The sequence below is a fragment of the Motacilla alba genome, chromosome 7 (assembly GCF_015832195.1).
Source record: "Motacilla alba alba isolate MOTALB_02 chromosome 7, Motacilla_alba_V1.0_pri, whole genome shotgun sequence".
In the NCBI taxonomy this organism is placed as follows: Eukaryota; Metazoa; Chordata; class Aves; order Passeriformes; family Motacillidae; genus Motacilla; species Motacilla alba.
The window spans coordinates 14,435,961-14,564,018 of NC_052022.1; the positions used below are offsets into that span (position 1 = coordinate 14,435,961).

The following is a 128,058-nucleotide window of genomic DNA, read 5'->3' on the forward strand; positions in this document are numbered from 1 at the left end:
GCTGAACACAGGAAGCATTGGAAGAGTTTGGCTTCCCATTGCATTTCCAAAATCCCTCTTTTTCAGGACTGGTTACAGCTAGTCCAAAGAGAACAGACACTCAGGAGCAAAAATGCGACCCATTCGTTACAGAACCTGGACAAAGGACAAAAAGGGCCAAAGCCCTTAATTTCCTCAGCAGTTCATGTCCTTTACTGAGACTGCCCCTTCTGATGTTGAGGGGTAAGAAAAGGTGAATGAACAAGAAGTTTAAACTGCTAGGCCCCAGTTCCCAGCAACACTCAAAGATTAATGCATCGTGTTGGGAATACTTCAAACTCCATGACATGCTCTGCTGCCTCTGTTCTGGGGCTGTTCACAGTGGACTCTTCTGCCACTTCAGTCAGTGATGCTGTTAGATTTATTGAGGACTTTGGCAATTATTGCTTTCAGACCTGAGAAGGGCCTCATTGTGGTCCATCAGAGTTTTAATTAATCAAAGCAGCAGATGGGTAGTATCAGCCTCAAATGCTGGTCTAATTAACTCATTCATTATCATCTTCCCCTGCTCTGTGATGGTTTATAAAGGACATCTTTAATTTAGCTGTCATGATGCTGTCCCCATAGTAGGAGTTAAATCATCAGTCCTTACCATAATTGCCTTCTGTCCAGGATACCATTAGGGAAAATGCTGATTTCTGCCAATAAATATGGAGGCCCTCCTTGGCTTCAGACAGGTGAGTAGAGTTTGACCTGCAAAGATGAGCAGGGCTGGTGAAATTACAGATCCTTTTGAAAGTCTCTGGAACACACCTTTTGAGGCCCTCAAAACAGGCTGTGCAAATTGCTTCAGGAGGGTTTTGTTTGCAGCTGACCAAGTCCTTTGCTGGGATATGGTGCCAGTTTGGGAGGAGTTTCTTGGGTCTCTCTGAATATTTGAGACATGTCCTTGTCATGAATGGATGCCCAGGAAACACTCCCAGGTTTATCTTGGTAAGTTGTTAACACAGATTTTGACCTGCTTTTGGCCCAAGCTGTCAGCATGAGGGTACCCAGCCAAATTCAGGAGTTGACACAGGTCAGGAGGAATGGACAGTTTGGATGTGGCCACCCTTTGGCCTTTTTTGCCCCAAGGAATGAGTTTGGACTTGGCAGGGTGTGTACCAATTGACATTGGCACCAGAAAAAAGTCCTGAGCACATCGGAATAAGTGTTGCTATAGATACACTTATCATGCATGAAATGAAGAGTTTGAAGTAGAACCAGAAGCAAAAGAACAAAGAACTTAAATTCTGTGTATCAGAAATATAACCAGTACTCCTCCTAAATCATCATGTGATGCCTGGGAGGATTTCCGGCTGTCTTGTGGCAGCAGCTGCCTCAGGAACTTTGGAGTGACCTGCACAACTGCCCATATCCAAATGGCTGCTTGCACCCTATAGGGCTGAAATGGCATTTCCCAGATTGCCTGTAGGGTTGTGAAAAAGCAGAGACTTTGGCCTACTGAGGAAACTTTTGTCCTGGATGCTCTTCCTAAGAAGTGGAGGGAAGGTCACAGCTTATCTCAAGTGTGGCCCCTTACATGAGGATGGAGGCAACCTGTCCATGGCACTGTCCATCCCAGCCAAAGCCAGTGCTTCTCTCCAGCACTGAGGCATCTTCTATAATGAGATCATCCACCTTTAATGTGGCATCAAGAAGGCAAAGTAAAGAGCTTGTAGCTCTGACTGTTGTGTGAAGACTTTCCCGCTGCCTGCATTGTTGCTTTTCAAATATTTGTTAGGAACAAAAAACCCATGAAAATTTAGACCAAAATCCTCAGCCAAACCAATACTGTGACTTTATTAAGCACAAGGTTTGGGAAAAGAACAGCTTGGCTGTTCTTAATTAAGGTTGTCTTTCCCTGGCAGATTAATTACCCAGAATTCATTGCAGATTCCTGGCACCGTGGATGTTATTGATCCAGTCAGGCTGATAGTTTGTGCTTGCAGGGATCTGCCTGTGATCCTCCTTCCATGGGAATTTGGGGAGGGAGGGAAGGAGGGAGCTGGCTGGTAGTTATTAATAGAATTTGGAGCAGGTTTTTTCCCCTTGCTGATTAAATCAAAATGCTAGACAGTTGCATAATCTCGTGCATCTCAGGAACAGCAGCAATTACCACCACCACCACAGGGCAGAGAAAAGTGCGGAAGAAATGTGGAGACAGATGCCAAAGGAAGCAGTGGATTTTTTTTCTGGAGAAGTTAAGTGTTGGGTTTTTTTACACGTGTTCAGAAACAGAGTGCTGAGAGTGTGCTGTGGATGTTTCCAGTGCCTCCTGGGCTGTAGTTTTAGTGTAATATGATGTGTTCCACTCAAGTCCATGGCAAGGAGCAGGGTCGCTGGTACCCTTTGATGTGCACATACAGGTCAGGGCTGATCCCACCAGTGCTGGTGAGCTCAGCCCAAGGCCAGCTTGTTGGTGGGGATGGGAAGCCAGTGGCATCTGCTCCTGCCCTGCAGGAGAACGGCATGTCTTGGCTTTCCAGAAGGGGAGGCTGAGACAGGCTGCAGGTCAGGTGATGGGAGAGGAGCATTGCTGTTTGGGTAGCTGCGAAAGGCAGTCCAAGGAATCGTCTCCTGGGTGCAGAGCTCTCCCTGAAAACATCAGTTCCTGGTTGTGTGAGATCATGAGCGATTCCCTTTCACAGATTTGTTACTTTGCAAAATTTAATGGGCACCAGCAGCTTTACCTTGTTGAGCCTCTGATCTCCTTCAACCTTGCAAATAGTACTTTAAAGCCTCAAAACACCTCCCTGTGCCTCCTCCTGTTTGCTTTGGCTGTCAGACAAATGCCTTTGTTAAACATTTTCAGGCATGATTTCTAATCCTGAAGCTGTCCTTCAGCATGAGGCTGTGCTTTCCATCAGGCCAGCTTGTTTGCTATGGTGGTTTTACTTGCTCCATTTTGTCTGGTACTCAGCCTCTTTCTAACTCTCCTTTTCTGTTCTCTCAGGATTTTTTTGCAGGCTTTAAACAAGAAAACAAACTATTCCCCAAAGCTCTGAAAGATGATTCTGTTACAAGATGTGCTGTAATGATGAGAGTCACAAATGGTGACAGGCATAAGACTAGCTGCCTTGCTGTTTAGAGAACAACTTTTTGCCAGGGTTCATCCACAGCCTTGAAAAATTTGCTGTTTAAAAAATCCTAGGCTTCCCCTGAGTGTTTAGAAATTCAGGCCTGAATTTTCAAGAGGTAACAGTAATTTGAGGTGCTAAATTGGCCTAGAAAGCATTTTGTTTGGGTTGCTTTTTTTTTTACTTTTAGGAAAAGTTGAACAGTATTTTACTTTATGCTTTTCGCAAATTCAGAACCGAAGTTGAGAATAGGAGGCAGGTTTCAAGCAACAGATGTAATGATCTTTAGATTCCAAGCACAATTAACTGCAGGGCTGAGAGGTTTGGTAGTTGAAGTCTCCCACTGACTGTGCACGTAGGAGAACATCACAGTTGCTGTAGATTCCTTCTCCCTTTTTCAATAAGTGAAGAAACAACTGCTTTGGGGACCACATCTTGTATTCAGCCTGGGCAGCCAAACTTGCTTCCTCTGATTAATAAAGTCGGGGAAAATGACTGATGCAACTGCTGGATATGTGGCACATGCAAAAGAGGGGTGGGTGCTTTTTTCCTAACTTTACAGATAGGTGTCAATTTAAAATTGAGACAATGGAGGCCAGTCAAGCATCTCAAATCATGCTAGACAACTGTGTGGGCAGTTTGGTGCTGAACACAATTGAGATGAATAATTCCTAGGAGGCACCTATTTTTCTCTGATGATTACTAAAGAAGCTTAGAATTTGACAAGTGGCCTTTAGATGGATAAATTTGGGTGAGCTGCAGCTGTAGATGACTACATTAAATATGTACAAAGGCAGGTGGAAATAGGTGGCCTTAAGCATTGCTCAGCTGGCAGTGGTGGTTTACTGGAGATTGAAGACACAGAGAGGATTCCAAAACCAGAAAAGTACTGAGGAGCTGGGAGAACAAAATGCCCCAAGGGCACAGCCCTGTTCTTACATGCCCATTCAAGCCTGAGGAAAAATCTTGCAGATTTCAGTCAGGTTTCATGTCAGCCCCTTAGGTGATCTCATTCAAAATTAATAAACTTGTTGTCTATTTAATAGACTTACATTACACTGGGATTTCTGTAATTGCAGACGGTTGTTTGCCATCTTCTTTAGAGCTGGGCATCCTCTGGCCATTGAGTGGACTGCCTCTAGAAGTGGCCAGTAACTTCTGGATGGGAGGCACTGACTTGCTGCTTGAAATTCTCAAACAAGATTATTTTCTCTTTAAGATTCAGGTAAATATATTCCCATTCAGATTATACCTACATACACTGTAGTTTAGATTTTGAAATTTCCTCCCATTTCTAAACCAAAATACATGCATGTTTCCAGAAGTTAAAACATCTTCCTGCCACCACCTTGCCTCTAAAGCTTTTTACTCTTGAGGCTGAGATTTTTGCAATTCTGCCATGAATTTTGAGTGTTTTGGCAACACTCCTTTATGTGTGAGGGAATCCAGGCTGCAATTTCACTCGAACCTCCCAGTTTTACAAGCTACCTTACATCTCTGTAGAGCAACCTGGTGTTTCCGTATCCCTGTTCTCTTGAAATCCACTGAGGTGGCAAAGACCACAGTGTGTTACAGCTGCTACAGTGCAGCAGAGCCATGGTTGGCTGGTGTAGGAAATTACATTTGGTCTGAGCAGGTGCAGGGCACATGATGGCTTTTAGCAATGGAGCTGTGAGCACTGAATAAAACTAGCCCTTGGAGGCCAACCTGAATTAGGAATAATGCATTCTATTAAGAATAATTGGGTTTGAGGTAAGATGATGTGTGCAGTAATTTGTGTTTGTCTAGCCTGGATGATGCAGGTTTTTGTTAATCAGGGGATATGATCTAGCAAGAAGTTTGTCAGGCTGCAGTCTGTGAAAGAACCTGTTTTGGTACTGGGCTCTCAGAAAGGCTGGAGAGGGCTCCTTGAAGTTCATTTTGTCCATGTTTCATGGCTTCTTCCTCATTTCCCTGAGGACTCTCTAGGACCTGTCTCATCCTCTTTATTCCAAACTGCAGTGTTATCACTGCAGTAATCAATAATTGCCACCGGCCTCTTCATTTATCTTCCTTCTCTCTATCAGTCCTATCCCTGCTCCCACTGTCACAGTCCTTCTTTTTTGTCCCTCATTTCTGATTAGCACAGCTGTTTCTTTACAGGCACCTCCTTGTCCTGCCTATTTCCTATTTCTCTATTTGTTCTTTTCTCCCTCTCTGTCTCTCTCTGCATTTCAATAGACTTATTGGAATAGACCTATAAGAAAAAAAAAAAAAAAAAAAAGAAAAAAAGTGAGAGAAGAAAAGGACTTCCCTGCTTCTGGGGGATGGATGAGGAACAGACTGCCTAACTCTACAGAGCAGTATCCTCACCTGTGCAAGCATGGGCAAGTTCAGTGATCTTTTGGCATAAGTAGAGTTTTCAGAGTTCCTTGTGACCATCTTCTGGTGAAACACTGCTGCTGCTTTCCTCCTGAGATAGGAAGGCTGCGTGGCTGATGGCACTGGGCTTCAGGGCACATCACCTTGACAAGTGATGCTCTAGGCATTCAGCAGGCACCTCAGAAACAAGGGGCAGCCTCAGAAGATGTCCTGAGGTACAGCTTGGCTGCCACATGCACTCAGGAGAGGAGCTGTGGATCTAGTCTAGCTCTTTACCCTCCCTTCCAACCATGTCATTTGTGATTGCTTCCACTGTCCTCCCCTTCCCCTGTGCATGTTTGCTCTGAGCATTGTCTGTGTCCTGGTGTTTCCACAGCAATCTGTGGAAGATGCAGCCCTGGAGTAGAGGTTGACTCCAGCACTGGTTGGACAGGAGATGTTCTCTGTTGAGGGCAGCTCTGTACAGTCCCTGGGAAGAACACAGCACATCAGGATGGGTACTCTGAAAGCAGCTGCATGTACTTACCACGGTTGCCTCAAGCTTCTCTCTTGACACTACACAGGAACCTTATAGTGATGTTTGGTAGACAATTTTTCTGTTGAATGCCATAAACAAATAAATCAAAGTGCTAACAGATTGTGCTAGACATGCTGAGCCCTGGCCCTTCGTTCAAATCTCCTTATGTGAAGTCTTTGTCTCTGATGTGTAAAGAGAAGATAAGTTTACTGTGTAAGGCCCTGTCTGAATTGTGACCAGAAAGAGTTTTTATTGTAGCAAACAAATTAGAAAGGAGGTGAATTTCACAATGTGATACAAGTGGAAAGGAAAGGAAAAGAGTACCAAGAGTCATTAATTTTCCTTTTTTATTATGTATATTTTCATTAGAAAACAATCTTGAACACCCAGGAATAGTTTTCTAATAAACGTAAGCTCATGAAGAGCACTTGGAAGTTTCCATTCTGGGTTCAGGAGAATGACGGGACAGTAACACAGTTGACATGGTCATTCCTCTTAGTCAGCCCCTCCCTTGTGGCTGATTTTTCCTTACATTGCAGCCTTCCCTTCCCCGTGCTTCCTGCCCTGGACAAAACCACCCCCTCCCTCCCAACCCCACAGACATCTCTGTAGTAGTCTCAAAGAGTATTTCTGCATGGACACACCACTGACTCATCTCAACCCTCAGTGAACATAGTGATTTCTGGCAGGCCTGAACGAGGATCCCAGCAGCAGACCTGGGAGATCCATGCAGAGACACTGCTTCCTCTCCTGGGCAGACCCTGCAGTAGTGAAGGAGGCCTTAGGAGTGACTTCAAAGGGGACTCACATGTAGAGATGCAAAATTTGCCCACTGGGGACAAAGATCCAGGGAAGTGTTCTTGCCATCCCTGCTAGCTACCTCCATTCTTGCACTCAGCCTCTCAGGGGCAAAAGTCCTGAAGGGATTGATGCATAGCTACGGGCTGGTTGTGCTTCTGGAATGAGGAAGATTTCCTCCCCAGGCCTGGCCTGCATTGCCTACAAAAGGGTTTGTTTATAATGGAGAGCTGATGTAAAAGAGCCAAAACCACGAGGGAACAAGGCCATTTTGATTTGCTACCATATGAAGCTGACAAAGATTCTTGCTCTCCTGTGATCAGAACAAGCCTCGCCCAGGTTAACCACCACCTAAAGTACAAGTGCTTTGTCCTCACTGTGTTTCTGGCTCAGGTACATCATCCACTGTAGTTACCCTGAGGCTAAGAAACAAAAGATTCCCCATGCCATTATCCCACAGCTTGATAGCAGTGAAGGAGATGCTTGAAAGTGGTTGCTCTTCTGGATCAAGAAGTGAAACTCCATGAAAAAGGGTTCTGCTGGCCACATCAGTCTAAAGGGGTGGGAGGAAGACCTGTGTGCCTGTAAGCAAGGAGTAGAAGGGCTGTCCAGACTCCCATCTCAGAGAGATTGCTGCCATTTGGTAGCAATGAATCACCCCTCTCCAAAGGAAAGCAAAGATGATGGAGGAGTGAGTGAAAGGGGATGGGGAATGTAATCTCATAAGAACATAGGTACTGAGATCAGCTGGTCAGAGAACATTAATTTTTGTCTCTCTAGCTAGAAAATAAGATCAGATGGGTTAGTTAGAAGTCTGTTCATTCTTATAGGGAAAAGGATCTCTATAAAGTGTAGTAGCAAAACTCCCAGAGAAGTGTGGCAGGCTGGGTTTTAAAGGAAAGCTCTCCTGTGACGAATACCCAAGAGTAGAATAGTTCTCCTCAGCTTGAGCTGTGAAAGGATGAGACAGGTCACTTGCAGGGGTACGATGGGCATGTGCAATTTTTGTGATCATAGCCTATATTAGTGGATGAAAGCTGCCCAACAGTGACTTGCTAACAACAGGTGGTGATCCTGCCACCGAAGAGTGCAGCTGGAGGCAAACATCCTGATGCCAGCTCATCCAGATGGGAGCTGTGGTACTCTGGTGAAGGCTACACTCTAGGAAGTCTCCTTGAGCAGACTCAGTCACTGAGACTTTGAATAATCAGGGAACTGAATGTGATACCCTAATTCTGTTTGGCAAAGCACATCTTGATGCATAACATAACATATAAAGGAGCATCTTCTCTTAGTACCTCTTCTCTACTGTTACTTACTTCTTTAAGACTTGGGTATCAGAACACTCCTTTTTAGTTTTCTCTCTTTTTCCCCCCTTTTTTTAAAGTAAGAAATATGGGAAATGTGGTTTGGAAAAGAATTTCTGTCTGAGTACTTGTCCCATTTAGAAATCCATCTGATTTCAAGCAGCTGTGATGGCAGCTGTTTGTGCTTTTGCATCATTGTGCTTGTTTGAGGCTCAGATAATTTTGAGGGGTCTTCAGTCTGTTTCTTGATGCTGAAGCTGAGTGTCTGTTTTCCACATATTTCTGTCTTAATTAACTGCTATACAATAATGAGCATGAACTAAAGATAGGCCAGGAGTGCCGTAAAAGTACTTCCCTCTTCTTTCTTCTCTTTGCCTGAAGTCAAACCCTAAGTCACATTTTCCACACAGCAACTCCCTGGCTTCTGACAAGACCTATTCAAAAATCAAGTATTGTTGTAGGTTTATTTAGGTTTTTAGCTCTTCTTTATGTTTTCAGAATAACATTTATAAATATATATGTATCTGTTTACATATCTATTATCTTGCAGTTCTGAAAGAGACAACATCATTCTCTCATCAAAGGAGAAATTCACCCACTGACCTGGAGGTAATTTGAATAATGAACTAAGATAGTTTTTGATGTTTGTGTAAACAGCACAGAACTGTCAGATTCTGCTCTCCTTTTATCCGACATGATAGATGGGAGATCAAAGACTGCCTGCAGTAACTGCTGCATGTCAGACTTGCATTACTGAGGGAAATATTCCTAGAGCCACTGGTCCATTGCTGCAAAATGGAGGAAACCAATTGGTGTTTTCACCATATTTCCTTCAGTGTGTAAGAAATGGTGAAGGTCAATGCAATAGGTTCCTACACTTGCTTGTTCTCTCAGGATTCGAATGTCAGTGTTTATCAATGGAGTGAATTTGCCTGTCTGGAAATGCTAAGGATGTAAGAGACTTAAAAACTACTCTGAGAGGAATTCTGTGTCTGCTCATGAGATCTTCAGGGCCGGAGTCTAAGGATGGCAGAGGGGATGAGGCATCTATCTGTTGCCTCAGGAATGAGAAGGAGCAGTAACAGTGTAGATGACAGTGGAGGGGAGATCAGGATACTCAGCCAGTAGTCCCCAAGGTAATTGCACTGCTGACTGCTTTCCTCCAAGTGCTTGACCAACATAAAAGAGCTCGTCTGACCGTGCATCCTCATAAGAAGATGCACAGGAATCCTGGTGGATGTACCACAGGCTGGAAGTGCTAATGGTACAGCCTCATCCTACACTAAAGAGCATTAGTGCTTTGCTTAGTCAAAATAATATTTTTCTCTTAAGGAAAACAAAGAGAGAGAGGATGCTTGAATGACTGACCACTGCAAGTGGACAGAGGATGGTCTTCAGAATGGTCCCCCAGCTGCAGCCATTGGCTCTAGTGTTTTACTGCTGCCATATCAAGGGCCAGGGATCTGGCAGGCATGAGTATTTTCCTGTCTCCCTGAGTGAAAACAGGAGAGCCGACACTTCTCTTGACTCAAATCTAAGCTGCTGACTTTCTCTCTCCTTGGGTTGCCCATCCCATCATGGGAAGGTAAAACAAGAACCTCTTCACCACCTTGTTTGGGAAGCCACAACAGGGAACACAACAGATTTTTCTGAAAAACGGCCTATAGTTTTTTACATTTTCACTTGGCAATCAAGTGTTAGCTGGGTATATGGGTTTTGCCAGCATTTGTCTTTTTTTTGTAGCAACCAATTAACAGCAGGCACTGAGATTGGCAAAGTAAATATATATCAAAGACTGATGGTTATAGAGTTTGACTTATTGATACAGACTCAACGTTCCCTGTGTTCTCTGGTGACCCTTGGGTTAGTGCATGTGATTGACCTCTTGCAGGCACGGAGGAAGAGGGTTTGAACTTGGCAGTGAGTATTTACCAAGAGACAGCATGGCAAGAATGGAAGAGCTGTGGAAGCTGGAGGCCAGCACTGATGTTTCAGTAGGCAAGAGCAGCATTGGCAACTGACACAGAGCAAAACACCTCTGAAGAGCATAACCAGAAAAGCATTACCAGAAAGACCTGTCAAAGCTGACAGAAAATCAGGGGACTGGCAGAAATCACAAGATTGAGCAGGACCATACATACACGATTTCTGATGACGGCTGAACACAGTCCTCCACACTGACCACCCCCAAACAATGCTGGAGGACCACAAAGCCCAAGAACTGAGGGGTCTCCACAGTGATAGGACCCAGAATTTTCTCCATTGGGAGAAACAGCTGCCAAATTCTGCAAGCTTTGTTTGTCAGTGGAAGGTGATCTGACAGCTTTGTAACTAAGTACAGGGAACGTCTCTTCAGGGACCCAGCAGACAAGACTAGAAGAAAGACATGGGGAAGAAGAGATGCCTCTGTAGCACAGCTCTGCCCCATCTCGTCTATCTGCTAGAATCACCCAATACACAACTTATTTTTCATGTCTCGGGAGCGTACTGTCTCCATTTGCACCTTGAAAGTCCTGCATAGTAGCACAAAGGGGACGGCACAAGGAGACTGTGGGAGATGAGAGAACTGTGCTATGGAAAGAAGAGATCCTCAGTATTTCTGCCATCAAAACTTTGAGGAGGAAAGAAAAAGGGAATTCAAAACCCCGACCCCCCCACTAAATTTGCACTTGTTCTCTCAGGCTGGCAGCCTAGAAGTTCGTAAACTCAGAAGTACCTTGTTCTGGAGTAAACTGTTCTGAAAATAGTTTCCAATGGCTTCCCCCGAGTTTGCTTTGCTGGTGGCAGCCCTTCGGCTCCCATGCTGGCACATGTATGAAGCTCTTTGAACAAGTTTTGACCTTCCTTTAGCCCCTCTGCCCATCAAGCCAGCGAATGACATGCTTTGTATTGCACAGAACACATACAATTGACAAGTTCATAGTGTTGTTTAAATATTAAACAGTCTAGACAGGCTTTTGAGTCTTATGCCGCTGTGAAAAGGCTCAGACCATGCCCATCTCTGAAAGTGGGCTGCGGGATCATTTGCACAGTAAGACAGACAATAAGACTTGTATACATTGCCATGCAACAGAATAGACCCCAAACCGCCAGCCCTAAGTGGAAAGTTTATTTCTAAGCACAATATATGGAAAAAACAAACCAACAAACCCCACAGATATAGAAAACGTTGTAGCAAATCCCTGGTCAAGTAGGACTTCATGTCTGTCACTATCCTGCACCTCACAGCCGCTTAAAATGTCATGCAATGGAGGAGAGGGCACTCGGACGACAGCCTCCGCTTCTGCTCGAGGAGGGTCTCCAAGGAGGAGAAGGCCGATGGGACTCCCGCTGTGATTCACACTGTAACCAGCAAAAGGGCAGCGCTGCTCACCCCCACCACACACCTCGTCACTACCGGTGGTAGACTTAGCACTTCAACAGGCTTTACCAACGTGGATTCTCACAACACCCCTGTGAGGTAGGTACGTATTGTTATTCCCCCTTTGCGTGGAGGGGGGACTGAGCCAAACAGCCCAAGGCTACAGAGTCAGTGGCAGAGCTGGAGTGAGAGTATGCAGAGTCCTGTGTGCTCAGAGTACACCACTCTTTCACAGCAAGTTGTGCTTCTGACCTCATAACATTTTATCTGTTAGCCAAATTAAAGGAATTTGACTTCTCCATATTAAATGAGTGGAGGGCAGGGAGGGAAACGACATCATGGGTGACAGCTGTCCCTTCATCTGTGTATGCTTCCCCCTTCCCAAAAACACTGTATCTACCCATCTCTTGGAATGTGGACAGCTTCCAGAACAGGCATAGGAGTGAGAGGCTGCTGTGTTTGCTTGCTTTGGCCAGGTTTCTCTCTACTGAAGCAGTTCTTCCAGAGATCATTCATTGCAACACCTTCCTTCTGGGGGATAGCTACTTTCAGAGATGACTGGAACTGCCTCTTCCCTATCCCTCTGCCCACCACCATCTCTCTTCTCCTCTCTGCCAAAAGCACTCTTTGGTAGATAGTAAATCTGGTCAGACAAAGGTACAGTGGCCTCAGAAACCAGGCTGTTTCACACTGGTCCTCAGTAAGCCGGCTTTCTCGGACGGTGTTCCACCTCCCACATTTTCTGCCAGAGAAGTAAGTACCTGTTCTGTTGCATTCTGATATATAAAGGGACACTGTCAAGTAATTGAGGTGAAAAATGCAACCTTGCCTTAAGCTGCTAACCTCCATCCTCAACGCTGCAGGATGGCTGCCATGTTCAAACACAGAGACTGAAATTTTTTGAAGACACCTTCTCCAGTCCAGAAACACCTGACCTGTGACAGCCTGGCTGCCAAAGGAGCATAGCCAATGTTTGCCCTGTCTCCACAGAAGGTGTGAGAGGTGCTGGTATGATGATGGAGGGCAGCTGCATTCAGCCATCGTGCAACATTGCTTGGCACTGCTGCTAAATGGATGCAGTTTGGCTGAATACTTTATCTTGATTTTGGAGGGAGCTGGGTTCAGGCTTGAACACTATGGGGTCATTGTTTGTGATAGCTGAGCTTTTTCTCCTCAAAATTCCAGCTAGTCTCTGTATTTCTAGGGTTCTTGCTCTTATGCTTCCTCTGTGGCAGCTGCAAAATAACTCAACCCCATAGAGCTGGGACATATCCTCCATAGAATGAAGACAGTCAGCAGGAAATCAGAAATATGGATTTCCTCCCGTCACAGAAGAAATGTGGGAAGAAGGACAGGGATGGTGAAAGGAATGGGGTGAGTGGAGAGAACCATACATGCCCAAATGGAAAAGGACAAAATCGGTAGGGAAAGAAATTTTATTTTCAAGCTTGTAAGAGAATATTACAAACAATGGAGAGTAAAAAAAGCCCAAACCCTAAAAACTATTTAAAAAGTACTTGACAGTGTCCCTTTAATATCCACAAATGATTCAGCCATTGTGCATTGAAAGAGAATGTTCCTGAAGAGCAACCGATACCTTCAAGGATATATCCCAGAGAAGGAGACTTATTAGAAGTGCTACACAGTCAGTCAGCAACTGTGCTCCCTCTTCAGACTAACTCTCTTTTGGATGATTGAATGGAATAGACTCTGTAATAAACTAACAGACTGGATGTAAAAGGATCAGCCTACAAGACTGAGTGAGACTGTTGCAAATTGAGCAGCAGAGATACAGACACCAAAAAAAAAGGTACATCTCTAATGCATGAGTGTCTGAATCAGCAAGGGAGCAGAAACCCACCAAAGATGGGTCAGCTTCTTGTGATTAGAGTAAAATGGAAGGAAATTAACCTGGAATGTCTGCATGGAAAATGATGTGTGTGGGTGGCAAGGTCTGGATGCTGGATTTGGGGTTATGAAGGCATGAATCACACCAGTACTTGTGCTTGAAACACCTGCGGAACATTTGTACAAAATTTGCCAAAAATGCCTATACGTCAAATAAAGGTTATGGAGCACCCTCCCCCCTCCCAGTTCTACCCTCACAAACCCCTTGTCAGGAACATTATGAAAAAAACAGGCTTCTTGGTGAAATTTGGGTATGCCTGGATTTTGTTAAGATTTTCTTAGTGAGATGATTCAATCTGTTTTCTGTAAATCAATATGGAAAAATCCCCAGCCACTTCACTTCAGGTACCCCACGGTAAATCAAACAAGGCTCCAGTGACTCATGAAACAAAACAACTCATAGCCCTGGTTAATTGGAGTCTGGAAAATAAAAACACTCCAAATATTTCGTTCCCTTCCATGTTTTTATAAATCTCACACTACGTGTGTGTTTGTGTGCGCGTGCGTGTGTGTACGGGGGCTGTGCACAGAGCATTACCTATTCCAGGTAATAGGATTTGTAAGACATGCTAAACCGTCTGTTCCTCTGCTTCCCCAGAACTCTGCCTACTCAGTTTGTAGTCTGTATTGCACTTGTTTTGTTGGTTTTTTTTGTGATTTGTGTTGTTCTTTTTTTCTTTTTTTTTTTTTCTTTTTTTTTTAAACAGGCTGGAAAACATTAACCTCTTTAGCATGAGTGTGCAGCTCTCCCTCCACCTGCTTTTTTCCTTAGCTGGCCAGGTGCCGCCTCTTATATCTTGTGCAGTTACTGAAAAAAGAAAAGAAGAGAAGAAAAAAAGAAAAAAGAAAAGGAAAGAGAAAGAAAAAGGCACACCATGCTCCTCTGCTTTATGAGTTCTTTGTCTCCTCCGCTTCGTGTTAAGGCCTCCTGAATTCCTCTGCTCAGACCGTCGTGACCCTCATGACGAGCTCTCTGTTACTACTAGACTGACTCCTCTGTTCGTGAGGCCTCAGGTGGCTGAGTATATGCAGGATGGTATAAGCACAGTGGTGGTCAGAGAGGGTGCCTGTGGCATGGCCGGCAGCCCGTGCCCCGCTGTCGGCTGGAGCGGAGTTAGTGGCTGTACCACCAGTGGAGGACGAGTGGGTGGTTTGGGAGGAGGGGCGCTGATTTGTCCTGGTCCCTGTTTTTTGCTCCTCCATGTCCTTTGTTTTGTCATAGTTCAGCACTTTCCACTGCTGATTGACCGCCTGCCACCGTTTAAAAATCCGGTAAACCGAGGGCCCTTCGTGTATTATTAGACCTGGAGGGAAGGGGGAAAGAAATAGACATAAAACACAAACAGAACTTTAGAAAGAACCATAAACCTTCCCCAGCATTTCCCCCCAGTTAGCTGGCTAAGGTTAGTTCTCCAGCAAGTACTTTCTCAATGATAAATCCTGTGTTTTAATTACCAACAGGCAGAGCACTGGTGCTCCTCCTCGTCTGGATCCCTTTTCCCCCTGAATTAAAGGGATTACGTTTTTATCCCAGCCATCGATAAACGGATCGTAAATGGAGCACAGTGAGTTATGCTCTTACAGCAAAAGAGTATCTGTTTACCAACAAATGCCCAAGGTTTATCTCTCACTGGGCTAATTTTGCATGCTGCATAGGCATGATTCACCAGGCTCAGGCGTGTGTTTGGAGGGGGTGTAACTGCAGCTGACGTGTCACTGACGGCTGCTGCACCAGTGCTGTGTGTGTGCACAGCCCGTGTCTCTCCCCACACACACAGCAGCAGAGCAGACACACATGTGGAGGCCAGAGGCAGCAACTGAGCAGAAAAAGAGGTCTGTCTGTACCCATGAGTGGTTTGTTATCCAAGGCAAAGTTTTGCTCACCTGCAGAGCAGGTACCTCATTGAGCAACGTGGCCTCCTCTCAAGGGGGAGCTCAGCACGCTTGACAGAAAGGGCAGAGGAGCTCCCAGTGTGTGCAGAGCATGAAGGCAGTGCCTGTGTCCTGCTGCCCACTTGCAGGCACAGGGCTGATGTCTGGGGACGGCTCTAGGCTGTAGGACATGGCACTGCTAATGGTCTCTGTGTTCCTAAAAGAAGGAGCAGCTCAGCCCCTCAGTAGCCCAGCAGTTACCTCATTTCCCAGCTGTCTCCATCGTCCTCCCCACCCGTGCATGAGGACTAAAGAATTAAATAATTTTACTTGCTTGGATGATGACAGCACTTGAGTACTAAGCTCTGCTATTATTATTGAAGTTGCAGACCCTGGCTAGACCCAGTGGAAGCACTAGGTCTAGCAGTGGCTGCCACACAGGTCTTCTCCACTGAGGCTGTAGAAAGCTGCAACATCTCCTGTAGACTGGCTTAGCTGGCACACTGTAATATACCTCACAAGCTTTGCTAGAGAATGGGATTTATGTGGAATGAGGGGGGTCTGAGTATCCCTGCTTTGCAGCCATCTGTCTCTTAGGAAAGTGCCTTTCTGTCCCATGTAACTGAAGCCAGACCAGCAGGCAGGACTGGGTGAGTTAGCACATGGATGGCTTCATTGTCCTTAATGATGAAGGCTTCACCATTCTGGGTCAGGATCAAGATTATCAAAAACCTTTCTAAGAAGAGTAGCTCTCTTGCCTTCCTGTTGCAAGCATAAAAATACAAGAACAAGACTCACAAGAATCAAACCCATGCCCAAACAAAGGGGCTGACTTGACCAACAACATGTAGAGAGATGATGGGCACCCCAGAATAAAGTGGTTTACAGCTACTTCTGATTAATCAGATGCTACAGATTTACCCACCACCTACCTTTTCTAGACAGCTCTAGCTTCTGATGACAGATAATTACTGGAGACAACCTGTGCCACATTAGACCCCAAAATACCTGAAGGTCATCTTACCCTTAGGGCTGATCTCCCCCTTACCCACTGACAAGATGCAGCCACTTGGTTTCTTAGGATCAGCATCTGATGTTAGAGAATTTAAATCACTGCTTCAGTACAGATTGAGTTTCCAGTCTCCCTGGTTCTCAGCATAACTAGGAGCCCTGCTGACTTGATCCCAGATTAGCCTCAGGGGGACTCACATTCACTGAAATGGGGTGCTGAGCCTGCTCACTGGCTGTAGAAGTAACTCCACTGGATAGCTCGTATGCAGATCTGACTACTTTGGGATAGGGAATGGTGTAGGGCACCACAGTACAAGAGAGCTCTACCCTCTGGTTCCCACAGGCCACTGAGATTGCACAGCTGTAACTCTGCAGTGCTGCTGGCTTTTTATAACCAAACCCCGTGATGTCATAATACAAAATGTGGGTTTTCCTTCCTGCTTTGAAACACGGTTGAGAATTCTGACGTGCTCTGATCAAAGCATCAACCATAAAAAGCAGGACTTATGGAAAGCCTGCAGATCCAGCCAAGGAGACAGAGCTTTGAAGCATGCCTGAAGTGGATCAGCCCATGACAAGGGACATTAGACATACATTTAAATGAGCTGTCTGATGGGTAATGAATGAAATTCCACTCTGATCAATGCTTCTCAGAGACCACTTTAAGCCTGGGATAAAAGAGCCAAAATCAAATGTTTTCTCTTTGGCTGTAGAACATTCTCCATAGAATCAAATCCATTCTACAAAGTATTAAACACCAAGCCATGATTGTAAATCTATTCTTAATTACCTTATCACAAATATTTAATGCGCAGCCTGATTCAAGAGGGCTGTTTATAAAATTCTTGTTTGTTTGCCTTCTAATTAAAAATGTTTATGATCTTATGCAATTAACTGTGTGATGCTGATGGATGGGTTGCTGAGTCAATTGAGCAGCTGTTTTCTTAGATAGTTTTGGTTTCCAAATATTTATAAAAGTACAAAATAACCTCTTTTCATCTGTATTTACTGGGCTCTAAATTACTTATCGATTTCCCAGTGTCAAGCTCAGGAAGCTGTAAAATTAAGAAGGAACCAAATGGAGGAGTGGGCATGGAAGCGGAAGTAACAGTAATTCATTTACAAGAGGAAGTGCCAAGAGTAAGCAAGAGTCTATCAGTTAATATCAAGCTGCAGGATGCTTAATGCTCTCATTGAAACAAATCTTGTCTACCTCAGATAAATTAGGATTGGAATTCTTAGATTCAGCTCTGTGCATCCCTTAACAAGAACACCCCTCCCCTCAAGAATCATTCTTGTTGACAGAGGTGAAATGTTCAATTTAAAGGCTAGAATTCCGTGGGAAGTCCTTTAGGAAGGACTGTACTCAACTTGAGGTGTCCATTTAGAAGCAGTTATTCCATAAACCAAATCCTCTGTGTGAGTGTGTAAGATTGCAGGCTGGTGTGATCTTCTCTCTTTGTGCAGTCCTCACCACAGAAATGTCTATACCAGAGTTTCAGATGGATTCTGGGAGTGTCTCAGTCTTTTTCTACTCCTCCCCATTTTATCTTACCCTCTTCTGCTTCACAAAATCTATTCTCAGTAGGTCCTCTGTGAAAACCATCCTTTTCAGAAGGAAGATTTCTGTGAGTTGTACACTTGTTAGTCCAGATCGTTGCCTGCTTCATGAAATCCCTAGTTTGTAGTGCTGGTGAAGTGGAACTCCCATGGAATGTGGGCACTCATGATGTGCTGCTTTCATTCCCATTTTCTCATGTAGAGACCTGGCTGGACCAGCATTGGATGATATTGCTTGATCTGAAAATTGTTGAAAGCTGGACTCTCTTGGGAACAGATGAGACAGAGGCGCATTGCATCAGTGGGCTTGTAAGAAAACTGATCAAGAGAAAGGTCCTCAGCACAAGGGCCAAAAGAGCTGCTGGAAGAATAGTGGCAGAGTAACAAGGGAATTGCGTTTGTGTCTCTGGGTGGGGAAGCAGGGATCAGTTGCTGTACCACCATCCTGTGAGATTAACCCAGGGAGTTGTGAGCCTCCAATTTAAAGTAACTTTGGAGCAGCAGTTTCCCAGAAATGACATGCAGTAAACTCCTGAACATGGTCAGCCTCTGCCACCAAGTGATGTGTTCCCCAGAATTTTCAGCCTCTAATTAACCTTCCTCTTATTCAAACACTTGCCATGCATTTTCTTGAAGCAAACAGGTAAATTTTTAGGGCAGGAACTGTTTCGCTTGTTTACCACTAAAGAAAACCACCAAAGCAGGGCTTCTGCTGACAGTGGGTGGCTCATCACCCCTGCACTGACACTGATATTATCTACATGAGACAAAAATCACAGTCCATTCCAGCAAGTTGCCTTCTCAAAAAGGCCCTGTCCTGTCACCTCTTGTTTTCACCTTCAGTAGGACTTTGCCTTTTTGTTTTCCTTTTCAAAAGCAATTTCATCTCAGCCAGACAGCTGCCATGCTTCAGCCTGTTTCTGTTGCTTTCATTATTGGGTGTCAGGGGAAGATTAGGGCAGCTGTGATCAAAGCTTAATGTTTGCCTCCACAGCAGTTGTAACTCAGGCCAAGGTAAACCAAGCTTTCTGGGAGATAACACTTTATTTGCTAGGCTTTCTCTCTATTGACATCATTGCATACACAAACCCTTCCCTCCCTTTCTGTGAATTCTTTAATCTTTTGTGACAATCTCAAATTTCTGCACTTTTGTTTCCAAAGCTCCACCAGCTCAGCCCTCACTAATCTTTTTGCCTTAATCTTATCTTATTTGCTCCATCCTTAGTCTCCTTTTATCTTGACCTAAGAACAGGAAAGTGGCTGATGATAAATCAGAAAGAGAGAGCCAGAAGGATCTGTTCTTGGAAATACAGGCTTGGAAAGGGGTACATTGTATCTGGCATCCCTCACCATTGTGCCCAGGTCAGTTCCAGTTGAATATGACAAGTTCTCTGAACAGCCTGGCATACTTAGATGCTCCTGTGGCTGATACTCAAGGCTGCAGAGCTGTGCTCCTCAGGAAATGGGGAAGAAGGTGAACCAAGGAGCAGGGAAAGGTAGTTTTGTATTTGAAAACAGTGTCATGGCATCAATGCCTGATCAATTCTCTGCACTTGGGCTGATTTGGAGGAGAGTTGTGAACCCCAGAGCTGACCAGGCTGGGAATGAGGTAATGTCCTTCTTCTCCTCAGTCCTGTTCATCATCTCCAGAACCTTTTCATTTCATCCCCCTTTTTCTGCAGGTGAACTCCCCAGCAGGGTGCAGTCCCAGAGCAGAGAGATGCAGAATCAGCACTGTAACACCCACCTGCCTTTTGATTCCCTGATGAAATAAACTGGTATGTCACTGTCCTCAGCAGTATGACTGTCTGGTCCAGCTTGCATTTGGGATTCTGATTTCTCATTCCTAAGGGTAATGCTTTGCACTTCTCTTTATTCAATTACATCTTGTTGATTCCTCCAATTTGCCAAGATAATTTCAAATTTCAAATGCTGATCTGATCCTCCGAAGTACTTGCAGCCTTTCCAAGCTTGGTGTCATCTGTGTATTTTATAACAGCACATCCTATTTAATTATCTAAATCATTAATAAAAATATTGAAGACAGCAGAGTCCAAAAGACTCTCTTCTTGAAATGTGTTTCCAGTTTACAGCACACCACTGACAACTACCGAGAAAGCAGTTTCTCCATTGGCTGTACAGCTGCATTATATATATATATATATATATATATATATATATATATATATATATGTATGTATATGTATATATGTGTATATATATATATATATATAGTTATCTAGAACATGCTTCTCTGGGAGGAGAGTCCAAAGGCAAAGCACCGAGAGCATTGCCCAAGCCACAGCATATTAAACTAATGGCTTCCTCCTTAGCCACTTTGCAATTACCCTTCCAAATTACATCTGGTTATAGCCCTGTGCTCACCAATTGGTTAGCTAAAAAATATTCAGTATCTTTCTATGAATCAGTTAAGCTGATTTGCCCTTCATTTCCTCAGTGCCTACCTTCATGATCTGATAGAGATTATATTTAAAGTTAGGTACTCTGCTTGCATTTCCCCAGCTGCCTGGCACCTCCTGCATCCTCCTCAAGTTCCTGATGATGAAATGCTCATGGGTCAGCCACTGCTCCTGCAGCTGCCTCTGAAGTTCATTAGGACATGCTGATAAGGACAGAGCTAACTCATTTGAATATTTTTGAGGCTCTTCTTTTCTGATTCTGCCCTGGGCTCCTTTCTCCTCATTAAAATTATTTTAGTTAAGTTTTGAGGACTGAAACAAAGGCAACATTTAACTATTTGCCCCTTTGTTGTCAAATACTATTTGAGCTCTTAGATTTGCCTTGTTCTTATTTACTTATGCTTATGGACCCAGTTCTTTTTGCCTTTTGAATCTCTGGATGGTCATCTTGGGGTTCAACTCTGACAGCTCCCCATGCCTGTCAGTTATTTCTAGAGACTTTTCATTAGTTGAAGGTTATTCTTTCTGCCTTTTGTGTGACTGCAGCTTCTGATTTTGGGTCCTCAAAGAGTTCCTGATGCAGCCTCTGTGCTCTCTTCCCACGCTTCTGAGCTTCCCCCTGCACAGGCACAGTTTGCTGCTGTGCCTTTAGTATCATCCCTTTTGGCAGCTGTGAGCTGTTCACAGCTCTTTTATCCTTCAGATTCTCTTCCCAAGAGACACTCACTGCTCTGCTCCCCTGGGGCTGCTGCCGCTGCTTTTCTGGAGTCCATTATCCTCACGTCTTACTTTTCTTCAGCTCTGGAATGCTTTTATTAAACAGTTGTTTCCCATACAAACTACTGATATATTCAAATTTTCAGGGAGTCTTTACTTTCTGGGGAAATCGAATAGGAAGTATAAATTCCTTCGTAAATGTCATCTCCACTCTCCAAAATATATTTTTTCTCCCCAGAATGTTTCAAGAGCTGAACACTCTACCCTGCATACAGGAGTAGTTCCTACTGGTTAGCCTGGAACATGTGGTGCTGTCTTTCAGACATTTCTGGAAGCTGCAAGACACTGGACCAGCAGTCAGGATTTTTCTAGACCATAAGACTTTTAGCAAAGGTCTGCTCTGAATAATGCTGGAACTGTACTAGGAGGGTGTGCAAACTTAGCAACTGCCAGCATTGAATGAGATAAAGTATAAATTGAAAATGCATTCATAATGATTAGAGCTCAAGTGAATGCTTAACATATGGAAAAATAATTAGCTGATTATAATCAGGCATTTTCTTATAAATAAGTCTCAATGCACTTTTTTTTTTTTAATTTCCAAAGAACTGATTATGTATGAATCTGAACTGTGTTTTGGCTCAGCAGAACTGGGACGTCTGCATGGCTTGACTCCCTTGAGTGCTGTTATCACTGGATGTCTTGGCCATCATGGATCCCATGGACCTGGGAAGACAAAAAACACTCCTTCTTCTGCAAAGTGCATTCACTGTAGTGAGGTTTCACTGTCACACAGCTTTCCCAGCACTGGCATGCCATGCTTGGATCTCCTGGGCCACAGGGCCATGACTCCAGCAAAACTGAAATTGAGCCCCTCAGAGATTGGTACCTCCATGGCCAGGGAAGAGCTCCCACCAGTGTACACAGAGAAGCTGTTCCCAGCTTCCCTTGAGGAAGTCTTTTATGAAGGTTTGGACTCTTCCATTTTGGGTCACTACAACAAAAACAAGCTGGCCCATAACCTTCAGCCGCTGACTAACCAGAAAACCTTGTGTTTATTACAGCTCATTTCTCCTTGTTCAAAGGCAGCTATGCCTCAGAGCTTTCTCAGCCCCTGGTGGGGCAGGACCACCTCCCCAACTGCAGTGAGAGTCCTTCTCCTTCCCTGCTTCCTCCACTCCATCTGGCAGAGCCACGGGAGCAGCAGATCCCATCTGGGCAGGTCATTATGCTGCATCCCAAGCTCTCTGCAGCCATCAACACCCAGCCCCAGAGTCAGCAAGCGCCCTGCCAGGTGGGTGGCACCTCAGGGAGTCCCCACAGCTGCTGCTGCACCAGGTGGGTGATCCTGGGGCAGAGTTGGGGGGCTGGGGACAAGAGGCAGCTCTTTTATTACTGCCGGGAGTGCCTGGTGGGGCAGCTGGCAGCACCCCTCCCCCAGGAAGCACTGTGATTTTGCAGGATGTGGCTGAGCTACATGGCAAGAAACAATTTCCAGGCTGTGACACTGCAGCATGTCCTGAGTTCATGTGACACAAGTATGCAGCAGTGATTCCTGTGTGCACAGGATACCACAGGTTCCTCTTGGAAGCAGGAGCTGTCCACCCCACAGACATGGCATTTGTAGCTGTGGGAGGAGGAAGGCTTTATCCAGCAGGATGAATTGAGTTGACAGGTAGGAGTGCCTGTCCTGGGGCTTGTGGAGCTCATGGGAGCTGGGGGCAGGGTGTTGCAGGAGCATTTGGGGAGCTTTTATGATTGCGAAGTAATGCATCTTCTCTGCTAGGTGCTGCCTTCATCCCAGGACAGCACTGTTCAGCCATGTTCTCCACAACACATGGGATGGGCCCTGTAAGGCTGAGTTGACAAGACCAAACATGAGGAAATGATGGCAAAATTAAGGAGCTGAGAAGAGATGTCCAATGAAATGAAATTTCATTTTGTTCAGCACTCCCACACGGTTTGTTTGCAATGGGAAAATAACACCAGCTGTCCTGCTGAGATGTGACAGAGGAGCTGGGCTGACCCCTGGAGTTGCACACAGCAACACCATGGCCCTGGAGATGCCACAGAACTTCCAGCTGTAAACATACAAGCTACCAACCACCACAACTTCCTCCTCCTGCACTGCCCAGACCAGTACTTTTTTACCCCTTGACTCGAAATAGTGATAAAAACCACCCTAAAGCAAAACAAGAAATAACAGTGAAAATAGGTAAAAGGAAACACAAAGAAATTCTTGCTCAGGCAGTAGATAAAAGCATAAACTGAAGTACTCCCATAAACTCAGCTGGCTGTGGATAGCTACAGCAAAATGGATGTTGTGCCCTAAAGGGCCCTTGTACTCCTGTGGTATTTAACTCACAGGGTTAAAGCAGAGGATTAAAGGGCAGTCTGTAGTTATGCAGGCAGCAATAAATGAGACTCTTCTTGGAAAAAACAACTAAATAAATAGAGATGGGAGCTCCACCAAGAGAACACCACCTTGCTTCTGAATCATGCTTCTCCAGCACCATTCCCCACTTGTGTGTCTATCCATAACTGTGCCAGAACAGGAGGGATAGAGCTTGGAGGCAGTACTCATATACCCTCTTGCTGTCTTAAAGTTTCCCCTCCTTGCTTTGTAGCTAGGACTGGGTAGATCCTATTGGGACCTCTTTTTTCTCTGAATTCAAAATGGATATACCAGCAATAGCCCACATCTTGAAAAGGCTTTGTTCAAGAGGTGAAAGACACTCTGTGTGCGTGACAGATACTGCAAGGTCTTTAAAAGAAGGGAGTAAATAATAATTTCAAGCTAGGTTGAAAAGACCACTGACCTCTAGGTAATTTTATGGGTCTTTTCTACCTTCAGATTTCCAGACATTCCCTACAGACGTCCATGGAATTGAATATTTATGGTGAAGAGAGAAAAAGCACGTGACTTCCACTTCATTCTGTCTGCATGATGGAAACCATTCCTTCAGGTCTGAGTCCTGAACCTTCCTATGCCATAGCTAATGTTACTCTGACCAAAGCACTGCCTGTGCAGTCATGCTGATCTCCAGACATTCCAGGGACACTCCTTTAAAAGGAAACCTGGACAGCACCACTGTGCTGTGCAGGGCTTTGGAATCTGCCTTCACACTTGCTTGGAGACCTGAAAAAGTCCCATTGTTCCCCAGAATGGAAGAACACACGTGTATTTGCAGACAGGTTAAAATGTTTCATTTGGAATTGAATTTTTTTTAAATGTTGTATTCTAAATTCTGACACTGAATTTGAAATACTCAGCATGAGCAGTCATCTCTAAATGTTAAATCAAAATGCTTTGTTCAAGAATGATCAAAACATGACATTTGCTTATTGAAAGTAGAACTAATGCCTCCCTCTCTGCTTTTATTAGCAAATGAAATTCTGTAAGGGAAAATGAGAATAGTTTCACAATTTTTCTCACTTTCTAAGTGATACAGGTCCTGTCTGAGCCCAATTCCTCCAGACTATTCCAGTCACCTAAGTGCTTTTTCACTAAGAGAAATACAAACCAATTAGGAGAGACACAAAGGTGAGTACAGATCACCCTTGCCATCCCCCAGGGTAAGGTAGGGCACATGGGCTAAACTGACAGACTGGAGATGCCTGTGATGTCACACGTTGGCATGTGCATGGAGACTGGAGTCAGATGTGGGCATCTTTCCCCTACAACATGCAGGAAGGCATCCCAAGGATGCAAGGCAGAAGGTGTTCATGCTGGAATTTGGCTGGCCTTGCTGAGATAAACATGTTCCTGGGACATACTATGGTGCAGCCTGTCCTGTGCTGCTTTGTCCTTCACAGCCATGACCAAAAAAAAAAATCTTTCATTGCAAACCCAGGATTTCTGTGAGATCTCCCAAAGCCTATCACCTGGAGTGCTGCAGCCCCTCTCTGCTCCCTGATGATGTCCCCACAGGTCTCACTCCACCTTCTCCCCTGCAAAGGTCTTCACCTCTCCCACAGATGCCCTATTCAAAATTAATGAAGGTGGTAGAAGCCAAAAGGACAGGGGTCTCTTATTTCTGATCTGTTACTAGCTAGGATCTCTAGGAAGGCAAAACACGTTCCCTGCTTCTCTGCACATACAAGGGTCTTCCACCAGAGCTGAAGGCCTTTGTGGCTGCAATATCCAGATGAGTGAATGCTGACAGAGGCTGAGGGGCAGGTAAGGGTTTACCTGCACCTACGGGATCTGCCAGTGCTGAGCTCACAAGCATGACAGCAGTGAACGGAGCTGAGCGTGGCTAAACCTGCAGCAAAGGTTTAGAGAGCCTCGGAGAGCACAGAAAGGTTCTTCATGTGGCTGTGGCTGAGCAGAGTGAATTGTCCCACCTGGCATAGCATGGATATTGTGGAAGCAGCTCTGCCATGGGGCAGAGGGGCTCAGGCTGTGGCTGTCATTTGTGGGTCTTGGTGCAGGAACAAAAGCACTGCTTCAGGGAGTAACTTTCAGGAAGAATTAAGTTTAGCAACTTAGCCCATAGGCCTGTTTGCAATATGCTTCATTACAGCCTGTTGTATCTGGGTTGAAAGATGGCTCTGCAGGCAGGTAGCCATCAATCAGTCTCTACGAGGTGATCCCAGAGCTTGATTAATGTGTCTTCATATTAATCTCTTCTTACCTCTGCTTCTGGCTCCCCACTGAGCTGGAGACACACCAAAAGCAGCCTCATCCACTACACATGAGGGGTGACCCCACCGTGGTCTCATCTTTGACCATGGAGTTGAATTCTCTTGCTACAGCCACAACAGCCTGCCATGGACCACAGCTTCCACCTCCAGGAGTAACGTGTTTGTGGGGATGCAGGCTGTAGTAGGAGGAGCGGCGGGACAGAAGGCAGTTGGGAAAACACAGCCTGGCACAGAACTGAGGACTTTTTTCATCCCTTACTAGACAGCACAATTTGTGCAGCTGGCATGAGAGATCCTACCAGCTGCCTACAAGGGAATTTCCTGCCACAGTGTAGAGGTTGTGACAGGCAGGTGAGTGCTCCTGCCTCTGCCCACGTACGGAAACTTAACCCAAGGACACCAGGCACTTGATTTTGTCAAGGAGTTCAGTGACAGGAAGGCACCATTCTGATTGTAAGGTATCACACTTGAAAGCACAAGATGCAGTTCACAAGGAAAAAGAATTTATTCTTTCCCTCAAAAAATGTTAATTATGTTGCCTTCATTAGATGCCAAACACATTGATCCACTGGAGCAGAGAGCACCATATGGTTATTCACAATAAATACATCTCTGGAGCCCTGCTGCAACAGTGGGACCCTGCTGGAGATGGATGTGGGGAAGGAGTGCGGAGCTGAACGCACTCATGTGAAAGCCCAGGTGCTGCTCAGATTGTGCTGGAAGCCAAGTTCCTTCCCTGCAAAGAGGGAGAGGGTTCAGAGCCAGGTCTAAAGCTGTGTCTCTTTGCTCAGCAGTGATGTGCTGGCTCTGCGGAGAGCGGCCAGAGCTGCGCTGGAGTCCTGTGGGCACACAGAGCCCCTGCAGCCCTGCCCACTGCTGGGAGCACGCAATGCACACGTGCCAGCTGCCCCTGTGCTCTCTTATGGAACAATCAATGCAACAGTGGATAAAAATAGGCCCCTTCTTTCAGGGGCAGAAGGGTGGCTTGTCTCGATTTTGCCGAGCATCCACTGTTCCTGGATAACAGCCAAGGAGTCAGTGGTCAGGTCAGCTTTGCAGCATCGCTTCTCCTGATGCTGGCCCAGCTACAGAGCCCACAATGATTGCTCCCCAGGAGGGACCCTGCCCAGCTGGATTGAGAGCCCCGTAACATGCCCTGTGGGGACTGCTTCTGTCTATACAGCCTCAGTACAGCTGATTGATCAATGATTTCCTCAGTGGTTTTTAAAGCATGCACACTGTGGCTGAATGTGTCCAAACTGGTGTTCATAGTGAAGAAAAGGTGACTTTGCTGCCTAGCTTTATCCCAACTGCCTGCTCTGAAGGTAGGACCTGGATCTGGTCACTCCCATTAGCTCCTGATAGATCCAGTTTACATGCAAATTGGGTAAGAAGTGCATGAAGAGCATGGCAAGCAGTGCATCAAGCTGAAAGGCACAGAAGACTTCTGTATATTCTCACAGATCTCTTCCAGGTATGCCAAAGCCACACACATTTGCTGTGTGGGCTGCTGTCAAGTCTCTCCTCCAAAGACATTTGCTGAATTTCTCTGCCTTGTGCTCTGAATTTAGGGTGTCATCAAGCCAACATGCAGGTTTGGTGCTTCCTCAAAACTGATTCCCTACTGTGGTAGCGATTCTTCCAGCTTTGTAGCTTGAGGGACTGTGTAGACCTGAACGAAAACATCTGCTTTCATTTTGAGAATGAGATCGATACAGATGAAGACCAAGACCGAGAAGACACCTCATTTCTCAGTTTCTTTTTATTTTGTTGTGACTTTGACTCCTAAATCCTTTGTATGCTGAGGGCCCAAGTGACCTGGCTAGATAACACCCCGAGGCTACCTCAGCCCGGCATTTCCTCTGGAAAGCAAAGCTCATTTAGAACAAAACCCCATTAGTCCTGGCAGGAAGCTTGAATTGTCACTGTTTCAAGGAAGCTCCATTAATTACTGTTCCCACTGCACTATGAAAGATCAAATGCTGTGGATCAGTTTTAATTGGCTATTGATTTCTTATGTTATTACCTATGGTTGTGCTGAGATGCTGTCAGACATACTGGATGCTTTTGATTATTCTTTCTGGCAGCTGGGATTAAAAACAGCAGGCAGACATTTCCTGATCTGTAATGGATTGCCATGGTGTGCCAACAAGAATCGTTGGCTGGATGAATGGTCCTGCTCTGCCCATCTTGTGCTGCTGAGCTGCAGTGCTGTTTTGAAGGCAAATACCATCGGGGCCAACCAGGGAAAGAGCGGGAAAAGCTTCACAGAGCACGAGGATTTAGCGCTTGAAGAAGTGCACTGCTGTCAGCACCAAGGCAGGGTGAGCCAGGGAGCAGGGACTTGGGCACAGACAAAGCTGAAGTGCCCATCAGTCAGTGATCCGAGGAGAGGCAGATCAGATTACTTTTGCATTGCTGGGGAAAATCCCCCAGCACGCCAACCTCAGGGAGACCCTGTGTGATCCCAAGCAGGCCAGCACACACAAACCATATTGCCACAGCCTTGCACACAGCCTGCTAATGGCCCTCCTGGAACATGCTTATCCCTCAGAGCCCATCTGGGGATGCCTGAGCCTACTCTGTGGCATGCTCTCATTAGCTGGCAGAGTTCCTCCTTGTTTAACAGGAGATGCTTTCCTGTCCTCCTGACCCTAAATGACACCTTATTCTACAAATGTCGACTTCCCCTAATTGCACCTTGACAGAGAGAGAGGCAAACCCCTCCTTTCCTCTCCAAGGACTGTCATTTAATTAACAGGCAGGTATCTCTCAGGATTTACAGACCAGCTGTAAGCTGCTACTCTCTCTACTTAGTAACTGAGGCCTGTGAAGACTCATTCCATTTATCTATGTATTTTGATACCTGCATTTTTGCTAATCTTGCTATGCGAGAGATTTACCTCTTGGAATTACCTCTCATGGACCACGGATAGAGCAGTTAATCAAATGAACAGTCCCCATCTCACTTCTCATTCCCTTCCTGGCTCCTGATCTCAGCTGTCTGTGTTGTAGATGACTTCATAGCAGAGCAATACCTATGCTGGCACCATCACCAGTTTCTAGTTTAATCCAACTCTCATATCTGTCCCACAGACATGACCAGAGATAGCACAGATGAAAGAGAGATCAGAATCAAAGACATCGAGGCTGGCTGGATATCAAGAAGCATTTAATTTGTTCCTCCTTCACAAACTGGGATCATCTCTCTGCAACCTGTTCTTGACATATGTTTTCTAAAAGGTTCTTAAATAAAATCCAGTACTGGAGGTTCCCACAAATCCCAAGAAATCTTTTCCAGGGCTCTTGCCCTCCTGTTAGGTGTCTGAGAGCAAGGGGGAGAACAGTGTTGAAAGGCCATCTTGCACATCTTGCCCAGAGGACAGAGATTCTGGTGCTTGGGGCCATACCACCCGTCCCACTGAGCATGAGGAGCAGACTGGTTTTACTTTGGTTGTGGTTTTTGTTTTCATCATGGGTGAAGAGGCAGATAATGGTTCCTGTCCCTCCCAACTGTTTTTGTAGGGCATGCTAGATCTAGAAAAGTCCAAAGAAAACTAGTCTATTACTGAAGGTTAGTGACTGAGGGTCAAATCCAGACCACTGGATTTTGTTCCATGGATCAGCAGTCTCTGAGTAAACAGACATATTTTGAGAATTCAGCTTGGAGATTATCTGACCATTTCAGAACAAATGAGGATAACAACAATCAAATGATCTGTGCTGAGGGAGCTATATATGCAAGGAAGCACTCAGGCCCTCACCTCTGACTCAACACCAGAAAGATCAGCGCTGCCATGGGATTGTCCATGCAAATTGCCAGATATCTCTATCTTGGCAAATCGCTACCTAAATCCCTTACTGACTAGGTAGAGAGGAGACCACACAAAACAGCTGGGCAGTTGCTAACTGCCCATCTGATTTTAGTCACACAGAGCTTTGCAGAGTTGGTGACTCTCCAGATTTGAGGCTCCACAGTGCCAGAGGAAGTGTCCTGCTGAGCACCTGCTGAGCAGGGTGTGTAAACTGGCCTCCGGGACAAGAGTTACTAGCTAGACAATGGATGTGAGACACCCAAGTAAAACTGAAGTGCAAACTGGCAGGAACTACAGAGGAGCTCTGTTTCAGCACATCTGCTCTTCAGTAAGTACCTTGTCTTTCAAACCTCTGCTCCTCTGCTAGCAAAAGAAAAGCTTGGAGTCAAGCTGGAGGAAGAAACAACTGGAATTCATACAATTACTGTAGGACCTATGGTATCACATTCTGCTAGCTAAGGCTGCCCAGCCTATTACAAAAAAAAAATGTACAGACAGTATCTTACATTAGCTAGAAAAAACAAGTGTGGTAGAACCGAGTGCACCTAATGTCCTGCCCTTTCCCCATGACTGAGCATTTCTTAGTTCCTAAATCTTTCCTATCCACCCACAGGCTAGGTAACAAAAGAGGAAAAGGGCTCTACTGCAGAGGAGGAGACACTGAATTGCACAGACAACACTCCAGTATTTCAAGATCCATTGCCACTGTAATTATCCATGAGAGGTTTTATCCTAAACTTGCAGAAATTGAACTAAAACCCAGGGACGAATAACAGGAGGCCTGGGGCCATGCTGGCAGTCAGGAGCAGAACTTTCAATCTCCAGAGCTGCCTTTGACTATTTGTCAAAGACCCTGCATGAGGCAGTAAGGTTTGGAAGAAGTCTAAAGAGAGGGAGAAAAGCTGTTCCACAGTGAGGAACTCACTGCAAGCCTTCTAGGGAGACATTGCTGCATCCATCACAAAGTTACAATGAATGAGGAATTCACCTCAGTTGCAGTGTTCATAGAATGGGCTGGGTTGGAAGGGACCTTAAAGATCATCTTGTTCCAAGCTGCCTTGGGCAGGAACACCTCCTACTACTCCAGGTTGCTCAGAGCCCCCCGTACAGTGCGGCCTTGAACACTTCCAGGGATTGGGCACCCACAACTTCGCTAGGCAACCTGCTCCAGTGCATCACCACCCTCATAGTAAAGTATTTCTTGCTAATATCTAACCCTACCCTCTTTCAAATTAAAGCATGACCCGTGTTCCATCACTACATGCCCTAAGTCCCTCTCTGGCTCTCTTGGAGGCCCCTTGACATACTGGAAAGCTGTATCCCCAGACCCTTCTCTTCTCCAGGCAGAACAACCCCAACACTCAGCTTGTGCTCATAGGAAAGAATTCCCTGGGATCAGTCCCTTCCCCTGGCCTGACCTGGCATTGCCCCTCAGTGGGACAGACCAGCCTTTCGGCTAGTGCTAGTGCATGCCCTGAAATCTGCAGGGCTGAGGAGAAGTCACTCAGAAAAGAGAGATGACCACATCAACAGCCAGGGAGTCACAGCTCCTGCTGAAGATCTCATTTGTCACTGAGTTTGAACTGGGCAGAAGAGGAGGAGGAGGGGAGGAGAGTGAACACACACTCTCAGCTAGTACTGCTCAGAGCTTATTTCCTCTCCACTGCTGAGCTGGCAGCAGCAGCAACAGCTGGGATTTCAAAGAGCAAAAATGCACTATACAACCAAGTTTTACACTGCAGGGTGGCAGAGGCAGAGGGCTGGCAGCATCACACATGAGCTTTTCTACAGGAATGGAGACAGAGCTCACGTGCGCCAGAACATCCCCTCTCCTGGATGAGCATGGGTGGGCTGCCTGGCAGCACGGGCAGACGTGCTGCACACAGCCCAAGCGGAGCCAGCTCCGGGTGGTTGCTGAGTGCTGGGCAAGAGAACCCACGTACAGACATGTTAACTCACTGCATCTGTAATGCTTCCCACTGGCTTTTGAGTTTGTGGGAAAGCCAGCATGCCTGGCACCCCAAGACTGCCAGCTGTGCAGGGAGGAACATGAGACAAGGGAATGCCCCAAGTCACGACTCTGAAACGTTCCTGGGAATGGGATGTCTGTTTGTTTTTTGGCTGGGGAAAAAAAAACCTAAAAAACAAAGCTCCCAGCTTAGGGCATTATGCTTTATGGTGACATCAGTGGAGATCCAAATAAACTTACTTTTCCCTCAAAGAAGGTGGAAAAGAGAAATAGAGGCCAAATCCTTTGAAAAATTAATGAAAACAAACAAAAGAACCTAAAATCTGATCTGTCTGCCCAGTTCCCCTTCAGTTCAAGGTTGGCATTGTTTGTTCTCTGCTATGTGGGAAGATTTACCTCCCATTAACAGATGAGCTAATCAGTTCCCCTCAGCTCTTGAAGCTTTATCAAAGCCAGTTAATCATGTTACTGATGTCTGCCCAGCTCAGAGCCTCTCCACTTCTGTCCCCTGCCAATAAGGCAGCACATGTGCACACCACACACACATAGGGAAATTTTTTTTCCACTTTCAATTCCTCCAGCAAGAGAACATAGCCTATTGTGCCTATTGTGCCAACACATGGGTGCTGCCCATCTCTCTTTAACCCTCTTTGCCCCACTTTGCTCTTGGGGAAATGTGGTAGCTCCACCAGCATCACATGAAGGAGCAGGATGATCTCTACAGGCCAAGCTCACATCTCATTGCTAGCACAGTGGTGGCAACAGTGGGAGGAACTGGTCTTGGCAGGCCCAAATCCCGTGCTGGAAGGCTGCTGAGGCCAAGAGCCATTTGAACCTGGACACCAGGGAGTGTGGTCCAGAATTCTGTCCCTGCCACTGGGTCTGTTTTACTTCTGCCCTCAAATTCCATCAGTTGCTGCTCTGTCTTGCTTCTCCTGAGGGCTGGAATGGGGGCCATTCTTCCCTCTGGAATGGCTCTATCCACACATACACATATCCACCAAGTCAGGATGACTGCCTTTTCCCACTGAGTTTGGGAGGGCTTCTTCTAACTTCCTAACAGTGATGGCAGGACCCAGACATGAAGAGCTCTTTGGTTCCCTTTTTGCTTCCTGTCAGGGTCACTTGAACTGACAAGTCATCTTGTGGCCTGTGCTTGGGTGGACACTGCTCAGGGGCACATTTGGAGGTGACTGGTGCTCACCAGTGTTTCAGGAGCTGCTGCAGGTATTGGCAGCTATGTCCCTCCATCCTGCAGACCTGCACTGGTCCCAGGGAGACTCTACTGGGGTCAGGCTGACAGCAGCTGCTGTGCTCCCCAGGCTTGTGCAGAGTGAGGCAGCTGCATTCTCAAAGAGCTGCTCTGTACCAGCAACCTGACAAGGACCCCAGGCTGGCCCGTGACCTGGTTTGGACTTGCAGCTCCAAGGTGGGCCAAAGAAGGGGAAGCCACTCCTGCCTGGCAGAGAGACTGGGCTGGAGAGCCAAGGAGCCGTGTGTGGAGAGACCCTGCCATGCCCAGTGTGAGGCAGACCCTAAATTAGCTATTCCAGGAGGAAAGGAGTTCCTCTAAAGTCTTACACTCCCCAGCCTCCCCCAGACCTCCCCACCCACTTCTTGCTCTGAAGAGACATCTGCTTCTCTCTGGCGTTTTTGCAGGTGCCTCTGCCACCCCAGCCAAGGAAACACTCTGGGGCCACCCAGACGAGCTGAGAGAACAGTGAAAAATGGGCCATAAAAGCAAAGAGGAGGAAAAGCTGTGAGCACTCAATCCAAGCCAAACTGTGTGGGCTGGCTCTCCATGCCATCTCCCACTGCTCTCCGCAGGTGAGTGAGCGGGCGCGGTGTGAGATACGATCACCCACCTATACAGACAATGTCCATGAAGCCGTACATTCCATAGCAGATCTGGAAGAGCAGGTCCTGGCGCTGCCACTTGGCTGAAGGACTGAAGGTCGACCAGATGAGCCACGAGATACTGGCAATGAGGAAGAGGGAACCCAGGATGGCCGCTGCTATCTGAACCTTCTCAATGACTGTCAGAGAGATGGCCTGCCACTGTACAGGGAGGGGACAAAAGGGAGGGAGGGAGGAAGGACAAAAGAGAAGAGATTAGTTACTTGGAGCACATCACTGTTTTACACCATTGTGGTGGCTTTGGAGATCTCAAAGAGCACCTATGAGCATAGGTGCTTTTACCCCATCCATATCTGGGATGGAGCATGGCAGATGTTCAGTAGTGCATGGCCTTGGGTTTCTTGACAGCTCTGCCGAAGAGGCAGTGGAAAGGAATCCTGCATCTCACCAGGAAAGCACAGCGACCTGAGTAAGGCAGGATGAATGAAGGCAAGACACCAAAAACAACATGCCCGTGTCAGTAGATCTGTGATGGTCATCACAAACTGTAAAGCTCAGTTGTTCCCTCAAATAGAAGCCAGGCAACATCCTCATCCAGGGCATCCCAGTACCAAAAGAGTAAGTATCTCAAAGAACCAAGCTTTCTTTTGAAGGCCTCATATGAGCTGGCTCTGTGCCACTTTGTGAGATCTGACACAATCACAGCCCTAGGTAGAATCTCACAGTGGCAATGCAAATCCGACAGAACGTGCTACAAACAACACAAGTTGTTGTGGTCAGGACACCCTGCCTTTAGATGATGACATATTCAGGCTGTGTTCCAAGGTAAATGTAAATGCTTCTTCCTCAGAAAAAAAATAGAAATAACTCCTCCAAATCCATTCACTTTGTCAAAGAGTTTTGTATAAGCTACGTTATAAATATCCTAAACCCAGACTCCTCTCTGTCATCCAGCAAAAAATCTCCCCACTCAGATTTACACTGCTGAGAAAACTGTCCTATAAAACCAAGAGCACAAACTGTAGTCTTTAACAAGACTTGGGGACATGGTCCATAGCATCTTCTGCAAATCAAAAATCAAATGTGTTAACAGGCTGAGGAGAGACACTCTCTCCTGGCATTGAAGTATATAGGCCACCTCTAGCTGTGAGATACATGCCCTTGAAATCACAGTGGGACTGGCAGGAGGATAAACAAAGATGGACTTCAACCTCCTGCAGGTACAGAGGATTCAGAGGAGTTGAAAATCTTTAGCCCAGATCCAGCCCAAATTCAGTGTCCCCGTGAAGTGACAGTCTTGTGAGATCTCAGTGCCCTGCATGTTTGTCAAACATATCCGAGGACAGAGCAGGATCACCCAGCAAGCCTTGTCCCATCCTTCTGCAGTGCAAGAAGGGAGTTCAAGTACTGGATACCTCTTTAATGCCTGGGCCAGCCAGGAGTTAGCAATGTTTTTTGCAAGGACTTTTGAACTCTGACTGAAGGGTGAGAAGGACAAGAAGTGACTTGTGCTGGTACAGGCATGCTTGGCACTGCTACCAGTCCAATGACCAAACCCCTGAACTGAATGCACTTCCCTGGAAAGGGCTGCATTTGGAGAGGGACAAACAAGAGCTTCAGCCAGAGGCTGAGGTCTGTGGGTGGCAACTGAAGGAGATTCCTCTGCCTCTGCCAGCCTTGCTCCTTGGCTTACATCCTGCATGGGCAGACAGCCCTCAAATTGTCTACCATGGATGTGCAGCACCAGTGAGGTAGGCAGTACCAGCTTATTTGGTAGTTGGCCACAGAAATGGCCACTGAGCTGCTGAGCAGAGAGAGAGCTTGTTCCCCCTGAAGCAGGACTGGCCTCAGCTAAACCCAGTCTCTTCCCTGGGCTCAGCTACTCCAGTCCCCTTCCTGCCATCTGCCCCAGCAGCTGACCCAAAGGCAAACGCTTAGCACTGGGGACACTCAGTTATCTTTTCAACAGCCCATTCCTACTCTGCCACAGCCCGACCTGCTCCATGCCTCCACCAAATCCATCTGGCCCCTTTGTGCCACTGAGAAGGTCCCACAGTGAACAGCCTGGAAGTCCCAATGCTGCAGAGGTGCTGGAGTCTACAGGAGAGGTGCAATGGTGCAGCTCCTCTCCTGACATCAGGCAGAGCAAAGGCCACCCAGCACCCATCACAAATCTGGCTTCTGAGGGTGGGATAAGCAGCTCTGCCATCCTCCCATCAGCTCTTCAGCTTTGTTCTCAACAGCACCATAAGCCAATGAAGGACAAAACTGCATGCAATGCCATTAGCCCAGAGTTCCAGGACTAAATTCATGCGGTGGGGAGGGAGCTTGGCTATGTGCATGGGATTGCAGTTTCGCCCCTGCAGCTTTCCCCAGACCTCATCTCCCCTTCCACTGCCTGTGGCTGACTGGGAGGGAATGAGAGTGCTGAGAGCACAGCCCGGTGCTGCGTGCGAAGGCTTTACTGCAGGCCCCTCACACTGACCCGCGTGCGCCTGTGCCAGCCAAATCATTCTGCATCATTTCTCTCTCTTGAGGAGGTAATGGACTGGCTCCTCACCATCTGCCCGGCATACTCCAAGGCCTCTGGTAACAACAGGTCCTTCCAAGGTAGCAATTAGAGGCAAAGGGAAGGCAAGAAGAAACTGTTTTCTACAACTAGAAGCCATGTACCACCAATACCATGGCTTTGCAGAGAAAGGGAGGCTTAGGTGTAGCACTAAATACACTGTCAAAGGGGATGGGGCTCAGAGAACAGAAGAGCAACACCTGAGTGCAAAACCTCAAACTCTGCTCCCCTTGGCTGGGAACAGGTAGGCTGAAACACTGGCAGGGACAGTGCCTGACACTGCTCAGCTAGCAGTGGCTGCTGGGAAGTTCACTGTGGTGATAATGAAGAGCCTGGAGTCTGTCAGCTGTGCCAGGGGGTAGGAGGCTCTCCCCCTGCATCTGGCACTAAGTGACAGTGACACAGAGCAGCAGTCCTGACTCTGTTCAGAAGGTGGCACTGGGGTGTGATTACCCTCTGGCAAGGAGGTAAATGGGTCAAAGCTGAACATTGGGGAAAACAGCCATCATGCAGAAGAATTTAATATTTTCCAGTAAAAAAAAAAAGAAGTAATAAATGTTGTATTTTCTCTCTGGCAACCCTGAGAACTGCAATTTACTGTCCCAGATCTAGCTTGAGCCACTAATAACTAGAGCCATTATTTTTCATATTTTAATTCTATTTTGCTATACATCTTAGTGTATGAGATAGAAGATGTTAGCGTGAGACAGAAGATAGAGCCTGTTACCCCCATGAGTGCTCAGACAGAGAAGTCCAAGAGCTGTTCAGAGGTGGAATGTGCTGATGAATTTCAGCTGCAGGAGCTGGGCTTGATATGTCCCTGCACTGGTAGCCTTAGGAGCTCACCTCAATCATAGCACCATGTCTTTCAGATTTCATAACAGCCCGTAGAAAATCACTGCTTTTCCCAAGCCTTCTCCATCCTCATTATGGCCAGCAGACCAGGGACTTGGCAGGTGACCCTATCATCCTTGGGTCACCATTAGAGCTGCTCAGCAACTCTGGAGTCCCTCTACTGGCACATCTGAAACCCCCAAAGCTCTTTGTCTGAATGCTTGGCAGCAGACACAGCCTCCTCCCTCCAAATCTCCAGCTCAAATGTTCAAGATTTAGCAAGATCACAGTGTCAAGCAATCCCACCTTATGAGAAGAGACCTAAAGCTGAGCCCCTCTTCCCTCAGCTGATAATGACTTGAGCTCCTGGTAGCCAGTGAGCTGCACTAAAGTGCACCTTTAACAACTCAGCTCACCCAGGCTGTCAGTCAGGGACATGACCTTTAGGCAGGTAGAAAGCTCTACAGATGCTCTGCCAGTGCTGAACAAGGCAGAACTAAGGACTTGGTGGTACCAAAAAGCTTTAAAGGCTCCTACAGGATAATAGAATCAGCTTTGTGAGCTCCAGACTCACAATGGCTTCAGAACATGCCCAAGCGGTTGTCTGTGATGGTCAGCCACCTACACTGCTAAAGTGCTCCGACCCTCCAACCCCTTCTGGAGAAGCTGTCTGGAGCTGTCTGTCTGTCCTCTGCTACCATCCCACTGGGCCAAGTGCTTTGGCACACCACCCATGTCTGCAGGTGCAGACTACTCTCTCTCAGACCAGTTTCCCCAAGTTTTCCCATTTTGCCTAAACTGCAAAGCTCTGCAATCCAGATGCTTCACAAAGGGCTTCTTAGGAGCTCAGGTCTGACATTTGTGATGACTTTAGTCAGGGTCCAAGCTGGTACTGCTGCCTTTGAGTATGTCACTTCTTCTCCTGCACTTTTCATAACCTGCAAGTTGTACTTGACACAAACCCGTTTCCCTGTTTGGCTCAGTGCTTCTGCTTAGAGGTTTGTAAGTGAACACCTGCTAATGTAACACAGATGAATAATGTCATTACTATAGTATTTAATGCCTGATCTGTATTTCCCTTTCTTCGGCACTTGTAGTCTACAAAGTTTCCCAAGCACCAGCACAAGCATATCCAAGGCAGATACTGCCTGCAGAAGATGTCTATGTCTTACTGCAGCAGCTTGCAAAGAAGTCTCATTTGCTGGAAAAGCCTTCCTGCACTCCCCTGAGAGCTCCTCCATGCCTGCCTCAGGCAGTTCAGTTTATTTTTATTGCTGTATCTGACACGTCCCCTTAATACACATCATTAACATCCTGAGCTGTGCTAGTCAGCAATTTAATTCTCAAACCCAGGGTCACAAGCAAGAGGAGGTTTTTCCTAGAAGGTTGGAGAGGATCATTTGCAGCTTAGGTGTGGTTCTCTCCTTGCTCTGTCCCAAGACCCTGACCATCAATCATCTTCTGGAGGATGGTTTTTTTTCACAAATTAGCCAAGCAAAATGAAGCCATTGCTGTGGCATAGCTTCCCTGCTGTACACTTACAGATGCTGTGGCTTATTCAGATACGAGAAAAGCAGCAAGGAGGAAGGAGGGCCCAGTAGGGCCATGTAATGGAAACGTACAATGATGAAAACCCCCCTCCTCCATGTGCCACAGCATCTGGTAAGACTCAGGCTACAGCACTGGCATGCTGGAAAATTCCTGTTATAACACACAGGCCCTGAAGTCTCTCTTGCAGTGACTGCACCCACTGCTTGCAGGCTGAAGCTGAAGCTCAGCAGGGACCAGCAAAGCTCATGCTCAACACAACTGATTCAGCAGGCTGGGACAACCAGGAGACATCAGTAAACCTGCCTCAAGCTTTTTAGCTCAGCATCTCAGGCTGAAGTTCAAACACCCTGTGGGATCAGCTGCTCTTGCAGTTGTGTGTCCTGATGAAGAGGCCATGTAAGAGCACTCATCAGCTCCTAACAGATCATCATCATGGATAAAATGGAGCCAGAGGAGAAGAGAGACCAGATCCCAACCCCAGCACTGGATAACTGGGGATCTTTGGAGCTGAAACAGCCCGCAATGCAGGAAGAGTTGGAGATAACAGCTGTAAATCAGAGCTGAACTCATCAAGACTGCAGACAGTTGTTGGGAAGGTTGGCTCAAACAGATTTTCTCTTTGCTAAAATCAGAGCATCAGAGTGAATGTGGTTCAGGACTGACTACAAAGGAGGTATATAGATTAAATACACTTCAGAGGCCCATCAAGGCAGATACCTACTCCACTATGTATCAGCACCAGGGTGCAGGCAGTACCGTCATGTGCTTCTAAACCCCAGTGCCTTCAGGGTCTTATAAAAAATCATGGGCTTTACACAAGTATTACAATGGAGGGAAGCATTTAAAGCCTCCAAGCCTGTGACTCCTCTCTTGGTCACTGGCAAACTGGAGAGCAGAATGGACTGGTGGATGGATGGATGGATGGATGGATGGATGGATGGATGGATGGATGGACGGATGGATGGACAAAAGCTCTGGATTTCTTGGTTGTTCACAGCTGATGGGATATTTTTGCTCATTCGCTGCCCAACTGCTGCTTGGCAGGACACCTGCTATGTTGTTCAACAACTTTAATTCCCCAGTCTCAGCAGGTTAGCAGTATTGCTGCTTTAAGACCTTTGCTCTTAAATGCCTGCAATCCAGGGAGTGGGGAGTGGTGTGGGTTAATTTACAGAGATTAATTCTGCCAAAATAGAAGACTAAAGGTCTCTCTCTGGTATGAAGCACAGTAATAGCCCGGAGGCTGGAAGAAGCCTGTGTTAATTATGCATGAACCCGGCTGTAACTTCTCTGCCCACACCATGAATCTCCAGACACATCTGGCCCATGCTGTGCTTCTAAGCACTCCAAAAAATGTACAGCAGATGTCAAAATGGGCAGAGAAACATGCAGGTCCCAGGGAACATGTGGGTGTTGGATGTGCGGCTCTGCTCAGACCAACTGGACATGCTTCAGGGAGCCCAGGGTCTGCCAGCTGCCTGGATCTGGCTTCCCAGCAGTCTATCAGACACAGGACACAGGAGAGAAGTAGGCCATGTTGCTGGTTAGAATCTAGCCAGGCTCAGAGCATCACCCAAATAAGTTATATTGGACAAGGAGATGAGGCTTGTGTGGTCCTTGCCTGTATTATGGTTGGTCTGGAAAAAAGAGATGACCTTGACTTCCTACAGCACTTGCCCTCTGAAAACTGTGCTTGAGAAAACTCAAGAGATTTCTTGTAAGAATAAAGCTGGGCCCAGGTTCCAGCAGACCCTGAGAAGAAAGATCAGGGACTTTGAGATATACTTGTATGTCCAGCTGGCCCGTGTTATCCACACGTGGGGTGCAGACCAAGCAGAAAAGATGCTCCTTCCACCTGCACATGCCGTGACTTGTTATGGGATACAGTGTTGGGGCACAGTAACTCCTGGGTCCTCTCTGCCTCCTTTTCCCAGTATCTTGCCAGATGGCGAGAGCCGCTGAGAAATGAGGCATTCATAGTAAGGGGTTACAGGGGGCCCAAGCCCTTAGAACTGGTAGAAAGTCCTGGCCTGGTGCATCAGCCACTTCCCACAGGATTTTGCATATTAATGCCAGGGTAGCATCTGCCTCCCAGCAGTGCCTTTGTGCTGGCACCAGACAGGGCACCCAGGCACACAGCTGTAGCTCTACACACTGAATTTATTCCAGGCCAAGTGGTTTTTCACTCCAGTTGCTTCTTCCCATCCTCCAAATTTCCAGTGCTTCTGTGAGAAGTGCTGTGAAGTCTAAACCAGAAATGTGAAGGCTCCAAGCCCTAGATCTGCACAGTCCTCTGGGACCCTTGCTCCTGGAGCTGAGCTCTCTAACTCAGCTGTTTCTGCCACTCAGTGTTCATGGCAAAGGCCATCAGATCAGGCCACATTCTGACAGGGGAGCTCAGAGACAGAGCAGCTTTGCACAGGCTCTGAAAGTTGTGTGTGAGAGAGGTGGAAGCTTGTCCATGAGCAGGTCCAACAAATTTTTAGCTGAGTGAGGAACAGGAAGAAAGTTAGTGACTCATTGCCCTGACCCACCTGAAAGTGCAGAGTGTTTTGAAGTCATTCATTAAAGGTGGTTCTGGGGACACAAAGGCTCACAAATTTGTACTCACAAACCTTCAGTGCTGCTCAACATTGCATCCCCAGTCTGAGACACAGGAAGCATTAGGGCACTCATGGAGCAGCTTTCCAGAAATAAACAAAAGCTGCTTTGTCCACATCTCCCCTCCTGTCTTTCAATCTGCTCTGAGTTACCAGAGCCAAGAAATTAAAACATTCTGGGTCGAGGCTTGGGATGAAACTACTGATGTGTCCAGCCCGTGGCTCATGGAAAATTGAATCAGAAGCTGTAGGGGCTCTCAGAGAGCAGGCAGGCTTTTCCTTCCCCTCAGCAAAGTTTCCCCATGATGTCCCCCTAATTTCAGTACTTTATTAAAGTCTGGAGTCTAATGGGTTGTCCCTTTTTCCTCAATGTAGCAAGTGACCTCAAACCCAGAAAAAACCACACAGAGATCACAGTTTGAAAGAGAGAGCAGGAGTTTGCATTCCCCCACTCCCCTGTACAACTGGGCACCATCACCAGCACTGTCCTTGCCTCCTGTGAGGTAGAGAGTGACCTGCAAAGGGCCAGGCAGTGAACAGACCAAAATCCCTACAGACATGACCCTGGTCTCTAAACCACTGTAATGCCTCTCCAGTGTAGATGATGCTGATTAAGCAGAAGTGCCTGAATGTAATGTGCTTCCCTATGGCCGAGGCACTAATGATGCTCAGCAAAGGCATGCAGCAATTAATGCATCTTCAGGCATTGTCCCTGCAATAAATCAATAGCTATTAAGGATAATTTATCCCATTTTTAATAGTCGCACAGGTTTTCCCATTCTGAATCCTGATTTTAAATCATCAGTCTGTACTGCAACTTATTCACTGCAATGCTTTTCATATAAGAAAGAACATGGGTCCTTGGATGACTTTCACAGACACATCAACGTGTGCTTTATCTGTTGCGTGCACATCTGAAAAAGTCCATCAAGAATCAGGCTTGAAGAGACCAGAGTATCAGAGTCAACACATGATTGTGTGAGAGCAGTAAAGCGAAAAAGGGGGTGAGATCAGAGAGGAGAGCACTAAGAACCCTCCATCTGCCTCCACCATCCCTCACGCCAACACAGTGGAGTCTCAGCAGGAGGAGATCAGGATTAATGGCACAACTATAAACACGTGGAGTCTTGACTGCTCAGTCACAGACTGCGTGCTCTGTTGCAGTAAATCCCACAATGGCACAGTCCTTGCCTGGCCCTGGAGGCAGGCACACCTGGGGTCTCCAGTGGATGAACACATTTGAATGGCTGTGAGGTGTTACAGCACTATTGTGGAATTTTCAACAGGAGGCAAGTGAATATAGGAATTGCCAAGGTGAGAAAGAGCAGACTCCCAAGGGATGCTCCCAGAACCACTGAGCAGAACATGGGGTCTCTTTGGACCAGCCCCTGGCAATCCTTTCTAAGTGTCTCAGAGATATGAATCCCTGTGCACAGGGAAGGAAAACCCACACAGGTAAAATCCACTTGCTCTCAGAAACAAAAATTGAAACAAGAATAAATAGACTTTGAAATGTCTCTAGTACCTTTACCTGCAGAGGGTTCTTTGTGCTTATGGCAATGACGTGATACTTGTAGTAACACAGCTCACAGCTCCAGCAGCCTCTCTCGCTAATCCATTTGATCAGACATGGCTGGTGCGTGCACTTCACAGATCCATCGCATCGACACGGGCTCAGCAACTCCCCCTGAAACAGACAGACAGCGTCAGCCAGGCTCCCCTCCTTCACAGCATGGCACAGCACACGTGGCACGGCATGGCAGAAGCTCCCTGATCCACCATTTCAACTTTCTTCCTTTTTCACCTGGTTTGGCTCAGGCAGTCATGCTGCTTCCATCCCTTTTCCTTCTAATAATGCTTGGCTGATGTGAACTGAGACTGTCAGGGATGTAATAGTCTCAAATGGGTCTTACATGCCTTGTCACCACTGAAGGAAAAGCTAGATGAGCACAATTCTTACCACTCCAGAGGACCCACACTGACCCCAGCCAGTGGACATACTCCTGCTGGCAACGAGATGCCACTGGTTCATTGCTCAGGTTTTTGTCTCTCTGCTACCTATTTTAGAAAGTAAGGTTGGTGGTGGTGGTAAGTTGTGAGACAGCCTCTGCTGCAGACTGATGTCCTGCTCAGACCCAGGTAGCTTCCTCAAGCCCAGGCACACAAAACGTCCTCAAATTTCTCTCCCACACCGTCCACCATCCCAGACAGTCCCACTGGTGAACTACAGGGCTGGCTATTTGCACCCTAGAAGCAGGCAAGATGGAGAACAAATTGCGTTATGGCCTGTGACCCAGAGAGTTATGAGTGGTGGCCGAAACACAACCTCCTGGCTCATTCCCTTGTTTCTGGTGCAGCTTTTAACAGGGTATCCATGAAACCCCCATATTATTCTGATCTGCTATCATCCTGTTCACCCTGAGACTAAACTCCTTTATGCACACAAGCTCAGGAGCCCTTTACAGTTGTTTGGCATTGCTTATTTAGGTTAGGAGGGAGCCATTACATTTTACTCCTCACTGTTTAGTGTTTAAAAGCCATAATATAGATTCCAGTAGTCTCTTTAGCTGTGTTCCAAGATTAAAAAGCTTTTAAAGGCAGAATAAGAATATCCATGGGACAGGGAAGGTTGGATCATACCTTCAGCATTGGAGAGAAGATATTTGCTCTCACAGCCCAGATCAGCCTCATCACTAGCCTGATGGAACACCAGGATAACAGACCCTGGCACTGGACACTGCTGGATATGGTAAAAGACATCTATTCCGACTGCCTCGGATTATAAACCAGATCCTGCTCTTGCTAACCATGGTGGGAAACTATCTCAGCTTCTAGGTCACTACATCAAGTCTCAGGACCTGAGGAACTGAGGACCACGCTGGGCAAGTGTGATACTTCTTTTTACAAAACCTAATGCAAACATGTTAATAGTTTCATTTGTTTCAGCTAGGTCACCTAAAAATGTCATCTTTCATGAAATTTTAGCAAAACTGTAAGTAACTGTTTATGTTACAAACCCAGCCTTGGCTCTACTTGTTATTGGTTTTCATTACATATTGGAGGGGATATAAAGGGAGAGGGGGAGCAAGGAGAGTTGTAGGCTCCATGCACCTTTTCTACCTGGAAAGGGGTGACATGACAAACCAGAAGAAGGGAAGTAGGGAAGGATTAGATGGGAGAAAGGTGCACGTGGGAATGAGCACTGGCATTTGGCACTCAAACTCCCCACGTGAGGTCCAATTTGAGGGGGCTCAGGTTTGGCTGTGCATGTTTGTGCCCTCAGCTGAGACTGGGGTGGGACATCACCAGAGTGACTAGGAGCCCAGAAAAGCAGGTACTACCAGACAGGATGCAAAAGGGGAGGGACCAGAACTTGGCACAACTCCTCTCCTTCCCCGCTCACCAAACCTCTTCCACACCAGCCTGGTACAAGGACCACTGCTCTGTGCCTCTGGTCTGCCCCTCTAATCTCAGTCCCTGGTGCCTTATTTTGTCAACAACTTTGCTCCTCAGCACACAAGTGAGGCCTCAGCAGTAAGGAGGTCACGCAGAAACCTCCCAGATCTGCAGCATCCCTGCCTTTCCACCTCACTGCACACCTGGGTCTCTTGCAAGGCTCAAAATGGTGAGTGCAGGACCTGGGATTTGTCTAGCAAGCAGCTGGAGGCATCGATGATGAGGGATCAGGAAAGTAGCAGAATGGAGCAAGAACTAAGAGCAACAACCTCCAGGCAAAGGCAGAGGGGAAAAGCTGCAGCTACAGCCTAGCCTCACGTTGGCTTCTGAGGCTCTGTAATAAATGAGTCTATGAAACCTGAGCTCCTCTCTTCAGAGCCAAGAGATGTTCACAGATGTCCTACAGCACCATGGGAACCCAGTCTCCCTCCCTAGCTATGATGCTCAAACACACAGTCCTGCCAGCTCCTACAACCTCAGGATTCAGCTGTGGAGATGAATCCCCCAGTAACTTGATTTTAGCAAATCTAGCAAAAACTCAATTTATGACATTTTCTCCAACCGTCTGTAATATTACATCCTTGCATGTGGCACACAGCTATTTTTGCATACTGTGAAGCCCAATTCTATCCACAGCAGGCATTTGTAAAACACTGCCACATGCACACACATGCACATGCACTCCTGTACCAGCAGAAAAACAAACACCAGGGGCATATTAAAGGAATAAATCCTTTGTACAGCAAAGGAGAAGGAGTCTCATTGCTGGCTGTACAGAGAGCTCAGGAGCAGACCATTGGCTGTGATACACAGGAAGGTTTTGCTGTACAGAGTCCTCTGCTGCTAAAAGCTATAGGAACATAAAAGCAAACCCAAAGAGAGACAAAAATCACAATTAGAGATGGAAATTAAATCCCTAACACCCTTTTTTTAGGTTTGTAGAAGATGGGTCTGCACAACATATTCTCCAGTGTTCAAAGAGCAGCATTCCCACCAAATCCCTTTGGGGACTGCTCTCCAAAAACCCTTTGAAGGGTCTATTTCCCTACTTCACAAAATTTATTTTTGCAACTTCACATTGTAGAGTTATAATCCCATCACTGGGATGAGTCTAAGCAGCATTTTTCCTTTGTCAGTAACTAGTGGAGAAATGCTCTCCAACTGCAAGCTTCCTCCTCAGTTTACTGCTCACTACCATCTTGTTCTTCTGAAACAATGAAGTGTGCTTTGGAGTCAGGGCCCCTGTCTTTTTTTTTTTTTTTTTTTTTTTTTTTTTGTTATCCAAGTCTAAATTAGAAAATAACAGGATTAACTAAAAGGGAAAGGTGCTCTGGCTCAGCCACAACCATTTCAAACACATGCATGAAATGTTCTTCCCTACTTACTTCTGGAAAGAGTAATATACTGATCAATTATATAGATAATATTCTTCCCTATTTCACACTATAAAGGGAGCTTGTCTCAAGGAAGAGCAAGGGCAAGGCCACACTGAAATGCCTTTACCCTGAGGAGAACAATACTGCTGGAGATGCACCAGTAGTGCAGCTCTGCTCCAGCTCTGTCCTTTCTGACTGAATTCCCAACCTGTACCCATTTCAACACGTCAAAATGGTTAATGATTATCTGGCCCCTGCTATTTAAAGCCTACTGGCAGGAGTGCTGAGAAAATATGGGAAAAAAAATTATTGGCAGTGCATGCTTGTGGTGCTCGGTATATCCAGGGAGAAAATAAGCACGTCAGGAGCAGCGTCACCCCTGTTGAGTGGTGGTAGCAGAGTTTTGCCTGGCTTTTATCTGTCATTTATCAGTGCTGGGAGCCCATCCGCATATCCGCAGCTGCAGCTGCTCACCCACCAGCAGGCAGACATGGGATGTGTTTCCCAGGCCTGTTCTTTTAACTGCAAATGAAGAACAGCAAATCCACCCACCCAGTCTCCTTTAAACACGGCAGGGCTGGGGATGATGGTGTCACTGGGCCAGGGTGTGGTTGGTCTCCTGGGTTGGCCCAGCTGTGCTCACCTATGTCTGGTGCCTGGGCTACTCCTGAGCACCAGCTCAGCAGGAAAGAGCCATGTTACCAACATCCTCCTACCACACCATTAAAGCAAACATTTTGAAAGACAGTGCAAGCTGTACAGAAAACCAAGACAGCTAATAATGATCTTCAGACCTGCAGTTTTTTATTCACCTGTGCATTTTTCCTGCTCAGGTATGCAAAGTAGCACAAGCATCAGTCAGAAGAGCAGTGCCCTGGGCCAGAGCAGGTCAACGAGAAGACGCTGGAGGAGTTGTCCCATCACAACGGCTGCCATCTCTCTCTGGGGGTGTACATGCAACTGCAGCTGCTGCTCACAGATGTGCATGCGTGCATCTGACTGCTAGCATTTATCTGAGTTTGCCTTGTTTGCAAAAGGAAGTCAGGGTCATTTAATTTCAGGTCTTCAGCTGCATCTCCTAAATATACTTAAATCTTCACATTGAGTTTAAATGCAATGCGAAGTTTTATTACGGCAAATAAATGCCAAATGATTTCTATATTAGGAACATAATTACAGACAAATTAAGTACAATGGCAAAGAGAAGCCCATTGTTACACAGCTGGTAAACTTCAATAAGCATGTACTAATGACCACTCTGTCTTCACACACTTACAAGAGTTGCCCTTCTATCCTTTTGAACTAAACATGTTGTTACCAGCATCTCAAATGCTTCCTCATGCATGCAAGCCCTGTGCCAGCCAGCAACAGGCAACAAGGGACATGGGATAGGTATCTATGTGTACGTGTGTGTATGCACATGTATTAAATTGCACGGCACTCTCCAGCACTGGGGCAAATTGACACAGACTGGGGACTCAGAGAGGAGTGGATCTAGGTCTCCTGTGGTGCCAGGACAGCACAGGACACGGTTATGTATGGGTCTCTGGTGAGATGGCATTTCCCCAGGCACCTCAGCAGAACTGGGTGCTGATCCCAATCTTCATCTTGGCAGAAATCTGCTGAAAGACTTTTCTTGACCCAGCTGGGGGAATGCCCCAACTGGGCATCTCCTAAAACCTGGAGAGTCTGTAGGAAAATCTATGCAAGTGATTAGAAAAATAAATAATCCAGACTGCCATCTCTCTGACCAGAATTGGATCATCCCACAGCTCCCCCACAAGACCTGATATCCCTGTGGCATGCAGAGACAGCACTGCCCATGGCAGGCAAGATCTGTGTGCCCTGGGGGTGCTATGAGTACCCCCACCCCAACAGCAAGAGAAAATGCAGTCCCATAAAGGAGAATAATCCAGCTCTGGACAACTGTTTCTGTTGCTTAGCTGTGATTTTATTAAGGCTGTGACTGCCTGGCTGAAGCTTCTGGTGTGTGCTCTTGGCCTGGCAGCTCCCTGGGTCAGGATCATGTCTCTGCAGGGCTCAGCTGTGCTAGAGGTGTGGACCCTTCTCCAGGATTCCTCAACCTCTTGGCAGTAGGAAGGAGTAGCTACAGCTGGGCATGTTAGGCTGGGGGCTCTGAGATGGGTGTGGTGGGGGCACAGCTCTGCTTTTTCATGGTTTTCTGCAATTTTCAATGGGTATTAGCTGTTCTGTGCGCCTCAGGCATCTCTGCCTACAGGCTGGGTGTGAGCAGACAGGGATCTCAGCTTTAGTGCACCCAGCAAAACCATCACACACCCCTCTGGGACCACCAGGAGTATTTTGGTGATGTCTGGGAGTGTGGGCGCTGGTTGGGAAAGGGATGTGTCTCACAAGGTCCTGAGCCAAAACCCCACATTTGTTGCACAGTGAGTCTTGTCTGAAAAGCCATCACGTCTGCAGAGCTCCCAATGCTCCAAAAACAACACAAATTGCCTTTCCACCCACAGAGGCTGCTGCTGTGGCACCTGTGAGGAGTGCTGGGGCTGCCACACTGCTCAGGCTTTTTCTGCACCTCTCTGATGAAAACATGAAAGGCTGCAGCCGCTGCTGAGAGGAGGGCAGGGTGGGACCTGCTTTGCATCTTCCTTCTGCTGGGAAACTCATCCCACCACTATCACAAAAGGCATGACTTCCCAGCTGTGCAGCTGATGCCCACAGCCTCTGGCTTCACCATGGACCAGGGAAACTTTTACATTTTCTCTGCTCTTTCCCGTCTGCAGTGTTTTGTGCTTGTCACCACTGCTGAGACAGACAATGACAGAGGTGTCAGCTCAGAATTTGGGAGTGGGATGGAGAAGTGGGAAGGGAGACTTTCCATTTTCTGAGCATTACCATTCCCCCTGGGGACTCTTCTGTCACTGAAGAACTGAGGGACCATCACCTCATCTGGCTGCTCATCAGGGTAGGAACAAAGCTTGCCCATGTTTTAAGTCAAAACATGTTTTTTTTTTTGTTGAAGCAGATGACTCAAGAGTCTCAGCTGTGCTGGAGGCAGACAGTGGGTCAAATTCCTGTACCCCTGCCCAACAACAGTGCAGGGATGTGGGGCAGAGGCATCTGACAGGTCCCTTCTCAAGGCTGTTTAGCAGAGAACACTAAAGTCCCAAGAGGGCCCTGAGCTGCACCACTGCACTGGCTGCCCTCTGTACCAAATTGCCCTGCTCCTACTCTGCCACCTCTAAGCAGGATGTTCCAAAGCAAGACCCCTCATGGCACTGTCCCTGTGCCCCCAGGGGATCCCCACTGCCTATTAACAGGGATGGGTGCCACGTCAGAGAGGCCTGAGGGCAACCTCTGTACTCCACCTTCCCACAGGGTAAGCAATGGTGCCACAGACTCAGCCAGGCAGGAGCAGGGATGGGTTTCCTCTGCACATAGATCATTTCTCAGCTCTGCCAAGCAGCAGGAAAGAGGATGCCTTCTTTTCCTCCCTTGATTGCTAAAACCTTAAAGAGTTCTGCAGGGCAGGAGGCTGGGAGAGAGAAATGAAGACAAGGAATAAAATCTCATGAAGAAAAGAAGAAGGAAGAGGCTTGAGAAGTCCTGGGTGCAGAAAGCCCAGCGCATTACAGAGGCGGCTCTGGCTCACTCAGCCAGGAGCCTTTGCTGTGGTGACTCATCCTGGGAGCAGTCTGGAGTGGTGGCTCTGCCCTCGCTCCTTCACTGATTTCCAGAGCAAGGTGATTGAACACAGCTCCACTGAGCCTAATGTGATCTGTCAGGGAGCTGGGGCGCATTTGCCTTGGTAACAGAAGAGAAAACAGGCAAGTTGCAGAGTTTAATATAAAATATTTGGACATGACCCAATCCCTTTTCACTATAAAAAAGAAAAAAGTACTTAATCTAGGCTAGGGCTGTTTCAGTATTTATCTGACAGCAACTTGGTCATGTGTTTCCCCACAGCCTGGTACTATCCAACAGCTCTGGGCGCTTCTTTGCCACCACTGGTAAAGACCAAAGGGAGTGGGTTCAGGAAGGACTGGGTGTCTCATGTCTTAACACCAACTTCCTTCAAAGGAGCAGAAAAAAAGCATTTTTGTGAGAAACAAAGAATCACAGGACATTTTATGTGCAATGAGCTATGGAGTACTTTAACATCTGGTTTCAGGCCAGTGAAAGGTGAAGGGCAGAGAGCCATTTAATTTAAGTCCCACTTGGCCAGGGAAGGGAGACAGCATGTAAAGGGATGCTGGGGATTGGTTCTCACCTGAGTCAACCACTGCAGGGGAAGTGAGAGGGAAGGACAATCCCTAAGGGTCCCCTTAACTGAGAGGAAAGATGCTGAACTCCATCTCTGTGTGCAGGTCTTGCCAACAGACAGGCCTCTTTCTCAGAGGAGATTCCTCTGAACAGGAATCCGGACCCATCAGTTTTCCTCAGAGCAAATAAGCAAATGAAAGCAAATCAGAACAGGTCAGTCCTCAGAGCAAATCAGGTCCTCAGCAAACACAGGGACCTGCAAGCACTCCTGCCATGTTGTTGTTGCCACCAGTGAACCCATGACGAAGTAGCTGAAACTGAACCTGAAAAACTGTTCCACTTTAACAAAGTTGATCCTTATCTAAAATATGGAATAAGGAATCAGGAATTAATTATTAATAGCCCAAGGAGCAGAGAGGTTATAGTATATTATATTTATTTGCTTTTCTCTCTACAGAAGGATTTTCACAAGAAAAATTACTTGACTTATGTGTTCCACAGCCCACTTCATCCTAATGTCATTGAACATGTTTTTGATTAGCTGATTTAAGTAATTCTTACTAAATGTTGCTTGGTTGCAAGGAATCAAAAGGCAAGTGTCTCAAATATCACCTGCTGTGCCTCATCAGGTGTGATAATAGCACCGATTAAGAGAAGAGCCTTCAGTGCATGGAAATCACAGTGCTGCACATATGAAATCAAGATACCTGAACGCCCCTGAGCACTTGGGTGTTGCACTGAATTCAGCTCCAGACTCATCCTGAATACAGAGTGGAGCCATTTCAGCATCCCAGAGAAGAAATGTCATGGTCTGCAGCTCCTGGGCTTTCACCCAAGGTACTGAGGGCTTTAAGCTTCTGGAGATTTAGTGTAGACCCCAACCTTTTCATGAAGTAGAATACTCTAGTTACTTCTGAAAAAGAAATCCACAGTTGTTTCACTCTGGCTCTTCTTAATTAAATTTGAAGTATTTCAGACAATACTTAGATTTATTCTGTGTGAGACACAAGAGGGAACTCAGTTTTGCTCCCTAGGATGTGATGCTGGGATAAATCTGATGTGACACCATGAAGTCAAACAACTCTTCAGCACAAATCAAGTACCCTTAAACTTATAGCTTCTTGTAATAAATCTTCAATCAATTAAAGAGGTTTTCTTTTTTTTTTTTTTTTTTTTTTGGGAGGGGGTAAAAATGGCTTTTTCACCAGATGAGAAAGCCTCATCTAAATAATTTTTTTCTAAATATGCTTTTTTATAGATAAAAAAGACAGCAATTATTCCTTACTATCTCTAAGTTCAAAGTATAAAGTTAATGCTTTCAGAATGCAAGTACCGTAGAATGCAATTCTTATCTGAGATGTGCTCATAATTCAGCAAATTGAACTTTGCAGCTACTTCCCTGGGAAGCTGTTCATAAAGATATTCAGCTAATGGCCATTTCAGGAAACATTATGCCGTCAGCTGCTGAGGAGCAGCATGGAAAATCTACAGAAATGGATGCTGGTTTGACTCTCCAGATGCAGACCCCACTTTTACAGACAGTGAAACAAACAGACAAATAGACTTTTTGGTTTTGACTTTTTTTACCTCAGAGAAAGCTGAAAAACCCTTCAACATTTGACCTGAGAAAATCTTTACTCTGTAATATTTGCCTAATCTTCCTGGGTTCTTCAGGAATGAGAAAATGGCCAGGTGCTACTGGCAGTCGTACCACAGAGACATGCTCCTTCCAAGAGTGCAGCAACTGCTTAGGAACTGCTTCGCCCTGGTACCAGCAGCTCATCAGTGGAGGGGAGCAGAAGATGATGGCAGCCAGGATTTGAGGGTTGTCATTTGCCATAATATCCTCAAGTGACCCCCAGTCAGGACTGAGGGCAGCACAGTGAGGAACCGAGAGGTCCATGTGCACATTCAATAAGTGGAAGCCAATAATAAGGCGCAAACAGAAGCACAGAGCAAATCTCCACTACTCAAATGCAGTGTTTCCCAGCTCGGTGTGGAGATGAGGACATGACAGGAGGGACTGTTCCAATAGGTCTGGATGGGAATGGTTATGCAGGAGCTCTTCCTGCTCCATTTGGGATGGTCAAGACTGGCAGCTCAGAGATGGAAATGCTCCAAAGTTACGTCAATCTCCAAAGCTGTTTGTGTCACCTGTGGCATGAGGAAGAGCTTGAATGTGGGCTGCTGGCCTTGGGGGCACCTGGGGTGAAGGCTGAGGACAGCCTGGCAGGGGGCTGAAAGCAGAAGCGAGGTGAGAGACAGCACACACATGGCTGCTGCAGCAGCTGGGGAGCTGTGATATAAAATAATGAGCGTGGTTTGTTTACTTTTGGCTTCACTAGCACTGCGGGACTGAGCTGTTTCATTAAGACGTGGCCTGATCCGCTTTTCCTTTCTGCCTCCCAGACTCAAGGAGAAGAATATGCAATTACAAAGTTCACTCATGTAGAGCCCTTCAATTACAGGGTAACTCTGTTATGGCTTTTCCAAACGTTTCAAGACTTGTGCAATAGGACATGACATCTGAAGTAATTCATTTTTCATCTGCTGATTAGCAGAAATTAAAATGGTTCTCAGAACATCCCAATTTATGTGAGATCAAGTTCCTTATCGTCTTAGTGGTGAAGGCATTTCTTTTTAATGTCTCAGGCAACCCTGCAAGCAGAGATGCTGAACAAAAACACATGAAGGAGGCAGCTGAGGGGAGAATAGAGGCCCACAGGGTCAGCAGGGTGGTGGAGCTCCAGAGCCTTGCCTTCCAGTCCTGCCATAAGGTCACTTAAGTGTTTGACAGAAAGTCAAAATGCTCGCTGGCAAAAACGTGTACTGGAGGCAGAAGCGCCTCCTTTCAAAATGATGCAGCTACAGAGTGAAGCTAAACTGCCTTTACTGGCAGTGAGCTAAAAACCAGCCATAAATATAAAGGGTTTCTTCTGCAGGTGTCTGCCAGCAGCAGCAGAGCAGCTGCCTGAGGGATGCACTTGTGCCATGATGATGGATACCACGCAGGATCCCAACAGGCAGAACTGCCAGCAGCACCTCTCCAGTGGGATCCAGAGAAGTACTCATGGGGCTGTGGTGGGGGATGTCTGCAGGGCTGGCAGCTCAGGGGGCTGTGAATCAGATGGAAGAGCAAGCGGCAGTACAGAGCAGCCTGAGTAAGGAATGGGATAAGGGAGAGGATAAAAGCAGGGAGTCTCACACCATTTGACCATGGCAAGAGTGGTCACATTGCCCTTTCATTTGCTTTCTATTTTCAAGGCATCCTGGGAAAGTAGGTGAAGTCCCCTGGGGAAAGGCTGGGATTAGGAGGTGGGGGAGCATGCACTTGCTGACTCTCAGAACCATCCTCCCTGCCACTGCAGGAGCTGGCTCCAGAGCTCATAAACCCACAGGCCCACTTAGCTGAAGTGCAGCAAAAATACACCACGGGAAAAGGCAGCTTAATCCCCAAATCCTTTTGCGTAGTGTGACAACTTTCCAGTCAAGAGCAGCCGAATAGGATAGAGCCAGAGGTACCAGTGGCATTGGCTGCACTGTCCCCAGGGGAAGCTGCACAACATTAATTAGGATTTTTTTCAGTGCTGCCCTGGCAAAAGGCCTCCTGTATACGAAGCTGCATAAATCCATGTGTTTCAGTCTTTGCCTGCATACATCTCCTGGAAAGCCTTCTTGTGTTTTCCTACTTCAGCTGGGGAATCCAGATTTCCCTTTCACAGGCAGAGTATGAAACAGAAATGAGAGAAAGTAGAAATAAATGTAAGAATAGCTGTAACATTAGTCAAGTGGGCTATAGAGGCCATTTTCTTTTTTTTATCAGTCTTTTGCACAAGCTGAAGACCATGTTTACTGGTGTGTGTAAAAGTGAAATACACACACACAGATGTGCATATATAAACAGTGCCAGGGCTTTGAGGTTTTAGCACTATCAGTGCACAGATATTAAGCATTACATAGGGCTGACTTATCATCTGACTCTGCGATAACCTTTTGAAGATATACTGATTGGCAATTTATATACTAACAAAAACATCAACACTGAGGCAATGTCAGAAACTATGCACAGCTATGCTCCACTCCAGAGGTGGCTGAACTTCAAACAGTGGCCAAATAATTTGTATCCCTCAGCATGAAAGATGCCCTATTGAAATATGAATTATCTCTCTGCTATTGGTCTTTATTGTGCTTTGTCAAATTGGTTCTCCTGTCCTTTCCCCATGGGATTTGCTGCATCAGATACAGAACCTGTTTGTGCCAAGCAAGATTCCTCCTACCACACCTGGATTGGTTTAGATCTGTGAACTATGTCCAGTCAGACTGGGCTGTGGCCTTCTTTAGCTACAGGTTAGCCTGCCTTTCTCTGAAACAACACATCTCTGTAACAACCTGCAGTTCTCTCAGCAAGTTGTGTCTCCACACAGGATGGCTCAAATACCTGTTCCTGAGTTCCAGTGGTGAAGATTTTCTTGTCCATCTAACCTGCACTCCACTTTTAGGATGGGGCTGTCCTTTACATCCACCCAGCTGCTCTACTCCACTTTCTGGTGCACCAAGCCAGGAACAACAGGAGAATGCCCAGCCCACTTCCCTGACAGTGACCTGCTGTATTCTGGCAAGACTCATCACTCCTTCACTATTATTCATGCTGCAAGCAACTGGGATGGAGGAAGGTCACTGGAGAGAGAAGAGGACAGAGGGAAGCTGTTCTCATTGCTTTTCCCTGGATGTCATGAGTACAAAGGGGACAGGGCTGCAAGTCCCAAGAGCCGAGTTATTTTAGTACAACACTCCTAGGCTTTGTTGTGCCAGAAAGATTTTAAGAGGTTTTTAAAAACACCTAGTGTTTTTTTCTTGCCTTTGCAGAAGTGGGGCTGGTAGAGAGATAATCACTATCCACACATGTGTATTTCCTGGAGGAAGTCCCACGAACTGCTCAGGGCAGGGTTTTGTGTAATCAGCTACTCATCTGCTCTTTGGTGTCAAACGCTGAGAAGTTGTGTCTGCAGAGCCGAGAGCATTCAAGCAAGACTAAAGAAACTCATTACCCAGCTATCACCCTCCACCGCGATGCTCCAGGAATGGGAAACACCTGCAGCAGCTACAGATGCTCCTCATGGGCTGCAGTGTGATGGGAGCTGTGTGGGGAAGGCATGGGCAGAGTGGGCCCTGGCCCCAGCTCTCCCAGTGTCCTGCTGCTGGGTTGGGGGAAGGCTCCATGCTGTGATCCTTGCTGTGTACCAGCCTCTTAACCACCACCCAGGGACAGCTGTAGACTTCCTTTATCTACATGTGTCCACAGTATGTAAAGATCTTGAAAAAATAAGGCTGTTGAAGAGAAAATTATTAAGTATGGCTGGCCACTTGTCTGCATGGACATTAATCTTCACTGATGTGTCTTCACTGCTCTGCCATGGCCAGCCTAAAGCACTGGGGCAGCCAGCTCAGCTCTGGAGGCAGGTCCCATCCCTGCAGCAGCCCTGTTCACCCGCAGAGGTGCTCAAGTGGAAGCTGTTCTTCAGAGGCTCTACCAGTGTTCTGTGACAGCAAACTGAAACTTTAAGGAAAAAGAAATTACCTTACTACTGCACAGCCTCCTGGTAAGGCGGCTTCTCCTCTTCAATATGTTTACATACAAATTCTCAGTCTGCCTTCTGCATCCTGGGTGAAATGAATGGGCAGTTGCAGATGATTTTTTGTTTCCAAAACGAGTACCTCCAGCTACCATGCAAACCTGTGAAGGGCCAGGGCTCAGTGGTCCCTCACTGCAGGGATGGCAGAGCAGGGTCAAGGTGCCCTGGCAGAGATACAACACCTGCATCCAAAGCTCTTGCCCAAGCCATGTCTGCCTTCCTCTCTGGTATCCACACATTCCCACAGGTAGTAAATATATTTTGAGGTTTTCCTTTTGAGGGGCAGTGCGTATGAAATGAAAGCAGCGTCTTGCAGGTAGCTTCCTGGCAAGGCTATGGCAATCATCCCAAGAAGCTGGAAGAGTAGCCCCAGGGCCTGGAGGGTGAGAACACCCCGTGTCCTCCTTGTGCTTGGCCACATTCCTGGGCTCTGGTAGTCATCATGGAAGCTGAACAAGATCTCTGGGTGGGACCTGCATCCTGGCCTTCACTGCTCAGGATCTCCTCCAGCTATTTTGCCCTCCTGCTGCTGGGAGGAGAGCAACGGGTTTTGAATTTTTAATTTAATTCCTTCTCTTTATTTCTTTGGAGATAACAGAGATGAAAGTCTGCCTGGTAACAGTGCTGAGGAACACAAGCACACAGGGGGCAGGCCTTGAAACGTGCTCTGCTGCACTGCCACGTGTTTTAGGGCCGGCTGAATTACAAACTGAAAGCAGGGTGTCCAAGTCCCTCCTGACCGGTTCATTTTCTGGTTAAATTCATGGCTTAATAGGAAAAAAAGTAATAATCCTAGCCTGCAGCTATTAGACTTGCCCATGGTTACAGAGGGGAGCTTGCCTCCCTCCTTACCTGAATAGGTTTCAAGGAAACAGGGACATAAGCTAAATGAGATTTTCCCCAAGGTGAGCCAAAAATACGGGCGCGTTTGCCTCCACAGGAATGGTTTTATTCGCACAGCCTGCAGGTAACTTGGGCACGTGAAGGCAAGGCTGGGGCTGGAGCACAGGAAGAGGGCAGGCGGAGGGGAAGAGGTCACCTGGGTGTGATGCGATGAGAGGGAGCGAGGTGCCAAAGCGCAGAGGAAGCAGAGGCGCGGAGCTGCGCGGCGAGCAGCGAACACGGGCTGGAGCAGCGCAGAGCTGGCTGGCTGCCGGCTGGGCACAGAGAGCCCACAGCGGCAGGCTGGGCACAGAGAGCCCACAGCGTCAGGCTGGGCACAGAGAGCCCATAGCGGCAGGGTGGGCACAGAGAGCCCACAGCGTCAGGCTGGGCACAGAGAGCCCATAGCGGCAGGCTGGGCACAGAGAGCCCAGAGCGGCCGGCTGGGCACAGAGAGCCCAGAGCGGCCGGCTGGGCACAGAGAGCCCAGAGCGGCCGGCTGGGCACAGAGAGCCCATAGCGGCAGGCTGGGCACAGAGAGCCCACAGCGGCCGGCTGGGCACAGAGAGCCCATAGCGCAGGCTGGGCACAGAGAGCCCACAGCGGCCAGCTGGGCACAGAGAGCCAGGCCGGAGCCTGCCGAGATTGGCTATTTGCTATTCTCTACGGAGCACTGCTATTCTCTACAAACCACTGCTAGGACTCAACGTGTTAAAGCCACCTCGAGACTGCCAGCAGATCCAGCCCTGCCTTAGCCTGGGTGATGCTTTGCTTCTCTGCTTCGGGCCTTAGGATTTTGGGCAGAGGGATCTCAGGTTGATTATCTGGTCAGGGCACGAGCCCTCCAGAGCAGGGCTGGCCCAGGCTTTGTGCTGTCACTAGCTTTGCACAGATCCTTGTGCACACTGTTTTCCAGAAGCAAACCCAGTGTATTCCGTGCGTAAACTATGAAGAAAACTCAGATGTGCACAGGCAATCACTCAAACCTGCCTCACTCTGCCATCACCTTCCCTTTCCTCCCCGTCTGCACTTTACATCACCTCTCTACAGGCATGAATTTCTTCTTTTTCATTTCAGACTGTCAGGAAGAGATGGCAACAGACAGCTGCTTATCCTATGTCATGTCCACCTGCAGTGTTGTCTCAGGAGGAATATCATACATTACGGCTGTGAAAGATGATGGGACAATACCTTGGGACAGACACACGGAGTGAGGGCCTACAAGGGAAATGCCATAATTCATCATTGGTGTGGGTGTAGTCAGGCTTTTTACACATTGGTAGTCAGTTATGGAAATTGTCACACAGAGAAAAGCTTCCCAGTTCCCACCAGGCAGCAGAGGGAGGATCCTACAGTGCCCTAGAAGGTGAAACAGTCCTACTACAGTCTTCAAGTATTAATATAACCCTAAAAGCATCCTCTCTAAAGGAGAAAATATTTCTGGGTGCCTAACTTCCAAAAATAGTCTGAGGAGACCCCAGGGCTTCCCCAGCTCAGACCTCTCCTGCAAGGACACACAGCACCTTCACAGCCCACCTGCAGCTGCTGCAGCCTTCCATCTCACCAAGAGTGACCCAGGAGAAAGCCCATTGAGCTTATTGCCACAGTCCTGAGGGCATTAGCAAACTCACCTGAGTATCCTATGCACACCTTTTAAGAGTAGAAAGTGAGGCTGTTTCAGGGTTTGGATAAGGCAGTGGGGTGTCCTCTTGAGCTAGTGGCCAAGAGCAGTCCCAGGGTCCCCAGGAGGGGACTCTCCATAGCTGAACAGCCTCTCAGAGCAGCTGTGAGGAGGTGCTTTTTAAGTCTCTATTAAAGCAGGGAGCGGTCTGGGGATGGGTTTGCTACGGGTCACACAGGAAGCTTGGGAAGATTTTGCTGGCTCTCTAGTGCTGCTATTTGGGTGGCTGTGTCCATGACAAGCTCTGCTGACAACCAGCCTAAAATCTTCAGTGGGGCCAGGGAAGATAGAGATACATAGAATGGAGCCTGTCCCTAGAAGCACGATGGAAGGAGGCTGAGCTCCCTTTCAGTCAGCAATGTTATGGCCTTTGTTTGGCTTCAGTGAGTTGTAGTATGTTACTCTGAACCATGCAGGATTCGTTTCTCTGGGACAGTGACAATGTTAGGCTGTACCTCCTTTCTAGAAGGACTTACTCATGGTCTTGCAGCCTCATCAGGAGCAGGTACCACTGATTTTTCTCAGCCTCCCCTTTCCTGTCTCCTCTCCTTGTCTCCATGGTCATGCAGTGCCTGCATGTGCTCTGTGAACTCATTCCCAGGGATGGACTGGAAGTGTTTCATAATGAAGTGCAATCTAATTTAATACTAAAACACAGCTATTTTCATGTAGAAGAAAAAAAAAAAAAAAGAAGAAAAAAAGAAGAAAAAAAAACCCACTGGCAGCCTGTGGTGACCAGAAAACACTTTAACCCATCTCTCATCAACGAATTTGCCCTTGCCCCAGTCCAGGCAGCCCCTAGGGGACCAATCTGTCCTCAGTGCAGCCAGGTACAAATGGAAGCATGAGCTTTGAACTGAGCTGACTGGGAGTCCTCCTGCATCCACCTTTATTTACTCTGGATGTTTCCCAGGTACAGAATTTCTAAAGAGCAGATTAATGGCAGAATGTGAGCAGAGAGCTGACATGAGCTTTTTAACCTGATGCTGAACACACTCCATCTTTAAGCATCTGTGGTTCAGAAGTCCCTCACAGTACTCCAGTCCCTAGAGAAGACTTTGAGCTCTGCACCATGCAGGACTAGAAAATGAGACTGCTGTAGATGTAAAGATTGTAGGTTATGTCTAACATACCTCACCCTTGCTATGTTTTATGCTCCAGACTTGTTTCCTCTACTATGAACATGAATACAGACCCTCAGCCAACTGGGAAGGAATGTTTTTCACCAGAGATCTGATCCAGTTCTAATTTTTTTTTCCTTTCTTTAACCTCAAGAGTTTGATATGGTCTTGGGGCTAAAAATAAGTTTTCTGTCCACAAAGCACTGTTTCTTTCATGTTCAAGGACTGGAATAATGGGTCTGCTCACATAGTTTTTTGTTGTTTTGGTTTTTATTTTCCCTGTGGGTCAGGCCAATTTTTCACTTTTATCAGGTCAGCTGATGAAAGCTCTCTGCAAACCTTGCTGTGGACTATGGGACTGCACCTTCACCTCCCTGCCCTATCCCCAGGCTCACAGAAACATGCCATTGCAACCCAGCAGCCTTTCAGGTAGGCATTTACTTATTTCTGTAATTTTGCAGTAATTCTGTGGGTCTGTGAGTTGTGAAGGGGTTGTTGGGAGTGCTGTAACTGCTCCTTGTGTTGCTATGAACCTGTGATCAGGCATCACTCACCTCTGACCTGTTGCGTTGGGCTCCCTGCAAATGCAGGGAGCAATAATCCATCCTCCATAATATGTCTTTACCAATCATTTTTGCAACTGTGACAGAATAAGGTACTGTGAAATTGAAGACTGAGACTCTTGGGAACAATTATGAAACCCATATCCTAAAAATGCTCATTTCCTTCTTGCAATTCTGTGTTTTCATTTACACTTTAAGAAAACTCATGTAGCTTGTATTTTCTGAGAGACAAGCACTGCCAGCAGCAGACTGGAGATGCTGTTGAGTTCTTTGGGATGCTTTTCCTCCGGGCAAATACTTCCCCACCCTTCATTGTACTGAATGGCTCATTAGATCCTATTTAGGTGGAAACAGTACTTATTTCACTTGGGAGATACTCAGAGCTGTGTGCCAGGCAAGCTCTCTCTACCTGGAATTATTTTGAAGGATGCTCCTCTACAATACTACAGTAATTGTAAAGAGATCACCCAGGTGTATTAGCAAACTGGAAGCTTTGAGTGATGATGTTAAATGAGCGATAAGCTGTCTACTAATTTGAGGTTTATCTGTTCCCTCATGTGTGTGAGTTTGGAGCTGGCTGCATTCAATGATCATGGCTGGTTTCAGAATTGCTTGTCCTGATTTAGATTTGCAACACCCAGAGGGGGTTTTGCACAGGGGAATACCCATTCTAGAAACAGCAAAAAAAGGTTGGAGAAGCACAGGTAGGCCTGCTGTGGGTGTGATGGAAGCTGCAAGGTCAAGGAGGGACAGTGATTATTTGGCAAAGTTCAAAGAGAAGCAATTGGAGAAAGTGAACAAAAATCCCCTATGTGGCAAGGGTCCACCTTAGCTGGGTGAAGCTGATGCTCCTCTGGGCTGGGAAGGGTTTTCCCCTCACACTGACTCTGGTCCAGCCTCCACGTGTCACGAACCAAGATGCTTCTGCTGTTTCTGTGGGTATTAAGAATAACACACCTTCATCCTTGCAGTCAGAGAAAAAAAACCTTAAATGTATTCAAAGGAGGCTAGTCCAGAAAGGGAGCCCCGTTGGGTTTGACTTCAGAGGAAGGAGTTTTTGGTGCTGAGATTTTTTTGCCTTGCACAGTATCTCCTTAGGGAGAGCAGACCATGGCAGGCAGCTCTGGGCTGTGGGGAGAGGCCAATGGTGGTCACCAGCCACACGTCTGCCCTTGCTAACTGAGTGAATGCTTTTGTGTTCAGAAATTGGAGCCTGCTTTCAGCAGAAAGATGGAAGATTGAAGAGATCACTTCAGCCACCAGCTCCTGCCTTCTGTTATTGCATGTCATAAATTTGCTCTCAAACATGCTCTGCTTCATTGTAGTATCAGTTCAGTTTAATGACCCAGCTCCTTCTGGAATGTTCCTCCAATAGTTCCCTACTTGGTCAGTTGGAAAGTTGTGAGTTTCACCCTAAATTCATTCAAGCTCTATCTATATTAAATACTCCTGTTGTAGAATAATTTGGGGAAGCTTGAACAGCTTGAACTCTCTACCCAGAGTAAGTTACGAGTCTCCTGTGTATTTACAGGGACAAATCAGGTCAGCAGTTTATTTTTCCCTGGGCTCCCAAGCTCCTGCTCAGGAAGCCACCTTGGGTTTGTGTGTAGCCTGTTTCTGCACTGTTGCTGGATTGAAACTGCACTCTGAGCATGGTGTGCTCCCTGTGCTACCCTGGCCCACCTTGCCTGCAGCTGGACACAGGTATCAATACTGCAGAGAACAGCAGGGAGACCCTGTTTTCCACTGTGTTGCAGGATCACATTTGTCTTTTTCAGCCCAGACACACTCTGTTCACTCAAAATTACTGATCCCAGAGTTCCTCAAGGAGCTCAGTTATCTTCTCTTTTCCAGGGGTAGAGATATCAGACACAAGGAACCATCATCCTTCTGCTTTTGATGTGTGCAGGACTTTACAGCAGCAAGTGCAGGAATATTATTTGTACCAGAAGGCATAAACTGGAGCCTTGTGAGACCAGCCTGTGTGAGGTGGAAGCCTCACAAGTTACTCCTAAAGCCAAAGGGTCTTTAAATGATGGGAACCCTCAGCTACAAAAAGCCAAAAATATGAAAGAAAAACATGAAGGAGCACAGCAGCAAAAGCCCGGATGAGCTGAAGATTTCCTTCAGCAAAGCAGAGCCCCCAGCGTCCCTCTTGTCTGTGTTTCCCTCCAAGGCCCAAGGCAGACAGTGATGCTCTAAGCCACAGAGCTGGGATGGGGGAGAGCTGGGGAGATTTCCACTTCTCTTTACAGGCAGAATTCCTGTGCTTCCTGCTCATCAGTTCAAATGCTGCATTGTCCAAACAATTCATTGCAGAAGGGAATTAAACAAACATCTCCTTTCATTTTCCACAATAATAGTTTTATTCCCGGGAAACCTTGTTTGCTGCATAATAATTTAATGGGTATAAAACAAATATACTGATTAACTGTTTCTAAATTTACTCACTTGGTGCAACAAAAGAGAGCTTAATCTTGCAATGATGTGATTTGAATGATGGGTACCTTTGAGAGGCAGATCAGGATATGAAGTCAAATAAGGAGCTGTCCTGGGGAAACCTGCTGCTCTGTTCCTCTGTGCCTCCAGCTGTTCCTGCATGTGGGGCAGAGCACTGGACTGGAGGCAGAGGTTCAGACCCTTAAAATACCCTCAGTGCCATTCAGTACAAGGCAGTCCTTCTCCCAGGTGTGCTCAGGCTGGCTGTAGCAATGGCAGTGTCATACCATGCCCTCAGGTTCACAGGATGCACAAGAGGGAAGTCTGGAGTGGGTTATTTTCTGCTTGTCACCTTTTGAAGTCTATGGCCATTTTCAGACCTCGTCCTGTGAAGCCAGTGGGAGGGTGCAAGCAGAGATCTTGAAGTGCTTTCTGGACCCCTCTGGTGTATCACCCCCTGTGCACGTAAGCAACAGTACTCAAATAATAGTGCTAGAAAAGCAATGAGGTGGTGAATGCATTTCCCAGCATCTTTCTTCTGCTGTTTTTGCAGAGGAAGGGCACAGCTGATGTTTCAAATCCCCCATAGCTTGGTGAATTTGGGTTTCAGTGTAGCCTGTGAATGTGGCTGGTGGCCAGTTTAAAGGCTTATTCTGCAGTGAGACATCTTCTATGTCCCAGCAAGAGAAAACACTGAGTCATGGTGATGCTTCATTCAGCTCTGATGTCTGGACTGGATTAATAACCTGGTCAGCCTCACACAAGTGTAAAGAGGGAGGGCAAAATCTAATGGGCTGCCACTAAAACTAGTTCATTCAGACCTGCAGCCAACATTCCAGATGTTCTGAATCTTCTGGGACATGTGGCAGAAAGGATAAAAACAAACAAAAAAACCCAACTCAGCTCTTTAACACTTAATTCACATAATTTTTTATGCTTTTTCTGATCCATATGTCTATGGCTTGTGAGAGTATGAATGCACTCTAGGGATGCAGGCAAAGATTTAAGCCATAATCCCTTCAATTTCAGACATTTAAAAAATATAAATGCATCACAAGAGTAACTGCTTCTCCCAGGTCTAAGAGATGTTAGTAGTACATGAAAGGGAAGGTCAGAAAGGACAAAAGAAGACTCAGTCTTGCTCTCCAGCAAATTCAACAGGAAACCTCTTTTTGACTGTGCTGCAATTGGGACCTTGAAGAAAGTGTCTCCTGCTGAAACATGCTGAGGATATTTTAAAACCAGATTAATAAATAATTGGACCATCTGCATCAGAGTCTGTAAGTGGAGTGACACATGGAGGGTGTCTGTAAATGGAACAGCTTCAAATATGCAGAGTAAAATACACAGTGGAATAGATTATTTTTTTTTCCAGAATAGACATAATTATTGCCCATTTGCGTCTCAAAGGCAAGCACAATGAGAGACACTGCCTTAGAGATGGGCTGATTTCTCCAAAGAATGGAACAGATAGATAGTAAAAGATTGTGCCTGCCCTGCAGAGGTGACAATCATATTACTGAGACAGAGCTGAGTCAGGAGCAATACCAAGGAAATGGTTTTCCTGAGGCTGTGGAGCAGATCAGCTTCCCATTTCCTAGGATCCAGCTGGGCCCCTTTGCTGACAGAAGATGATATTGCCTCTAAGGCCACCAATATCTATTGAATCACCTCCCATCACTCCTGGGCACTGTTTGTCCTGCACTGGACAAGTGTTTTAATTAGTGTTCCTCTTGGGGCTGCAGCAGTGGTTGGGGTTAATGCTTTCCAACCACAGCCTTCATAAGAGCAGGGTCAGACAAGAGCTCATTGAAAGAAGCTCCTTCTGGACCACTGTGTTTAATAACTCCTAATCCCTCTTTCAGGTGTTTTCTTCTTTTTTTTTTTTCCTCCTGCAACATCCCAAGGAAATGAGCTGCCCAGCTGATGCATTGTGCTTCCTTGGGCTGCTTTTTGATCTGGTAACTGGGCACCCTTTGGCTCTTGTGCTGGAAGAAGTGATGAGTAATTAACTGTTCCTTGTTCTTGATGCTGGATTTTGTAGCTTTCTACTCTGAAGTCTCCACTACCATTCAATTGCTGAGCCAAGGTGAACTGGTTATTTAGCTTCTTGCTTTCTAGAAACACACCGAAGGAAGGTGGTGTATTTTTGGGGGAAAAAAAATGTCTCATTTGCATAACCTATACATAGTAGCAACATCAGCCTTTTTTAAAACCTGAAAAGAGGAACATTGAGAGAAGCAGTGACAGCAAGAGAAACAGTTTGACTGAGAGACAGAGTGTGGGATTTATCACATCTAATGTGCAGCGCTCCCCTGCAGACTCTCCATCTGAGCTTGGCTCCCTGAGCTCCTGGTTTAGGGACAAGTCAAGACAGGTAAGAGAGGACCATTAACCATCCACAGCAAATGAGTTAGTCTTGACACTTCCTTGCTGGGCCATATCTGTTATTGATCCATGCAGTCAGTGCTTGGTTTCTAGATGTTTCTGAAGGTATTTGGGGTGCAGTGTGCTTACCTTCCCTTGAACACCTGGAAATTTCTGATCTCCAAGGCAGAAATTATGCCTCAGAAAACCTGAGATGTGGTATTTTTAGTCTTCTTGCTGCACAATCACACTGACTAGAATTTAAATTTTTTATAAATGCAAACATGTTTTTGATCAGTTGATGTCTTGTTTACACTAATAGAATTAGCTTTTATAGGGATAAATCCTTATTTTTAAATTGTAGTTGAAATTCCATTATATGTATGTAGAGGGGAGACAGTCTCTTCTGTTTTGGTTGATTGAAATATATCTTTACTGTGAACAATGCACATCATGTTTTTTAGAGAACCAAAGAGCAAAAACCTATTTGTCACTTCAGCTCTTCATTCAGTGTCCTGATGAGCAAAGAAAGCACAGCATTAGCATGAAGCAGGTACTAAATATATAAATGCATGCCAAAGACCTAGAAAAGGGTCCTTACACATGGTAGCAATGGAGTCTATCTCTAAAAAAAATACATAAAGGAGTAGAAACAATTACATAGATACAAAGATGTAAATAAAACTATGGAGGCATAGAGCATCCCCTTGAAAAAAGGGAAAGTTCCACCTGGGTGGCAGAACAGCTAAGGCCTCCAAGAACTGTCAGGCCCTAACTTTAGACAGTATGTGACCTAAAGAATGGGACAATACCAGGACTGTACCCATGACTGCACAACTGCAGGGGTACCAGGAGAAACAAAGCCTGCAGTTCCTCCCTTCAGGCACTGCCCTGCAACCAAGGCAAGGCCATGACCAAGGACCTCACCTGAGCAGGTGGTTAAGAGACGATGGGAACTAAAAATGTGGGACAGCATGGAGGAGTGAAAATAGCAGATGTTGCCACATGGATCCTACCCTCTCCCTTTGCCTCTGTTTCCCCTAATGTGAATGTGAAAGAAAAATGCATGAACAGAGATGAATCAAAATAGCTGTTTTGGCCAGGATGGACATGACACATCCATGCTGCACCATCAGGATAACTCATGTTCCCTGCTTCCATCTGAGGAAGTCTGAGGCTGGTTCCTGCTGGCATCAGTGGATGCTTGAACACAGCTCTACACTCAGCCCCACCAGCCCTCACCATGTAAGATCCTCCAGTGGTGTCTCCAGTCATAACCTATACCCAGACCCTTCAGCTGATGGGATGGTAAGACAATTTGATTTGTGAAATCAGCCTGTTATACTCTGTGCTCTTATAGTCTTAACCCTCAAGGGTAGGAAGCAGGTTCTCATGAGCAACTTTCAACCCAAATCACCTGACCATCCCCTGCTGAAATTCATGACTGTGGGTTGGGGCAAGATGGCTGTCAGTCTCTATAGGAGATTTTGGACAGGAAACACAGAGGTAGCTCCAGTTTGGCACTTCTGGAGGTTTGATAATGATTTAATCCTCGTGCATGATTTCGTCTCTGCATTCAGGCATACCATAAATGTAAAGCAGAAATAAAAGAACTGCCTCATTAAAATCTGGTCGATGAGCTGGGGATAATACCCCTGTTTTTGTCAGATATGAAGTCACGCAAGCCCCAGCAAGGAAGGGAAATGATGGATGGAGTGAAATGTACCTCCTGTCCCTCAGACACCCCCCGCTCCTTTGCGGCCCCATCCGCAGCTGCAGTGAGCGCATAACATCTCTGGCAATAATGAATGACTGGCAGCGCTGCACGGATCCCTACTGGGGAGCTGTCAGTCAGGGGCTCCTGGGAGGAAAGAGTGAGGAAATGGGAGGACGCTGATTGAAGAAATAACCCCTGATGCAGATCTCCAGTGACTAACTCCCCACCCTCACCAGAGCATCCAGATGCAACCCTGAGGGCTATGTCTGAGTTGTGTCAATGTGTCTCCTTCTTCCCTGCTCAGCACCAACACCTCCATCCTTTTGGCTTTATCACTCCAAACTCCTGGTTGAAGACTAGTTCCCTTGCTCCTGGCCTTTCCTTGAGCATGGCCCATGCTGAAGAACCACCTACCCCTTTTCCTCTAACCAAAACTCCCTGGCTCCAATCCAGCACTACTAACACATAGCTGTGAGGATCTCTCAACATCTTGGCCCTGCAAAACCACGTCATTTGGAACTACGGCCCAGAAACAAAGTTCAGCTCTTCTCCTGACAGGACCACCCTGCATGGACATTCACTGACCAGGATTCAGATGTGCGACCTAGAAAGGAAAAAGCATTATTTTTTTTCTGATTCCAATCCCCCGAGCACTTGGATGCTGTGCATGCTCTGGTTTTCAGAAGGGAAGCAATACCTGACCACACTGGGGATAAACTCCCAGAGAAGTCAGGCAGCACTGAAGCTTCACATTTGAAGAAAGGGAAGGGACACAATATAAAGCTAGATCTTAGAAAAACTTCTTCAAAGAGCCTCTGAAAAGGCCCTCTCCCCCAAGATTTAGTTAGCACTTTTAAAGGCACTGAACTCTAGAGATGTGCCCTGGGCAGTGCCATTAGAAAAAGTGCAAGATTGGAGCTGATCTGAACAGAAGTGACCCAAAAGCTGCTGAATTCAGGTCTAAAACCTCCCCTGGAGGGTTGCCCTCATTAGATTAGTCTGACTCTCAGACTTCAGTCCGTTGTGGAGATGCAGATAGGGGCAAGAAGATGAGATTCCACCTGGAGTACTGCATTCAGCTCCGGGGTCCCTAGTACAGGAAGGACATGGATGTACTGTAACAAGTCCAGAGGAGTTCCCCGAGGATGATCAGAAGGTTGGAGCACCACTCCTGTGAAGCTGGGGTTGATCAGCCTGAAGAAGAGAAGGCTCCAGAAAGACCAGACTGCAGCCTTCCAGTACTTGAAGAAGTCTTTCAGAAAAACTGAGACTTTTTAGCAGGGCCCATTGCAACAGGAGAAAGGGTAATGGTTTTAAACTAAAGAAGGGACAATTTATACTGGATATAAGGAAGAAGTTTTTATGGTGAGGGTGGTAAAACACTGGAACAAGTTGCCCAGAGAGGTGGTAGATGCTCCATCCCTGGAAATGTTCAAGGTCAGATTAGATGAGGCTGAACAACCTGATGTTCCCCTTGCTCATTGCAGGGGTGTTGGACTAAGTGACCTTTAAAGGTTCCTTCCAATCCAATCTATTCTAGGACTCTGTGATATACCCAGCCTGGTCCCAGCTGCCTATGAAGGTTGATCCATCACTGCCCTTGGGATGTCCCCTCCTGCACCACTGTGAAGTGTGCAGGACACTTTCGCCCTGTCATGGCTGGGGACGAGGATGAAGCAGGGATGCTGCACTGCTGGATGGGGCTGCCTTTGGGGGCACAACCTGGGGGTCCATGAAGCTGCTCCAGAAACATCATCTCATGTTTCTGCAATGAGCAGTTGCTTTCAAACCCCACCCTGCAGCAGTGCTGACTCAACACTGTGAAGCCCTGAGCACCCAGTATGTGAGTACTGAAGGTGCTCACCTCAACACTGCTCCCCATAGAAACAGGCAGGAGGGCTCAAGAAAGCAGGCAATCAAAACTTTTCCCCCCAAATTCACACTCTGTAGTGACAGTTCAGGTTGACTCTGAGTGATTTTAAAATCATTTGAAATTCACCAAAATCCCACAGAAGATCTCTGGTAAAATCTGTGTTCTACCCCCATTTCCTCTTAAAAAGAGAAACCTGAATAACATCTTATTTTTCCTGAGCAACATACAGATTTTGGTATGGGCCATTCAATAGATTTTCCAGAGAAGAATTAATGTAACATAGGACAATCACCTCCCAAACTGACCATTGCAGAGCTAGGAGCAAGAAAAATAATACAAAATTAATTTATTTGTATGCCATAAACTGGATTCAGTCTGTGATGCAGATTCATTCAGGATGCAGATCATGCAAATGAGGTCATTGCATAGATCTGGAGCTGAAATGTTGCAGATTTCTTTCTGGTTTTCCATCTTGGCAAGTTTTCATAGACCCCAGTTTCAGCTGGACTTGTCAATTCACTCATAGCAGCATCCCCCTGTCACCAAACAGTTCACAAAAGTGCCCAGGCACAGTGTCTTAAATTGCAGCATCTCTTTGGTCGACTGGCGAAAAGAGAACACGCACTTGGTGGAAAATATAGTGTACTGTGACTGTAAATACTACGTGAAATATTAATTTGCTGTTTACAGACTTCAATATTTTTCTATTCAATTATTCTCTATAGATAGAGCAAAGGACTGCTCTGATTTTTAAATAATACGCAAATTATTTTTTGCACATATTTACAGGAAGAATTTTTGCACATCTTTTTATTTGAATACATTTTGAATTATTTGCTGCATGTTTTATTAAAGCAGCTGTTCAATAATTAAGGAGAATATATAATTATACGTAAGGCTACCAAATGATTCATATTGCAGTATTTATTAGCAACACATTGAGAGTATAACCCCTCTCCTATGAGCTGTTTTTCAGGATTCATAGGTAGGAAGACCACTGTCTCCAATTTACTGCTGGGGAAACTGATGCATGGGAAAGGCAGATGGTTCAGGGAACTAAACGTGAACTTAAGAGTCAAACCTAGAACTCAGGACCCACTACAGATCTCCAGTCATCACACACTGCATCTTCCTGGCATACTTGGCATTGCCCTGTAAGACCCCCAACCATATTCCTGTGAACAAAGCAATAATCTCCCTGGAAAAGGAGGGAGTGTGAATAACTAAAATCCTTATTGCTCTGTGGGCATTCTGTAGGCAGTGACGGACCTCAGCATTCAAAAGAGAGGGTCCCAGGTCCTCTGTGCAGATGACATTTAAACATTAATAGCCTTAAAAGTTAGTTGGGAGAACTCGCTGACTCAGGAAAAGGAGGACTCATGTTTCAGCTGGAGCCAATTGCACACATTGTGATGTAATTTATTCTTCACAATACACAACTCATTCAAGGCCCTGCAAGCTGTGAACCATTTAAAGCAGCAAGAGAGTGACTTTGAATGCTGTTACTGAAACACGTTGAAAAACCCTTCAGCTTAAGGGTGAGGGAGTTTGCAGATGTCCTGTTCCTTTCCCGCCATCAGAAAATTAGTCCAAAAGGGAGTGGATTTCTGCTTCAATGCAGAGATCCCGGCCCAGGTTTCCAGTTATTTATTAATTATTTGCAGCAGTAACCCCCAGACACAGAATAGGACTGGACAGCGGTATAAATCTAGCTGAAAAACCTCACATAAAACTGTAACAACTGATCTTAGGATCACAGAATATTCTGAGCTGGAAGGAGCCCACAAGGCTCATTGAGTCCAACTCTTAAGTGAACAGGCCATATGGGGATCAAACCCACAACTTTGGTATTATCAACATCATGCTCTGACCAATTCACCCAAGACAATATTTGCTCCTAACTCTTCATTAAGTGTAGTCCCAGCCCCTCAGCTGAGAGCTATGAATCAGGCTTCCATCAGCACCTCATAAATATGGCATGAGAGGTCCAGGTTGGAATGGTGGAGGGGCAACAACCACACAGACCAGTCCTGGCTGTGGGCAGAGATTTTACAGAGCAGCCTAGAAGGAAGGTGGACATGTCAGGAGCTGGAGGTTTGCTTTCCAACTTTCCTTGACAAAATAGGGAATAAACCCTGCAATGATGGACTACCCATATGTGTTGTTTTTGGCTTTCCTGTGAGGCCCTTGTGTTGGTTGTCCTTACTATGAGTTTCAGAGCCAACAAAGACAAAATTCTCTCCTAAACTGGATTTGACACATGGACCATGGAGTCACCATGCCTTGTGGACGGGGCAGTGGCAGAGGTGAGCAGATGTCTGGGGCATTGGCCCTGTACAGCGAGCCCTTTCAATTCAGCACACTGCTGTGCCTCCTCTGCCGAGCTTCTTGCATGTCACGCAATCTTATTCCACCAGATAGACAAACTGGCAGAGCACGTGGCTCCACTGAGTTTCTTACCTCCCCTCTGATCTCCTCTGTCCTCAACAAGAACCTCAGCAAAGCCACAGTTACCACAATTTGGGGGTAAATACCAGGGTGGTTACCAGCACATAACTTGAAGCCCTGTGACCTTTACAGTGACAGTGATGTCCATTTTGGTCATAGATCCCCACCTGGACCTCCCAAGCTTCCTCTAGGAGCCTATGTAAGAACTGTTCCTTAAAATAATGCTATTTCCAAGCTCTGTAGCCCATTTCTTCCTCATCCCAAAGAGATGCTGTGGGGTGGGCTGGATAAGGCACTCCAACTCTCAAAGCTGTGCCTTCCCTGTCAGCTGGGAGAACTTATAATTACAATTCCCATTATTGTAAGTTGTGCACACAGTCTTGTAAAACATGACACTTTAAGCCTATTAATTGCCATGTTTTGAATTCTTGCCAGCAATTTACTCTCCCCCACCCCCAAAGACCCAACCCTCAAAAAAGAAATTATTCAATCAAATCTGTAGCACAACACCGCAGCCACAAGAGAACCCAGACTGCTGTGGCTGGATTTGGGACTCCCAAAGCGCTGTCCTGAGACATGGTTCACATGGGGCCATAAGGTCCCTCTTGCAGCTGCTGGCAAGGTCTGCTCTTCCCGTGGGATTAGTACCTCCAAGGCCTGGCATGACCTAGGCTCATGGATGTCAGCTGCTTCTCCCGCTCCCTAAGAGGATATTTGAGCTCAGTTAGTTCAACCCCTTGATCTTAGACCCTTTTCTGGTCCCAAATGCTCAGCTCTACATCACAGTAGACTCTAAATCCAGACTCTGCAGGCTGCCAGGAAAGAAAGCCAGCTTGCCAGGAAAACTGGGGTTCAGCACCCACAAAATAAAACACAAAATAGCCTAGAACCTCTCTGTGGGAACTTCACAGGCATAGGTAGGTTAGTTGCTGTTTCCTGCCCAAATGTCAGCTTTCTTCTTAGGAAGAAGTCCCTGTCCTTCAGCTCAGCCTTTTCCAGAGCACTTTGAATATTTGGCCCCATGTAAGCTGTGGGACCTTTGGTGGCAGTGTCTTTCTTCCCCTCCCACGATGAGTTCCAGCAGCAGGATCCCAAGCCTGGCCTTTGCACACCACTTTGGAGCCCTTTAAGTGAAAATAATGACACAGAAGCAAAAGATCGGTTTGCAGCAAAGACCGTGTGGATTTAAAATACTAAAATACTTTTTCTGTCTGGAGCATATGTGACGACCCCAAAGGGTTTTGGAAACAATGATGAGACTCTGTTCATGTTGTGATGTGGGAAGGCAAAGAAACCACATGCAGTCAGAAATGAAAGCAAATGGAGATGGTGAAGAGCCAAAAAGGAGATGGGGGTCCCGCTTGCCTTTGGCTTCTCCTACACATGGGACATCTCACTGGGTTGAGAGGGGAGAAAAGGGAGCACCAGGGCCCCAGCTCCCCTTTAAGGGAGCTGTTCTCCAACCAGACAATAAAGAGCATAGTGGAGCATACAGAAGCACAACACGGAGATCTTTCTCAGAATCAGGCTCTAGCACAAGAGCCCCAAGAGCTGCATCTGGTTCTTTTCTAATCCCTCACCAAGTGGACTTTTCATCATACTTATAATTAGGGATAATAATTTAAAGAGACAGTTGAATAACCAAATCTGCTAATCCTTTAGTGGAGCCTCTACCCTTTAATCTCTCTCTGGTTCACTAATGCATAAAAATGTAGCCAGGCACCCACTGCCCTCATTAGATGGAAACTTTACCCTCCTCCTCCCAGCCTCGGAGGACTGCCAATGATGAAGGGAGGGCACAAAGGCAGCCCTCTGACTGCTTGAGACATGCAGGAACTTTGAAAACATCAGCCGGAGCTTGTTTCAAGACCGATGTCACAACAGTGGCCGGTTGTCATGGAAACAGGTTATCAGCTATCGAAAACCATCCATGAGAGAAATGTCACAAGGAGAGAAGATGGCAACTGGGGCTGTGAGGCCCTGCCCATGGGCAACTCTGACTTCTCCAAGCCTCTTGCTACATCTGCCCAGACGAACATCCTCCCCTTTGCTACATTTTTTTCTGTCATGAGCCACCTTGCTCTCCTTGTGACAAAGCTTGGTTTGCCACCAATGGGGTCGCAGTGGCTAATGTGCATCCCCTCCAGCCCTCGTTTGTACTCTGTGCTCCCGTGGTGGGCAGTGGGGAGCCCACTGTGGGGATCCCTGTGGGGATCAGCAATACCAGTGCTGGTATCTGCTGGGTAAGAGCTGACGCACTTGCTGGGCGAGGAGCAGCCGCAAATGGGAAGCCATTGTTAATTAATCAGCTACGCCATGTAATGACATTAATCACAATCAATATATTAGATAGGGATGATGAAGATGCTGTGCAATCTCTGTCAGATAGCAAATACACCCACACATTCCGGCACAGCCACACACAGTTCTTGGGATGTCCATGCTCTTCCCCTGATCCTCCTGGCTTGATGACAGCATCAAACTGTCTTTTTGCCTCTGCTTCTAGGATCCTACCATTCTCCTCTCCCCTGCCTGCCTCTGGACTCACCCTTCCAGTCTGCCTGCCCCCCCCTTCCCTCCATCCTGCCTGTATTCCTTGTTTTTCTCCCATGACGTAATTTGGAGAGCTGCTCTGAGTGGCATCGTCTCATCCACACACGCCTCCATCTCCAGAGCTGGCGAAGACTTTGGGAAAGGATGGGATTGAGACCTTGATGTGCTGTTATGTAGGTGGGCAGTGCAGGCTGTGCTGCTCCTCTTGGAGGCCCCCTGCTCCACCAGAAAAGTACGCTAGCCTTCGCCAGAGCTGAGTGACAGCAGAGTCTGTCTAAAAATGCAACACGCTCACAGAATTCATCTCAATTGCTCTTCCCCATGTTTTCCTGAGGAACAAACCCCATCTTCTCTTCTCCTGGTGTCCCTCATCCCAGGAGCAGAAATTTTGTGATGGAAAGGCATCTGCACTTGGGTAAAGGGTCCTTCCAGAAAAAAACACTCCTCCCTTCCCACACACAGTGCCACAACCTCACTGCACAAGCTGGAAGAGTAATGCATTTTCTCTGGCAGCTGCCACCACAGACGTAAGAGGTATGTTTGAGATAACAAGACTTCATTTCAAACAGAAATGGTTTTTATGGCCAGCACAGTGAATAAATGTAAGACAGCTATTTTTGCTTCATGTCCTGCTCTCCCTAACACACATGGAAAAGAAACTCTAGACATACCAAAAACTTTGACAAAGCTAATCAACAGCCTATTTAAAAACAGAAAATGCCTTAACATTGGGTTAAAAAAAAAAGAAAAAAGAAAACTAGATGCAGTCCATTAAAAGCAGATGAGAGGACATGAAAAACACTTTTGGAAGCTAAGTCATAGTAAAAAACATTTTAAAACCCCAAACAAATTGACAGAAAAGCCCAGTGAGTCATTTAATGCTCTCTGTGCAGGCAGCATTACTGGCTGGGTAATTTATTTTCTTCACAGCATGGTCTTGGGGCAGGTCACTCAGGGAGGGTGTGTTCAAACCCACCATGTTTTTAGCTCTGAACAACTAAAGGCCCTTTCCCAGGCTCACTCAGACTGGAGGGATATTTTCTACCTGCACTGGGGCCATGCCAAACAGGTTGGGAACTGGTTTTTGATGCAGAACAAAGCAGCTTGTGCATGAAGTCTGCTGTTCCCCAGGAAGGCAGTGCCAGCAGGGCAGGAGCAGGCTGGAGAGCTCCAGCAGGAGCTGAGCAGGAGCTTAAGCACAGTCTCTTATGACCAGGAGAAAGGATGTCACACAAGAATAGTGAGGGAGGGGCATTTCAAGAGTCCTACCACATGTGAAGGCTGAAGGAATAATTGTGTACAAAATTTGCTTTGGGGCTGATGAAGGCCAGCAGCCTCTTCTGAGTGAAGGAGAAATGCGAAGCAGTTACTCTGGGATGGACCAGCCAGAATTGCCAGACTCCTCCTTGCTCAGCTGCCCTCCTGCTACCTTTTTCAGATCCTGATCTGTGGGGCTGAAGACATTTCTGGGTGGAGAGGTCTGACAAATAGTGTGGGGCAACAGGGGACAGTTTTTCATAGAGACCGCTCACCTCAATGACATTCTTACCTTTTACTTTCCATGTTTTCATGAGATTTTAGGAAAGCTGAAGCTATTAATTTACAGTGGACCTTGTGACTTTGCAGTAGAAGAATACAGTTGCTCTAAGTCCTTCGAGTACCCGCTGGAAAGCTTGCTGTCCCTTGGTCAGGCTCAGAAGGAGAGCCTGATTCCCAGCTGCACTTGCTGGGAAGAGCCTTGTCCTAGCAGAGAGCATTAGGTGTACTGGTGCTGGAGAGGCTGCGGTGCCTGGCACAGATGGCTTGGGTACAATGGGACTGTCAGTGCCTCTGAGGAGCCTGCACTGGCTGCAGGTAATGAGCTACAGCCAATCCCAGCTGCCTGCTGGATTTGTCCTCATACAGCCATGTAGGATAGCCACCAGACGGACAGTGAGTAGAAGTTTAAATACTGACCTGAATGATTGACATCTTCTCTCTCATCTCACCACAAGGCCATGAGAGATGAGACAAAGCCAAGACAAGGTCAGGATGTCTGCACTTACAGCTTATGAGAGCAGGAGCTGGACCAGAGCAAATCTCCTGTCTCTGCCTCCTGACAGCTGACCTGGCTACTTAGGTGGGATGAAGAGTGTGTATGGAGCTCTAGACCTTGCCCAAATTCGATACTCTGAGTTCACAGGAGGCTTTACACTGATTAAGACCCATTTCATGAACTAGATGTAGATTAAAAGATTAACTGTCTGATTAATAGTTCCAGTTTTGAGCAGAGAGAAGAAACCATAGATGATGAAATAGTCATAAGTTCAAAGTTATTTTTAGTTTGCTAGTGAATGAGTCTCAAATGACTAAAACAAACAAATCCAGCTGGGATTAACAAACTGTACATATAGAATTGTATACCTACTGCTGGAATCTCAAGTCCTCTTCTTCCATATTAAGGTTCATGTCATCTTCTTCTTACCTTAGCCACCTAATTTATTATTTTTGTCAAATAGGTTTTAGGTGTGTGAAGAATATCAGAGTTACAGATTCTGAGTTGGTGATTTATACAAGACTTCTGAACTGACTAATTTTATGGGGGAGACTTTTAACTTGGATAGACCAAGTTGTATCCCAAGGCAAGCATCAATCCCAAGTAAAAGACCCAGGCTTTTAAAAGCAGTTTTTCTCTTTGTGTCATTCCCCTTGAGGCTGTTTCTGAATTTTTCTCCTTTGAGAATCATGCTGACTGCTAGTGGACATTGCTCCTTCATGCCATGGTCTCCCATACCCCATCTAGCAGAGCTAGAATAGCTCAGCATCCTTCCTTCAGACTTTGCCTTCTTAAGCTAAACCTATGGCTGGTGTCTTCCTCTCCTCACAATCCATGCTTGTGACCATGCCAGAAATCCTTCTCTGCCCAGGCCTCCCCAGGAGAGCTTGCCAATGCCACAGTCATGATTTTCCTGTCTGCATGAAACACCTGACCTGTTAGGTCTAGCACTGCCCTTTCCATCTGCAACACTGAAAGTCCAAGTTGTTATTCCCTGTACCTCTAAATACATTTTATGTAATTTCTATTATGCAGAGCAACTCAAACTGAGGTTCTCATTTTCCTCTCCACAGACAATGCCTCTGAACCTCATGTCATCAGCAGATTTCAGCAGTGCATTGGCCCACCAAGCCACTCTGTCCTTCCATCAGGCTTTTCCAGCCGCTCATAAGCAAAAACCACTATGCAGCAGCCATGGCTTGGGCTCTGCTAGCAGTGTGGGGACTGCAGTTGTGGAGCTTTCTCTGAAAGTGCTCAGAAATGAAGAAAGAGCTGAAGAGAATGCAGGTTTTCCTCAGTTACACATAATTTTGAGGGTTTTTTTCCTTTTTTCCTTTCCTTTAATTTTACAGACTATGTTGCCCCACCTTCTTGTGTTCTTTGTTTTTAAGGTGCAAAAAGAAATGTGAACCCGTAGATGCATATTTTCCCCAGAGAAATTGTGAATGCCCCATCTTTGGCAGCGTTTAAGGCCAGTTTGGATGAGGCATTGAGCAACCTGGTCTATGGTAGGTACCCATGGCCACAGCAATAAGGCTGGAAACCTGAAATCTTTAAGGCCCTTTCCAACCCAAACCCTTTTGTGATTCTACACAGTGAACATCCATGATTACTGCACAGAAAAGAATCTTTGTTAGGCAGATTTACTCAATGTTACACAGTTCCTTTTGTAGTCTTGGATGGGATTAGCAATCCCGAAGCTTGAAATTATCACCCATGACTTCAATTACAAATGGTTAAACATCCTATCCATGTGTGTTTTGTGGAAGTTTGAGGCACGCTGAGGGAACATTTTAACAACCATCAGGGCACTGACTTCAAAAGGTCAGCACTCTGATCCACTTGCCCTGCCCAGATAGCTAATAATCTCTTCACTTGCCAAGAAATGTAGCCAGTGTTAAGTTACATGTTTGATTGACTGGTGAATGCCTTTAGTGAGGATTTATAACAAAAAAGACAGGAGTTTCCTTAGATTCCCTGTCAGCATTCATAAGGATTAATTATTTTTAGTCTGAGCATTGTAATTGGGTGTATCTCAGTGTATTTCACAGGACAGAAAGAGAACCGGGTCCCCGTTACTTGCAAAATGTCACAATTAATATGTACCCTTATCTTCTAAACTTCATCTGCCCAACCACCACCCTATCACCTTCCTGAGAAAGCAGATTCTCCCTCTGGAGAAGTCCTGTTGCTCTGGAAAGTCTGGTGCCACATAAAGGCATCAAATGTACTGCTCAATGCCCAATTCAGCTACTTGACACATGGAGAGATGTCCATATAGGTAACTGGAAATGTGGGAGATTAGAGCCCAAAGCAGGGAGGCATTAGACTGCCACTAAAAGTAGTAATTTACCATCAATGCCACTGGTGTTGGCAGGCCTACAACAATTTCATAATTCTGAGGAGAGACCTAGGCAGATGACAGAAGCAGTGGTTTCCCCAGCCTGGCGAGTGGCCCAGCCACTTGTTTGGATGCCTTTTCACTAGGACTCGTTTTGATGCCCTTTCCAAAAGCACCATGAGAACTTTCATTCCCACCAGTGGGAGCAGTCACTGCCATTCTGACTGAAAGTAAGTTTCTTGAGATAAACACAAGTTTTTCCATCACTCTGGGGTCCAGAGGTCCTTAACTCAGGAACACTGCTCTGGGCAGTCTGTTGGGCCTGCACTGGAAGGCTCCCCAAGCAGCAGGCAGACTGTGGTGACATTGGGGTAATTTCCGATGATTACTTTTCTTTCTACTCTCCCTAAAGCTTGGAGCTGTTTTCTGCTTAGTCTTGTTGCACACTAAATCATTCTGTGTCCCACTGAGGATTCCTGAGTCTTGAGGACTCTTCAGTCCTTGGCAAAGCTAGACATCCCTTTCTTTATTCCACAAACCAGAGAAAAGAGGACAGGAAAGGCTTTGGGGACCTGACGCAAAACAATCTGAGCACATTAAGCCAAATCAGCTACTAAGGAATTCATGTTTCACAGACAACAAGACAAAACATCATGCAAAGACGCAGGATTGAACATCTTTCAGTCCCCAACTCAGAGGCCTATCCCACCCACTGTTCCTGGGTGACAGCAATGACGGAATGTCCTCAGACTGCCAAGATGAGAAACTGTGCATTTACACTGAGGGAGAAACCTGCAATTGAAGAGTGTGGCTTAGCCAGAAATCCTGAGGCAGAAATCCTCTTCAAGACTTGGCAAGTCTGGTCAGGCACGACATGTCCTGGCTTTAGGGCAGTTCTGTTATGTGGAACCCACGTCTCAGGGCTAGCAAGGTAAGAGATCATGAAAACAGCAATGGGAACAGTTACATGAAGCTGCTCAAAACTTCCAATAAGTTTCAGGTTTTTGATCAATTCTTATTCCTTCCAGATTGCTTCACTCATCCCTCCTGGGTACTCCTGATCAAATCACAAAAATGCTGAGCAGATTCTTACAGCGTACTTTCTAATAAACCGTTTAGGAAAGCAGAGTTGACAGCATCTTACAGTTTTTTCTTCTGTTTTAAGCTAGCTCCACAGCCTCTGCCAAATTCAAGGATGCCAAATATGATCAGGCTGTGGATGGCACCATTCGTTTGTGTCAATCCTCTTCATACTAGTTGAGCAGACAGGACATATGGGCCTATCCTTAACGAAGTGCACACAAGAAGTAAATGGGAAATTTCTTCAAATTGGTAAACTTCTAAGTGCAAGATTAACCCAAAGACTGCCAGATGCAGAGAGGAGCTACTCTAAGTTGAGATAGTTGAGAAATGTTCTTTCACCTCCAATTCCTGTAAATACGTCCTGGAAGAAGATATGGTGGAGAGGAGAGGTCTCCAAGATTATACAGTACTGTGTTTCATCTCCATGGACCAGAGTCTGGCAAATCAGCACCTCAGAGTGAGTTCAGCCTCTCAAACACAGCCTACACCTTATCCTCATGTCTTGAGGTTAGTCTGGTCATCTGAACCATCTGGAGCATACCCTGACTCTGCACAAACCTCCTACAATTTCAGAGGTGAAAAGCAGAACTGTGAGTCTGTGTTTGGGGAAACCTGTCTCTCTAGTGAGTAGAGAGAGAAGTTTAATCTTCTTAGCTTAATGAAGAGAAGGTGAAGACGTGACGCGACTGTAATCTGTTAAGTACTGCCACTGGGAGAAGGTTTTGAACAGTGGAGGGCTTTTTAATCCTGTAGACAGGCAGAATGAGATCCAGTAGATGCAAGATGAAGGTGAACAGATACAGTCTAGAAATAAAGTGCATTTTTTTGAAGGAGTGAAAGCAATTAGCTATTAAAGAACTTACAGAGAGATGCACTAGGTCCCCCAACTCCTGAAGTCTTAAAAAAAATCTAGTTATGTTTGAAATTGTAAGTGTCACTGGGTCTGAAATAAGGGAAATCTGACAGAATCTCACAGCACAGAGAAACCACAAGTATTGTTTTATAAAAGAACAGCTTAAAGAAATCCACGAATTTAGCTTTGTTTCCAAAAGGCTTCTGCATGTCTGTTTAATAGTTGTCACCTTCCAGCCACGAGTTGTGCACTGAGCAGTTACACACTTCTCCACGGGAGAATGTTAATCAGGCTCTTGATCACTTGCACACAGTCCTCCTCTCCCACTTCTATTTCCAGGTGTTCTAAGGTACCCATGACCACAGCTCCATGACTACATGTGACCAGAATAACCTGCCTCCTCTTGCAACCCATTCCCCTGCTCTCTTCTTCTACTGTTTTCTCCCTCAATCTCTGGGGCACAGGAATTTCCTATCTCTTCCCTGGATGTTCCCAGAAGCTGCAAATGCATCTCAACCCAGCCAGAACATCTGGCTCCCAGTTTGGAATGCATTTCTCCCTGTTTTTGTGCTTGCTGGGACATGAGGAGGATCTCTGTGCTGCTCAGGCTCACACTGAGTCCCAGATGCCTTTTCATCCCCCACCTAGATGCAGTCTTTCTGGCCAAGCTCTGAATAACAGAAAAAGTTCCACATGCTAAAAGGTCTTACTGGCATCCACCTGGTGACCAAAGGGCCACATGGGCACTGTCAAGAAAATCAAGGACTTTCTCTCCTAGCTACTGCAGTCATGATGATGACCTGTCCCATGGGCTTTTTCATTCTCAGTGGCACACTGAGCTCTTGTCAGAGACCTTCTCATCCAAACCCTTTGAGACACTTTGGCAGTCCTGCCCTGAAGCCCTTCCCTGGGGCACAACGTGCTTGTGCCCTAAAGCTGGCAAAAATGCACACACTAGTTTGTACCTGCCCCAGTCTTCCCAGGGACCCCCAACAGTCTGTCCAGTTCTCTAGCTCAAACTCTGGGAAATACACAAGCATGTAGCATGGAGGCATTCAAAACAATGCTCAGCCACACCTGAAGTATCAACCTTTCTCCAGAATTGCAGTTTTTTGGATCATCCCAGCATACGTCAAATATATCCAACTGCTTCAGCAGCACTGCTGAGTGTACTTCTTTCCCCTCTCCCACAGTCAGAGCTACCTCACTTCTGCCATCACTGCCATCGCTACAGTGTTACATCTTCCCCCATCATGACTAGTCACACCAGGTTTTGCTCTTCTCCTTTTTAGCATGGTTTGTAATGGGAATGATGCTTGCAAGACTGCATAGTTGGTAATACACAGGCCTGCGTAAAACCCCCAATAAACAATTTTTTAGTTGTTGGCCACTTTCAGCCAAACTTGGCAAGGATAAGAGGATTCTAAGATAAAATTGCTTATGTGTCTTGAAAATAAAGGAATGCATAGAAGAGAGAAACCTTATTACAAACTGTCAGTGTAGGAAAATCAATGCACTGAGCTGAATTCCTTATTTGACTCTGGAGTATCCACACAAAATGGAGAGGATGCAAAGACAGGGTCAGAAGTGCCTTGGTATCCTGGAAATTGCTTTAGTTCACATGGTTAGGCACCAGAGACTTTGAGTGCAAGGCACAGAGGAAAGCAGTCTTCATCAGCGTTGATCCACCTTTTCAAGACCTCCCTGAAGATCCTAGGTCTTTACTCCTGGAAACCACAGAGCAAGGACCAGCTGCCAGCATGGGAGACAGTGTTTGCCAAGGCTGTTGATGGAGGATCCTCCCATCCTGAAGACATCTAGCAAGCAGGAAGACCACATTTTCCAGGCTTCTCTGGAGCTCCCTCTCTGACTGCAAAGCAGCTATGTTACTCAGTGGGACTAGGTGATGTGCTGAGGAGCAGAGAAGGCACAGACTCCACCAAAACTGGCCTCGGAATTTTCCCTCCACATGGAACCGGTAGGTGTTTGGGGGTTCTACTACATGAGGAAAGCCTGTCTGCCAAGAGCAGAGGGAAATCCAGGACTAGGGATTCCTGTCTTGTCCAAAGCACCTCCAGCAGCACAGCACTCTCAGGGCAGAGCTGGAGAGCTGAGCAATGAGTCCAGCAATAGCTAATAGAGCCACTGGGACTTAGAAGTCATGCCAAGAGGGTCACTGCTCTGGCACTAGATTGGATGTGACTGTCCCATGCCCCAACCAAGAGTGGGATGCCAAGAGCACAGAGTGCTCTAAGACATGCAAATATGCTCTGCACAGCTTGGGCAGCCTTGGGGGTCCTGCTCCTTCCTAATGACCTCATGTTATGTGTGGCTGTGACACAGCTTCTGGCCACACACTGTCCCTTCTTGAGGCCAATCCTTGGACTCCCCCTTGGATTTATCCTTGGATTTATCCAGATGCCCAGTAGTTCACTTGTCTTGGCTGCTCCTGGGATGGTGTGCTCTGTGCTGTCATGCTTTCCCAGTGCTGCTCCAGCAGTTGTCAGCCACACTTGCATTTAATCTGTGCAAAGCTGGGGCACGCCAAACAAAAAAGCAGTGCCAAAGACTCTGCAGGTGACACCCATAGAGGAGGAGAGGAAAATAAACAGGAGTGAGAGCAAGAAAACGGAAGCACTGGACATCGCTGCATAAAGCCCACTTCTGCTGCCTCCTCCCCTCCGTGTGACAGCCTGTCCACAGACTCCCTCACCATTATTCCCATCCTGTGCTGGAGCAACGCCAGCCTTGATACTGCAATGTCCCTATCCTTCAGATGAGCTCTGCCTGGGGGCTATCAAATCTGCTGGTGCTGATGCTGACACCTATTAACAGCAATAGCTCGGCCGGGGCACTGCTGGGATATAAATCCAGTGATGGGAATGCATTTGCAGCCAGCACTGCTGCGTGGGAGGGGTCGGTGTGTGAGGCTGCATCGATGTGCATTTTGCTGGCACAGGCAAACTCCCTGCCCATGCAGACAGCAGCTGAGCACTGGGCCTGGTGTGTGAGCCAGAAATCACCCAGCTGCCTTTAGCTCTGCTGAACAGCTATGTTCCCTTCTGTTAAAGACAGCCACTGATTCCAGATACAGCCAGAGCCTTTGTCTCAACCTGCAGAGACCGCAGCAGTGTCTGGGAGAGGCACTGGTATACAACCCTGTGTGTGGAACCAGCAGACAGAGACTCGGAGTCACTGCGGCAGCAAGAAAGCGTCACTGCTTGATCCCCAGGGCCTTTGAACTCCCTTGTCAATCCCCACTCTGCTTCCTCCTGCTCACAGAAAGAGCATCAGAAGGTTATGCAGGTTGGTTATGCAGGCAGAGGAGGAGGAAGGACTGAGAAGCAGAGAGCGCTGAGGCTCCCAACACAGCAGGAGGAACAGGAGGGGGATGCCGGGGACATAAACAGCAATGACTCTCAAAGGGAAACTGGCAGGGTATTGTGCATGACTTTCCAGTTTTTCCTACCTCTCCCTGTTCACTCAGTGATACTTAAAGCAGTCTCCTGGAAAGACATTTTTGCAGAGTGCTGCTGCCTTTAATGTTTCCCAGGGCCGTGGCAGCTGCAGTGGGAACAGGAGGGAAGGAGAGCCACAACCAGGTCAGTACTGGGCCCTGCTCAATGCCCCAGGCATAAGCAGTGGGAAGAGGAGAGAGGTTTCTTTTGGTTCTCCTGATTAAACTCCAGCTGGCTTTATTTCCCATTACATTGTTCCTCTGAAATGCCAGGCTGCACACATGACTTTGCTACTGTGAGGCTACTCCTTCTGAGAAGGTTGCTACAGAAATGCATTTATTTTAATGAGAAACCAAATGCTATGAAAGGATTTGTTCTGAAATGCAGGGACACAGGAGCTTGTCAAAGAGGCATCTCATTAGTGAGTACTATCCATCCCCAGTTGTCAATGGGTATGAGATCCAGGTGCTGGGCTCTACCTGCTTTCTCAGACCAGGAGCTGGGTCTTCAGGGCTGTTCCTCCTGGTTTCCAGCTCTGGTTCTATAAGATACCTTACTGAAACCAGGTGCTGTCAAAAAACAGGCATGAATGAACTTGTGAACATCCATGTTTATTTGAAAATAACAGATGGCATAAAGCTCCAGGACACAATGAAAGGTCAATGCCAAGAAGATTATGATCTATTGGATAGTGAGGCTCATTAAAGGGAAGGCATGGCAAGCTAGAAAGAGTGAAAAACTGCATTTCCTGAAGCTGAACTTTGTAAAAAGACCTATATCTGAAGGCAGCACATCTTCCTTTGACAGCCCTTATAGGCAGGGATGTAAAGCAGAGGATAGGGGTGACCTTTTTCCCCTGTAGGAGATAAGGAAACTGAGGCACAGGCAGCCAATTAAATGGAGATAATCAGTGCATTTCTGAGAGCTAACATGGAGACACCCAAACTTCTCTTCCAGGCCATAAACATCTGTAGTTAATGACAAAATGTTAATTACTGGCAATCAGCTAATGAGGGTAAAAGCTGAACTAATTTTCTGCTGCCTGTAATGCTACTCTAGACTGTGTTTTGCCCATCAGCTGAACTGCTGTTTAAAAGGAGGATGAAAAGGAAAAGAGAAAAAAAAACATTTTGGCACTTCGCTCTGCTTCCTCTGCCAGACCAGATTAGTACAGGGGGGAAATTCTCTGGTGTAGACAAGCCCTAGTTCATTTTCCCATGTCAGGCAGGGAATCAAGCTACAAGCTGAGCACAGGGCCCTGCTACCCAGCCCCGCTTCCTACAACAATCAGCTCAAATTACTCTATGGAAAGGTGGAAATTCTGTTTCTTCATAATGCTAAGAAAAGACTGCACAACTGTGCTCCCCGAAGCGGGACAGGGACAATGTGCTGCCCCTCTTTTTGACCATCTAGGGTACCAGCCCCACTCAGCCACAGCATGGGCCAAATCACCCCCTTCTGGCATTTTGAAGAGGCAGCTGGAGGTGACCCTTCTGGAAGAGTAAGGCAGCACGTATTGCTGCTGTGCATGAGTAACCAGCAGCCATTCCGGAGGAGGCTGTGCGCTACCGCTGGGCAGAATGATTCATCTCTATGTCACGGACATGGTAGCAATAGCCCTGTAACAAAAGGCAGAGCCATGGGGTAATTTGTCATTATGGCGACTATCAGCCTTGCACTGATCAGCCTGGGTGCTCACATCTCTGATGCTTGCAATAAAACCTCTCCATGGCACCAAGGAGGGAAAGACACCAAGCTGGAGTCACGGAGGATCTGCCCCTAGTGGAAACTGAATTGTACAAAGTGGGTTTGGGGCTATGAAGATGAGCTATGGGGTTGGATATTAGCTGTCAGTGTTGCCTACAACACAGTAAAACCAACTTTGACTGGCACTGTGCTTTACCCTGCCATGGCACAGCAGGTTCATGGTAGCCCCATGCTTGGGGAGCAGAAATGCCAGGCTGAATCTCACGCAGGATGAGCAGCTAAATGTCCTTTATCCTCTGACTTAGTTGCCAGGGACAGCTACCTCTGAAAATTGCTTGCTCCAAAATTCGTTTTTAAATCTGGTATTTCATTTTGGTCCCAAGCCCTCACTTAGAGCCTACATCTCAGGGATTTGTCTGTGTCCGCTTTCCTATGATCACATCAAGCCAGGTTTCTCAGGCAGCACATCCCACCTCTGAGTCCTTCTCCTGTGAGTCCTTCTCCACACCACTGGGGAGCCTGGGACAACATGCAAGTGGCTGCCATGGTCCTCCACTGTGCTCCTCCAACCCAGTGGATGCCTTCAGGCACTAATGCCAACAGATGTCTTTTCTGTCCAGCTATCAGCCGAAGAAAACTCCTCCTGATTAAGCTGATTCCAGCTTTTTGATAAGCTCCCCCTCTGCAGACTCACCTCCCTGCTGCCACGATGCCGACTGCCAATCAACTGCTACTGCTGGTGCAATTAATTCCATCTCCCTTTGCAGCCCCAGTTCACTGCGTGCAGGGACAGCTATCACATTTCATGCTCTAAAGGGCTTAACACCCCACTACACACACATACATCTGCACACTAGCAGGGTGGCCAGGAGGGTGACTGGAAACAGACTAAAGGAATTGGAGGCCTCAGAGACGAGGCCACCCTAAATCATATTTAGGGGGTGAGAGGACAAAGCAAATGTTCTTGGACAGAGTGGCATATGCCCTCCATAACATAAGCCTCTTACCTGAGTCAGGGCTGCATCCATCCCACAGCACCATGGGTTAGGGTCACCTGAGCTCTGCATTGTCTCACTTGGGATGCAGCAGCAGCAGCATCCTGGTAGGTCCTCCCCCAGTTAAAAGCTACCAGCCTTGCAAAGATGCCAGGTGGAGGGGCAACTGGAGGACAGCAAATATGTTTAGTGTTTAGCTCCATGCAGAGCATCCCCTGCCTTGGCACTAAGGCTGAGCTGGGCTGGGATGGATACATCCCATCGTGCAGCATTTCCACAGGTGGCTGTGCCAGCCCTGAGCCTGGGGAGCTACAGTGAGTCCAGGGATAGCTTAAATGGGGAGACCATTTTGCTACAGAGCCTGGGAATGCGAGCCAGCACTACCATAAATCCAAACACCAATTCCTCTCCATCTCCTGCAATGTACTTCCAAGCAGCTCCAAGCTCCCCAAATTCAGCACATATCCCAGCAATTCCACCACCCTCTGGGCTGATGCCATGGAAAAATACTTCTGGATTACTGCTGCCAACAGCTCCCCATCTGACTGTAGTGTGAAAATCTTACAGGTCACTTTAGCTTATGATATTCAGGCTACATTTTACAAATGTGCTCTCTCTGGCTCTGTTGGGTGAGAGCAAATGAGCTGTGTGACTGGTGTGCAGGGGTTCTGCACCTCTCCCTTGTCCTGCAATAGCACAACATGGCTGGTTGATGCTACAAGATCAAGTCGATAACTACTATTTTTATTATCTTTAATAATCAATAATAATGTCCTTATTTTCTCTCATACGGCTTCCCAGTAAATCCTTCCTTATTTAACCTCTGTCTTATTTCCATCCCGACTTTACAATCAGATCTGGGTGAGCAGCTGCCAGCACTGACCCAGCTGCTGAAGCCCAGCTGCACTTGAGTGGAGTCTGTTTCAGAGCAGGGGCAATTCTGACTCCAACCAGCCTTCCTGCAAGGAGGGCGCCTCATGGAGCCAGGGCCAAAGCCATCAGCTCCAATAGGCAGCTCTGTCTGAGCTGAAAGGGCTGTAAGTACCTAACATCCCTCCAGGGAGACACCAAGACATCTGCGGCAGCTGTAAAAATATATAAAATTAGGCAAGGTTAATAGTGGCTATCTTGGGCATGTGTGCCTGTGTCTCCTTCTTTCATACTGTCTGAGGGTGCATAATTGTCAATGCCTTCACCCTGATGGTTTCCCTGGGGAAAAGGGACAGCACAGTGTCCCCCGTGCCCAGGCAGGAGCTGGTGTGTGGGCAGAGGCGCGCTGGAGGACACACTGGCAGAGCAGACATTTATGCCACAGGCTTCCAAATGCCAGGTGAGATTTTCGTACTGGCACCATCCTTTCTTCCTTTAACCAGCCTGTATGCCCCTCCCTGGCTTCTCATTCAGCCCCTTTCTAACAAAACCAACTGGTCCTACCCAGCCTGGCAACACCCCTTCAAAAGCCACGGCAAATTCCTCAGCTAAGCCACGTTACAGCAGTGAGAAGCGACTGCTCCATGAGAGAGCTCTTGCTCTTTGGGAGAACAAAACTCGTTCTGCTTAATTGCTCCTGGCAGCACACTCTGCCATAATGAAGGTGGGAGCAGGGTGGCAGGGAAAGACAGCGCTACTTCTTTGCACTGAGCCTCAAAATCCACCCTTTTGTGCCAAAAGCACAATGCGACGCTGGGCTCACTCCTTCAAGTCACTCGTGCTGGGGAAAGCAGCGTCTGCATTGAGCCCAAATCCTCCCTGCACACATCCCCAGCTCCGAGCGCTGGGAGGAGGCTCGTCTTGCTTTATTTTTAATCCCACGAAAAACCTAAAGTACGTCACAAGTGAGAATGTGCATTGTGGAAAGGCTTTTTCATAGACCCTTTGGACTGTGCTTCAAGAGCCCAGAGGGCTTTGCAATAGTTAATTTTGCCTCCCAGCTCCCGGGAGGGAGGGAGGGAGGGATGGAGGGAGGTGTTACTATTTGCGGTTTGCTAAGAGGACTGTGAGATGGATGGCTGAGAAATAAAGTCTGTGGCCTGATGGTGCTTCTCGAAAGCATTAACACACTTTCTTCCTTCTCACCCACAGGCACAGTGACGTTTCACACTTCTGCTGGGGTCTGGCTCTCTGGAGACCTGATAGCTGTTCCCTAATGCCTCTCCTTTCACAGCAGCTTAAGTAAGAGTCAGAGCCAGTGCCACAATCGGGAAAATGGCTCCTCTGCAAACCAACAATGTGGTACCAAGCCTCATGCGGAGGCTGGGAAAGCCTTCCCTGTCCAGTTGTGGCACCTAATCCTAATTCATTGTAGGAGAACAGGAGAGAAATTTTTAAAGAGGAAATTAGTAACTATTTAAAGGAATATGAATAATTTGTTTGACATTTTTGGAGGTCTGATTTTGGTTAAATAAAGGACTTAGTGGATACAAAACCAAACAGATCTCAAATAGCCTGGACTTGTGGGCTAGCTAGAAATTGGTCAAGATTTCCTGGCCATCCCCAGCGCAGGGGCTCTCTGGGTCAGTCCCCAGCAAAAGCAGGCAGGGAATAAAGTCCCTTCCTGCTGGTGCTGGGTATGCTCAGGAACACAGGGCAGCCAGATGTGGCCAGCTGAGCCCATCTACCTGTCCAGAGCTCCTGGCTTCTCCACTGGGAAAGGCTGCATTTTATCATCACTTTCTCCCTTGGCAGAATAGCACCAGATTGAAACCTTTCATCTACTTCCTTGAGGGAGAAAAGGAGCAGCATTTAAATGCATGCGTCAGATGACCACACTTACGCCTTTTGATAGCTGAATCCCACAGACAGAAACAAACATCCAGAGGCAAACAGGACAGGTATTTTCCCTTGAAATAAGGTGCTGTAGTGAGGCAGAGGTATTTCTTTTTTTTTTTCTTTCTTTGAACGTCATAAATTAAATCCATTAAACAGTGATGAGCAGACGACACTGAAAACAAACACCAAATTAAGCACGCCCACTCTAAGGGAGAGGTTTTGCCTGCCTTCTCCTCCCACACTCCTGCCAGGGAGGAAGGTGAAGATAAAGAGAGGGCACCTGTAAGAACCATTTTGGGGGGCTGGACTGGAAGAGCTACTGGAAGAGGGAAGTGGGGATGTGCCATAGGAGAAAGAGCCTAGTGTGAGGATGGTCACAAAGTGGTGACTTTGCAGTACTAAGCTTGGGAAGGCTCTGGGAAGTGGGGGTGTAAGAGAGGTGCTGCTAAGTGGGAATCTGAGGTGACAGCCACTGGGAATATGTTACTGGGGTGCTTCAGCAAGATGGGTGGAGAATAATACTGAAAGCAAAGAGGTTGATATCTGGGGAGCAGGGTTCTGTTGTTAACACTGGAGGGACCTGGCATAACCTACAGTAAACCACGTTGATGATATAGGAAGTTGGGGGTTATCCAGGGAATAGAGCAGGAGTCATGCCAGAGGTACACGTAAGGAAGATGGTGGGCATATACAGCACATCTATCCAGTCTTTTCCAGCCCAAATTTTCACTAGTTAGACATTCATTTCATCAAAGTGAAGGATGGCAGTACCAGCCCCCACAACATGAGTGGGGAGCATAGGCACCTCCTGGACATCAGTCATGGACTGACTGCTGCCACCAGTTCAAAAGGCCATAGCTTTGATGTGCTCATTAGGACAAGCTCTCGTACTGGGCCAGCTCATTTGTGCATAGGTCAGTCAGACAGAAGTTGGGACACACTGAGATGGCTGCAGGCACAGTCATGTCTGAAGGCAGGCAAGTGGGTGGGCTCACACCTCTGCATGCTTACAAATCTTCTCCCTGTAACACCATTCTCCAGAATGAGAAGGCTAAAACCTATGACCAGTGACACTGCAGCCACTCCTCAGTCTCCTCAGCCCGTTGTTTTTAAGGTCACAGAATTTAGGTTGGGAGGTCCCTGGATTTCTTTTGTCCAGCCTTCTGCTCAAACCTGGACTAGCTTCAAGGTTGCTCAAGACTCCATTTTGCTGAACTGTCAAGATGTCAGAGGACTGAGATCCTACCATATGTCTGGGTTCTTGCCTCAGCACTGCTCTGCTGTCACTGTGAAAGTTTGTTTCTGTGTATCCAATGAGCACCTCCCTTGCTGCAACTTGTGCCATTGCCTCTAGACCTTTGCTGTGCCCCTCTGGCTCTGTGGTCTTTATGCTCTGATTTCAAGTAGAAGAAGGCAGCAGATCTCCCCTTTCATCCTCCTGTTGCTAGACTGAACAAGTCCAAATGCCTCCACCTCTCTGCACATATAATGTGCTTCTGTCCCTTTAGCATTTTAGCATCTCCCACTGACTAGCCCAGATTGTCAATCTCTCATTTGTGCTGGGGGAGTATTTGGGTACTAAGAAAGATATCTCTGAAATTGCAGCCTGCAACCACCTTGTACAGCCCTTCTTCCCAGGATGGCCAGAAGACATTGCCTCCCTGAGCTGAGAACAACTTCAGTGTCACTTGGGAAAAACTGTAAAGTGTGTAAGAACAAAAATGGCATGGCTCCATGCCTAAAAGTGTCACTGGCTTTCTTTTTCCTTTTAGAGAAGTAAAAGGGACTCCCTCCTGGGACAGATATTCACATGTCAGGCCAGGCAAGGAGCTTGTTTTCTTGAAGAGCTGAGCTTGAAGATTGCTTTATCTCTGGGCTGAATATAAAATAATCCCCTTAAAATTGCTGCAGAGTATCTTCAAATGCCTTATACTTAATTGTTGCTAGAAGGAAGTTGCTGAATTCTTGGTATTGGGATGCAATTCTAGGCAGAGTTTATGCCTAAGTCTGTGTTGCCAACTCCCTCTTGCCACTGCCCTTCCTGTGTGTGCTGCCCTGCCCCATTACCAGTGCTGTGTTGGTGACCAGGTGGTCAGATGGGGAATTGATTAAAAAAAAAAGCTAATCAGAATTTTTAAAAAAATTTGGGATCAAGTTGCACCCTGGCTGCATGGTCCCTGGAGCTAGAGCTTGGAAAGGGCTGAAATGCAGACCTGAGGCTGCTGCTCATTATAGCTGCAAAGTCTCGGACTAGCTCAGCTTGCTCATGAGCACACATCAGCAAGACACTGGACAGTCACCCTTACCCTGAGGAAAGGTCTGTAGGTAAGACTTTACCTTCTTGCAGTGACACCGACTTCTCTTTCAACTTCAGTGACACCTCTTTCTTTCTCTTGGGAATGTCCCTGCTGCTCCTGTCTGAATTGCTGTGCAGGGAGACACCATGTTGGGAAGATAGAGTTTCTGAACTGACTTTAGCCTGACTGTGCTCACCCTGGATGTTCTGCCTTCCAGCATTGCATGTCTTTTTTCATGCAGCCTTTACCCAGTGCAACTCCTTTGTGCCAACCATCCCCCTCCCCATCCATCCCACAGCAAGGTGTCAGTCTTCATCAGCAGAGAGGAGTGAGGGGTTTGCTGATATAATTTCCCAAGCAGTCTGTCTGAATACACAGTTTAGTGGAGCAAAGGTACTCCAGGCCTTTGCTCACTGTTGTGAGCTGGGGCACTTGTGCTGGCATTGCCAATCAGCTGGGGTAGGGGTTCCCTGACGGCTGAGCTCCTGAGAATTTTCTCTCAGGACAGATGCAGAGAAATCCCTATGTCCATACTACGATCTGTTCCAGCCCCTGATCTAGAGGGGAATCACTGACTTAGAAGCTTCAAGGACATTGACTTTTCTTTATTATAAATATTCAGACATATCAGTGTCAGAGGGAGACGCAACTCTCTTAATCACTCCCAACACTATTAACTAGACAAATAATGAAGAAATTAATTAAGCAAAAGAAAAAACAGATTGAATACCTGGGAAAGTGTCTTGATACTGAGTTGCCTTATGAGAATCTCTTAGGGACTTGGGGGAGGCTGTGGTACTCCTGGCACATGGAAACTGGTGTAGAAAAGCAACAAGAGAAAGCAGTGGGAGCAATGTGTAGGTGCTGCAAGGTAGGAACCAGGAAGGAAACAACAAGCCTTTGATATCTATGACACAACTGGAAGACTGATAGATTCAGCCAGCTCAGATTTTTAAAAAATCCCAATAATGTAAATTCCTTAAGTATAACCCAAGCCTATGAATAAGATAAATCTCTTAGTCACTTTGCCAGTGATATCCTTCTAATCTCATCCTTCCTGAACCATGCTGCTCAGAGAGTGAAACACTTTGCATAAATGGGTTTGCTGCTCAGAGCAATCACTCATGCTTCCCACTCCCAACATCAGGATTAGAGAAGTCCCCTGGATTAAGGCTGTTACTATTTAGAGTCAAGGGTGAGCCAGCTAAGCAAGGGCTCAAGGGAACTTTCAAGTGATTGCAAGAGAGAGAGAAAAAGAGAAGGAGAAGTGAACAGGAGGCCACCACTGTCTTAGGGAATTGCGTGTCCCACACTGGTGTTGAACTGTACTTAAAGTTCTTTACAAAGAGAAATGACCCAATAACAAGGAATTATTGACATCCATATAGGAAAATAATGAACAGTAACTCAAGAGACAACCAAGCCAAATTTTTCTTAAAAAAATAAAGATGACAATGAACTGATGGTGCTGTTTGCAGAGACGCTGAGTGCCTTGCTTCCCATCAGACATCTCTGTCTGCTGAAGAGGCCCAGCATCTTGAAATTCAGAGTCAAGGTCTGCTGAACTCTCCCCTTCCAAGACAGAGATTAGAAATGACCTGCTGAAGGATAAAAAGTGATCTGAGTACCAGAGACACATTCTCTGTGCTCCCATGTCCAAGAAGTGTGATGGAGCCACTTACATCCAAATGATGAGAGCCTCAGCACCATCAGATTTCAGACTGACTTAGGCCACTTTATGAAGGTGAAAAGATCATTCTGGACTCCAAAAATAGGAAAACCATGTTGGTTCATACAAATTACACTTAGGACCACCATAAACAATTTGCCTTTTGCTTACCGTTCCCCTGCAGCACAGACACATGTGAGAACTATTCCCAGTACTACTTAGGTAGCATATACTGTAATAAAGTATGTAATCCCTTAATATACAAGAGCTTTTCTTATAATCCATGCTTGTGTGAACCCAGACAAATATTTAATACATTCTTATCGCACCAACAGGAAATAGTTTCATCAATTCTGACAGACACATGAATTTTCAGAAGTGCCTGTCACATGTTTACTGCATCATTCCCCAAGAACTGCTCCCTTTCACTATTTCTCTGTGAAGACCCCTTCTGCTGATGCTCTCCCCTCCTCACAGGAGTTCCCAGCAGCAATTCCAGTTGGATACCATAAAATGGAAAATAGTGACTTTTCAGAAGCCAGAGGATTTTTGCTATTAGCAACAGCAGACTGGATTTTCAGTGTTTTGCCAAGAGAAGGGTGTCCTCATGCAGTTTCTGCCTAGGTTTGCAGAGCAGCTTTTCTGGGTTTTGGTTAATTAAAATACAGCACGTCTTGTGCAACTTTTGAACTCCATTTCTGTAAAAGATATGTGAGGCTGCAGGCTGTCTGTCACATTATGCATGTCCCCCATGCCAAGACTGTAGCATTCTATTTGACTGTAAGTCATCTATTAGATGTAAGACAATTACTGTTTTTTAGTGAGTCAATTTTTTCTCAGTAATTAGCAGTTGTCAGTTCAAGTCAGCCCAGTGCTGGTGTCACTCAGTGACTTCAAGGCTGTATTTAAAATCTCTTTTCTCCCACACAACAACTCACCACAAACAATATCACTTTTCTTGCCTTGTCCACTGGAGCCATTTTGCACCATGATTAGCCTGATTAGCCAGACCAACAGTGAGGAACACTTGCTGCTTGAGCACAGAAGGGACTGCCCAACAGGAGAAGAGCTTGGCCAAGAAAAGGCAGCTCACCTTCTTGACCCCATTTCATTGCTATATGCTTCAAATCCTGGCTACATCTGTCTTGCTATAAAAATGTCAGACTGTCTCTAACACTTATTTTTGCTCATCACTTCAGCGTGGCCTTACTTGGCAACTTCTCCCATCTGTTTACTTCTCTTCAGTGTTGTGTATGCATTTCTGAATTGCTGTTTACTTATAATAACGTGAACACTCAGCATTTGCAGAGCACCTAGGCTGAAGTAATTTCAGTGTTTTGTAGATGAGCAAGGATTCCTTAAAGCATTGCTAGAAGTGAAGGTTTCCAGTCTGCTTTGTGGAGGCATGAAAGGGCCCTATGTACTCTATGTAGATGTAGCAGCTCTGTGTGCACTGGATGCCCTGGGTCCTGTATAATCAATGGAGGTCTAGTCAATGTTGACAGCAGAGCCCTGGGAGTGAGTCAGCAGAGCAAATGTAGGTGTCTGGCTCTCCAGCTCCGCTGCCTGCATTCGCTAGGGGCACGATTACCTACCTCAAGATGTTTTCCACTAAGAAATCATTGCGTGGGCATGACTCAAGCTCTTGATTTTTCACTGCCTAAACAACCAGTCCACATGCAGACACCTACATTGTGACACTCACATTGAGGTGTCTGCAATTCAGAGCTGTGTCCCACCTTGGTGATGTGCCCAGAATCACAGTTTGTTTACAGAGCTCAGACGAGAAGCTGAGATACATGGTTGTTGCTCATCCACTTTCATTCACTTGAGCTGGAAGAGGAGCTTCCTCTAGTCAAGCCATCCCAATTGGGGAAATATTCTAAATGTGTGCTCTCAGAGCCAGAGACCAACCCTCTACCTGGGCTGGGACCTGCTATCCAGTGACCCAGCTGCCACCCTGACTCTAAAATTTGGGATTTGCTAATTCTGACCTCCTAGGGTAACTGTCATCTGAGAGGACTGTGTTAGCTGCTCAGTTCCCCACACCTTTTAGTCTACTTCTTTTTCTTTTGCAGAAAGGCAAAACCTGGCTCTGCAGAAAGCAGAGGTGCCCTCTCCAAGCATTAATGGAGGCAGGCCATGTGGTTTTCCTCCATATCATAGTGTGCTATTTGTTTAGCAATCTTCTGACATGGCTAGGAAGTTTTCTTTACCACTTGCATTATCCAGCAAGGGCTCACTACTGTTTCACAGTCACACCCCTGACACCCCAGTGTCAGAAAGTATTCAAGTTTAAATCAAGCTCTGAACCATCTTCATATCTTGGATCTTTCCAGGTCAGCCTGCTTTCATGACCTGGTGAACCTACAGCTGACCAGTCAGATGGAAAGATCTTTTTCAGTGGATGGACACAGAACACTGGTAAGTGGATTATATAAAAACCACAAGACATGGCCTGATCTGTGAGCCATTGTGATTCAGTACAGTTGTGATACACTGCAAATCACCACACTGCACTGGCCATGCCATGCACACACTACTGGAGAAACAGGAAAGTGCAGATCTATCACTACAAATGTACCAGTAACAGCAGAGAGCAGCTCTCCCCAGCTGGGAGAGCTCTTGGCTAGTGTGCTGTGTCCCTAGCCCCGTAGGGAGCTCAGCAGAGTCCTCCAGGAAAGTGCCTCACAGCAGCTGAAGCTGCTGCATCTGCTCCACAGCCCAGACGTGCATCATAGCATCAATCTGCCCTCTGCAAGAAAACGTGACCCACAAATGACCATTTAATCCCCTCAATCCAATTTGGCTCAGCCACGTGGCATCTGCCTTCTCGCACCCTGCCACAAACACTCGTACAGCCAGTCCCTGCTCAGCGGTGAGCGCTGGGATCAGCACATGCTGCGGCGGTGCTTGCGGGCTGGATGCTGCCTGGGAATCACACAGAACCTCTGAAGACAGAGAGGCCATGGAATGTGCTGATGGGAACCCGGGACCCTGACCCCCATGGCCCTCTGACCATCTCATGAGAGCCCCGAAGGCTGTGCAGTCCAGAAGCAGAGCAGGGCACTGGAGATACTGATGCCAATGCTGCTGCACACATTTCAGGAGGGAAGAAAAACAGCTCAAGGCAATGTAGACACAGTGATTTAAAAGGAAACAAGATTAAAGACAGTCACGTGAGTTCAGCTGTGTCCCAGCAGTTATACCATATGCATTTATAGGTAGATGGGTATCTGGAAAAACTCCTTCTCTCTCCCTTGAAAGGATCTAAATCACAGGAAGGGCTGTTATTCATGCTGCAATCCACCCATGCATGATAGGTGAAGCTGTGCCAGAGGGTACCAAACAGTATTGGCCAGGTGGACAGGGCAGTTTGAGAAATGGGACTTGGGGTGAATATTTGTTCCAAACATGTATAGGGCATGCCATATGGGGGGAAATCCTGATGGTTTTCCCTATCTCCATGGATTTGTACAGCCTCTTTTTGACTTGTCAGTATCTCTGGCATACAAATAGCTAATGGCCTTAGGAGCATTTACATAGGGGTAAAGACCTTGGCCCGTACTGATGGCTGTACAAAAATGCAAAACAGTCGTCAGTCAAAGTGAGTTTTGAACTCCAAGTTGTTTCATTTCCAGCTGAACAAATTTTCTCTTATTTTACAGGATACAGAGAGAACATACTCTCTTGTGCCTAAGCAGGGCTCCTTGTCTCTGCAATACAACAGAACAAATAGCCTAATCAAGCCAAAATGCAGAGCATGCTGAAAAACTGGGAACATTCATGATGTAGTTAGAGAAGGTGAAAATCTCCCCTGTAGCCTAGGAGGGCTGGTATTGCTGCTCCACTCAAGGCGCTTAGGAGCAAAAGATTATCTGGTAAGAAAAGACAGAGTTACATTGCCCTGTTGGAGAGATGCCACCTGGAGAGGGATAAAGTTATAAATCCTATGGAAGGAAACACACAAATGGGGCAATGCAGAACTGGGATGTAAAGAAGCAAGGAGCTGATGAATGCCATTGGGCTTTTTTGGTGGCAGTGGGATTGTAGGAATGAATGAATGAATGAATGAGGTTCCATCACGTGCAACAGAGTGTTGTGCTGATCAGAGAAGCAGGGCACATGTTTTTCAGCTTTCATCTGTCCCAAGAACATCCCCCTCTATCTTCTGTTTCATCACAGAAACCCAATCTCAGAGGCCTTCTCACATCCATTACAAGAAAAAATAACTGGATCCAACATAAACAGAAAGCAGAGCCATGCTATGGTAGAAAACCTGCCACCTTCAGAGAGCACAACTTTTACCCCATATATTTCTGATCCTCCTAAACAAAGGAAGAGCAGCTCAGTTACACACACACACATTTGTATGCCTTCTGTTTGCAAATAATCTCTGATGTGGAGCTTACTGGAGTGCTCCATGGAAATCTATAAGCCTGTAGCAGCTTCTGCATCTCCTTTGGCTTACTATAGCAATAAGAACTTCTGAAGAGTCCCTGCAGCTTAGTTTGCTTTCCTTCTGACAGATGCACTTTGGATGCCTCTGATCAAAGTTCCTCCTCTTATTAAGTTGCACAGAATTATTTCTGACATTCTCCCTGCCAGTCATGATCACTTAACTACAATCCTTCCCCTGATCACCTGGCTCTCCACTCCAGCTGAGTTTTCTGCAGTGGTGGAGTGACACACAGAGTTCTGCAGGCTTGAGGAAGAGCTGCTGCCATCAGCCATCTACCAAAGGTGTTTCTTCAGGTTTTCAAGCAGTCCTAGGTAGGGCTGGATCAACATCCTCCCTTTTTGTGCTGCCTGAAGGGCAAGTCCCACCATTTGGCTGGGTGTGACCACCCTAGAAGGGCCCTAGAAAGAGGCCTACTGAAATAACAGATCCTGAACTGGGGTCAGTGGAGAAGCCTCTAGAACTTTTTACTGTACAGTTCCCTATGTTTCTTAAATGTACAGTTTTCTGAAATATTCCAGTATTAACTTCAAACTTGCTAGTTCCACATCTGCTGGCAGATGGATCTTTTTCTTGCCTTTTTGTAAAGAGAATTAAAAACAAAGACAACAGCAGAACCAGAAGTTCTCAAAGCAATGGAGCCAAACAGTGTGTATCTTCTCCCTGAACTGTACCTGGTAGTAAGGTGTCTTTTTTAATGTCTAGCAGGAGTGGGCCTCTTAAGGCAGTTCCCCTCCACGGCATCACAAACCCAGTGTGGGGAGTATACCCCACTTGGCCACACATTTTCAGGCAACTCATAAGAGCTTAAGAGTTCTGCAGCTCTTTATTTATCAAAGGTGGCTGGGTTTGGCAGAGAAGTTTAAATGTCACTGACTGTATCTTGCGAACTTATAAACAGAACTGACATAGATAAGTACTGATGCTTAGGGAAGCAAGTAAGAAAGAGAAAAGAGAATATTTTTCATTTCTATGAAAACATATCTTGGGACAGGTTTTAAACAGCTTTCCAGGCAAATAAATTGAAGGCAGAAAGCAAAAATGGCCTGTAGAAGAGAGAATTACTGTAAGATTCCAGAAAGCAGCAATTGTAACAGAATGCTTTTGTTTGTTATAAAGAGACTAATGGTTGTTTTGGTAGTAATAAGACAAGATATAATAAATTTCTGCTATATTGCATATTTTTAGAGATTCATAATTTTTCAAAATCTGCTTCTGTAAAGTTGAAAACCTTAGTTACAGATCTCTTTTTGCTCATCCTTCTGTTCAATTTAAACAAAAACCGTTCTTGTTCAATCAAGGTTTTTTACAACCAGTATTTCTGTAAGACTCAGATTTGAAATAAAATCACCTCCTTGAGGTTTAGTGATTATTGGATCAAGAAGTGTCCTGGCTATGACAAAGAGACATAACTGAGCTTTTGCTATTATTAGCAATGTTTGTTCTCATTCTTCAAGCTATAGATGGGCAGGTATTTTCCCTTGGTATTTATCTGACTACCAAATCTCAGCCCTTGTCCAAATCCACACTGGGCAGTTAGAGTAGACATTTAATCCTTTCTTTTGCACAGCTCCTCCTGAAATCACTGTAAAAGCTATGGGGAGATCTTACTGCTGTCTTCAGCCACCTCATGGTACAGCAAGAAAGCCAGACCCTTCTCAAAGGTGTATGGTCACAAGAGGAAACATATACAATTTGAAACATAAGAAATTATGATTGTAAATCAAGAATACCCCTTCATACACACATTTTTACCACAAGGGAGGTAAATATTAGATCTGGTGTCCAGAGACATGACTGGAATAACATTCCTTGGAATTATACAGCTCTGGATATCTTGAGATCTGATTTGGTCAGATCTGCTTGAGTAGAAGTTGAACAAGATGATCTCTTGAGGTTCCCTAAAATCCTAAAATATTCTGAGGTTGTGTGAATTTATTTGATCTGAGTTATAACTCAAAATTGTCACCATCATCTGACATTTGCACTGAATGCCTGAGCACACCTTCAAAGAGATGAAGCTCCTGTCTGGCATCACCAAGAAAAAGATGAGAGAGGAAATCTCATTAATAGCTGCAGGATGGGAAAGCCAAGAACTCTCCCACAGATTTCACATGACTGCGAAAAGGGCAAGAAATAAATCATAAGGAGAGGGAAAGGTAATAACAATGACCCAACATGACCAGCAGCCCGGGGTCATGACAGTATAGCAAACTGGACTTTATGAAAGAGTGCTCACTTCAGGCTATGGGGGCTCTAAAAATGTTTTTCTTAGAAATGATGTAGCCATCCTGTCTATGAAGAAAATTCTCCAGATGTGGGTTAAATGTAGGTGACAGTACTTCTGCTCTCATATGTCAGAGGAGGCTATGAACTGGTTTTTTCCTAACTAGCTGAATCCCATGAGTGTTTTTCCAGGCTGAAAGTTTCTTGCTTTTAATCTGATGTGGAATAAAACTGTCTTCAAACACAGAACTTCTTCCATGAGGGAAATCTTCTCTGCCAGCTAGCCCAAGGGTTTTTGAAGCTGGTTACTAAGGATGCACACAGTACACAGTTCTTTCTGTGACAGAAAAGACAAAAGTTGATATGCAAAGACAGTTTCAGTTCTCTGTTTCCCTAGATTTTCTCCTTGGGCACTGCAACAATTTCCCATTGTTGGAGATCTGAAAATCAAGAAGGGATATTTCTTCTCCAGTCCTTGCACTGCTATTAAGCTTCAAGCAGGAATTTCATTGAGGGAACTTATTTCACTGCTATTACAGAGAGGTTCAGGCTAGACTAACCCAGTAACTCCCTCTGGCCTTAAATCTTGTAAGAATGCCTGCCTTTTCAATGTTAAGGAAATATTGGGGTTTTATGTCCTAAAATGTGAACTCTGTAGGGCAAGAAAAGCCTTTGCCTCACTTCTTGGTGCAATGTTTGACATATTGACATCCCGTAAAGGTTATCATAGTATTAAAATAAAGAATGTTCAGGAGGCCAGAAGCACCCATAACTCTCCTTCTGCCTCTTGTGGAAACCCTTTCTTTAATTACTTAACTGCTATTTCTCTCTGATACAGTATTTTATTATTACCTACTTTTCTTGAATGCCCATCTGATCTGTCTTAATGTTCTTTTAATATCACTTGGAATGGGATAATAATATTCTCGTACTTCTCCAGCACCTTAAGCCCTGACAGGTCCTAGTGTGCTTAACAAGGAGAAAAAGAAAAGGGAAGTGCTTAATTCATCAGACAGTGCAAGGTCATGCAAGACATCAGACAGAGAAGAAGACTGATAAAACTAAAAGCACTGGGGTGTTTGCAGGGGCAGGTTTAGCCCCTGGTCCTGTACTTGCAGGAAGTGCAAACCATCCATTGAGCTTTAGTTCAGCACCTGCAGGAAATTGCCAGGGTAGGTGCTGATGTGATGTGGGTGAAGTGCCAGCAGGATTCCTGCAATGCTGATGCTGTGTGTTATGTCTTCAACAGATCCTTCCACGTGGTTTTTTTTTTTTTAGCTCTACCAAACACTGAGAACTGGAGTAAAAAAATACACAGGCTCTATCTGGGTAAGGACAGGGAACACTGAAGGGTGTGGAGATGCACATGGAAGTTCTTGGAAAACCATTTCTTTCATCAGTATGCCAGTCAAAGAAGTGAGCCTCTTGGTTTTGACTACACTGAAGCAGGACAATGCCTGTGCTGGGAAATTGGAGAGGGAGGGATCACAGTAATGAAAGCAAGAAATGAGGATCTGAACAAATATCTGTGCAACCCTAGAGAAAGCAAATGAACAGAACATGGGTACACAGCTGGGATATGAGAGAACATGAGCTCAAGCTGGGCGTAGGGTTAATGCCCCAAGTGACAGTGCTAGCACAAGAAGGTGCAAGGAGGAAATGTGAGCCACCCCATCCATAAATTGATTGAAGAAGCAGGAAGGGTGGTGTGGGCAACATTTCAAGCACGGCTGGCTAGAAGCCTGAATCTGTCAGGAAAATCATATTCAACCTTGCTGAGAGTGGCTTGAACTGGGGCAGAGAGCAGACACCTGAACTGAAGGAATGAGGATCCATTCGCCCTTCCTCCACATGGCTGGAGTGGGCAGGACCCACCCCAGCCATAAGTCTTACCTATGGCAGTCACAGGATCCGTAAAGAAAAGTACAACTGCTCCTCCAGCCCTTTACTTCCAGCTCCCCTCAGGAGACAAGGCAGAAGAGCTCAAGTCATTAAGGATCTGAAGATTTAACAGAGTTAATGCTTACTGCATCTGCAGGCCCTCCTGTAAGGGGCTGCTACTGGGGGAAAATGGATGCAATTCAGTAAGGCCAAATGCAGCTCCTCCACCATTGCAGTAATGCCAACTGCACAGAGCCAGGGTGGAGGACTGGCCAAGCAGCAGCTCTGAAGGACATGAGGATCATGAGCTGAGTAACAATCAATAATAATCTGCTGTTCCCTAAATAAATGAATAAATAAAGAGGGCAAACATTAGCCTGGAATGGATGATTTCTGCTACCTGTTAAGCAGGATTCAGAACCTTTCTGCCTGCTTGGCACTGACAAGGATTCAGCTTGTTTCCAAGTGCTTTTATAGCAAAATATAATTTTTCTCAGTGCTTTTATAGCAAAATATGAACCATTTGGTAAGGGTAACACCAAGGATGATTAGTAGCCTAGAAAATATGTCATAAAAGGAAAGGCACAATTGGGATTGTTTGGCCTAGAGAACAAGGAGTGTTATGGCTTCAGCTGTCACTTAAACTTGCAAAATTCTGAAAGGATGAATTTTCACTGTATTTACATGCAAATACTGGAAAATACCTTCAGTTACTTCCTTATTGGGAAAAAAGGAAAGGGCAAGAAGAAATGAGCGTCAGCAGGAAAGGTGGGCTCTCCAACTATGCCCATGCTTAAGAACTGGTTAGATCAGCCTCTGTCAGGATTTTGGACAGGTAGAGAGCACTGCCCCACGCTTGGGGATGATCAGTGCACACATTAATAATCGAAAGCTAAACCTAAACAGTGCCAGAGGTTACAATGGCAGTCCCAGGGAATGACTTGATAGAGGCTGCAGCCACAGGACTGTCAGCAAACAGTGGGGCAAACACCTCCAAATGCTTAGTGCACTACAAACCTTAGAGGTGCCTCTAGCACTGACCTCTTGGCTAATGGCACATACTTTTTGCATGGGAAAGGTGACCTCATGGCCTTACCTTAAACACGAACACACTGTCAATCAAGCAGACCTTGGGAACCTTCTGCTAAGAGCAACATGGCAAAGAAACCACAAAGCCCGTAGCAGTGCTTGACCTCCAAACTGGCTGAATATCAAGTTTATTTTCTCTCTCATGTTCTGCAAAGTTGTTTTGCATATGTCTGTGACTCCATGGAAAAAAGTATGTCTGACAGTCCAGTACTCCAACCAAAATGGACATTCCCTGCAAAGTTCTTCTACAGAGGAGACAAAACTTTCTCAGGGATCCCCTCAAGATACAACTACCCCATCCTCCATGGGGTTTACACAGTTTTCCCCAAGCACAGCCTGGTTCCTATGATAAACACAAGGTACTAGATGTAGGAAATTATAATATGTAAACACTTTTCTTTTTGTATCAGTCTCCCATTCTGTACCATCCCTCACTCTCCACCCAGGGAAGCAAGTTGAGCTTGTGTGACTGTTGGGAGTGATGTCACCTGTGTTCCAAGTTGCACAGAGAGGAGGCTTGGATTTGATGGTACATAGGCCATAGGAGAATCTGTGCAGATACAGACAGACAGGATGGGTGAGACCAAGCTCTGATGTGTCAATTGGCTTTGGCCAAGAAGAAAAGAAGGAAGAGGAGGTGAGAGAAAATCACCCAAGAGTGTAAAGAATAAGAAATGACATGACAGAAGATGTGTGAGAATTTCAGTATAGGGGCCTTGTCACTGGAATCAGTCTGCCCACCATGGTTTTGCCTTATCTCATCACTTTTCACAGAGGGGTATGGGGACAGTCCATTTATTATCTACACAGGTTTCCAGGTCCTGCTGTTACTTTCTTCACCAGAAGAAAGTCATCACTCATCACTCTCCACTGCCAACAGTGTAATCTGTTCTACTGTAACCAGTGATAAATCAGAAAAGGATAAAAGGTAGGTTGTGAAAAGATGGGGGAAGATAAGAAAGTCTTCAGCATCAAGCAATTCATTTTAGGTAAGCAATTCTGATTAACAAAGGAAAAGGAGAAAGATAAGAAGTTAACAAGCTATTCTGTAGGTCTGGTTTCCCATGGAAACCATATCACGATGGGGTTATTCTTTTTTTGTCTAATGGGATACATGTTCCTATTACAGCTGCTGTTCCATCTGAAGCTCTCTCCTCCATGGACTCTACAGTGTCTAGCACAGATAATGCTATAATCTCTCCCTCAGCAGGACATTTCTAGCTTTCCTCTTCTTCACCCAGCTAGTTTTCATGAAGCATACAGGAATTTAATGCCTTTCAGATCTCCACTCTCAGCCAGATGTGGCTGTCATTAGCCAGTAGGTTTAGAGGAGGGCTGATGAAGCATAACCTGTAACAGCTAACACCATCACACAGCTTTATTCTTGTGGCAACCAGACAATAAAGGGATGGGAGGGTCACAGACATGGACCACTAACAATCACAGTACATCTTATTATCTTACTACAGGCCTAGGAGGAATGGAGACGTGCAGGAGGCACATGGGACACACAGTATCACAGATTTTTGGCACAACCATTTCTGACTTCTGGACTGGGTCAGCCTTGAATGCAAAAACACCGATGTGAGCAAAAGGCTGCCACAGAGGAGGCCCTTGCTGGGAATGAATTTTTGCTTAAAAGACAACCTAAATGCAATTCAGTTTTGTATGAACAGAGCCCTTCCAGAGGCAAGTGTTGCCTTTGTGGAAATAACAGTGACTCCACAGATGCAAACAATGGAGCCACATGCTTTTGCATTGCTTGTTCTGTCACTAACTGACATCAGCCACTGTTAATCATGGCCTGAAATGTATATTTAAGAAACAGTGACACATAGACAAGTTCCTTCATGAAGCCTTTTATACAGAGAAAAGTGAAAGAAAAGAAAAACTGCTGCTCAGGCTAGCTAGTGGCACTGAAATAAATGGGTCAGGCATCAGAGTTTCAGCAGGCACAAAAGGTGAAAACCTTGTCTTCCAGAGCAATTAAAAGTCAATGGGATTAGTGGCTTTCACTATTATTTATAGAAACCCTGCTGTGTGCACAACATTATTGAAATACAGGGGTCAGGTCCCTGCTACTGGATGCCTACACTTTTGCCGTTGAAGTTAATGGGAGCTTTGCCAATCAACTCTGTGGCAACAGCAACTAAATCTAAAATAGATGACATCCTGGGCTCCATTCAGTTGATGGCTCAAGTAAAGCTTTAGCCAAAGCCAAAAATGTTCTAACTGCACTGTACGGATTTCATCCTGGGACAAGTGAAAGTGGAGAGGTAGCTATGGAGGTGTTAAGATTCAAAAATGGGAAGGCAGAGAGATGGACTGAATGTCACAGGAAGCATCCTCTCTTTCTTTCTTTCTTTCTCCCATAAATTACAATATACAGATTGAAATCTAAATGGCTGCATTCCAGCATCTCTTATTCCTCAGTTTTAACAGGACTGGCTGTTTTCTAATGAATGATTCTCCTTCTAACAGCAAAGAAATGAATCCTGTGAGAACACACCTATGAAAAGGACATGGATGGAAGCCTGCACTGTCATGTGATTCAACATGTTTGAAAACAGTGCCCTGATGGTCTAGCCAGTTTAACAGACCGCGTGAAGCACCAACATCTACATTTGCAAGTTTTCTGGGCTTTGGATATGCTTGTGATACTGGTTGCACAGTTGTTTCTTCTTCCACTCATTCATTATCATACTTGAATTCTGACACAGACTGCCTCTTTGCCACTAGTACTTCATTTCACTCTAGTACTTAATTTTCCTCAATCTTGCAACATTGCAAATCAGAAATCAGGTATCCCAGGCACCTCCTCCACTCCTCTGTGCTGCTGAGAGACCAGTCTGTATAGCAGCAGTATCTCCTGACCACAGCTCATGCCTTCTCTGCAGATCCTGCCATGCAGGGAGCTGATGATGCTTTTTGCTCATGTCTGTACCAGGAAGAGGTTGAGATTCTCACCAGCTATTTCAAGTAACACAGGCTAATGACCAGCTGTTCAGTGGTACTGACCATTCCCTGAACCTACACAGGGCCCCAAGAATGAGTGTTAGTCCAGGATGAATAATTTGAGGTCACTTTAATTCTAGAGAAGTCCTGAACATGGCAGGTGCCTACACACTGAAGACATTACCTTACATGAGCATGAAATCCAGACATGCACCTGCAGGGGTGGATCTCAATGGTCAGGCACAGGAGGCTGGTCTGGTGAGCTGTGGGGCAAGACACTAGCCCCAGGGCCCTGCTCCTAGTCAGTTTTACCCTGATCTCTAGATTGGCTTCAGATGTGAAGAATGAATTTTACTTTCAGAAGTGTTATCATTAATTGTGATGACTCTAGGTATTCATAATAATCACATGGCTTTATAATACTTCAATAAACTTTAGCTCTTTTTTGTCCTGCAGCAGGGAGCTCCACAGCCCAGTTACAGCTCACATGGAAATGCATGTCTCAATATCCATTTTAAGTTGTCTTCTCTTCCAATTTTCTTGACGGTCTTCATGTTCTCATATTAAGGAGCTGGTGTCCCAAAAGTCTAACAGGAAATCTGGTGGGAAGAATAGTCTTCATCCAAGCATTTCTATTGAATACTGAGGTAAGTCCAAGCTACCAGCCTGCAGGTAAGAGTCTACAATCTGTTCTCTCTGATCCTCCATAGCCAACTAAATCTACCACTATTGACTTTTCAAATCTCCATCTTTCCAGCATCTTTCCCCCAAAAAGAGAAAGAGAAACACAGACTGAAACTGATGGGTAAGAAAAGATGTGCACACACTCTGACAATATAACAAGCAAACCTTGAAACACATAGCTTTCCAAATTATCTCCGTTTGATTTAAGAATGGTTTCCTATTCATTTTCAGCACAGCTGAAAGCACCACTTCTGAGACCCTAAACTCCACAGCACTGCTCACTCTGTGTGACGTGGGCTAACAGTTTATCCCCTGATGCGAAGGGACTTTTCACCCATGTCTTTTTCTGGTAATCCCCATGACTTGCTTTCATCTTGTAACCATATCAAATACTGTAAAACATTTGTCCTCAAGGAGCTCATCTTAGTTTCTTTCTCTTGCAGAACATTGTCAGAGCTCCAGGAAAGCAGACAAAATTTTACAAACACTAAGCATTGACCAAAATAGAAGAAAATACTCTAGTATTTTTCTTCCTCACTTTCTCCCCAGAGCTTTGCCGCTCAATCCAGGGTCTCAGAATTTGCTGACACAATGGTGCAGGACGTTCAGTCATTGAAACCTTTGAAAATGCCAAGCAAGTCCCTGAAAGGAAATGCCATTGCCAAGAGCTGAGTTCAGTCCCTCAGCTTCAACCATGTTTAGCTCTCATTTTCAATGAAAGCAGCTGCCTTTTTCAACTGTCAGACCTGAGCAGAGTTTGCTGTTCATGCCCTCAAAACACGAGCCCAGATGCTGTGATTCCCTGGTCATCAGATCCACTCTTCTCTTGCCCACATCCCGGGTTTCTCTTGACTAACGCGCAAGGATCAGAACAGTTTCACAATAATGAGTCTTCCTCCTTCCTACCATCCTCAGCACATTTTTAAATGAAAGAATCAGCTTACCCATAAGAGCCACAAACCAACATGAGGAGCTTAAAATACAAGCAATTCAGTAGCCTGAAGTATCATGCATGGTGGGCAATCATAAATTTAAACCAAAAATCCCTACCAATTTTATTTTGCATTAGATACTAAATAAAACCTACTTGCAAAGCCAGATCACTAAGAAACCTTTTTGGCTCTTGTTTTGGTTGGGATTTTTTAATATCAAAACAGGATTAAAACATCTTTTGGAGACTCACTGTCATTTTATCTGAGTAAATAAGCTTAGAGCGCCTAACAGTCAATTTATAATGAAGGCTTTTGTTCTTGTTACTGTGATGCAGCCCTGCAAATTTGCCCACAGCTGCAGCAAATTCAGATGGTTTTGACAGGTAAATAAAATACTGTTTAGATCTGTCATTGTTATTAATCTGCAGAGTAAAGAAATAGCAATTATATTTTGTTTCCAAGCAGATAAATTCTCATTATATCTTGGCAGGGGTGGTATAGAGTAATGTGCATCTATGACTTATACAGTTGTGAGGGTCCAAAATATGAAGAGTCTTTGGTCAGCTGTTGAGCTGTAAGAAAAAAAAAAGGGAAATAAAGGCTAAACCAGTATTAAACACCATAACAAAAAGGAACAAGGAATGTGGGATTTAGCCCTGTTGAAGTTTTATTGACATAAGCACCAAATAAACCAAACTGCAGGTCTTGACATCAGCTGCACCAATTCAGTGCTCAGTTATTCTGAACTGTACTTCCAGGAAGCTGTGTCAGGATCTGGCTGTGTTTTAAAACCCCACAGTTTGGGCCTCCATAATGACTTGAGCTTCCCAGCTGCTATAAGGGCAAAAGGTTTCAAATATTCCTCAAGCAATGCCAGTGAACAAAAAATTATTTGTGGAATAAGGTACTGCTCAAGGAGGAGTAGCAGAATACAGCTGCAAATACCTTACTGTATTGGTCAGAAACTGAGAATCAAAAAAGAGAAATCCTGGTGAAAGTCATTATGCCAGTCACATCTGCTCAGCTCCTCACTCAGGTAGGCTGGCAGATGGTCAGCAAATAGTCTCACTTTTACAATGCAACCTACACTGGTTTTCAGTGTGAAAATTAGCATCCAGTTATTCTCAAGCAGTAATGTTCTCCAAGGATGCAAGCTACCTTTTAATTCTGCTTAGGCTCTATTTGCTCAGACATGTAAGCTAATCTCGCAGGTGCCTACGTCTTGTGTACACAGGCAGAATGGCAAGCCAGGGAAGAGTACTAGAAATGTGGAATAATGCAAATTCCCAGGAGTGAATTGCATGGCTTCCAACTTTTAGAAGAGATGGGGACAAGACAAGCAAGAGAAGAAGGTGTACAGTACCTCCAAAAAAGAATTAATTCCTCCACTCTCATCTGAAAGCCTATGGTGAAAACTGTTTCACAGCTGCCTGCCAGCTGCATAAACCATTAGAGAAGGCTAGAGTCCATCGAGCACTGAGCTGTGACCTATGGGACTCTTGGTATGACACATCCAGCAGGGCTGTGGATAGTGGGATCGGTTGGTGGCAGACCCCACTTCTCCCAAGGAAGAATGGAAGCCCATTCCTCACTTTCCAGAACCCATCACCACCATCCTCAAACCAACAAAAGGGACGGCACAATCACTGCATCACAGATGTAGGCAACTTTGGGAAAGGCAGGACGTGTGCCAGAGCCTGGCCACTTTCCAATGAGAACTGGTTTTCTCCTTAGCAGAGCACACAGGTCCATGAAGGGGAAAGAACACCTGGGGCAAAACCCATTTTGCATGAGATTTCAATGTATCACCTTACATGCCAGAATCTGCGCCCAAAATGGAAATAGTCAAGTTGAACTTTGCAACCTTTTTCATACAAGGATCCCCTATTATGACAGGTAATGGAATTATCCTGAGTAGTAATGGTTATCTGCACATATGGGCTTGATCCTCCAAGCAGAGGTCTGCAGCCTTCCTTGCACCTGCAAGCTGTGTCATGTTAGGAACAAATGTTGCTGGGTACATCACTGTAAGGAAGTTGCCAGCCTGAAAATACATGAGATGCTTTTAATTGTCATTGAATATGGAGCACAATGCTCCAGGGTGGCATCTTATATTTTAGCATGGTTGCATCTGTTTCATTCTCCTGTGTGGTGCAGGGAAACTTCACTGGCCTAACCTCAGTCTGTACCATGGAGCATCTCAAGGCTGCATCTTCAGCAGGTACAATCACAGCCAGCCGTGTTTCTCCTGCAGACAGTGCAACTGGGAGCAGGGGAGCAGTGGAGCACCTGCACAGTTCCTATTAGCCATCCCCTGGGAAACACTGAAGTGGGGTTGTCTTGTGCCACGTGTTTTGTATAGACAAAGTTGTATTTTTAAAAGCAAAGAGCACATTAAACTCCTCTTTTGCATCACTTTTGAAATCATCACAACTGGGTACCCACAAAGCACTGAACAGCCTCCCTTGCTGAGATGTGCTCCGCTCCATGAAGGTGCCAGCATGTCCCTCCTGCCATGCCACGGCAGTACGGCTCTCAGGCTGGGCATGAGTGCCCGGGGCAAGGCTGCCGGGAAGCAGAAAAGGACGGAGCACGCCTCCACCCCACATCTCCCTGGGAAACACTACCGAGGTGCAAAATCTGGAGTCCGGGGCCTGGGTAGAAGGCAGAGCCCCTCTGGGTTTGGGGTCCTGTTCCGGGCAACAGGGACAGCCCCTCAAGCACCCGGCCCCGTGTCCCTCAGGCCGGAGCATCGCTGCCAGCGGGCCCGTAGCGGCCCCCACCCCAGCGCCCGCCGCCCGCGGCCGCTCACCTGCTCGGGCCCCTGGAAGCAGATCCTGCAGAGCGGGGTGCGGATGCCGCTGTCGACACTGCTGCCCAGCGAGTAGCGGTCCTCGGCCTTGCCCTTGCCGAAGTCATCCGAGGAGGTGCTGCTGGGCAGGGAGGCGGGCGGCTCCCCGGCGGGGCTGCCCCACTCCTCGGCGGCCGGGCTGCCCGCGCCGCCGCCGCCGCCCGCCGCCCGCCAGCCGGGCCCGCGCCCCCCGGGCGGTGCGGCCCCCGCCGCCGCCTCTGCGCCGCCGGGCATGGGGAGCGGCGGCGGCGGGGAGGGCGGCGGCGGCGCGGGGGGTCTCCGCAGCAGGAAGACCTTCAGGTCATTGAAGAGCATGCGGCAGCGGCACTTGAGGAGGCCTTGGTTTCGCAACATCTGTCTCGGACGGAGGAGCCCGCAGCAGCAGTAGCAGAAAATGCCCGCGCCGGGTGGTATTAACATGTGCCTTTCCTTGGCAGGCGGGCACGGGGGAAAGAAAAGGGCAGGAGCCGGGCGCCCCGCGGCCGGGGGGGCTCCGCGGCGGCCGCAGTGCCGGGGGGGCTGCGCTGGCCGCCGGGGAACGCACAAAAGCAGAGCCGGAGGGCGAGGGGGCCAAGTCCCCGGCAGCCCGCTGGAACCCGGCGGGGACGGCAATTGCAAAAGAAATCCACACCAGGAAAAAAACCGACTCTGTGCTGCCGAGGGATCCTTTCCCCCCTCCACAAGTTTGCTTAGAAATCAGCGGGAGGAGGAAATAAATCTCCCACGCCCGAGGGTCCAGGGGCGCAGGCGGCGGTCTCGGGAGAAAGCCCCCGATTAGCTCTCGCAACTCCTAAGCCTGTAAAAAAGAAGGGTCCACGTCTCCGGTGGGTGTGGGGAGGAGAGAGAATATGGTTCTCTCGACAGTATTTGGCATCTCAAGTAATTTTCCTTTTTCTTCTATTTATTTTTTCAATTAAAAAATAAAACCCGATCACACGAATCCCGGTGTGCGTCCAGACAAAATAGCAGCTGGTCTGGCTATCAAAATGCAAAATTGGTAGCTGTTGTTATTATCAAAATTGCCTCTTTGACAAAAAAGACCTTCACATTGTTTGTGGGAAAACACCCTACGTTTTCAACACTGTGCTCCCAGGTGGCTTCAGATTTTACCGTTGCCTTTAAAAGATTTCATTGTAAATATTAAAAGTCCAGAAAGAAATAATAAGCATTCAATGAGCTTAATCCCAGATGTACTGAGACAAATATATTTTTATATATATAATATATATATCATATATATTTTATATATATCTATATATTCTGACCTTCTCTATTCCAGCAGCTGTCTGGACCACACACCAAAAAAAAAAAAAAAAAAAAAAAAAAAAAAAACAGGGCGAAATTGATGAGGGAAGGCGGCTGTATTATTCCCTAAGCTGTTACCATCCTGGACCAAAAACCCACGTCGAAATCGGATCTATTCTTCGCATGTAATTGACCGGGGAAACGTGGATCTTACATGGTCACGTTTCCTTTCCTCCTTTCACAAAACAGGAACGTCATCAAACGCATTGGCAGCTTGTACAGACCATTGTGGATGTCGAGGCGGTCAGGGCTCTATCAGCAATTGCAGGGACCTCCTTTTGATGCATTGGACGAGGCTCCTTCTTTCTCTCCTCCACCGTCCCCACCTTCATTTTCCTCCCCTTCTGTCCTCCTCCTGCTCTGACTGTTGCTCTCTCTCACAGGCATTGACATTCAACCATCGCAAGTCTGTCGCACTCTCGCCGGCAGGGAAAAAAAATCGGAGCAGATAATTCTCTTCTTCCTCCTAAAAGGCTCGGATGGAGCACAATGCGCCAGACACATGGGGCAGCATGGCTTATTTTTCGTGCGGTTCCTACCGCTTTGGCAACATCGAGCTGGTGTGTGCGTGTGTGCCTTCCTCCCTCAGCAGCAGCCTCCTCTCCGCTCTCTCATCCGGCTTGCCGTGATGATGTTGCTGTTGCTATCTCCCTTGGATGCAATGGGGAAGGCAGATTGTTTGCAGTGCGAGCAGGGATTTGCAGGAAGGGAGGGGTGGGACGTGGCCGCGCTATTCTTCCTCCCCCAGCTTGAGGGGAAAAAAAAAAAAAAAAGAGAAAAAAGAAGAGATAGAAAGAAGAAGCAAAAAGGCGGGGTGAGAGGGGGAGAATCAAAGCGAGGAATGGAGCCCTTCCCAACCTTTGATGCCCCGAGCTGCCGGCTGCCTGCGAGAGCCCACGCCGGGGAGGAAGGGAGGAGGGGCGGGGAAGGGGCTGGGCGGGCGCTGCGGCTTCAGCACCACGGGGCGCGGACAGCTCCGCCGGGCGGGGCGGCGCGGGGCGGGGCGGGGCGGGGCGGCGCGGAGGCTCCGCCGGCGCTGCGCCCCCGGCCCGCCCCGCCGAGCTCCGCACCGGCCCCGCCGAGCCCCGCGCCCGTCCCGCCGAGCCCCGCGCCCGCCCCGCCGAGCCCCGCACCGGCCCCGCCGAGCTCCGCACCGGCTCCGCCGAGCCCCGCACCGGCTCCGCCGAGCCCCGCACCGGCCCCGCCGAGCCCGGCCCTGCGGGACGCGGCCCCGCCGCCGAGGGGCACCCGGAAGGCGGCGAAGCCTCTGCGCCCCGGCGTGTTCCAGGCGGGTTCCAGGCGGGTTCCACCTCCCACCGGCCGCTGCGGGGACCTGTGACACACGGGAACTTCCAGGGGCAGGAGGCAGAGGCCGCAGGTGCGGTGATGTCTCGGGCAGTGGTGCGGATTTTACAGGTTCCCAGCAGGAAGCCGAAACCCCATCAACAAACTTTTCCCTAGCAGATTAATTTGTTGCAGAGGTTTTCACGGTCTAATAGCTATGATATCATTATTACATTTTACTCCAGCAGCGTTTTTTGCTGATAGATTTGTTTTGTTTCAGTAGCATGTATTTCGCTAGAAATATGGGTTCCCTGTAGCCCAATGGAGGGTAAATATGACTGAACACTATTGCTTAATTAGAGTTTTGCTGCAAGTAATGAATGGATGTCAAGGCCAATAGTTTTTACTCTCTCAGCCTGTTTGAAAATTTTAAGTAGCAGCTGCTGTTGGCCATTAGCTCTTCTCTGCAATCATCAGCAGAAGTGGCTTTCCCCATCCCATCCTGCTCTGTGTGTCCATGCAGACCCATGCAACCTCTGAATGCTAGGGGAAACTTAGGTCTCCATTGGGACTTGGTATGTGCATTTCATCTGGAACAAAGGCGCTGAGTTTGATGTGGACCAAAAGTATTATTGATACAGTCTATGCAATATGGCTAATGTCAGTAGAATATCTCAGCTCAGGGACCAGTGAATATCTGCAAGATGAGACACACCTCTTGGTGCCTGGATCTGACATCATGCCAATGCCATTGAAACTTCATTTAATTTGGTTTCTTCCTTAAACTTCTCCTTGAGGAGACCACTGCCTGCACCAATGCCCAGTCTGGGTTCTCTAGCTGGTCTTGTGGTCTACAAGGTCTCCATTGGCAGTGACCCCGGCAATACTACTGATAAATAATCTCCTGTCTCTTAAAAGTTGTGCTTGACCCTAGACAATGATTTGAAATTGTTTCCCATAGAAAAAGACATGATGTGCATAAAACATCAAGTCATGATTAGTAAAGGAATCTATGTTGTTACCTAATTAAAAAGGAGCAGACTGATTATTTGCTACAGGAAAATGAAACCAGCACATGCAATTAATTTCCAGGAAATAAATTACACATTGGGATGCTTTAAAACATTCATCAATGCAGCCTGCCATTCCTCAGAAAAGCTGGGCAGATTTGCCAGTGTGGCTATCTACAACATATTAAAGCTTCTCAGAATTTCATACGTGTCTAATGGGGTCATTAGAGAAATAATAATGGAAAGAGCATTTTAGAGACTTCCTGTGTGTGAGACAGGCTGGCTAGAGGCTGAGTCTCTGTGTCCATGCTCCAGGATGACTTTCCACCACCACACCCATGCTTTTTATTGCTCCCATCTTCTTGTCTTGATGTCACCACATTTTCAGAATGGTTCCATCAATAACAGAATTGGAGAAAAATATATTGTTGTCATCCTTTGCTTGTGTAAAACATCTTTCATCCTTCCCTCCTGCCCATGCCTGGTTTTACAGAAAGGATATTCTTAGGCTAGAGGAGGTCTTTGTGTTATACTCTGGGTTTTAATGTATGGGCTGTGTGCCCAGAGAGTTGAATGGCTGATAAATGTGACAAAACAAATAAAACAAATAATAAATCGGAAGTGCTCCATATGCTTCCCAGAGGTGACTGGCTATTATTTCTGTTTTGGTAAATGGGACAGCTGCCAATGTTTTCACACTTGGCTGCTGCATTCAGGCCCTTTGGTATGGATCAAGGTGTCTCACTTAAAATGCTTGCACTGCAAAGAGCTGGCCCAAGACACTTTGGTGAGATCCCAGTGAGAGTCAGAAGCTGTAAGGAGGCCAGTTCAGCCTTCCTAATTTTGCTTCACAGGAAGCAATGTGCAGCAAATGATGGGCAGCACCTTCTTTTGCAGAAGGACCTGTTTCTGGGAGTTTTGATCCATTGTGTCTTGAGCCCACGAACAGGCAAGAGGTTAACATTGGGAGGATAACCATGGGAGGCATCAACTCTGGCAGACACTACCTCTGCCCTCCTTGGGTACAGAAAGAGGAAGAAAAAACACATGACTCAATCAGCTAAGAGTGGATAACTGGTTCCTCTTGGTTGCTTACATCCAAGCTACTGACTAGGACATTAGACTGGGGAGATGTCCAGGCATCTTGGCAGGCCTGTTTGTTATAGAAGGATTCAGGTGTCAGGCTGCAGGTTGGTCTCACAGCAGATACTCTAACACTGGTTATCTAAAGCACAGTGTGGGCCCATTTGCCCTTAGCTACTCCCTCAACAAGGACAAAAAAAGTATTGCTATTCATGTGCCTCCTCTTCACCTCTCTGTACAAGCCATGGCTCAGTGCAGAGGGGGTGGAGGAAGCAAGAAAAAAAGTGGCTAGAGCTGCATGAATACTTGGTCTGCCTGTGTGGCAGCTTGATATAAAATGATATAAGCAAATTTTTATTTTTATTTTTTTATGTTGTTAGTTCAGGGATTTTTTTAGAAAACGGCAGAGATAGGGAGAGGGCAAATGCAAGCAGCAAAGCATTATGTGGACTGCAGCTGAACAGCTTGAACTCAGCACACTGGTCATTGTGCACAAGCATGTGAGAGACAGACAATATAAATGCTGATGTGGACAGAGAGGATCAGGGAGCCAGAAAGCTGCCAGAGAAACATTCCTTTGTGTTTTCCATCTCTCAGGAAACAGTTACCTAAACCATTTTCATGCCCACCTACTCGGTCAATAGCTGCACTGCGCCTCCTGCTCCACTTACAGCTCCTTAATGGTGCAGAGTAGCTTTGATTGCTGTGGCATGGGCCCCATCCCTCTGGCAAACCATTACTTAAATCCAATACATTGAAGGTTCCTGCTGCTCTCTCAATGATGGGGAGCTGCTCATCAGCTGAGTACCCTCTGATTGCTTGTCACAGCCAGACTTCCTAGCTCTTTTTCCTGGACAGAGATATTAAATAAATCTCAAGTGATGTAATTACCATAACTCAGTTGAGTAAGCTTGTGGGCAGATGCAGCCAGGGGCCAGAGGGAGCTCTGTCACTTTTTTTTTTTTTTTTTTTTTTTTTTTTTTTTTTTTTTTTTTTTTGTTCTGGGCAGTTGCAAATGTGCTGATGCAAAGGATGTCACTGCTGGAAAGCTGGGCTGAGCAGGTGGGGGTTATGCATCTTCTAAACATTCAGAAATAATCTATATATTGATTGGAATAATCTTCTCAGAGGACAACACAAATAATTTCTGGAGTTTTGTGCCTTGGTGCATCTTCTATCTTGGACTGGAGCAAAAGCCATTGCACTCTGCACACAGGGAGTTCCTGTGCTATTGCTTTCTCCCCAGGCAAGGACTGAACTTCCACTTCCTCTCTTCCTGCAAAAATCATGGTCTGTCTCTGACTTGATACCGAGCAAATTTTCTATTTCCATGGCAGCTTGCACTCTACAAAGGGGAGAGAAAAGGATTGGTTCTTTTTTGAAAAATCAGGCATGTCCAGCAAGAAGACCCCAAGCAAAGCAAAGTACAACTGCACGTCTTGTTGCTTGGATTCAGGAAGAAATCCACATCTTTGTTTTAGAGCTTTCTCTACAAGCAGGCTTGAGGCCAGTCAATGTGCAGGAGAATGTGGGTGAGAAGATACTACTGCTGATGAGGACAGCCCCCACTTTTTCTTTCTTTAGGCTCTGGATTTAAAATTCAAACTTGCAGTGCCACAGCACTTCTCTTCAGGACTAGACAACTTCAAACATGGAGCTTTCCTGGTGACAAGTCCTACACTACCTCCTACAAAAGGAATTCCTTGTCCCCTTGGATGACTAGTCAGAACTCTGACTGGAACAGAGCAGCTGCAATAGACGGTGTGTTTCAGGATATCTTCAGAAGGCATTCAGTCAAATGCTGAGTGGATTTAACTATCCAGGAATGTAGTAATTGTCATGAAATCCCAAGCCTAAAAGGACCTGAAAATTAGACATTAAAAAAAGAGAAAGTATATAATCAAAAGTCCCTTGGATATTTCCACTACTCTCCTAAGTCAAGTCAAATTTGTTTCAAGTGTCTAATTGCATTCTCAGATGTGTTATTTTAGTGACACACAACAGTCCTAGAACTAGCTTACACTTGTCTGACAGATTTAGATAAAAACTAATGTTGTTAAACAAGCCCATTAGGGGCTGATCCTGAGAGATATCCCATACTCTCCAAATCCAGGTGAACAGAAAGGATATAGCATGTCATCCAGCATTTGCTTAGTTACCAGGATTCATCAGCAGACACAGTAACACTGAGGATGGTCCCCCTAGGACCTCATCTGGCACAACACTGCCATCCTCAAGAAAAAGGCAACTGTTGTGTATGGGAAGATTGATAGTTTGTCCTCAGGAGGATCTGTACCTGGCATAAAGGGGTAGTGCATGGAGACACCACACCAGGATGTCCAGGAGATTAATCTTATGAATCCTGTGCTGAGCTAAGATCCTTTTTGAGATACAATTCTCCTTCAGTATAATGAATATTTGGATATTTGAGACTGCTTCCCCAAATTCTTACCAATATCTATCTTAGGATTTAACATCTTAGGCTGCCCAGATAGCTTCCCCATCTATAGCAGCTGGTTTCTGGTTCAGCAGGCAGATATACACATGCTGCATAAGTACAGTTCAGGTGGTGAAGTTGCTTACAGGCCAGCCAATGTCCTTAGCTCCATCAGCAGTAGGTGAGTTTCCATGTTGATAGAAGCCAAGACCCAGACATGAGAAGACCTTTTTAGGTGTCTCCTAAACGATCTTTGTTGCATAAAATGGGTCTTGAGAAGAGCAGGGACACTGGAAATGAGAGAAAGGCACACTGATGTACATTGCAGGAGGACACCCTAGTGTCTCCCTTTGCTGAAGAATTACCCACCATATGCAGCAGCTCCACATCATTTTCACAGAAGAAAGGCAGTAGGCTTCCACATCTGCCTGGAAATGTCAGGCACAAAACACCAGGCTGACCCACAGCCTGTTAAGATACTGCGTTATCTCCTCTCTTGCCCTGACTATGCTCCAACGCACATCAGAAACACAGGAAAGCTCACAGCTGTCACTAGTGCACAAAGGTTCCACTGGCAGGTATCACTCTTCTTGGTGACCTCTCATCACACCTTTGCACAAGGGACAAGTGCAGTGTCTGTCAATGAATGAACTAAGGCTCCAATTGGAAGAGAGGAGTGTGGAATTAAAGACAGGGCTGTTGGAGGTGGCATAGTGCAGACGATGAAAGTGGAGGGAAATAGCAGAGCGCTAAGTGGGAAAAATTAGTGGATTTACGTCCATGGAAACAGGAATTGATTTTTGACCATTGCATTTCTAAGGAGCATCCCCCAACAGTACCTCAGAATGGAAATTTCGTTCTGAAAAGGAGGTCTTGGCCTTGCATGTGGCCCAGACACAATATTTGAAAGAGAGTTTAAACATCACATTGACACTCTCCCAGGGCCTCAGGAGCACATGAAGTGAGAGACTGTTACGTCCAAGTGATGGCCCAGATCTACTGCTTCCTAATGCACTTTATGTTAATTAAAGCGAGATTTCAAAACCATACACATTTTCTTGCCAAGATAATTAATTGATTTAGAAGCTTATGTAGTTAAAGAGTTTTCTAATTACATTATATTGTGGGGGAGCATTTTAGGGATGGATACTGCCATAAGCTGAACATCTCCATAAAGGTGGTGAGTGCCTGGGTTTCCCTGTGGAATGAACCCTCAGTGCTGATGAGCTGGAAACCTCCTCTAGTTTTGGGGTCATGCAGCTCCTAATGACTTGATCCCAGTAGACTGAAATATTCAGTCTCACAGATCCTAAAAGGAAACCCTCAAAAGTACTGGTTTCTGAGCCAGTGTCTGCAAGTAGGCAACAATTCCATGCTGCTAAAGAGGCTTTTCCTTCCTAACAGGCGTGGGCTCTCTCTGGTGATGGTTTTTAACCCTCAGGTCATCGTGCAGATGACTGTGGTGATGGGCTGACTGTTATAACAGTCCTTTCCATCTTAAGACTAGTGTGGTCTCTCTGGATCTTCCTCCCAGACAATGTGCTCTCATTCAAGAAGAGGGGGAAAACAAGCTGTCAACCCCAGGAAACACTTCTCTCCCTGCATCATTGCCAAACTCACAACTCTGCCTTCCTGCCCTGCCCTGTAAGGACATAAATTAATTCCTAGCCCTGAAAGCACTTAAGCTAGATGGGAAGAGCTACAACCCCTTGATTTATACTGGGAAACTGAGGCACAGGCAAGAGAATTTCCCCTTTGAGTCAGCAGCGAAGCGCTGTGTAGGGAACTATTTTACCTCATAGCATGGCTCTCTTCGAGAGCAATTTGCACATCCTTGTGTGATGTGCAAGTAAGAACACATGCAATATATCACTATTTTTCTTCCCTCTTTTTATGACTGAATAATCGCACAATCTTTCTTCCATGGAAGTTTGACTGCTGCTGTTTATTGCCCCCTGGAAACGGGATGACAACAGCCCATGGCTCCTCCGCAGCAACTCGCAAAGGTCTCCTAAGCAGAGAATTATGCCCATTGGAGGCAATAAACAGCAGGAGCAGTAGAGTGACTAAGCACCAAAGATCCTGCATTTGTGTAGAAGCTAGCAATGAAAAGGAGGCAAGGATGCCCTGGAGAATGGTGCCTTAGGAAAAATGTTTCCAGCATTTTCTAAAAATGAAGGTTTTCGTGCATAAAACGCAAGCCGAATTTGAACCTCATTCCACTTTTGAAGCTGTGATTCTGGGCATGATTTTCATGCTAAGCATCAAGACTTAATGAAAAACTGGTAAATCACAGGAGAATTGGCCCAGAGTACACTGAGATGTATTCTCCAGCTCTTCCTGAAGTTGTTTGGGTGTGTAGAGGTACTGGTAGAGCCTCCTGGGTATCAGGAGAATGTGCAGACAGAGATGGAGTCTTTTCTATCTAAAGCCATCATGTGTTGGAACTCTGCTGCTGAGCCTACCCCTGACTGGCTCTGATGCCATTTGGGGAACTCTCATTTAGGCAGAAAAGGATCAAAACCTCAAGGGATCTCAGCATAGGATACTGCCCACATGATCTCTTTTCTCTGAAACAGAGCTGCACCTGCAGAAGCACTGGCACCACGTGATCCCATAAAATCACTGTCCCAATGAAATCCTGATGTACAAAGGGAAAAAAAAATTAATCTCCTTTTGTTCTCTTCCCTGACTACCTCCTTCCTACATTTTTCTTCTTGATTCATTTTTATGTTCAGTGATATAAATTTTCCAGGTCAGTGCTAAGTCCCTTGCTTGTGTGATCTTTACATACCAGCAGACATATGCAGAGAGATGAGAGGAGACCAAGTGCAAATCAATCCATCCTGCTGACACTTTTATTTATCTATTTTCTTTCCCCATCTGCCACTGCTCAACTGCCTCTGAGTGTGTGTGAAAGAGGGATGGGGAAAGGGATTGGGATACTGCTAGAGCCACTGAAGAGCTCTCTACTTGCAATTGCAGTGGTCCCCTTTCCTTCCTACTACCCTGCTATCTATTGCTCCCCATATTCATTCTGCTTTGTGGCAATAAAAAAATTTTTAAAAATGTGTCAAATAAAAATAACACAGGCTTTTTAGTGCTGATACAAGATGCCAGGTTGATAGTCAGGAAGCCAAGCCCAGACTCAACACCAGTGGCAAAGCTGCCTTGCTGCTGGGTGCATCAAGGGCTCCCATGAGAAAAGCACCAGTGTCTGCAGCCCAAGCTGAGCTCCATAGCTGAAATCAAAGACAGACATATATTACTTGTGGACCAGACAGAGAGGAGGACTCTGAACACACACTGACTGTTATTTTTCATGGTTGTGACATCCAGCAGCCACACGGAGAGAAGAGACAGGAGTTTGTACTTTTAGGTTTGCATTTAACCATGCCTTCCCACTGAAATGTGCAAGCCAAGGTTAATCATTGCACACAGTGGAGTTCTTTGCACACTAGGCTTGGGCCAAGACCTGGATTTTTTCATGTAGTCTGTATCACCTGGAATAATTTCTACTCTACTCTAATCCAAGATGCCTCTGAATCATCAACTAGGGCAGGGTCCAATGGCTGTTAAGTTTCCCACATATTAAATCATTCATACAATTTCCATCTAGAGTATTTAACTTTTTAAGCAATCCTGTTTTCTCTTCTAGGAGCTAAGCCTTGAGAACTCATGACCCACCAGGTATTTGCAGAGTGACATGCATTCCAAATGCAATTCTTTTATAGCACTGGTGTTATCACACAGTGAACTTGTTCCTGGAATGAGCATTGCTTAGGAGTTGTCAATACTTTAATCTGATTTATACAAGCTGTGTTCTCCCTCTCTCTCCCTCTTCCCTCAAATAAACGTTAATAAGTTCTCAACCTGGACAAATCCCAGGTAGTGGGATCAGTACCTGGCAATATATCAGCTTTGTTGCTGAAATCAGGGATGAAGCAGGGACAACTGAAAATGCTTTCCCAGTTGTTTTTAATTCAGCTTGCAAATAGATGGTGGCTGTCTAAAGTATGATTGCCCTATAGGAATAAACTTCAATTCTTATACTAGTGTGTGCCAATTAAGTAATTAATGAAAGTGTGGAAAATCTATTAAAAAAAGGTGATGGCATCCACAGGGAACATTAATACTGCAAGGTGTCATGCCCATGAAAAAAACCTGACAGCTTCTGCAAATTCAGAGGGAACTTACTGTTCTGCTGTTAAGAGATCAAGTTTAGGTGCTGATCAGAAGATTCTGAAGACTTGGTCTTTAACTTGTCTGTGGACTGGAAAGTATTTGCAGGGCACAAGGGGGTTAGTCTTTGTCCTCCAGGACTCAGTTGTCATTTTACAACCTTAAGATGCATTAGACATTGCAGGACATGAATGTCACTGCTTTTAGCCTCAAATTCTGTCAGCGTGATATTGTGCCATGATGCAATCTCAGTCAGCATCTTGATTTGATTTGTGCATTGCCTCACAATTCGCTCCAGAAGGGCTTAGGGTCCAATTCTGCAAACAGCTCTGCAAATGAGAAGTCACATCCACCACTGCTTAGAGACCTTGACATCCAGCAGCGCTCTCAGAGCATGGAGAAGCATCCCCCATCCTCACAAAATTACATGAAAATGGTGGCCATTTCCAAACGTCACTTGACCTCAGAGGCAGTGCTTGATTTCTCTGTATTACAGTGAATCCAGATGGACAACAGGGAAAGAATCAAGGGACTTGCTGAAAACCCAGCTGCTGCTTCTGAGCTTGGATTTTCCAGGTTAATACATTTTTTCTACCGAAAGAGAGGAGAGAAAACCCCACTCTTCCATGCTCAGTCTTAAATCAAGCTCCTTCAAGACAATCTTAATAGGAATTTCTTGCCTGTTAAAAGAGGAGACCCACTCCCAACCCACACTTCTGCGCTGACTGTCATTGATTCAATAAACTCAGTGTTTGTACTGTCTCTGTATGTGTGCACCCTCGCATGACAAAGAGATCCAATCAGACAACTCTTGCACTTTCCTCCTTTCTATGGTGCAATATGAATAGCTGCTCTATGGAGCAACTTCTGAATATGAAAGATTGAAAATGTCAAATAGACCATCAGAAATAACTGTTGTTAAAACAGATGATCAGCAAGGGAAATGTATTGCCTCAATATATAATCTAGGATCAAAATGTGCATTTTATAGTAGACAGCTATGTGATAATCACATGATCTGTCACCTAAAACTTGGGCCTGATCCCTGGTACAGACAAAAGGAAGGATTCAGTGGACAGCCATGCTGAATGGGAGATGTAGTTCCTTTATTCTTGTATAATTAAGCTAATTGTCCTCATCTGTTATTGTTGTCATTCTTATGCTTTGTAATCCTTTTTACTGGACATAAATATTGCAAACAACAGTAGTTTCTTGGGTCCCAGAAGCTGAGCTTAGACAAACTTTTGTGATTCTCAAACCAGGTCATAAGCAAACTGTCTGTGGATCCTTCAAAAACCTTTCTCAGTGTTAGGTAAGAATCAGTATGTTACACAAAGCATCAAATGAGAGCTTGTAGTTGAATTTTGACATGACAAACACTAAATTTGTCACTTATCATACGATGTGTAACATCTATGTTTATTTATAGCCCCACTGAGAAAAGTACAACTTTGTTCTACTCACTTGTGAAGAACCCTGCATGCCTGTGTCACCACAAGAATAAAAAAGTATTAATTGCATTACCAGTCCATCGAGGTATTCATGCCACTCCTTCTCTCTCACCACCCTGTATTAGCCTTTTAAAGCCAAAAGTGGTGTAAATCTTTCAAAATGCCAGAGGACCATTTTGCTAAAACACTATCCATCTTAGCAACCTGTCAGATTTCTGAATGGGAACGACTTCTTTGGTGGGAACAGGCCTATAACTTATACTGCTTCTCATTTCCTGAAGCACTGGAATTGTGCTGCTCCCTAATGTTATTTTATTAAGATGCGATTTGTCATCATGTTGCTGAAAACAAGATAAAATGCTGGCTAATTAAATTCCTTATTTAACTTGATGAGCATCTGCTTTCTGTAGTCACAATCTTTTAAACAGAACCTTTATGGCTGTTTCTCAGGATCTTTTTTACTATGATCAGAAAGGGGAAATGCCCTCCCTAAAGAAAGCATGCGCACCTGTGACCCTTGTTTATAATAAGAGATGTATGGGCAGATTGCAGCGGTACCTTGCAAGCACACTGCCCTGACACAAGAGCAATCCCTGTTGTGGAATAATTGCTATCCCATGGAGCCCAGTGGAAATCACTAAGACAAGCTGGTAGCAAAATTCTGCAGCTGACAGCAAGTGTTTTCTAGATCAGGCTGCTACACAAAATATAATAAACAAATCACCTTGTGACCTCCATCTTCTTTAGCAGATGAGACTCCCGACACAAAGTAAAATCTTCTCTGTTGAAGAAGCAGGCTTAACAAGCTTAAGCACACACTTCAAGTTGAGCATGTGCTTAAGTGTGCTGTTTGTCAAGGCCAGATTCTGGCTCACTTTCCAAAAACTGCACTCACAGAGGTTTCTAAGATGAGAGCAACCTTCCGGCATCATTGGTTGAGTGAAGACTGGGGTAGAACAGAGTCCTCTGCTGAGTCCACATTCCTAATTCAAGCAGCAGTCTTACATTCCTCCCATCTAAGCCACAGCAGGGGATGGCAAGCAATTGTATCAGAACCCACTGTAAGCTCAGGGCTTTTAGCAAAGTCTTGAGCATGCCACAGGTCTGGGTCTCTCTCTTGGAAGACCCCTTGGCATCAGACCTTGCATACCACAGAACTCCAGAGGTGCTCTGCCAACTGCCTTTGGTCGGGATTATGCTTTGACATCCTTCAAGGAAAGATGCTGCTCCTGTGAAAGAGCAAAGGACCATTAATATTACATTGGTGTGATATCACACCAGTGACCTCTGATTCTATTGCTTAAAGGATATCTCCATATCTCTGGGTCTCTTATGCACCAGGAGGAGAAAGGGCAGAGAGCTGTGGCTAGCTTTAACAAACAGGATCTCAATACTTGGCTTCATATCAATACAAGGCCATAGGATTAGCTGCTTGTTCTGAGCTGAAAAACCAGGCCAATAATTTAAGCTCCAGAATAGAACTAGGAATGCAACTTTGGTTTGTTTAACCTCATTTCCAAAGAAAGAGAAATAAATAAAGAGAAAGAAATAAAGCTTTTGCAGTTAAATTGTCTTTGTGTGCACACAACCTTTCCTTCTAACTTTGGAGCCTTCTGCCAGTTCAACTGTGTTTCACAAAGATAAAGTTCTGTTGAGCATCTGAACAAAAAATCCCAACCAGTCATGTAGAGCAGAGGGGTGTGCTCTGCTCCAATCTTAAGCATAAGATACTGGGGAGTCTACATTGCCAGTGCCCTCACCCCAGCTGGATCACAGCTCATATTGTGCTAAATGCTGGTGACACAGAAGCTTTGGAAACACTGTTTGAATTTCAATGTAGGATATGGGGGTTTTTGTCTTTTAACTTTTTGTTCTGGGTGCCAATGAGCTGCCCCCCACACCTGGGCTGCCTCACACAAAAGATCAGGAGTAGACTCAACTTTGCAGCAGCTCTGTGAGGCAGTGGCCTGGCAGCAAAGCGGGGCCATGTGCTGTGCAGACCATTGCTCTGGACTGGAGCTATGGAGGGGAATCCAGCCAAGAAGGACAGAAGGCAGAAAAGAGACCCTGCAATCTGTTGGAGGGGTTGTACTATAAACAAGAGCAGGAAGGCTTCAGCATGCCAGGGAAGAATAAGCTGTGTAGATAAAAGAGACTGCTTCAAAAGAATGGAGGGTGAGTAATTTTTCTTGCACCGGGTGGCCAAAAAAGCAGGGAAAAAGAAGTGGTCTTCACTGAGCTGGCAGTCAGAGAAGGGCAGCAACCTTCTCATGCTGGAAAAACTCACAGAAAAGCCTCTGCAGGTGCCTTTTCATCAGAGTTTCAAGGACAGGAGGATTCAGCAAACTCCAAATTTTGTCTTTGGTCCTACAAAGATGCTCAGGGAAAGGGACTGAGCTGTCAAATGGGCCAAGAGGCCTTGGTCCTTCATGTGCCTCAATGGCAGAGGGAAAGTTGAGGGGATTTACAACTGTCTAAGAAAAGAAATCCAGGGAATTGTAGGGGATGCAGAGTCAGCACCTCCCCAAACTCAAGCACTCCCTGGCCCTCCAAGCTCAGGGCTTGAGTTCCCCATTAGGCAGCTTTGACCTCCTTCAGGATCCCAAACCAGAGCAGAAGAAGTACAACCCCACAGCCTACAGAGGACAGGTCTTGTAAAGAGTATTCAGGTCAGACCCTAGCAGCCCAAAATAAAGGTTTCTCCATCTGGAACAAGCTCTGACAGTCCAGAGGCCTTTCTCTGACTCTCCTGCACCACAACTTTCTATTAAAAGCTGACCTGCATGTCCCCAGTCCAACCACTTGTCTGGTCTTAGCTGGGTATGAATTGATAACATGGGATTAATTTATTTTAGAAGGTGAAACTACAAGTTCTCCACAGCTACTCAACGATTGGTGCAATTGGGCATTGGTTATGGTGTCTCTGAGCTCTGTGTGGGCTACCAAAACCCTCCCAGAAGCTGGGGCATCTCAGGATCCTTAGCCTGGGCTGATTTCCAGTTCTCTGTTGGTTAGCTTTGCTACACACAGCAGCCCTGCATGCAATTCAGCCCCAGCAGAGAGTGCAGGCTGGCCGCACATCCAGGAGGAAGTGAGCTCTGTGCATGTGGAGAACCACCAAGGTGTGCTGGCAAAGTGGTGAAATGGGGCAAATATTTTCAATATGACAGTAGTAGGACCTCTAAAGAGCAGCCCAAGACCCCTCAAAGGATAATCCATGAGATTCCAGAATGGCTCTGGAGTTTTGGGAGACTCATATTAAATATTAGCTGCTGCTCACAAACGATGTAAATACAGGCAGTTCTGGCTCATTTGAAGCCAGCAGTCAGCCAGCCCGGCCCATGAGAGAAGGACTAGAGCACGATCCAAATGAGACAAAGCTCCTGCTAGGAAGAACACCGAGAACCCCATTTCCTTAATTTTTTTCACTGATGGAGGCATTTCTTTGGAAGGATGTGAACCATTTCCTCTGCAGCTGGGGTGCACTATCCCTCCCAGGATTTTCACTCTGCATCTCTGTCCCTGACCCAGTATGTGGAGGGTGAGTCCAAGCCACTGCTGGAAGCATGTTCTGACTGAAAGGACACCTGGAGTGCACCAGCAAACTGCTTGCAAGTGGCCTCTCATTTTGTAGGTCTGTTCTCTGCATGGCCGGGCTGTTCCTTGTGTCTCGCTGAACTTGTGCCATATGGAGCAAATGCTTCAACGTCTGTCTGTGTCTGCCTGACCGTGCAACTCAAGAGCTCTCTGCAAACAATGATCTGCTCTCAGTATTTGCATGAGCTGGGGACAGTTCTTGGATGGGGCTTTTCTCACTCTTCCCAAGTTGTTGGTTTTTTTCCCCCACAAGATCTCTCAAAGCAAAAGGAGCCATCTCCAGGGACCTGGAACTGGATGGCTGCTGGCAGGGAGAAGGTGGCTGGAAACAGTTGCAGGGTTATGCTCTGCATGTTCCCTCTCTCTCTCATCCATATGTGACACTGGGATATAATTTACCTCTGGGGAGTTAAAAGTGTGACAAGAAAGAGAGAAAAAAGGTCTCTCACCCGCTCCCTTCTCTCTCTGCTGTGTAGCCACCTGGAGTCTGCTGGCTTGCAGGGGAAGAAAGGGCAAAGGCAGAAGATCTAGACAGAGACCATGGGGCTATGCATCCCTTCCTAGCAAACATGCTCTGCACCAAGAGGACCTGAAAGGTGCAAAAAGGTTTGATTTTTTTTTTGCTTGAGAAAAGCTGGGACAAAACGCTGGACCCAGAGGTCTCCTTAGCCTGTGGTTTTCTTGAAAAGTGGTGTGTTTGGCAGTGCCTGTGAGCATGTGGTGTGCTCATGTCTGCATGTGATTCCCAGGTGAGGAACAGCACTCTCAGGGCTGTGGTGTGTGTTGAGTTGCACCTCACTCTTCCTGCCTGCCTTGTTTTTCTCGGGCTGACAAGCTCCTGACTAATGGCAGTCACTGTTGCTTAATCAGGAAGCAATTTAATGATAACCTTTTCTAATTAACTAGCAGAGAGAAGAATGAATAAACTGTGCAACAGCCAGCTGGCTGCAGTGTCCCGAGCCAAAGGGCCTGTCAGGTGAGAGAAAATGGTGTCTGGGGACAAGAATGGCAGCTCTGGGCCTGCCACTGGCCAGGGTAGTAAAATTCTTAGATGGGAGGGGGTTATGGTGTTCCCCAGGGCCTTTTCTCCACAGTTACTGCTCTGGTCACCCACATGGGGAATGTGACTACTCAGGAAAGGCATCTTGATGTGTATAATCAAGCCCCATGTATAATTAAAACCCTGGGAGGCACTTATATTTTAACTGATGCAAATGTGAATAATCACCTTATTTTGAAGATGTTCACAAAATCATAAACCAGCCCAAGTTTGAAAGCACCTCGAAAGACCATCTGATCTAACCCTTTGTGGCAAAGAGAACCAAGATGAGGTTATCTATCACCCTGTCCAATTGGATCTTGAAAATATTCTGTGATGGGGACCCCACAATGTCCCTGGGGAGGTTGCTTCAATGATTGATTTCTCTCAATGCAAAGAAATTCTTTCTCATTTCAAAATGAAACTTCTTCCAGTGTAATTTCTTGAACGGCATAGGACCCAGTGTTGCTCCCTGAGGGACTGCACTTGTGACAGGCTGCCAGTGCCAGCCTGCATGAAACCCATTGATTGCTGCCTTCTGCTTTGGCCTGGGAGCCAATTCCCTCCCCATCTCCAAGATCCCTCCCTCCAATCAATCTGGTCAACTCATCCAGGAGGAGGCCATGGGAAATAAGGTCAAATCTTGTGCTGAAGTCCAGGTTAACAACCTCCAGTACTCCTCCCATGTAGACAGAAAGTGTCATTTAGCTGTAGAAGGCGTTTAGGTTAATCTGCCATGTTTTCCCTCTAATAAATCAGTGTTGGCTTTCCCAATCATCTACTTTATTTGCTTTATGATAGTGTCTTGGAAGACTGTACTACTTCCCAAGGGCCTGGAGTAATACTAACGGGCTCATAGTTTCTCATGTCCTCTTTTGTGTTCTGCTTGTAGAAAGCCCTGACATCTGTCCTCTTCCAGCCTCCAGGCACATCCCCCCATTTGTCTGGTCACTAACAGTGTCCCCAGGGATCAGTGTTAGGCCCAGTCCTGTTTATTGGCAATCTGGATGAGAGGACTGAGTTTACCGTTAGCAAATTTGTGGACAACACCAAGTTGGGTTGGACTGACACTCTGCAGAGAAAGCTGAGCAGGTTGGATGAATGGGCTGAGACCAGGGTATGACATTTAACATGACCAAGTGCCAGGCCCTGCACTTCACCCACAACCACCCCAGGCAGCGCTACAAGATGGGGGCAGAGTGGCTGAAAAGCTGCCCAGAAGAAAAGGACCTGAGGGTGCTGGTCAACAGCAGCTGAACATGA

The 128,058-nt window shown here is 46.3% G+C and overlaps 1 protein-coding gene across 3 annotated transcripts; it reads right to left on the minus strand.

Annotated features, from left to right (window-relative positions):
* Positions 1-14,261: 14,261 nt before the first annotated feature.
* Positions 14,262-111,631, minus strand: MARCHF4 (membrane associated ring-CH-type finger 4). 3 transcript variants are annotated; one of them, XM_038142559.1, is made up of 5 exons: positions 111,571-111,615; positions 109,369-111,460; positions 42,298-42,459; positions 33,227-33,419; positions 14,262-14,654 (listed from the first exon to the last, which is right to left on the minus strand). In XM_038142559.1, exons 2-5 carry the CDS (start codon positions 109,825-109,827, stop codon positions 14,293-14,295), a joined length of 1,176 nt encoding a protein of 391 aa, XP_037998487.1. In that variant the 5' UTR covers positions 109,828-111,460; positions 111,571-111,615; the 3' UTR covers positions 14,262-14,292. The 3 variants fall into 3 exon arrangements, with proteins under 3 accessions (XP_037998487.1, XP_037998488.1, XP_037998486.1); XM_038142560.1 differs by having other exon boundaries at positions 42,304-42,459; positions 109,369-111,631; XM_038142558.1 differs by having other exon boundaries at positions 109,369-111,631.
* Positions 111,632-128,058: the final 16,427 nt, after the last annotated feature.

Bases quoted from the DNA above. Each gene is read 5' to 3' on its own strand.
- MARCHF4 (XM_038142558.1), bottom strand. From the start codon at position 109,827: ATGTTAATACCACCCGGCGCGGGCATTTTCTGCTACTGCTGCTGCGGG. The intron at 33,420-42,297 runs GTACTAGAGACA...CTCCCTGTACAG, and splicing joins AGAACCCTCTGCAGGTAAAG to TGGCAGGCCATCTCTCTGAC. The intron at 14,655-33,226 runs GTGGGTGATCGT...CCTTCCCTCCAG, and splicing joins CATGGACATTGTCTGTATAG to GTCTAATAATACACGAAGGG.